The 144,179-nt window shown below is 37.6% G+C and overlaps 3 protein-coding genes and 1 pseudogene across 7 annotated transcripts; 3 read left to right on the forward strand and 1 right to left on the reverse strand.

Annotated features, from left to right (window-relative positions):
* Positions 1 to 22,057: 22,057 nt before the first annotated feature.
* On the forward strand, positions 22,058 to 63,368 carry LOC148875824 (RNA polymerase II C-terminal domain phosphatase-like 1; annotated as a pseudogene). Its single transcript, XR_016105259.1, has 15 exons — positions 22,058 to 22,452; positions 23,653 to 24,128; positions 24,490 to 24,700; positions 24,898 to 25,055; positions 25,160 to 25,230; positions 25,545 to 25,662; positions 26,057 to 26,139; positions 26,547 to 27,119; positions 27,223 to 27,286; positions 39,765 to 39,890; positions 40,211 to 40,264; positions 43,647 to 43,864; positions 62,110 to 62,163; positions 62,253 to 62,326; positions 62,785 to 63,368. The product of XR_016105259.1 is annotated as an RNA polymerase II C-terminal domain phosphatase-like 1 (transcript).
* A 302-nt stretch (positions 63,369 to 63,670) lies between these two features.
* On the forward strand, positions 63,671 to 70,340 carry LOC148875825 (uncharacterized). Its single transcript, XM_088965418.1, has 3 exons — positions 63,671 to 64,587; positions 69,298 to 69,451; positions 69,603 to 70,340. Exons 1-3 carry the CDS (start codon positions 64,094 to 64,096, stop codon positions 70,044 to 70,046), a joined length of 1,092 nt encoding a protein of 363 aa, XP_088821544.1. The 5' UTR covers positions 63,671 to 64,093; the 3' UTR covers positions 70,047 to 70,340.
* A 9,194-nt stretch (positions 70,341 to 79,534) lies between these two features.
* LOC148875826 (putative serine/threonine-protein kinase) lies at positions 79,535 to 89,021 on the reverse strand. Of its 4 annotated transcripts, none has more exons than XM_088966830.1 (7): positions 88,700 to 89,021; positions 87,600 to 87,717; positions 83,808 to 83,920; positions 82,237 to 82,447; positions 81,906 to 82,143; positions 81,328 to 81,478; positions 79,535 to 80,150 (listed from the first exon to the last, which is right to left on the reverse strand). In XM_088966830.1, exons 2-7 carry the CDS (start codon positions 87,673 to 87,675, stop codon positions 79,815 to 79,817), a joined length of 1,125 nt encoding a protein of 374 aa, XP_088822956.1. In that variant the 5' UTR covers positions 87,676 to 87,717; positions 88,700 to 89,021; the 3' UTR covers positions 79,535 to 79,814. The 4 variants fall into 4 exon arrangements, with proteins under 4 accessions (XP_088822956.1, XP_088822959.1, XP_088822957.1 ...); XM_088966833.1 differs by having other exon boundaries at positions 87,600 to 87,705; positions 88,700 to 88,924; XM_088966831.1 differs by lacking the exon at positions 88,700 to 89,021 and adding an exon at positions 87,876 to 88,645.
* A 51,674-nt stretch (positions 89,022 to 140,695) lies between these two features.
* On the forward strand, positions 140,696 to 143,827 carry LOC148875827 (small ribosomal subunit protein eS25-like). Its single transcript, XM_088965457.1, has 4 exons — positions 140,696 to 141,028; positions 141,157 to 141,231; positions 141,505 to 141,639; positions 143,529 to 143,827. The coding sequence occupies exons 1-4, from the start codon at positions 141,026 to 141,028 to the stop codon at positions 143,640 to 143,642; spliced, it is 327 nt and encodes a 108-aa protein (XP_088821583.1). The 5' UTR covers positions 140,696 to 141,025; the 3' UTR covers positions 143,643 to 143,827.
* Positions 143,828 to 144,179: the final 352 nt, after the last annotated feature.

Consider the following 144,179-nt stretch of genomic DNA (forward strand, 5'->3'; position numbering starts at 1 on the left):
TATGTATGTTATGGGTTGTGATTGTTGCTGGAGGTTCAACTTCCACCCACTTCGTAAAATAGTCTATTGCTATGACCAGAAACTTCTTTTGTACTATCGCTGGCGGGAATGGGCCAAGTATGTTAATTCCCCACTGTGTGAAGGGCCATGGGCTAGTGAGGTATTTCAGATCGGCAGCAAGTCGATGGTGGATGTTAGCGTGCCTCTGACACCTATCGTACTTCTTGATGAGCTCGAGTGCGTCTGCCTTCGTCGTGGGCCAGTAGTAGCCCTACTGTAATGACTTTTGTGCAAGAGCCCTGCCCCCCAAGTGTCTACCGCACAAGCCTTCATGGGTGTCGCGGAGTACATACTTGGCCTTTGAGGGTCGCAAGCAACGCAAGTAGGGGAGTGTGAAGGACCTTCTGTACAGTTGTCCGCCTATAATGATGTACTTAGCCAACTGGCTCTCTACCCTTTGGACTGCATTGCATTCTGCAGGGAGGGTCCCATGAAGTAGGTAACTCACGAGTGGGTCGATCCAGCTCGGTTCTGCTTGTTCTACAGGAGCGACCTCTCCTGCCCCCCGAGAATGTTAGGCCGAGGTAAGTCCTCTATATACACATTCTACATGGTGATGCAACTTGTGCTGTCTAATTGGGACAAGGCATCGGCCTCAGCGTTCTCGGACCTCGGAATCTGTCTGATGAAATAAGAAATGAAGCAGCGCAGGATCTCTCTAACTTTGGCCAAATAAGCAGCCATGGTGGGTCGTGGGCTTCATATTCACCGCTAACTTGGTTGACTACGAGTAGAGAGTTGTTATATATAACAAGGTGCTTTGCATTCATTTCTCTTGCTAGGGTGAGCCCAGCGACCAATGCTTCGTACTCTGCTTCGTTGTTCGATACTATGAACCCAAACTGAAGTGCGTATTCCAGCTTCACCTCGCTTAGGCCGTACAGAATTATTCCTGCACCACTTCCTTGTTGGTTAGACGAGCCGTCAACATGGAGAATCCATGGCTCCTCATCCCAGCTTGGACCTGCTCTGACCGGGACCGGTGCCACACTAGTTGATGTTTCCATCATCTGTTCGAGCTCGGTCAGCTTGGGAGTTGCGGTATTGAATGTACATTGTGCCACAAAGTCAGCCAAGGCTTGGGCTTTGATAGCCGTCCGAGGTTCATTTCAAATGTCGTACTCACTTAGTTCGATAGCCCACTTCGTCAGTCTGCTAGACACCTTGGGCTTGAGCAAAATCTATCTCAGAGGCTTGTTGGTTAGGACGACGATTGTGTGGGCTTGGAAGTACAGATGAAGTTTGCGAGTTGCTATGACTAGCGCGTACGCCAGTTTCTCGATCTTCGGGTACCTTATTTCACCATCCTGCAAAACTTTGCTAACATAGTAGATGGGTCGTTGGACCCGATCTACCTCTTTGATCAGTACCGAGCTAACCACCTCGTCACTCGTGGAGAGTTTTAACTTTAATACATCCCCTTCCTCGGGTCGGGTCAGAACCAAGGTGCTAGGTAAGTATCCTTTTATCTCATCGAAGGTGAGCTGAAACTCTGCAGTCCACTTGAAGTCTTTACTCTTTTTTATGGCTTTAAAAAAGGGTAGGCAGCGATCTGCCGATTTGGACATAAAACGGCTCAAGGCGGCTATCCGACCATTCAGCCTCTAAACCTATTTTAGTTTGCGGGGTGGTCTCATATCTAAGATGGCCTTTATTTTTTCCGGGTTGGCTTCGATGCCATGTCAATTGACTATATAACCCAAAAATTTACCCAACGTGACCCCGAAGACACACTTGTTGGGATTTAATTTCATATTATATTTTCGTAAAATTTGGAAAACACTTTGCAAATCATCTAATAAAAATTTTGAATACTGGGTCTTCACGACCATGTCATCAACATAGCATTCGACTTTATTGTTGATTAACGAATCAAAATTTTTGTTTACAAGTCTTTGAAAGGTTGCCCCGACATTTTTTAGTCCGAAGGGCATGACCTTGTAGCAATACAACCCGAGCTCGGTTATAAAGGCAGTATTTTCTTCATCGGCGGGGTCCATCCTAATCTAGTTGTAATCGGAATAGGCATCCAAGAAGCTCAGCAACTCATGCCCTGAGGTCGCGTCTACCAGGCGGTCGATCTTGGGCAGCAAGAAGTAGTCTTTTGGGCAGGCTCTATTCAGGTCGGTGTAATCGACGCACATGTGCTACTTGCCATTAGTCTTTTTTACCAGAACAGGGTTAGCTACCGAGCTCGGGTATTGGACTTCCTTGATGAAGTCTTCTGCTAAGAGCATCCTGACCTCTTCATCGACTATCCTCTAGTGTTCTGAGGCGAGGTTGCACTTTTTCTGTCTAACTGACCTGACTAAGGGATCGGCATTTTAACTTATGAGTTATAATCTTAGAGTTTATTCCAGGCATCTCTACCGCAAACCAAGCAAATATATCTAAATTTCTTAATAAAAAGCTTACCAATTGAGAGCGAAGTGGATCCTCGATCGAAGTGCCAATCTGGATGAGTTTTGGTTGGGTCGTTAGTTGAGACCGGGATGTGGACCATCTCCTCTATTGGTGCAGCTTGCTCGTCGGCACACTCCGTTGGTCGATCGAGCTCGATGTCAGCCGCTAGCTTTGCCTTCCCCTTGAAGGTGACTACATAGCACTTGCGAGATTCGAACTGGTCACCTCACACAACTCCTACTCCATAGTCCGTTAGGAACTTCATTGCCAGGTAGTAGGTGGATACTACCGCACGTAGGGCGTGCATAATGGGTCAACCTACTATGGCATTGTAAGGGGAGGGAGTTGCGACCACCAGAAACGTGTGCTCGAACCTCACGATATTCAGCGACGGGCCGGCCTCAACGGGTACTAAGACTTGCCCGAGAGGTATGACCCCCTCGCCGTTGAAGCCTACCAGGGGAGTATCTGTCGGGTTTAGGCCACTTTCCTGGAGCTGCAGCTTGTTGAAGTTGTCCTTGAACAATATGTCTGCTGAGCTACCCGAGTCCACCAAGATGCACTTGACTTCGAAGTCGTTGTGCCTCAGCTTTATCATCAGAGTGTCGCGTGAGGATACTGGATCCCACGCGCATCGTCCTATGTAAAGTAGATTGGCTCTTCAAGTCGAGGTCGCTTTGGCGGGTTTTGCTCATCGTTTTCTAGTTCACGATCTGAGGTTCGTCCCACTACCGAAGTACACCCCACGATGATGGACTCACCAGTAATCATATTGATTACCTCACAAATCGGTCTCTCCTCGGGCAACTGCAATGGCGGCTGCTCGTTCTGCCTGTTGCTAGACTCGGGGGCATTCCTTGTTTGGTCCCCTTGCCGATCTGCCTAGCTTCTTTCATCTCGCTGTACAAAGTTTTTCAGGTACCCGATGGATGAGCTCCTCTATCTCGTCACGGAGGTTTCTGGAGTTCTCTATACTATGTCTGTGGTCTCTGTGGAAGTGACAGTAGACATTTCGGTTTCTCGTCGTAGGATCTCCCCTCAACCTAGGAGGCCACTTGACAAAGGAGGAGTCCTTGATGGCCATTAGGATTTCTCCTCGCTTAGCATTGAGAGGTGTGTAGTTCGTCCTTTCAACAGGTGGGGTCCTGGAGCGTTGACCTGACTTGCAAGATCGCGAGGGAGATCGACTCCAATACTTGTTTCCTCCCCTGCTCGGGGACTTACTCTTTCTTCTTTTGTGCCTGTCACTACCTGCTTGTCACCGTCTCTTTTTTTTTTTTTCTATCGGGTTGTCAGTCTTCTGGTTCATTTCTTCTTCAATTCCAATGATCTGGTCAACTAGCTTGAGGAATTCTGTGATGTCTTTAGGTTTATTGACCACCACATGCCATTTGAACTCTCTGTGAGTTATTCCCTTCTTGGCTGTCGTGAGTCTTACTGCCGGATCTAAGTCGGGGATCTGTAGACGGGTATTGTTGAAGCGTTTGATGTAGCTTCTAATCGACTCCCCTTCTCTCTGAACCACGCTGAGGAGACTCTCCTGTGACCTCGGGAATTTCTTGCTGGTGATGAAGTGCAAGGTAAATAACTCTACGAACTACGCCCAGCTCTTGATCGATCTTGCATGAGGTTCTGGTACCACGTCCGAACTACCCCCTTGAAAGTGGTGGAGAAAGCCACGCACATGCAAGACTTGTCGGCCCAACTAGGTCCATCTAGGACTAGGAGTCCATATGATCATTAGGATCAAAAGACCCGTCATATTTGTGTAGGGGAGGCATCTTGAAATCTTTGGGCATTGGGGTAGCCAAGAGCTCGGGAGACAGGGGGACGACCCAGAAAGTAGGAGATGAGCGACCTTTGTAGCTACCGAGCTCACCTCCTCCTTACCTTTAACCTATTCTTGTTGTTGGTTTGGTTTCACTGGCTGACTATTCTGAGCTGAAGTACTGTGTGCCTTGTGACGCCTCTTCTATTGCTTCTTTATCAGCATCGCATTGGTGCTGCTGATCTCGGTATGCTCCGACACTGTTCTGCCGTGAGGTAACTCCTGGTTCCTCGTGGGATTCTGGGGCTGGTTGTCATGGACGAAGAAGCCTTGTCTTGAGTTCGCATCGAGAACCCGGGACCAGTTACCTACGAGTGACCCACCTTCTTGCTTCGAGCGCCTAGGAAGATTAGCCCTGTTGGGATGAGTATCCACGGATTTGTTTTCGAGGTTCCCTTGTGAAGCAGGTGGAGTGACTTGACCATCTCCCCTCCCGCGGGGTGAGACCTGACTCCTAGGAGGAACTGGGACTTGGGAGGTCTCTTTGCCTCAATGGGAAGATCGAATGTTCTGGTTCACGCAAGGTGGTTTGTTCTGATTCTGTTGGGCCCCTGGGTGCCGAGGTGGAACCGGTTGCTGGCTTTGCGGCAGTGGGGGGAACTGTTGCTAGTACTGCTGGTAGAACATGTACTGATGGTACTGCTAGAATTGTTGAACCTGTTGCATTTGGACCTGAATGGCCCGCACACACTGCACCTGGTTGTCAAACCGTGACTGTCCAACTCCAGGGGGAACCACATACGGCTCAGAAAAGGTTGCGCCTACCACTAGGGGAAGTGGGGCGTTCACCTGTGTGGTGTTTGGTAGCATGGTCAGTGTTGGAACCGCAGCCGTAGTAAGCGGGATGGTGAACTAGCAATGCACACTGAAGGAAGTTGAGGTTACCCACCGGAGACATCATCTCGTTGCTCTGTCCGGCATGACTGGAAGATGCCATTGATTCAGAAAGTTGATAGCTTATAAGAGGGATGGCTTTTTGATCAATTTCCCATAGGTGGCACCAATTGATGTAGTGCGATCTGACTACTCCTTGCTGGAGGATGATCTGGCTTCCAGGTCGCTCCGATGCTTAAGTCAATAAACTGATGCGAGCTAAAAAGCTTTGAGAACTTAGAGAGCTAGAGAGTAAAAAAATCTCGTGTACCTTGTGCCATTGGGGTTGGTGCCTTTATATAGTCGAGCCCTTGCGAGTTTTGCATATCGGTTCTGAGAACTTTGTCCTGATGGGATCCATTTCTGCTTTAGTTTGGGAGTAACGTTATCAATTAATAAAGATAATCAATTCTACCCAATCCAGGCAAGGAGAAGATAAGCTTGCCGTTACGCAGCGTGATCCCGTGAGGTTCGGAGTTTGTTGGAGAGACTTCTGGGATCATTACATGATGGTCCAAGTCGGTAGCTCCGAGCTGATATTTCAATCTTTTAGTTCCAAAATAGATTGAGTGTCGAAGTGCCTTGATGCCGAGGTGACATTGCACCGAGGTGACTGAATACCCGAACTCAATTGTTATAAACTAATCTTGCTAGGATGAGCTGTCATCTCTTGATCAAATCGTGTCCACATGTCCCCTTTTCGCTAGATCGGGCCAAAATCACCCTTAATCAAGAACATTGTGTGACAATGTTTGATCTTATTTGAGCGTTGAGAAGCTTATCTTATTTTGGAAGCATTCCTCTTCATTTGAACACTATTGTTAGTAAGCAAACAAAGGTGGTGATTAAAGGAACTCATTCAATCCAATATAAGAGGAAGTGTTTTTCGTCGTCTTTTCTTCTTCATTCAACCATCGCAAAATTAATAATAATAATAATAATAATAATAATAATAATAATAATAATAACTAAACCCTAAATCTTCCCCTCTTCAATACAATCACCGCTTCATCAAATAACAAAGGTATATTACCTGCTATTACTGGAACAAGTGCATAATTTATTGCTCTCAAGTGCATAATTTCTTTGTAACACTCAAATACATCTAACCTCTTCTTATTTTCCATTTGATTTTATCTATTTTTCTTCAGTGCTAGCTCCTAATTAAATCGAATAGGATATCCTTTTACTTTCTGAATTAAATTTGAATTTAAGCTTTATATATTTTATTGGATTCAAATTAAATGGCAAAGTTTAAATTTTAAATTATATACAGCAATACTTTAACATTAATAAGAAAGGAAGAAGTATTTACACTTTTTTTTTTCTAACATCTTATGTATCTCCTCACTTATCCTATTCGTACAGCTGTTTACTATAAGTCTATAACAACATTTTGCATTTTTGCTTGCACATCACTTGGTCACAACTTAATGTCTTGGGTTTGTGAAGAAGCAAAGCTTTTATTCCTTGTTTTTCTTGATAAGTTGTTATTGTCGGATGTGGAGAAAGGATAAAAATACAAAGATAAAGTGAAAGTGGACGAACGTAGTAGAAGAAAAAAATATATGAAAGTGGACAAGGTAAGGGTGATGTTGCGACTTATAAGTTCACGGCGTGTGCTAAAATCAGTAAATCCACCATTGATATGGTTAGGTGGGCCCAGCATGCGATCAGATGTGTTTTAGAATGGCCAACTAGTGGACATTTTTGTCTAAATGCGACCTTGCCGAGTTGCAACTAGGGCTGTCAATTCCAGTGAATTTAATATAAATGGACCAGGTCCAATCTAATTCAATGAATATTTTGGATCAATTTAAACCGATCCAATTCAATGTCTGACTGTCTAATCTGTTCAAATTAATTTTGATTTGGATTGGTTTCAACCCAAACACACCAATGCTCACTGTGAGCCCCATCTGAGACCCGGTTGTAATGAAGACTGACGTATTCAACTGTGATAAGTTTCAGCCAGGTGTGTAAGTTTTTGTCTCCAGCTAATCCACCCCCAGAATTAGGATTAATAAGTGACATATGTGCAAAAGCAGGTGCTATGCATATATGCAATATATGACAAGTATTACTCATGATATAATTATATATGATATTTACATTTAACTTTATAACCTACAAGAAAGTATCCACATCTCAATTTTACACATATCATAAGGTATTTAAAAAGAATAAAAAAAATTCTCATGAAGGTAAGCAGTTTGGAATAGGAACTTAGAGAACTGTTAATTATCAGCTCCAAACTAATTTGCAATTGGAAGTAACCAGTATTCTCTCTCTCTCGGTCTGGTGCGCATAAATGCAGAAGTTTACAAGTGGCCCATATACCAAAATCCTCCCAAATCCCACCCTTGATTCATCCCTTGAGAAACACTTAGTCGGGTCTTAGTCGGGTCTAGATTTAGTTGGCAGTATTGATTATTGTAAGCACATTCAATCAATGAGCACTTATAAATATTCTTAATTACAACTGTATCAAAAGCTGTTGACAGGTGCAACAAAAATTTCTGAGCGCCTAATGTGCTCACCATGTGTGTCTTGCAAAATACAAAAGGAAAACGTTAAATGTCCAATATGATTTTGTTATATATTATAATATATTTTTCATGGGGAGATTTGTGAGAAATCAACTGTTGAAGTACAATATTGTCCAAATAACGTCTTAATTCAGTGTGTTCCAGTGTTGTGTTTAGAGAGCAAACCACATTTGAAAAATTGAGATATATTTTTAGAGTTTAAGGTGCATTAATTTTTATGTTTGAACCAAACAGTCACTAATAATTAATTAATGAGAAGGCAACATTTTTAAAACGCTACTACACACCACCTAATCCTTATAAAGCTGTGTTTGGTTTGAAAGAAAAGGTAGAGAAACCTGTGCAAAACTTGTATATGTTATCTACCTTTTCCTACATTTTACTTCAAACCAACACAATGCTAGGGTACAAAAATTGGTAAGGTCTCTATTGATCATAGATTCATAATAGATAGTGGCGGAGGGAGGACCTTTCTTTTTGGGGGGACTAAGTTAAACAGGGAAATGAGATAAGGAGGAGAAGAAGTAGGGTTTGAGGAAAAATGGTATAAGAAGGTTTGGGTTTATTACAGTTTTTTTAAAGAATATATATAATTTTGGGAGTTGGAGGAGCCTTAAGGAGTGATCCTTTATTTTAGTTCAAATTCTAGGGGCTAAGAACAAACTTTATTGTATTGTATTTTTAACCCAGCCTTCACTAAGTAACCATGGTTTTAACAAAAAGTTGTATGTTTGTGTGTGGGTGGGGGAGGACCTCCATTAGGGGTGAGCAAAAAGAACCGAAAAGCTGAATCGATTGAAACCGAACCAAAAAAAAAAGTTAATCGAACTGGTTGGTATGGTTTCAGTTAACCTTTTAAAAAAAATGACAGTTAAATGAACTGACCGGTATATACTAATAATATATATTATTAGTATTATATAGCGTATAATTTATATTATATTTTTTTAAATCAAATAAAGGATTCGGTTTTAACCTAAGCAGCCATTTGGCCTTTCCCCTTTCCCTCTCTCAGTTCTCTTCTCTCATCTCTCTCCTTCCCCAACGAACCTTTGACCTCCGACCTCTCAATCTCTCATCTCTCTAAGCTCTCTGTTCATTGTTCTCAGTCTCTCTCTCTCTCTCTCTCTCTCCACTCACTCACCCAGTCTCATCTTTCTTCTCAGTCACTCATCTATCTCAATTTCTCATCTCTCTCAGTCACTTTTTTTTTTGTGCATAAAAAAACCAAACCGCAATTAACCGGTTGCATCGGTTCGGTTTTGGTTTGGATAGTTAAAAAATTGAACAAGTCAGTTCGGTTCACAAAATAACCCCATCGAACCCTAACCCCCACCAATATACTTGGCTCTGCCCCTAATAGTAGAGATTTGAAATTGTTTCCCACTTTCCTAGGGCTGCAAATAAGTCGGATCAGACCCAATTTGAATCCAACTCTGATTTGGTAAGTGACAAATTCGAATACATCAAAGTCAATTTGTCTAGTTAATACATCAAATTCAAATATACCTCAATTCAATCTGCCATAACCTGAACTGTTCCAATCCATTACTTACGAAATATTATATATCATATATGTATATTCTATATATTACTCATATAATTATATATTACATAGTATTGTATATTATTCCATTGTATAAATAATATAATATATTACTTATGTTATATCACCATGTTTTTTAATACTAGCCCACCACCAGAAAAGAAAAATAGTTTGATTTCTAGGTTGCCATTAACTTTTGTATTACATTTTCATCATTGATATAATTATTTCCTATATATAATGCTTATTTTAGTTCAACATAATGATTGCATAATATTAGAGATGTATCTAATATTTTATTTTTTATAAATATATAACATTAAATATGTGCCCAAAATTTTCTCTATTTTTTTAATTTTAGTGATTCTTTGTATTTTCCGTTTTTTTTTTAATTTTTTTATATGATTATGACATCATTTTATTTCTATGTTGATTTTAAATTTGGCATTCCATTTTCATCATTAATAAAAATATTTCTTACATTTTATACTTATTTTTGTTTAGTATAGTGAATATACAATATTAGAGATATAACCAATTCTTTTTTTTCTATTATATATTTTATTTATTTTATTATTTAATTATGGCATTACTTGTTAACCCATTTGACCCCAAATGATTGAATACTTGAATTGTTACCCACCAATGGGAGGGAAGGAAATGGTTTTGTTTTTAAATTACTTTTTAAAATATTTATTTTTATACTATTAAAATTAATATTATAGATTTAATTAGTTTAATTTAATGATAAGAAAAATATATCTTAAGTATAGGATTTAATGAGGGAATATGCCTTAGATTTAAGATTTAATGAGGGAGAATAGGAAAATAGTTTTATTTCCAATTGGTTTTTAATTTTACATTCCATTTCCATCATTAATAAAAACATTTATTATTTATCATACTTATTATTGTTTAATATGTTGAAAATGTTTTCAATTTTTTTAATTTTAATATTTGTTTTTATTTTATCTATTATTGAATTTTATTATTTAATTGTAACAACATGGATTGGCTCATTTGATTCTTACCACCACTTAGATGAAAAAACTATTTGTTTGAGGTAGATTTTAGAAGTATAAATTTTTGTGTTATTGGAATTATTAGTTTATTATGTATTAATTTAATTAATATAATTTAATGACGAGAAAAAACAAAAATGCCTTAAATATATGATTAAATGAAGGTGAATGCAAGTTAATACCTTAAATGTTGGATTTAATGAGAGGGGATTGAATGCATTAAATATCTTAAAATTACCTCTTTTCAACTCATTTAATATCAACTACAAATTACCCTATTTTCTCTCATTTTTTATCAATAATTTTAATATGAAGGGGCAACTGTTGTTCTCAAAAAATTTCAGAAATATTATTGAAGTTATTCATGCTTTTTTAAAGTAGTATAGATTGGATTTAATGAGAGGGGATTGAATGCATTAGATATCTTAAAATTACCTCTTTTCAACTCATTTAATATCAATTAGAAATTATTCTATTTGCCCTCATTTTTTATCAATTAATTTAAATATAGAGGGGTAAATGTTGCCCTCAGAAAATTCCAGAAATATTATTGAGGCTATTTGTGCTTTTTAAAATAGTATAGATAATCCAAATTAAATCAAATCGAATTTAAATTCAAATCACAATATTGGAAATATATTCTAATTGAATTTGGATTTTTATCGAATTAGATCAAATATACCCTTTACCGAATTTGAAGCCAAAAATGGTATTTTATGGCAAAAGTAGTGAACCAAGGCACCTTCCACCCTTGGAGCACATATATCATAAAAAGTTACCAAAAAAAAAAAAACCACACAGTTATGGCCTCCCAAACATTTCATATACACTGTAATTTATACCCTATGACACAACAAGCAAATCAACATTTCAATTGCTCGAGTCCAAATAAGTTTTGACTAAGTCAGCAATTCTAACCAAATTACGAGTTTGATATTTATCTAAACGAGAATTAGTGCAAAGTGACTCTTCAAACGGTATTGACCGCTGGATAAACATTGGTTATACTTATACAACACCATGTCCTTTCAAATGGAATCTAATGAATGATGGAAGGATGCCAACCGGCTCAATTGGTAAAGGAATAGTGGGGCTATCAATCGATAGACTATCCACCCCCCCACCCCCCACCCCACCCACCCACCTCTTTTTTATTGAAGAAATCAAAGAATTATAATCGTCCAACAGAAGGTCCTCCGATTAACCACCTTGGAAGTGTAATTAACCAACCAACCAAACCAAATATTTCTCAAATAACAAGATTTTAGCAAAATAGAGCAATCTTATGCCCCACTCTATTAACATTGTCTAGAAACTCAAAAGAGATTTGATCAAGCTTATCTCTAAGAGCTTTATCGAGCCTACAAAGGGAAACAAAATCCAGCCTGGACTGTCCAGGGGTTTAGAATAACTATATAATTCCTTTAGAACTAAGGCAGAGCTAAAAAGAATTTGATTCAACAATAAGCTTTGTCCAACCCCAAAATAACGCAAAATCAAATAACTTTATACATGGCTTGTAACTTAGGCCTTTAGACACCTTCCTTTATCAAAGCCTGACCACCTGCAGGCTGCATCAGCCAAAATAGAAGCATAACTGGATCTAGCTATAAGAACATAGAACCCAAGTAAGAGCAATATTAATACCTATATCACAATTAATCCTAATTAACCATACCTTCACAAGGAGTTTTCCTTTGGCTAGAAGCATTCAACTCAAATGGGTCTATGAAAATATTTTTTAATAGCATTAATTTTGGCAAACAATTAACAATGAAACTAGATAACTTTTTATCTAAGTACTTGTAATCTACCAAAATAATTACTTGTACCGGTGAAACACCCATTCATTCATCCATGCACATCATCATCATTATCATTCAAGTCTTATTTCAAATATATGGGATTTGCTATATGAATTATATTTTGCCAGTCCATTTTATTTAATGTCATATCCAGGGTTCGACTAGATATCGAAAAGACATCTTATCGGATAAACTTACACCCAATTAACTGGTATCATAAAAGAGGTGTCCAATCAGGTGGAATTCATCAAACTCACTGAGGTGCTTTGATTGGATACCATGTCTTTCCAGTATCATAGATCTTTCTGTTATATCTATTGTTAAACTATTGATGCTTAAATCATTTAGAAGGGTGAAAAAGCCTTCCTTATTTTAACACCACAAATGAATGTTGTTGTAGCAATTCACTTATGGAAACCACCCTAACAAAATGTTGCCCATTTGACACTACACTCAGGTAAGTGTGCAGCATATTGTTTTTGAAGAATGCCCTACACTTCTAAATACAATGTAAAGAACAACTAATAAAAAAAGAAAGGATCATTTACTAGAACACCCCTTATAGTTTCACAGATTTATTAAAACATATCTTGTAATTTTCATTTTACTAAAAAACCTCTATAGTTTGCAACCTATTTACTTCATCATCCTTTCACCAAGAATTATTTTTGCTATCTAAAAATAATAGCATGATCACCTAAACTGAATGAAAAATGTTTAAGTGCATGAATCCATGATTGTTTATTCCAAAAGGTATAAATATAATTTTCAATAGTTCATTGATGCTTTGAGGTTAGACCCAATAAACCCTTGACTCTCCATAGAATGATTTTATTCCTAGAAGGGATTTGGATACTTCAGACCATTCTAATACCCCCACAACAAGTCAACAAGAAAGATTGTCAATGTCATTCTCTCATACCACTCCAATGGATAAAAGTCTTTCACCCCAAACTTTCCTCAATGACTATTGAAAATGTGAGTATTAATAAAATCCTCCTCCTCCTCTAAAAGAAAAAGAAGAAGGGCAAATTTCTTAAACTACTCCTAAAGTTTAGGAAATTAACTAACTATACCCCTACTTTTTCAGTATTGTCTTAAAGTACCCCTATTGGCTCCCGATGATTTCAGAATTGGACCGAACAAAAAGTTACCCAAAGCGATCAACATCTGCAACCGATTTCCTAAACACACATCACGCGGGAGATTTCCAATGAGCTTATTGGATGATAGATTCCTAGAGGGATACTTCCGGTGAAATTATTCTCCAAGCTCTTGAGGAATACTTTTAGTGAAATTGTTCTCCCAAATCTATAAAACCTCTAGTTCCGACAAATCGCTGATGAAGTCCAATAACCTCCCTCTCTCTTCTCTCTCTCTCTCTCTCTCTCTCTCTCCTCCTCCTCTTCTCTTTCTAATTAATTTTTTACAAGGGTTGCTATTGCTAGAACTCCGGCAGAAGAAAATAGAAATTCAATTCCGAATGATTCAAACACAACTTGACCCTCCACATCCTCTCTCTCTCTCTCCATCCCCTTCGTTTTGTCTTCCTCTCACCCCTGTTTCATCGTCGTCGCTGCTACAAATGGTGGATCCTCCACATCCGACCTCTTTCTCTCTTGGTCCTTAAATACTTCCCTCATAATTGCGCAAATCCAGCTCTGCGACGTGTGTTTCCTTACCCACCGAAGCTTCGATTACATCCTTGTAAGCTAGAGGCGGATTTCGGGAGAGAGGTGGTGCTTGACGAAGACGATCAACGAAGATTGTCATTTTAATCTTGCACTATTTGTTGTTGCAACGATGAAATGAGTTGTCGAGAGAAATGCCGGAGGTGACTACAACGGCGGTGATGAAACAAGGGAGAGAATAAAGGGGGATGAGAGAGAGAAAGAGAAAAGAGAGAAGGGTAAAATTGGGTTTTAAAAAATTATATGTCACATCCATGTGAAATTTGAGGGAATATTAACATATGATAACGGTAAGGATAAAACTAGTCAATTGTCAGAAACAATAAGGGTATAGTTAGTTAATTTCCTAAACATTAGGGGTAGTTTAAGAAATTTAATAATAATAATAATAATAATAATAATAATATATATATAATAAAGTAGAGGGGGTGCAAGATTCCCTCTAAATGCACTAGGAATTGCCACCCAGCATGGCTTATCTCTTTTTTTCCTCTCTTTTTTATTAGGAAACTAACTATCCCCCACTTTCTCCTAAATTAACCCTAAATCTCCTTAATTCCTATTTATCTCCAAAATTATCTCTAATTCATATTTATCCTCTCCCCCACTTTTCATCTATATCTATCTAAAGAAAGTTTCAGTTAAAACATTTAATAATTATTTAAACATTATAATGAAATTATGTTAACAACCTTAAAATATTTATTAAAAACACAAAAAAAAATTATAATAGGTTTAATAGTATTCATATTATTAATAATTTTAAATTTTTATGAAATTAATAATGAAATTATGTACTAACAACATAAATTATAATTTTGTGGATTACTCAATGAACTTAATAACTAAATAGTATTTAAAAAACACAAACAAATTTATTTATATAACAAAATATCAAAAGTAGCTAAATAATTAATGTAACAAAATATTTAAAATTATATAATAACAATAAAGAAATAAAACTAAAAAAAAAGATTAAACATTTTACATATTATTTAAATATTTAAATAATGAAATATTTAACATAATTACATTTTAAATAGTTATAATAATGAAATTATGTAATAAATTAAAAAAAACATAAGAGTAGAACAATAATTATCATAGATTTCATAACTTTTGAATTAATATTAATTTTATATTTTACAAAATAAAAAATGAAATTATGTAATAATAGTATAAATTATAACTTCATGGATTATTAAATTTAATAAACAACTAATATTTTAAAATTTTAAATAACGGTATTATTTAAATAATAATTTTATATTTTACAAAATTAATAAAGAAATTATGTAATAACACTATAAATTAAGATTTTATGGATTATTCAATTTAATAGCTAAATAATATTTTAAAACATAAACAAAATATTTAATTAACAAAATATTAAAATAGCTAAAAATTATATAACAAAAGATTTTCAATTACATAATAACTTCAAATAAATGGAATTTAAATAACAACAAATATTATATATTTTACATATTATTTAAATATTTAAATAATGAAATATTTAACATAATTAAATTTTGAATAGTTAAAATAACGAAATTTTGCAATAAATTTAAAAAATATATAAATAGTAGAATAATAATTATAATAGATTTCATAAAATTTGAATTAAATAATGGTATTATTTAAAAATGTTATCAATAACTTAATTTTAAATGCTTTAAATATCAAAATATTAATAAATAAATCATATTTTATATATTATTTTCAAAAACAAAAAATATATCAAATAATAAACATATGTTATAACTTTAAAAAATTATCAAAAGCATAAAAGTAATTATAACTAGTGGGGCCCATGCAATGTACGGGATGCGGCACTCCTTTGTGTCCTTGTCTATTACCCCTTTAGTGAAGACACTTTGCCCCATCCTCGTCTTGTCCCCAATGGTGAGGAGTACGGTTGGTGGCATGACACCCATTCCCCGTCGAGGATGGGGAATCCCCAAAATTTCCCCACTTAAGGCAACCACATAAAAATTATCTAATTTGTGAATACTTTACAAATAGGACTATGGGAATTTGGGGTATTTTAAGATTTGAATTATGACAGTTTTGGGGTATTTTATAAATGGAATTGTGGGATCCTAGGATTATAAGAATATGAGGAAAAACTTAGAGATGTTTTAAAAGTCAATATTAAATCTATTGATATTTTACTAATTTACTATCGGGTTTGAGGAATTATATGCAAACCCTGTCCTTGATTTGGAGCAAAAATATTTTCCCCATCCCCACCCTACATCTTCCTCATCCCTATTTAAGATTTAAAAAAACTTGCCCCATTCAGGGTAGTGTAGGTTATTATTTATGTTTTATATATTATTTTTAATAATTATTTATGCTTTATATACTATTTTTAAATAATTTTTAAAATTTTTAATATAAAATATTAAATACTAAATAATATTTTAATCATTATTTTAAAACAAAAAATAGATTAAATAACAAAGTTCTATAGTAACTTTATTAAGAATATAAAAAATAAATATTATTTAAATAGTGGAAGTAGATTAATTAACTTAGAAGTATTAAAGCTTTTTATTATTTATTTATTGTACTTTCATTATAATTATATTTTCAACAATCGAGTATTTTCGCTATAAATTTTCAATAGTTATTGGAGATTAAACTGTTGTTATTTGTTAGAGACAAGACTGTTAGTTTAGCTGAAATTAGGAGTATTCACTAGGCAATTCAGTTCGGTTGGAGATAGTTTGCCTGGTCAAGTTTGGGAGTTAAAGCTTACCATTAGCCAATTAATAAATGTTCAAATTTTTAATGTTTAGCGTAATTTACATTAACCATTATAATTTAATAAATTTTCATTAAATTTTTACAACAATTATTTATTCATAAAAGATATTACTAATTGGCATAATTTACTTATTTCTATAAAATCAATAAATTATAGTTAACAATTATCAAACAATATAGGCTAACTCTTTAACTAATAATCCATAAATTTTTAAATAAATAATAATTAGAAAATTAATCTACGAAGAAAAATATTCTCCAAGACTATTTAAATAATAGTCCATTATTACTATTCAACTAAATGATTATTACAAATTTCAGAAAAAATAAATTACAAAATTAATCTATCAAAATTTGCTTCATATTTATTTTAATAACAATCCATTATTATCATTTTAATAGATGATTATGAAATAATTTAGGAAAATTATTAAATCTATCCACACTAGTCTAGACCACTTGGTTGACTTCAACCATACTTGGTTTTACATTATTTAACAACAAATGATTTCCTTTTAATTAAAATTAATGTAATTTACCATAATTACATTAATTTACTATAATTACAACACATTGATTAATAGTAAATAATTTAGGCTTAAAAAATAAATAATTTACATTAATTCATTGTTATTATAAATAACTAAGTTACTATACATTTTTGCTAATCAACAACAATTTCAATAATTTTTGGAAATTATCATAAAATACTATACTTTATTGTTATTTAATTTACTGTTAGTTAATTAATTATAGAAAATTAATAGAATTGTAGGGATGTGAGTTTTTCCCCATAAAACTACGGTCCTACCCTACCCCACCCCAAATGGGGTAAGTTTTCTTGAATTTTAAATAGGGATGGGGAAGAGACAAGGTGGGGACAAGGAAAATAATTTTGCTTCAAATCAGGGACGTGGATGGGACGGGGTTTGCATATAATTCCCCAAATCTTATGATAAATTAGTAAAATATCAATAATATTTAATATTGAATTGTAAAATATCTCTAAGTTTTTCTCATATTCTTATATTCTTGGGATCCCGCAACTCCATTTATAAAATACCCCTAAATTGACATAATCCAATTCCTAAAATACTCTCAAATTCCAATAATCTTATTTGTAAAATATTCACAAATTAGATGATTTTTAGGTTGTTGCCTCGAGGTGGGGAAAATTTTGGGATTCCCCATCACTGGCAAGGAATGGGTGCCTTGCCTCAAACCCGCCCCACCACTGAGGAAGGGGCGGGGATGGGGTGGAATGTCTTTACTACAGGGTTAAGGGACAGGGAGGACTACTCCATCCCGTGCATCGCAGGGGCCTCGTGATCGGGTTAGAATGCAAAAGTTATAGCATCTGAATGTTTGCACATGCATTAAGTATGCAACTTGTAACCTAGTGACCGGGTCGAATGGGTTAACAGTTGAACCCTCCAAGTCAGGTGGTTTTTTTACCAAGTCAGTAGTTTTTGACTGAAGGGCGGGTTTCAATAGAACTAGATCCGAAATCAAGGTCGGGTGATGGTTTAAACGATTCAACCGGTTCGGTCAATGGCGGGTTGAAAACAACGGTATCAGTTTGGACCAGTTTTTAGTTTTGTTAGTCGGTTCAAAAGGTTTAAACTTAAAAAATTAAATTATATTTAAAAATACAATGATATTATTAAAAGAATACATTTAAAAATTTAAGTTTATAATATAAAATATTTTAGACTAAGAAATATGGAAAAATTTTCACTTTCACGAATTAAAAATTATATTTGAAATATAAGATATTGGTATATATATTTATAATCAAATTGGTTTACAAATGACCAAACCGAAACTAACCTAACTTGATTGGGTTGGGAAATTGCTAAATTAAAGTTAACCAAAAATACTAGAAAGTGATCAACTCGAGGCGAGTTGAGTGATCAGTTTAGTCAGTTTCAATAGTTTTATGAACATCCTTAAATGAAATTAATTATTATTGTTTTTATATTATAAAAAGTTATTACGAATGATATATAAAATATAAATAATTATTAATTATTTAAAAATTAAATTATAAAACAATTATATACTCTTATGTATTTCTATAAGGTCTGTACGAATAATAATAGCAAAAGAATGCATTAAAATTAGAATGATATGTTAAAAAGATGACTCACGACCGGTAGTGCCAGCTGGCGCAGCTAGACTGAACGTGATTTCCTTCGTAAAAAAATCCCAAAAAAGAAACTGTGGGCTGGTGGACCCTCCCTTTGCTTTGTAAATGGGATGAGCTAGATTTGTAGGGGATTTCACGCAACGGTTCTATGACTTCTATCACTTTATGGTTTTGCAAAGTGGGTTTCATACAAAAAGTTAGCTATTAAATCGACTTTCCGATGAAGTTTAGGGTCTATTTGTGAGGGCTTCAATGTTAACTGAGCTAGGTTGAGTGAGCCGCTTTCAAGAAATTACTCAAAGTAACTTGATGGAAAAGTCAATTTCCATACGCACATTTTTCATTTTTGGCTTTTCGGATTTTTCAGTTAATTAATATGGTTTCAAGGCTTTCAATGTGAAACTCATCTTGTAATGCATGACACTGCTGCGTGAGAACCCTCCCAAACGGGCCCACAGAGGCTGATAGTCTGATAGAACCCACGCACATCTACGCCGTCGGTTGCACCTCTATTATTATTATTAAACTATCTTTACTATTTATGAGATTATCTGAAAATTCTTATTAGGGCTGTTCATAAGAATGCCAATCTGACTAAACCGACCCAATTCGAGTCGACCGGATTTTCATTAGTATTGGTCGATTTCGGGTTGGACAAATATATAAACCGATATATCAGGCTGGTTTCAGTTTTCTTGTGTGAAAATCGAAACCAATCCAATCCGTCATAGTTCGGTAGTTCCTAGTTTGAGTGGTTTCCTATTTAATTATAACTAGTTTTCTATTAGAACTAGAAGGCCCATTAGGCAATTACAATTAGAATAGGCAATCTGTTATAGTTTCTAACTTTCTATATCTTTTACACCAAATAGGCAATTCATTAGGCAATTACAATTAGAATTCAATTAGGTGTCCTATTGTACAGGAGCAAAATCGAAACCGACCCAACCTGACTCAAACCGATCAGGTCGGTTTGGCCTATCAGTGGGTTAGTTTCGATTTCCACCTCAGGTAACCCGACCAGGTCGGATCGATTAGGAAAATCCCAATAAACCAACCCAACCCGACCCGTGAACACCCCTAATCCTTACTGTTTACATATTTTCTTAAAGTGTATTTACTATTTCTAAAAATCGATTTCGTAGTTAAGTGAGGAAATGAAATGTTAAAATTTTTTTCTACTACTTTTCAATTTTCAAAATAAAACCCAACTATTGAACAGTTCCGGTCATGATACTTGATCCTTTTTCCGTTGAATTGTGTATTTTGCCACCGAAAAATGGTGAAGACAATGGTGTTCTCCTATCCCCAGACTTTTGAGCTTTTGCCAGAGAGAGAAAAGAGCGATTCAGTGGAGGGAGGTTACTACAATTGAGGGAGGTTCTAGGGTTTCATTTTCCCTATTCCTTTTTTTCCCGTCGGAACCCTCGAGTCATCGCAATGCTTATTGCTCCCTACTCTTTTTTTCTTCTATTTTTTTCCCAAGTGATCGATTCTATTCTCTTCAATGGTTGTGGTTTTATCGTTTTGACTTTGTTCAAGATTCTAGAGAAACCCAATACTGGCACCCCATTACTTGGAGTTCTATTCCTACCTTGAATTCTAGTAGGTCTGGCGCTCACGTGACCGATAGTGATAGATCTGTCACTTCCTGGGGGAGTTCTGTTATGAGTGACGAGCGAATGCCCTATTGATCAAAGGTCATGAGCTCTATTATGAACGAGCTTTCTTTCGTTGATCAGGAACCTCACCCACCATAGCAAAAGTGAAACAAGGGACTCTTTGTGAAACAAGGGAGAGCGGAGGAGGTTGCGTGGAGAGAGAGAGAGAGACCGGAAGGGGGAGGTCTGACGATTTCAATGACAAGTACTGTATCGTTTCCTATTCAGAGGAATGTTTAGGACTTATTTGCAGCGGGTGCTACTGGTTGTTTTATTGAGGATCAAGCATGGCCAAAGAAGTGAGGATCAATGTTTAGCAGGTGCTGTTGGAGCAGGTTTTCTAAATGATGCCATGTTGAGATGAAGGGGACAGGGTGATATTGGGTTTTGAAAAAATTTTAGGGAGAATGACGGTTCAGCCCAACATCAAAATTCATAGGCCCAACATACAGTTGGGGGTAGATTCTAGTTCGGAATTGATGCCAATTAATGGGCAGTGGTGCATAGGGTGGGGCAATTGATATTTTGAAATGTTATAGGTCTATAGTGAAAATCAAAAATCTGCAATGGGCCTGTTTGTACTTTTCTTAAAATTTTATAGGTAGTATGTGCAAAGATTGTGACCAAGCATTAACGGATGCTAATGATAAGGGTATAGGTAGTCAATTGTTAGAAATAGTATGAATAGAATTAGACAATAGTCAAATAATAAGGATACAATTAGTCAATTTTGCAAAAATTAGGGATAGTCTATTTTCAAAATTGACTAAGTATACCCTTACATATTGTCTAAATTTACTATATTATTATTATTATTATTATTATTAAAAAAAATTCTTATTAGTACCTTGTACTTTGGTTCGAGTGACAATTTGGCCCTCAAACTTTAAAATACGATAATTTAATAGCCAAACTTTCAAAATGTGACAATTCAATACCCAAACTTTCAAAATGTGATAATCCATTAACCAATTGTTAAGTGACATTTGAAAAATCAAAACTATCATAAAAATGCCATCTAATTCTCTTTATCAACCATTCAAACATTGACAATAAAATGAACCATCCCAAATTTTAAATTCTTATAAACAATTATCAATCTTTTTGAATTTTTGAATAAAAATGAACTATTTAAGTTTTTTTTGTCATCATTTGGATGGTCGATAAAAAGAATTAGATGACATTTGAAAGGTGTTTTTAACTTTTTTTACTAATTAACGACAAATACCGCATTATCACGTTTCAAAAATTGGATATTGAATTGTATCGTATTGGATGTCACATTTTAAAGTTCGGGGACGTTGTCATTCGAGACAAGTACACGTACTGATCGGGAATTTTCCAATGTTGGACTAACTACGGATTCTAATTTTCTCTTCCATCGTCATTGAACAATCACAGACCTCTTCGAACTTCACTCAACCAACCAATACGTCGATTTATCAATCCTAAATCTCTCTTAGTCGTGGATCGTCTTCTTGCACCTAAAATATCAGAAGCACGAGGCAAAGAAAAACGAAAATCAATATTCTCTTTCTGTAGTCGCTTTTAAACTGCCTATTATCGCATCATAGATCCGCGAAAAGGCAAGACAATCGAAATTCCAGATGAAATCAACTCAAATGTTAAGGATCCATGGCGATTTTTCTTTCAATGGACTAGAAATACCATATCTGGACCCCCGAAAAAACCCATGTTTCTCCTCTAATTTTGACCCAAAATATCAGATTTTACTGGACAGAAGGATCATTGAAGGGGAGTTTTTAGTCTGTTTCGTTTGATCCAAGGAGGGTTTTTGAGTTGGGAGAGGGAAATTATTTTCCTAGTTTTCTTTTAAAATGCTTAACTCAGTGATTTATCAGGGGAATTCTCTACTTGGAGGAGTGGAGATTTATCCCCCAAACCAGAAAACCGACATGACGAGCAAGGAAATCAGGATCTCTCACTTCTCACTACCGAGTGAAAGGTGCCCACCACTGGCAGTCCTTCACACTATTGCCCCCTCTGGCGTTTGCCTCAAAGTGGAGTCCAAATCAGAATCGGGGGATTCGCCATTGTTTTCTTTGCACTCCTCTTGTCTCAGAGAGAACAAGGTACTGCCAAACTCAAAATGAAAAGCAACTCAACAGAAGGAAAAATCCGTGCCAAGTATGACACCTTTTTTGTACCCAAGCATTCTGAACAAAATGAACAAGGCCTCTATGAAAATAATAGCGAAACTCCAATGATTCCAGTGCATTAAGTAGTAGCTTATGTTTTGTTGTTATCTGATTTTTTTTAACAATTATTTTAATTTTTCAAGATATGGTTAGAACCTTGTATGAACTGGTTGATGCTATACAGAATATTAGAAGAGAATTACCTGTCAAAAAAAAAAAAAGATCAGAAGAAGAGCTTGCTTCATAAACTTGAGGAATGATTTCAAAGCTATTTACTTCCCAGGCTTAGACTGGGTAACGTGTGTTTGAACTCTGTGGTGATTTGAAAAACACAGTGCCATTCATTACAGTGTTTTGGACATATTTGAGAGAATTTGTTTTTTCTGAGGTTGTTGCCATTTTTCTTATTGATAGCATTGCATAGTTTTTGGACTCTTAGTTGAAATGGTTATTCTGGGGAAACATTTTTATTAAAGAGCTGATAAATTTTGGGATATTGTTAACTACTTATATGCCTATGCTATTTTTATACTCTAAATAAATCTGATTTGAATGGGGGCATGTTTCTGCTGATATTTTGATGGCAACAAGGAATACTGACATGACACTTGAAACTTCATGAAATCCAATCTAACAAATAATTGCTACAGTTACTTATTTTTAAAAGCATGGTTCTGATAGAAATAATGTCAAAATAGTTTTCCATGTTTAACAAAATAAGCACATGGATTCAAAAAGTACAAACTGCTTATATGTGTGTGTGCAGGTATTTTTAAATTTGTATTCTGAACGTGTGTGGATAAAAGTTGTTAATACCCTTCTTTATTTGGCAGTTGATATACTATTTTTTTTGTTGCATAATCTAACTTGGATAGTTTTGTGCGTTTGAGCATGTCTTAAGATGATTCTTCATTTCTTCTGTAATATTTTATCACCTATCTTTTTGAACTATAAACATCCAGAGAGATAAATGTATTTATTGTATAATTCATCCACACCCATATATATAAATACTGGCATGCATGCTTTGATAAATCTGCCTTTTTGGAAATATCCCTGTATGTGCTTATTTTCAACTTCTCAAAGCATTTTTTCACTTACTATGCCTTGCGTTGGTTGATTTTTGGTTTACAGACTGCAGTTATGCCACTAGGAGAGGAGGAACTCCATTTGGTAGCCATGTCATCTAGGAAGAATGATGAACAATATTTATGTTTTTGGGGTTTTAATGTTGCACCAGGCTTTACAATTCTTCTCTTGTCATGCTAAATCTTAGATGCCTTGGCATGGTATTCGATCTTGATAAAACACTTATAGTTGCAAACACAATGCGATCATTTGAGGATCAAATTGATGCTTTACAGCAGAAAATAAATACAGAGGTGGATCCCCAACGCATTGCTGGCATGTTAGCAGAGGTTAAGCGCTATAAGGATGACAAGATTATTTTGAAACAATATGCAGAAAATGATCAGGTTGTTGACAATGGAAAGGTGATCAAAGTTCGATCTGAGATTGTTCCAGCTTTGTTTGACAACCATCGACCAATTGTCCGTCCACTTATAAGGTTACAGGAGAGGAACATTATTTTGACTTGCATAAATCCTGGGGTATGTATTCACCAAATCCAAATCCTTTACTTAGGTTAAATCCATGACCCAATTGGACCATACTCTATACCTCGTTTCTGAAATAATAGCTCATGCAATGATATGATTAAATGCACAAATATGGATTGACACAAGAAAGATGTACTGCATCATATGCATCTTTTAAATGACCATATATGCCTACTTATGGGACTATTATTCAGAGGTCTCCCTTCCCCAGTTGGAGCAGATGTTTTACTTTTGGTTTCCAAGTATTCACATTAGGGATGATGAGAATGAGGTATTCCCATACTATATAAGGGATATATGCACTGTCCAGTTGAAGCATTTCATCCATAATAAAACATTTGCTACCTTGCAGATTCGTGATACAAGTGTTCTCGTGAGGCTTAGACCTGCATGGGAGGATCTCTGGAGCTACCTAACTGCAAAAGGTCACAAGCGATTTGAAGTTTATGTATGCACAATGTCTGAGAGGGATTATGCTCTAGAAATGTGGAGGCTCCTTGATCCAGATTCAAATTTGATCAATACAAAAGAACTATTGGATCACATAGTGTGTGTCAAATCTGGTATGTTCATTTCACAATCACATATTATTTTCTACAGAGGTGAGAGGTGAAAGATGGTTAAAGATATAGATTGTGATTTGGTGTCTTTCCTCAGTATTGAAGTTATTTTTTTTGTCTCACATTTTGTTTAGTCACAAGGCCATTGGCCTGTATACCATGCTTATTCATTTAAAATTTTATATGTGACATCTTAATAGGATCAAGGAAATCTCTGTTCAATTTCTTTCAAAATGGAGTATGCCATCCTAAGATGGCATTGGTCATTGATGACCATTTGAAAGTGTGGGACGAGAAAGATCAACCCGGGGTGCATGTTGTTCCTGCATTTGCTCCATATTATGCTCCCCAGGCTGAAGTATGCATTAGTCATTTTATACTGCGATTCTCCAATAGCTTGTTTTTTTAATATTCACTCTGAGAATGAACAAATTCTCCATATCATCAATCTCTTCGTTGCAGGCAAACAATACTATTCCAATTCTTTGTGTTGCAAGAAATGTTGCTTGCAATGTTAGAGGTAGATTTTTCAAGTAAGGCTACAGACATCCCAAATAAAGTCTACCTGTTAAGAATTTGCTTATTTGGATCACTCAACTCCACTTAACAAGGCCTTTATCCCAATTACATGGGGTTGGCTAAACAAAATCCTTTTTCTCCATTCCCAATGGCATATCTTCTTTTGCAACACATCACTTCTGGATTGTTGATAAGAAAATTGCATCTTTGGAGCATTTTTAGTTCTATGTTAGGTGGTAATAGTACTTTATAAATTCTGGATTTACTTGGATGTGGGCTTGTGGCATTTTTGCCATCACAAAACCTTGGTCAATTTTGTTTTTGACAGGGAGTTTGATGAAGGACTTCTACAACGGATTCCTGACATTTTCTATGAAGATGATATGGCAGATTTTCCTTCTCCTGATGCGAGCAACTATTTAATTTCAGAGATAAACCATGATAAGGTTTGGGCTTTCTACTCATTATTATCTATGGAATAAACAAGATCTGGATGGTTCAAACTTCAATGTGACCACTAACATCTTAGTAAAACTTGCAGCTTTTCATGCTGGTGGTGTGACCTGCCACCTGATGGTCCCACATAGTAGATGTCCTCTATAAGTGTTTATTTGAATTGGTGGTTGAACCATCAATTACATTTCATTATACTGTATGAGGACTGATGGATTAGGAAAGGCCTTTCCTTGTATATTTATGGTGTTGCATTTTGTGTTCAACCTTTAACTGTTGCCCCTACATGTGCACCAAATATAGCTCCTGGTGATCTGCTAGAATTGAATTTTAGGTTTCTCCTTCACCTATTTTGCATTTAACATCCTTAACTGAATTTCTGTTCAGGATGATACTTCTGCTTCAAATGGAACAGAGATCCACTGTGTTTTGAGGGCATGACTGACACTGAGGTTGAAAGGAGATCAAAGGTTGTATTACTGCTGCATTTTCAACCTGCTCTCTCTTTCTCTCGCTCTCTCTCTCTCTCTCCACATACACACACAAGCACACACCTTTCTTTGGAGAAGATTTAGAGGGACAGATATCTCAGTCCTGGATAGCCAAAACAAGGATAAGAGGTCCTTGCTTGGCTTTTCAGGATTTTATGGGTAGTGGGATGATGATGTAGGTATATCCTTGGAAAGTCATATCTTTTACCTTAATTGTACATTTATTTTGAGCGAATCTATTTTTAAATAACCTTTTCCTTCGTACATGCTATGGTGTCTCACTCACCACTTAACCATCCTGCATTTCAATTGAAGAAGGATCTGCAACCACGTGTTAAAATCTAATGGCAGTTTCAAAATATAACTTTGGAATATACTTGTTTCAGGATGCAGTTCCAGCTTCTTCTGTAGTAAATACTCTGGAACCAATGTTACCTCTTCTCCAGCATGCAGTTAAATCTTCATCGAGTTCAGTTTCACTTCCAACTCTCAAGGGCTAGTTATGCCTTTTATAAATAATCCGTTTCCTGATGTTGCATCATTGACTAAGCCATTGGTTCAAGTAGGCTCTCTGGTGCTTAGCTTGCAAAATTCTCCAGCAAGAGAAGAGGGTGAGGTCCTCAAATCATAATTAGATCCTGATTACAAGGAGGCGGCTTCTTATATTGCAACAAGGGCAAGACACAAGAGAGCAAATCTCAAGTGAACCTCCATTTCCAGTAAGGCCTCGTCTACAAGTTTCAGTCCCAGTAGTCCACTCATGTGGAAGTTGGTTTCCATCAGAGGAAGAGATGAGCCCAAGACAACTAAATCGCACAATGCCCAAAAAATTCCCATTGGATTCAGAGGCAATTCCTTTTTATAAGCACCAGCCTCATCATCTGCCCTTCTTTCAGAAAGTAGAGAGTCCTATTCCCTCTGATAGATCTCTTAATGAAAATCAAAGATTGACTGAAGAGGTAAGTAGTGATGGTTTCACCTTGTAATCTTGAGATTGATTTTTGAGAGTAAAGAGAAACTTGTTGATGAAGCATAATAATTACAAAATCTATTGATCTGTAGGCACATCAAGTAGATGACCGAATGAGGATAAACCATTCATTGTCAAATTACCATTCATTTTCAGGTAGCTTTACTAAATATAATTGTATGTGTAAATTGTTGAAATAATTTAGTTGCTGGTGTTGGGGTCTGTTTGGCTAGTTAAAGCGTTTTTTATTTCTATTTTTTTACTTCCGTTATGTCTGTTATTGTACTCATTTATAGCAGGGGCACAATGGTCTTTTCCCTTGTTATTTCTGCCGCCCTATATATATTATAATAAAAGCCGGCGCCGCCACCACTGTTACATTGCCAATTCTTTCTCTTCTCTTTTCTCTTCTCTCTTCTTTTTCTCTTCTCTTCTCTTCCTCTTATTTTTGGCTGGTCACACTGTCAAGATGGTATCAGAGCAGGAATACTGACTGAGAGAACAGATCGAACAAACTTCACTGATCAAACAGATTGAACAAACTTCACTCTTCCAACTTGCTGAATCTGGGCGGAACAGAGATCTGAATCTGGACTGGGGAAAACAGATCTACAACTGGTACAGTCACTCCTTTTTCCTCTTCCTTACCCTCCTTGGTCGTGTACCAAGTGAAAAAACCAAATGAATCTGGGCTGCTGAATGCTATAAGATTGTTAAATCTCTGTTTTTTGGGATGGTGTGATCCTATTCCTGTGTTAAGGCGACTGTAGGTCAAGGATGACCTGTTATCTCAATTATTTGGCTTGATTATAAGTGTTAAGGATCTCTCCTGCTGATTAATGTTCTTAGACATTCTGGAAGGCTGGTGGGTTGGGACTGTTAAACCGTACAGGTCTGAAATCTGCTGAATATTGCCTTTTTTTGTCTTGAAATTGGTACTGTTTGTGCTCAAACTGATTTCAAACCCAAGTGTGTGGGTGTGCACTGAGTGAAGCATTTTTTTGTGGAGTAAGGAGGGGTCCTAAGTACGGTGTTTGGGACTGATTATCTGTTTTGACCATGTCGTCTGAGAATTCTGCTACTTCAGAGATTTCAGGGAGCCACAATGGAGTGAGTGGGGGAATGGATATGAGTTTCCCCATGGCTGCTATTCCCTTTGATGGTCTGAACTACCTTGAGTGGTCTAGGGGAATAAAATTCTATATCACTGCTAGGGGGAAAATAGGGTACATCAATGGGAGAGTGAAGGAATTGAAGTACGAAAGTGCTAAATATGATAGGTGGAACCAAGAGAATAGTATGTTGATGTCTTGGCTCTCGGTTTCCATGCTGCCACAGGGAAGGAAGACTTTTATGTGGGCTGAAACTACTTGTGAGATATGGGGACAAGCAAAGTCCACCTATTCAGAGTAGAGACACTATGCCAAGATATATCAACTGCAAGTTGAATCTTCTACTTGCAAGCAGGGGGAGAGGAGTCCCTCGATGTACTATTCTGATTTGACATCGATATGGAAAGAACTTGATCACTATCAGAATGTGAATTGGAAGTGCGATGAAGATGCAAAGGCGTATAAGTCACTTGTATCTTAGCAACGGGTCTTTGCCTTTTTGCTAGGGCTGAATCCTTCATATGAGTCTATCAGGGTGCAGATCTTGGGTAGTAAAGACTTGCCATCAGTTCAGGAGGTGTATGCCTTAGTGCAATCAGAAGAGAGTAGAAGAAGTGTGATGAATTGTGTAGAAGGGGAGTCAGTTGCCCTAGTTGTCCGGAGAAATTCAGATAAAAATGTCGGAGGTGAGACTAGCTGATGGAAAACCTAAATGGGCTAAGGATTTGGGTAAGAAGTCAACACCTGATTAGGGCAAAAAACCAAGCCAACAAAATAAGAAGAAGTATAACTCAGTTAATATGGTGTCGATAGAGATTAGTCCTTTGGTAACTCAGGAGAGGCATCCTAGTTCTGACCCTAAGGAAGAAATTATTAACTCCTTTCGTGAACATTTGGAATTGTATGGTAGGACTCTCCGCCAGATAGATTCTGGTCCTACTCCCTCTACCTCTTTTGCATCTACATCAGGTAATGCTGCCACTGCCTTCCATGTGTCATCTCATACCACTGATTCTCCTTGGGTTATTGATTCCGGAGCCTTAAACCACATGACCGGTAAATCAAATTTATTTCAGACATATGACCTCTCTGGGAGAGATAAGGTGAGACTAGCTGATGGTTCTTTTTCTACCATAGTTGGTCGAGGTACCATATCTCTCCCACTTGGCCTTACCCTTCCTAATGTACTGCATGTTTCGAAATTACCTATTAATTTGCTGTCCATTAGTAGTATAACTCACTCCTTGAACTGTTCAATCACTTTTTTTCTGTACTCATGTGTGTTTCAGGATTTGGCCTCGGGGAAGATGACTGGTAGAGGAAGCATGGTGGATGGTCTCTACGTGTTGGAGAATAAAGCTAGTCTTGTGGCTATAGAGTCCATGAGTTTGTCAAGTGAGAGTCAAGCCTATTTATGGCATAGTCGTCTAGGTCATCTTTCTTTTGAGTCATTAAAAGTTATGTTTCCAAAGTTGTTTGAGTCCTTGTCAGTGAGTCAGTTACAGTGTCAGACATGTCAATTGAGTAAACATTGTAGAAGTTCTTTATCTTTGCGAAATAAAAGATCTGAATTTCCATTTCATATGTTTGGGGCCCTGTTACTCTACCTACTGAGGTTGGGTATAAGTACTTCATTACCTTGATTGATGATTATTCTAGATACACCTGGGTTTACCCTATGCGATGTGGTGTTCATTCAGTTCCAAACAAAAATCCATATCTTCCAGTCGGACAATGCGAAGGAATACTTCCATAGTGATCTCACAGAGTTTTTTGCTTCGAGTGGGTTACTTTAGCGAAGCTCTTGTGCCAGGACACGCCAACAAAATGGTGTTGCTGAACGAAAGAACCGTCACCTTCTCGAAGTAGTTCGTGGCTTATTAATTCATATGAATGTGCCAAAACGTTTTTGGATGGATGCAGTCGTGTGCTACATACATCATCAACCACATGCCCTCTCGGTTACTAGAGTATAAGGCCCCACATCAGCTTTTGTTTCCTACAGCCCCGTTGTCCACCATTCTGATGCGTGTTTTTGGGTGTCGTTGCTTTGTCCATGACCTGTCCCCTACTCGAGGTAAGTTTGATCCTCGGGCTATTCCCTGTGTTTTTCTTTGTTACCCTTCATCTCAAAAGGGGTATCGCTGCTATGATCCTACCTCTCACAAGTACTATGTCTCCATTGATGTATCCTTCTTTGAGACTCAACCTTTTTTCTCGGTTTCTCCTCAGGGGGAGAGTAGGGTTGAGGAGAAACATGCGACTTAAACTCAACTACCTCCTTTACTCGATCCTCCTCCATTTCGGGTTTTTCATTGTCGCCATAAAAGCCAGCAAATTTCAAGAGCCGTGGAACCTGACACTATGCAACCAACATCATCGGATTCACCAGAGGCAGATCCGTCTCATCAGCCAGGTACACCCTCTATTGATATGTCTGTTCCTTTAAATGTTGATTCACCTGCCATTGATGATCTTGATATTCATATTGCTAAGAGAAAGGTCTTGTACTATTAATCATACTATCTCTAATTTTGTGTCCTATGGTCATGTTTCACATTCATTTCGTGCATTCCTCTCTTCTGTGGATAGTGTCCCCGTTCCTAAGACTGTGGCAGAAGCTTTGTCTAAACTTGAATGGACAGATGCAATGCAGGAAGAAATTGATGCTTTACACAAAAATGACACTTGGGAGTTGGTGGACCTTCCTGAAGGGAAGGAACCAGTGGGTTGCAAGTGGGTGTTCACAGTGAAACACAAGGCTGATGGAACTGTTGAAAGGTACAAGGCTAGACTGGTAGCAAGATGCTGTACACAGGTATATGGAGTGGACTATGCAGAGACTTTTGCTCAAATAGCCAAGATGAACTCTATCAGGATCCTTCTTTCATTGGTAGCAAATCTTGACTGGGATCTTCACCAATTGGATATCGAAAATGCTTTCTTGAATGGTGACTTACAATCACCTCGGGCTTGGTTTAGTAAGTTCCATTTAGCAGTTCAATAGGTGGGGTTCAAACAATGCCAGTCAGATCACACTCTATTTGTGAAAAGAGGTAAAGGGAAAATTGCAGCTCTTATTGTGTATGTGGATGACATAGTGATCACAGGAGATTGGGAGGCTGAAATACGGAGACTTAAAAAATTCTTAGCCACTCAGTTTGAGGTGAAAGATCTAGGCCCCTTACGTCATTTCCTTGGAATTGAAGTTGCCCACTCTCACAAGGGCATCTTTATTTCCCAACGGAAATATGTACTAGATCTACTAGAAGATACAGGCAAGTTGGGGGTAAAACCAATTGACTCACTATTTGAATCTAATCATCATCTGGGAGATAGTCAGGGAGAGTTTTTGAAAGATGTGAAGAAGTTTCAGAAACTCGTAGGGAGACTTTTGTATTTGTCTATGACCAGGCCTGATATTGCTTATGTATTGGTTGTCCTTAGTCAGTTCATGCATAATCCTAGGACAACTCACTTTGAAGCTGCAGAGAGGATCCTGAGATACCTCAAGAAGTTTCTCAGAGCTGGTTTGTTGTTCCAGAAACATGGTCACTTAAAGGTGGAAGTATATACTGATGTAGATTGGGCAGGAGCAGTCAATGACCAAAAGTCTACCAGTGGGTATTGTGCCTTTGTAGGAGGAAACCTGATCACATGGAGAAGTAAAAAATAAAGTGTGGTGGCTAGATCTAGTGCTGAAGCAGAGTATAGAGCGATGTCTCATGGGGTTGCTGAAATCATGTGGATAAGAAATCTGTTAGGTGAACTGGGTTTTGCAGTGAACTGGGTTTTGCAGTGAGCAATCCTATGTCACTCTACTGTGACAATAAAGCTGCCATCAATATTGCTGCTAATCCAGTCCTGCATGATAGGACGAAACGCATTGAAGTAGACAGGCATTTTATTAGAGAGAAACTTGTAAATGGAGAAGTGTGTACTCCATATGTCAGCTCAGAAGAACAACTTGCAGATATTTTCATCAGAGGTCTTCATCATGTTCGGCACGAAGATTTGTGTGACAAGTTGGGCATGATTGACATCTATGCTCCACTTTGAGGGGGAGTGTTGAAATAATTTAGTTGTGGGTGTTGGGGTCTGTTTGGCTAGTTAAAGCGTTTTTTTATTTGTATTTTTTTTACTTCTGTTATGTTTGTTATTGTACTCACTTATAGCAGGGACACAAGGGTCTTTTCCCTTCTCTCTTCTTCTTCTCTTATCTTCTCTTCCTCTTATTTCTGGCCGACACACTGTTAAGATAAATGATGCCTATATTTGGAAAATTTGCAGTCCAAATTTGTAAATTTGTTGTAGAAATCTGAGGTTATCTTGAATCCTAAAAAAATTGTGCATGGCTGTATTTCTTGGGTTAAATCACAAATTCAAGAGTGTGAGAATGGTGCAAAGCAACCTGTTGATAAAAATTTCAGTCTGTCATATTTTCGTTTTGGATGACACTTGAAAATTTAGAGACCTCAAAAGAAGCACCAGTTTTTTTTGATCAATAACAAAACAGATTGCATTCAATTAAGAGAAGAACTCCCTATTACTCAAAAAGATTGGGTAGTAAGCAAGAGGAACAAGGCTATCATTGACTTCATCATTAAGTTAAAGAGAGAAAACTTTACACATACAATCCCGACCCAGGTATTCCCCATTCAATCCCGACCCAGGTATTCCCCATTCAATACTCTCTCTTTACTATTCTATCCATCCATCCTTGCATGCAGACCAGATTTAGGCCTTGGATAAGAGCTTGAAGCTCTGCCTTTATAGAATTGTTTTGCTCAACTGGTCTTGAAAATCTAAGGCAAATATTGTTGTTGCTATCTCTCAGTGCTCCTCCAACTCCTGAATCCCCTGGGTTGCCTAGGCTGCACTCAAATTTCTTAACAATTTTTTTGAAAGATAAATTAAGAATGTATTATAGAGGAAGAGTTTCCTCAAAAATCAAGATGTACACCCTTTTTAGGGATTTAAGATATAGAGTGATATTAAGTTTTGATATTTTTTGGTAAGAGGGATGTTCACTATGTGGATTGGTTTTTCCCTCATGTGGTCTTGAATTATTGATCAAAGGAAAAGATGTAAATCAGTCCTTTAATATCAAGATTAAACTTAGTGATTAGCAGAATAAAACAGGTCTGAATAACTGTACAAGAGAAGAAGATGGCGAAGAGAAGAAGGAGTCGAATGATTCTCCATTCTCCTCTAATCCTATTTTATTAAGATCTAAAAATTTGATGATGACAAGAATGCCCTTAAGTGGGCGGCCAACTTGGCAGTTACATGAAGAAAAATAAAACAAGAATAAATAACATGACCATTAAGTGTGGCCCATCAACATAAAATAAAAGATATTACAAGAGAGGCTATTAGGGTCAATTCGACCCAGTCTCTTTACACTCCTCCTCAAGTTGAGCATAGATGTCAATCATGCCCAACTTGCTTATATAGTGTGTCAATTTTCCCCTTGGAACTCCCTTGGTCAAGATATCAACCAGTTGCTCTTCTGATGTGATGGATGGTAAACAAACTTCTCCTGAAGAGACTCTTTCCCTTATGAAATGCCTATCAACCTCAATGTGCTTAGTTCTGTCATGTTGAACAGGATTATGTGCAATGTTAATAGCAGCTTGGTTGTCACAATAGAGCATCATTGGTTTCTCGTAGTCTACCCCCAATTCCTCTAGAAGGGATCATAGCCATAGTAATTCTGACACACCATGAGCCATTGCCTTGTATTCTGCTTCAGCTGAGGATCTAGCAACTACTGATTGTTTCTTACTCCTCCAAGACACAATATTCCCAACAACTAGAGCACAATAACCAGAGGTGGACCTTCTGTCATCAATACATCCTGTCCAATCTGCATCAGTGAAGGCTTCAAGCTTCATGTGACCATGCTTAGCAAATAGAATACCTTTTCCTGGAGTACCTTTCAAGTAGCACAGAACCCTTTCTGTAGCAGCTAGATGAGTATTTCTGGGAGAATGCATAAACTGACTAATAACACTTACTGCATAGGAAGTATCTGGCCGAGTCATGCAAATGTATAACAACTTCCCAAGCAGTCTCTGAAACACTCCCTTATCAGACAAAGGTTCACCATCTGTGGCAGAAAGCTTATGATTAGGATCAGTGGGAGTGGAGATAGGTTTAGCTCCAAGTTTACCAGTTTTAGCAAGAAGATCAATGACATGTTTGCGTTGAGATATGAAGATACCATCCTTAGACCGAGCAATTTCAATGCCCAAGAAATACCAAAGATCTCCCAAGTCTTTGATTTCAAATTCAGAGTTGAGAAATCCTTTTAGTTTACTGGCCTCTTCAATGTCATTACCCGTGACTACAATGTCATCAACATAAACAATCAAGTAGGTCACCAGATAGTCATTTCTCTTCAAGAACAGTGTATGATCAGATTGTGTTTGAATGTAGCCAAAGGAGACAAGAGCAGCCCGAAATCTCTCAAACCAAGCCCGAGGAGATTGTTTGAGACTATAAACAGATTTGTGTAGTTTACACACCTTGCCTTTCATTTCTTTCCCATACACTCTTGGAGGTAGAGACATATAGACCTCTTCATGCAGGTCTCCATTCAAGAAGGCATTTTTATATCAAACTGGTGTAGGGGTTAGTCAAAAGTAGTTGCTAGAGAAAGTAAAACCCTGACTGAAGTCATCTTAGCTACAAGAGCAAATGTCTCAAGATAGTCAATGCCATACATTTGGGTGTAACCCTTAGCAACCAACCGAGCCTTGAACCTCTCAACAGAGCCATCAGAGTGATACTTAATGGTAAACACCCATTTACAACCCACTAGTTCCTTCCCTTCCGGCAAGTCCACAATATCCCAGGTATGGTTCTTATGCAATGCATAAAGTTCAGTCATCATAGCATCCCTCCATTCAGCTTGAGATAATGCTTCCGGTACAGACCTGGGTATCACATGGGAAGAAATAGATGCAAGAAAGGAGTAGTAGGAAGGGGAGAGAAGCCTGTAAGATAAGTGTTTGGAGATACAGTGGGTTGTACACTTCCGCTTGCCCTTGCGAAGAGCAATAGGAAGGTCAAGGTCTGGGACAGTCAGAGATGGGTCAGTAGAGGGCTGACCTGTTTCCTCAGGAATGATGGGAGTGGCAAGATGCTCTTCTGAAGGAGTGGAAACAACTTGCATATGTCTGAATCTCTGCCTTTGGTACCACCTTTGGAGAGCAGGAGCAGAAGGAGGAGGAGGAGCAGGGATATCAGAGGTAGGTTCAGTGGAAGAGGTGGACACCCCATGATCGGTCTCACAAGGGATGGGAAGTGGAACAGCTGGAGACATGGCAAAGGGCTCACCAGATTTCTCCCCCTTAGAGGAATACTAAAGAAGGGAGTCAACTCGGCAAAGGTGACATCCCGAGATACAAAGCGAGTGCCACGAACTGGATCAAAACAACAATAACCCTTCTGTGTGGAAGCATATCACAGAAACACACACTTATGAGCCTTAGGTTCAAACTTGTGCCTTTGGTGACTATGAATATGCACATAGCAAGTACATCCAAACACACAGAGAGGAAGAGAAAAGAGATCCTCATCCAAGAAGAGAAGATTAAAAGGAGTTTTAAAGCCAAGGACCCGGGAGGGCATACAGTTGATCAGAAAGGTAACAGTAAGAACAACATCTCCCCAAAACTTTACAGGAACATGGGATGCAAACAAGAGGGATCTGGCAACCTCAACCACATGCTTGTTTATTCTTTCCATCACCCCCATTTTGTTGTAGAGTGTAGGAATAAGAACTTTGATGAATAACCCCAAAAGTTTCAAGATAGGTGGAGAGTGTTCTCTCAAAATACTCCTTAGCATTATCAGAGTAGAATATTTTGGTACGAGTATTAAACTGGGTGAGGATGAATTCATGAAATTTTTTCACAATAGCTGGTACTTCATCCCTGGATTTCATGAGATAAATCCAAGTGTAACGCGAATAATCATCAATAAAAAGGATAAAGTACCTGTAACTCCCCATGGTTGGCATGTGATATGGCCCCCGCACATTAGAATGAACAATATGGAAAGGAGAAAGTTATCTTTTATTGCTAATTGAATAGGAATGTCTACATTGCTTTGCCATCTCACATGATTCACAATGAAGACTCGATAAAGACACTCCTTTAAACATATCTGGGAACTGATGACTCAAAGCAGAGAAAGACAAGTGACCAAACCGAAAATGACATAATAAAATTTTGTTAACAGACTCTGACACGACTGACTCTAAGGCAACTCCATGAGGTGGTCCCAAAGCTTGATCCGGTGTGTCCAGCAAGTATATTCCGTTCGCCTCATGGCCACTCCCAATCATCCTCTGAGACTGCAGGTCCTGAAAAACACAATGAGTGAGAAAGAAGGTTATGCTGCAATTCATGGACTTTGTTAAGCTACTAACAGATAAGAGGTTTGTGTTAAGCTTAGGGACATGAAGAACAGAAGATAAGAATAGGGTGTTAGAGGTCTTTATATCACTTTTACCAGAGATGGGGGCAAGGGACCCAATGGCAAGGGATATTTTCTCTTTCCCAGAGAGAAGGTGATATGAGCAAAAAAAGTTAGATAGACTGGTCATATGGTCTGATGCATCGGAATCAATAATCCAAGGGATTTTATGATTACTTGAAACTGAAGCATGATTTGCAGAAGCACAAATACCTGAGTGAGCAAAAGCCGATGAAGATGACGTGTTGTTGGAAGGGTGAGCTGAAGAAATCGTAGCTTCCAAGTGATTTAGGAGCCTCCCATACTTTTCAAAATCCAGCTTCATTGTAGCCAACTGCTCAATGGTCGATTTCTCTTCACTCTCCTTACTTCCCCCTTCAGGTACTGTAGCAACATTAGCAGTCTTAGGTTTTCCTACCTGACTGCCCTTCTTAGAGATATTGTTATTCCTAAACCTATCAGGGAGAAGCTCAGGATGAAGCTTCCAGCAGGTGTCCTTTGTATGCCTCGGTTTCTTGCAATATTCGCACATCAGCTTTCTTTTCTCAGTAGGGCCCTTTGGCTTCATTCTTGCATGTGAAAAATGTTCTGTAGATGGACTCTGCAACTGAACCTGCCACCTGCTCTCCTCACTACTTATCATAGCATATGCCTGTGAAAGAGTAACCTCATCTCTGGCCAAGATATTTTGTCTAATAATGTCAAACTCAGGGTTGAGTCCAGTGAGAAATTCAAACACCCCATTTCTCTCCACCAGCTTTCTATACTTTTCAGCATCCTTCTTACTCTCCCATACCACTGTCTCCATAGCATCAATTTCCTGCCATAGGGATTTCAGTATAGAGTAGTAGATTGCTACACTGTTCTCCCCCTGTCTCAGGTTCTTCACATCACTTTTCAATTTGTATGCTCTGGCTACATTCAGTTTCTGTGAATAGGTATCAGTTACACTCTCCCATATCTCCTTAGCCGAAGACATCCAGAGATAGTGCTGGCTTATATGGGGTTGCATAGAGTTGACTAACCATCCTATAACAATATAGTTCTCTTGCATCCATTTTTCAAATTCAGGGTCTGTCTCTTCGGGTTTCACCTTACTGCCTGTGAGATACCCGGGTTTTCCTCTACTATAGACATAGATTCTTATAGATTGTGCCCAAGCAAGATAATTTGTCCAATCTAGCTTGATTGTGGTTACACCAGTCAAAACGGAATCTACTGAGCAAAGGCCAGAAACCGGCACCTGCTTGAACTCACTTCTGTATGTCTCCATCAATCAAACGAAAATCAAAGAACCAGAAATTTTGTCTATATAAACTTACTTGAAGTCAAACCAGAACTCGGGTGCTTGAAAAACTAGGGTTTTGCTCCATCCAGTAGATGAGAGGAAGAGAGAAGATGTCGCCGCACGTACCAGACTAACCCAAATTCTTCCAAACCTGAACCACCCTCCTTTAGCAATCACAAGACACCTTCCAAGTACAGAGCGCCACACCCGAGCTTCACCTTTCCTGGTAACCTCAAAAATCTCTAGCCGGCTAGGGTTTCGGGCAGCAGCAGAACAACATCACTTCTTGGCAAAATCTAGCAAGAACTAAAATCTCCAAACCCTTCTACCAACTAGGCAAGTGATTCTCTATACTATAGAGAACCTATCTCTCCATACACTCTCTTGATTTTAGAGTGTACAGGAACGAAGAAAAAGAAGGATGAGGAGCTAAACCCGCTCTGATACCAAGATGTAAATCAGTCCTTTAATATCAAGATTAAGTGGGCGGCCAGCTTGGCAGTTACATAAAGAAAAATAAAACAAGAATAAATAACAGTCCCACTAAGTGTGGCCCATCAACATAAAATAAAAGATATTACAAGAGAGGCTGTTAGGGCCCATTCGGCCCAGTCTCTTTACAGGAAACAATGAAAAGTCATTACTAAGTAGCATTTCCATTCTATGGAAGTAAACACAACTGACTTCTTTCCAAAATTTTTTTCCTGTTTTTGGAAACAAAAAAAAAGTAGCTCTTAGAAGCTGAACTATTTTTGTCGCAACATGCTGAAATTGGTATTGATAACTGTGCAAAACTGGGGAGTTACCTGCTGGTTATAAAACATATTTTTTGATTTTTCTGTTCAGAAGAGTCTCTTTTCATTGTTTAAAATAGTGGTTCCTTTTTTTTCAAAAGCACCACACTAAGACCAAACACCAATTGAGTGCCACAAAAGCCGTTGGTTTTGAAGCACAATAGATGATATTTTGAACAGGCTTACAACTGTAATATGCATAAAAGAAAACATAGGGTCACGGAAGTCAAGTTGGTTAAAAGAGGATAAAACATGGGTGTTGAAAATAATGAAAAAAACTAGAAGGATAATAATATCAAGAATTATTTTATGAATTGGCCAAGACCTTCATGAAAGTGCATATTTTATGACAAGATTTATGTTGTTCTGAACTACATAAAGATTTATGTCTTGGTGGCATCAAGATTCTAGATTTCCTACCATGGTATACATATACCATATAGTTGAGGCCATCTACAGCATTAGTAAGAAGTCACCTGTTGCAAGTTGAAGAGCCTCGAAGAACAGGGGGCCGGCCAAAATAGACATGTGTTGAGGTATTGTGAATTGATTTGAGAATCCATATTTAACCACTGAAAAGAGTGGAATGGCGGAACAGAATTTATGTAACTGATTCCATATAGTTGGGACAAAGCTTTCTTGAGTTGAGTTGAGTATGCAATTCTAAGAGCAAGGTTATATAAACATGTTTATGGTACTTTCTGCATGCATGTCTTCTCATGGCAAGTTTTGATTAGAAGGGCTGTTGAGTCATGTAAAGCTAAAGTTGACGTGGTTCTTGGTTTTCCGTTCAGTGATATGTTTTGATGGGCTTGGTAAGATGTCAATTATTATGTTTTGTGTTTTCCTTCCTGTTTGTTTTTAATCATTTGCTGGTAATCCTTGTTTGTCTTGATGGTTGATGACTTCATTTGTCATTATGTGTGATCGTTTCTGAAAGTTTCATTTTAAAGGTGGATCCTCTTGGACACTCATCTTCCACCAACAAGGATCTTCATTATTCAGAACGTGGTAATCTGCAGTGTCCAGAATCTCCTGCTGGAGTTATACGACAAATTGCACTGAGGTGTGGAACCAAGGTATTAATAAATCCTCAAGTATAACAGTAAAGAGTCCAAGTTTTGTATTCAGAACCCCCCTCCCCCAAGCAGTTGCATGGGCCAAAAGACAGATGCATTTGGAAAGATTTCTGTCTTGGAAGGCCTTATCTATATATTCCCATGCAGGCTTTTCTCTCTATGACCTTTTGTCTTTCTTTGGGCTTGTCTAGTACAGATTTTCACTATATTTAAGACTGTTATGCTCTTCTATCTTCTCATTTTTCTATTAACATGTTATTTAAAAAAAAAAAAAAAATTCAAAGTTACTATTTTTTCCTTATTCATCTTGTTACTTGTAGGTGGACTTCAGGCACGGTCTGGTTTCTACCATGGAGTTGCAGTTATTTGTTCAGGTTAATCTACAGAAATATTTATGATTCTAAAACATTACGTGTTAAATTTGTGGGTTTTATTGTTTTATTTGGCCAGTTGTCTACTGATTTTCTTTTTTTTTTTTTGTTTTTGTTTTAGAAGCCAGTGGAATTTTTGTGATTAAATGTTAGGACCACAATCATGTTTGTAGTTTAACCTGGGAGGTGATATCACTTGGGTGGGGTGTTGATTGTTGAATTCTGACAAGAAAACTTTATACTATGTTAAAGTAGGCAGCCTACAGTTTTAGACTACATATTTACTTGATAGAATATAGCTTAAGAGATTTCGGAGGTAATACTCCTGTTTTGATATCCTCTCGTTCAAGTTCAGTTGGCTTAATTGAGAGGGACCCTCCATGGTCAGAAAATGGGCTATTTTCTCCACCCAAAGAGCATGTCTTTCTGTGCGGGCTGTTGGCTGTTTAGAAGCCTGGCAGCCTGTATTTTCATCTTTTCCCGTTTGTTTGGGAGAATATCTAGCTGCTGAAAGACTGTGCCCCAAAAAGACGCGAGAAGATCGATTCAAGCTTATTTTGGGAAGCTAGAAATCGAGCTGTCGCCTTTTTTTGTCTTGTCTTTGTGCGGAAAGATGTGCCTCCAACCAAACGTGTGGGCTGCCAAGATCTTTATGTAACAGCCCACTACGTCTTTTGGCTGTCAGATCTTCCAGAAGACCTTTCAAAAAAGACTTGCCAAAAGGCACCTAAAATATTGGAACTCCTTGAGGTTCTTTGACCAAAAAGCTAGAAGCCTGTCCATGTTACTGATAAGTACCTCTGTGGACACCTTAAAGATCTTGCTATTATTTATTTATTTATTTATTTCTGCCATAAACTCCAGCACATGATCTAAAGGGACCATCTTCCATAATCTGGATCCTCTCTTATTGAGGCTCCTTATCTGCCATGAGGACGGACTTAGATCCTTGGGGGTCATCCAGTGTACGCCAAAAACTTGTAGGCATGTGACCAGATATTGTAAGAAACCTTGCAGTAAATTAATAAGTGATCAACAGATTCTTCTTCATTACAGAGGCTGCATAGGTTGGTCAATTGTACTCCTTTTGGTTGCAAGGGATCGATGGTGAATTCTGTTCAAGATGCCTGTCCACATGAAGAATATCACTTTTAAAGGAGACTTGTATCTCCAAATCCAACTCCAATCCACTTTGGCTCCTCCCTGCTCTATTAATTTATTATCATAAGATCCAACTGAGAACTGGCCCATCTGTCCTACGGACCATCCTATCTGCTTTTTGGGATTTGGACAGGGGAGGAGGATCTTATTTATCAAGTCCACACCATACATTCTTTCAATAAAGCGGATCCTGTTGTCCATTCCTGGCTTGAATTTGATATATTTGGAAAACTCATGGACTTTCATCACCCCTCTCCATATACCCAAGCCATATGCTGTTCGAGGAATCTCAGTTTGCCAGTCAAGAGCATCGCCCCCATAATTTTCTTATATCAGTTTCCTCCATAGCACTTCCTTTTCAGTGCTGTATCTCCACAGCCATTTTCCCAACAGAGCTTTGTTTAAGGGATTCAAAGACCAGATTCCAACACCACCCCTTTAGTTTGGCATACGCGCCTGGTTCCAAGCCACGAGATAGAACTTCTTTATATCATTTGTGCCATTCCATAGGAAATCTAGTTTCAGCTTCTCCATTTGGTTGATTACTGATGCTGGAGCAGTAAATAAGACAAAATGGATTGGGAGATTTAATAGGGCTCTTTGTATGAGAGTTACCTTCCCTCCTTAGTGATTCTATTCTTTTGGGGAGTTTAAAGATGAGAAGAGCTAAGGGTTCAGAAGGTTGGATTGGTAGTGAGTTACAGGGGAAATTAGAACTCAATACGGCTAAAGGAAGGATCCTTTCTTCAGACCTCTTGTTCCCTATTTATAGAACCGGGGAACTGAACTACGTGCATGAGATGCATATTGCAGAATCTTCTTCACTTTAACGAACACATGGAAAGCAAATTCTGTTAGTTTCTCTCCCATGGACGTTTCTTGGGGACCACAGGGCCTTAGGCCACATTCTTGGAAGCCACTCCAAATGTGATGGGTGTCTGCATGGACATCAGGTACAACCAGTCGTGGTTTCCCTGAGGTGGTCACACGTCTCACCCCGAGTGTGATCCCAAAGCTATAGCAAGGTTTGGTTTAGACTCCATGAGATCAGCACTGGTGATAGTATGAGGTTTTCCCTTACACGAGGTATTTTACAAGACAGCTCTCATGCTGGTGAGGTTGCCTTTCCACTGAGATCCTCTGCTGCCAAACCTCACTTGGTCTGGCGATTCCACACCTTTGTTAACATGATGCTGTGAATGACACCGCAAGGTTACTTTTGATTAGCTCTTTCATCATCATTTTCTCATGGCATCCAGCACAGAGCTACATGGGATATGTTACTCTGCGATATCTTCTTTATATTATATTTCTAATCAGTGTCTCTCTCCAAAGTCCTTAAATATACATCCACATTCTCACTTCATTAGCCGCTCCCATATTTTATTGTATTACTTTGCTATTTATATTATGTTATGAAATATGTCTATTTATATTCATTTGGGAATAACCTCCTTACCTTTTTAGTTAAATATTCAATTATTCTTGAGGAGATTTAAAAAATGCTAGGTTTAACATGCAATTCAATTTTTATTATATATAAGCATTAATGTAATTGACATCAGTGGGTGTAATGTAGTTATAAGTTCATATCATTTGCTCTATTAATAATTTGTCCAGTAAGAACAATACAATTTATACTTTTTTAGTCAAACCTTAATCCGACTTAGACTTGCCACAGTACACATATATCTTATATTATTTTAATATTCATCAGGCACCAGTTTCCATTACATCATTCAATCAGTTTTGTGAATTTTTTAGACTCTTGGGAGAAGTTCTCTTGTTTACAAGTCTGATGCTTTATCTTTTCCTTTTGGCTGTGTTTGGTTTGAAGGAAAACGTAGGGGCCTTGTATAGGTTTCCCTACCTTTTCCTTCAAACCAAAAACAGCTTTAATGTATTTAATACTCACTAGTTTTAAAAGTCTGTCACTCCATGGCTGATGTTCAGAAGTGCCTAATTTTGTGTAGATTTCCCAATCTTTTCCTTCAAACCAAACACAGTTCTATTGTATTCAATTGTCACTAGTTTTAAAAGTCTGTCACTCCATGGCTGATGTTCAGAAGTACATAGTTTTTGCTCTATAATTGTGTTTGAAATGAATGATCATATAAAAACATGTTTGCCTTATATTTCTTCTTTTCTTCTCCTGTACTATGGAGGCAGTGTATTCACATGAAGTTTGCTGGGATTATTCTGACCACCTGACATTGTTTTGCAGACAGGTGTCTATCACATGTGAAGTCTGGACCTGGCTCTGTGCATGGAGGTGCAAATGAGAATGGGGTTTTGAAGGACACAAATTCTTTTGGGTGTCTACATTTCCCCAAGGAGGACTCTTTATTGTTCTCAACTACATCAGAGCCCTCCAAGTTTGTGGACACAAGGCTGGAGGGATCCAAGAAATCAGTGGATTCTCTTTCTGAACTTAAGGAACTAGTAAGCTGCCAGCTATTTGCACTTTGTTGTTTTCTCATTCCCCAATTTAATTTCTTGAAGTTTACAGTGGATTCTCTTACACGATTATTTAGCATTGGAGCAAAGTTTGGCAATGCTTTCCCTGAAGTTGTTTATTACCATGTTTGAATATCAGACTGATTGAGTAGTTAATGAGTTATGAGAACAAATTTAGGGATTAGAAGAAGTAAAGAACAGGTCTGAACAGCTATACAGGAGAAGAAGATGGCGAAAAGAGAAGGTAAGAGAAGAAGGAGTCGAACTAATCTCCATTCTCCTCTAACCCTATTTTATTAAGATCTAAAAATTAGATGATGACAAGAATGCCCTTAAGTGGGCGGCCAGTTTGGCAGTTACATAAGAGAATAAAACAAGAATAAATAACAGGTCCATTAAGTGTGGCCCATCAACAATAAAATAAAGATATTACAAGAGAGGATGTTAGGGCCCATTCGGCCCAGCCTCTTTACACTCCCCCTCAAGCTGAGCATAGATGTCAATCATGCCCAGCTTGCTTATATAGTGTGCCATTTTCCCTCTTGGAACTCCCTTGGTCAAGATATCAGCCAGTTGTTCTTCTGATGTGATGAATGGTAAACAAACTTCTCCTGAAGAGACTCTTTCCCTTATGAAATGCCTATCAACCTCAATGTGCTTAGTTCTGTCATGTTGAATAGGATTATGTGCAATGTTAATAGCAGCTTGGTTGTCACAATAGAGCATCATTGGTTTCTCGTAGTCTACCCCCAATTCCTCTAGAAGGGATCGTAGCCATAGTAATTCTGACACACCATGAGCCATTGCCTTGTATTCTGCTTCAGCTGAGGATCTAGCAACTACTGATTGTTTCTTACTCCTCCAAGACACAATATTCCCAACAACTAGAGCACAATAACCAGAGGTGGACCTTCTGTCATCAATACATCCTGTCCAATCTGCATCAGTGAAGGCTTCAAGCTTCATGTGACCATGCTTAGCAAATAGAATACCTTTTCCTGGAGTACCTTTCAAGTAGCACAGAACCCTTTCTGTAGCAGCTAGATGAGTATTTCTGGGAGAATGCATAAACTGACTAATAACACTTACTGCATAGGAAGTATCTGGCCGAGTCATGCAAATGTATAACAACTTCCCAAGCAGTCTCTGAAACACTCCCTTATCAGACAAAGGTTCACCATCTGTGGCAGAAAGCTTATGATTAGGATCAATGGGAGTGGAGATAGGTTTATCTCCAAGTTTACCAGTTTCAGCAAGATCAATGACATATTTACGCTGAGAGATAAAGATACCATCCTTGGATCGAGCAATTTCAATGCCCAAGAAATAGCGAAGATCTCCTAAATCCTTGATTTCAATTCAGAGTTGAGAAATCCTTTTAGTTTATTGGCCTCTTCAGTGTCATTACCCGTGACCACAATATCATCAACATAAACAATCAAGAAGGTCACTAGAGAATCATTTCTCTTCAAGAATAGTGTATGATTAGATTGAGTTTGAGTGTAGCCAAAGGAAACAAGAGCAGCCCGAAATCTCTCAAACCAAGCCCGAGGAGACTGTTTGAGACCATAAATAGATTTGTGTAGTTTACACACCTTACCTTTCATTTCCTTCCCATACGCTCCTGGAGGTAGAGACATATAGACCTCTTCATGCAGGTCTCCATTCAATAAGGCATTTTTAACATCAAACTGGTGTAGGGGCCAGTCAAAAGTAGTTGCTAGAGATAGTAAAACCCTGACTGAGGTCATCTTAGGTATAGGAGCAAATGTCTCAAGATAGTCAATGCCATACATTTGAGTGTAGCCCCTCAGGAGGAATGCTAAAGAAGGGAGTCAACTCAGCAAGGGTGACATCCCGAGATACAAAGCGGGTGCCACGAACTGGATCAAAACAGCAATAACCCTTCTGTGTGGAAGCATATCCCTGAAAAACATATTTATGAGCCTTAGGTTCAAACTTGTGCCTTTGATGACTATGAATGTGCACATAGCAAGCGCACCGGAAAACACAGAGAGGAAGAGAAAAGATATCCTCATCTGGGAAGGGAAGACTAAAAGGGGTTTTAAAGCCAAGGACCCGGGAGGGCATACGGTTGATTAGAAAAGTAGCAGTAAGAACAACATCTCCCCAAAATTTTATAGGAACATGGGATGCAAATAAGAGGGATTTGGCAACCTCAACCACATGTCTGTTCTTTCTTTCCGCCACCCCGTTTTATTGTGGAGTGTAGGAACAAGAACTTTGATGAATAACCCCAAAATCTTCAAGATAGGTGGAGAGGGTTCTCTTAAAATACTCCTTAGCATTGTTAGAACGGAATATTTTGATACGAGTATTAAACTGGGAGAGGATGAGTTCATGAAATTTTTTCACAATAGCTGGTATTTCATCCCTGGATTTCATGAGATAAATCCAAGTGTAACGCAAATAGTCATTCTTGACAGTATAGCCTGCTAGAATTAAGAGGAAGAAAAGAGAAGAGAAGAAGAGAAGAAGAGAAGAGAAGAGAGGAGGGAAGAAAGAAGGGTTTTGCAATGTAACAGTGCTGGCGACGCCAACCTTTATTTTAATATATATAGGGCGGCAGAAATAACAAGGGAAAAAACCCTTGTGCCCCTGAGTACAATAACAGACATAACAGAAAGAAAAAACGAAAAAAAAGACACTTTAATTATCCAAACAGGCCCTAACATCAACCACTAAATTATTTTAACACTCCCCCTCAAGTTGGAGCATAGATGTCAATCATGCCCAACTTGTCACACAAATCTTTGTGCCACACATGATGGAGAACTTTGGTGAAGATATTTGCAAGTTGTTCTTCTGAGCTGACATATGGTGTACACACTTCTCCACTTTCAAGTTTCTCTCTAATAAAATGCTTGTCGACTTTAGTGTGCTTCGTTCTATCATGCAGAACTGGATTAGTAGCAATATTGATGGCAACTTTATTGTCACAGTAGAGTGACATAGGATTGTTTACTGCGAAACCCAGTTCACCTAACAGATTTCTTATCCACATGATTTCTGCAACCCCATCAGCCATCGCTCTATACTTTGCTTCAGCACTGGATCTAGCCACCACACTTTGTTTTTTGCTTCTCCGTGTGACAAGGTTTCTTCCTATAAAGGCACAATACCCACTGGTAAACTTTCGGTCATTGACTGCTCCTGCCCAATCTGCATCAGTATATATACTTCCACTTTTAAGTGACTGTGTTTCTGGAACAACAAACGAGCTCCAGGAAACTTCTTGAGATATCTCAAGATCCTCTCTGCAGTCTCAAAGTGAGTTGTCCTAGGGGTTGTGCATGAATTGACTAAGGACACCCACTTCATAGGCAATATTAGGCCTGGTCATAGACAAATACAAAAGTCTCCCCACGAGTCTCTGGAACATCTTTACGTCTTTCAAAAACTCTCCCTGACTGTCTCCCAGATGGTGATTAGGTTCAATAGGTGAATCAAATGGTTTTACCTCCAACTTGCCTGTATCTTCTAGTAGATCTAGTACATACTTCCGTTGGGAAATAAAGATGCCATTGTGAGAGCAGGCAACTTCAATTCCAAGAAAGTATCGTAAGGGGCCTAGATCCTTCACCTCAAATTTAGTGGTTAAGAATTGTTTCAGTCTCCGGATTTCAGCCTCCCAATCTCCTGTGATCACTATGTCATCCACATACACAATAAGGGTTGCAATTTTACCTTCACCTCTTTTCACAAATAGAGTATGATCTGGCTGGCATTGTTTGAACCCCATCTGTTGAATTGCTAAATGAAACTTACTGAACCGATCCCGAGGTGATTGTTTCAACCCATATAGAGATTTTTTTAACCTGCACACCTTTTGTTCACTGTCTTTGGCACAGAACCCTGGGGGTCGGGTCATGTACACTTCCTCTTCCAAGTCACCCTTCAAGAAAGCATTTTTGATGTCCAATTGGTGAAGATCCAGTCAAGATTTGCTGGTAAGGAAAGAAGAATCCTGATATAGTTCATCTTGGCTTCTAGAGCAAATGTCTCTACATAGTCCACTCCATATACCTGTGTGAAGCCTCTTGCTACTAGTCTAGCCTTGTACCTTTCAACAGTTCCATCAGCCTTATGTTTCACTGTGAACACCCACTTGCACCCCATTGTTTCCTTCCCTTCAGGAAGGCCTACCAACTCCCAAGTGCCATTTTTGTGTAAAGCATCAATTTCTTCCTGCATTGCATCTGCCCATTCAAGTTTTGACAAAGCTTCTGCCACAGTCTTAGGAACGGGAACACTATCCACAGAAGAGAGAAAGGCATGGTACGACGACGAAACATGCTCATAGGACACACAATTAGAGATATGATGATTAGTGGTACAAGACCTAACACCCTTCCTCTTAGCAATAGGAATATTAAGATCATTGGTGACAGGTGAATCAACATTTAAAGGAGCAGATATATTAATGGGAACAAGTGTACTTGGCTGATGAGACGGATCTGCCTCGGGTGAATCCGATGATGTTGGTTGCATAGTGTCAGGCTCCACGGCTCTTGAACTCTGCTGGCTCTTATGGTGACGATGAAAAATTCGGAATGGAGGAGGATCGAGTAAAGGAGGTAGTTGAATTTGAGTCGTCGCCTGTTTCTCCTCAACCCTACTCTCCCCTTGAGGAGAAACCGAGAAAAAATGTTGATTCTCAAAGAATGAAACATCAATGGAAACATAGTACTTGCGAGCAATGGGATCATAGCAACGATACCCCTTTTGAGATAAAGGGTAACCAAGAAAAACACACGGAATAACCCGATGATCAAGCTTACCACGAGTAGGGGACAAGTTATGGACAAAACAACGACACCAAAAAGCACGCATTGGAATGGTGGGCAGCGGGGCTGTAGGGAACAAGAGCTGATGTGGGGTCTTATACTCTAGTAGCTGAGAGGGCGTGCGATTGATGATATATGTCGCACACAAGACTACATCCATCCAGAACTGTTTTGGCACATTCATATGAATCAACAAGCCACGAGCAACTTCGAGAAGGCGACGGTTCTTCTGTTCAGCCACACCATTTTGTTGGGGTGTCTTGGCACAAGAGCTTCACTGAAGTGACCCACACGAAGAAAAAAACTTCGTGAGATCACTATGGAAATATTTCTTCGCATTGTCCGACTGGAAGATATGGATTTCCGTTTGGAACTGAGTGAACACCATGCGTTGAAATCTTTCACAATTTGTGGCACTTCATCTCGAGATCGCATAGGGTAAACCTAAGTGTATTTAGAATAATCATCAATCAAGGTAACGAAGTACTTATAGCCAGCCGCAGTAGGTAGGGTAACTGGGCCCCAAACATCAGAATAAACAATATGAAATGGAAATTCAGATCTTGTATTTCGTAAAGGAAAAGAACTTCTACAATGCTTATTCAACTGACAAGTTTGACACTGTAACTAACTCACTGACAAGGACTCAAAAAACTTTGGAAACATAACTTTTAACGACTCAAAAGAAAGATGACCTAAACAACTATGCCATAAATAGGCTTGACTCTCACTTGACGAACTTGTGAACTCTGTCGCCACTAGACCGACATTATTCTCCAACACGTAGAGGCCATCCACCATGCTTCCTCTACCAATCGTCTTCCCCGAGGTCAAATCCTGAAACACACATGAAGACGGAAAAAAAATAACTGAGCAGTTCAAGGAGTGAGTCAGACTACTAATAGATGGCAAATTAATAGGTAACTTCGGAACGTGCAGTACATTAGGGAGAGTAAGGCTAAGTGGGAGAGGTATGGTGCCTCGGCCAGCTATGGTAGAAAAAGAACCATCAGCCAGTCTTACCTTATCTCTCCCAGAGAGAAGGTTATTGGTCTGAAACAAATTAGACTTACCGGTCATGTGATTTGAGGCTCCAGAGTAAATAATCCAAGGAGAATCAGTAGTATGAGATGACACATGGAAGGTTGTGGAATTACCTGATGTAGACGCAAATGAGGTAGGAGTAGGCCCAAAATCCATCTGGCGGAGAGTCCTACCATACAATTCCAAATGTTCACGGAAGGAGTTGATAATATCTTCTTTAGGGTTAGAACTGGGATGTCTCTCCTGAGTTACCCAAGGACTAGTCTCTGTCGATGCCATATTAGCTGAGTTTTACCTTTTTTTATTCTGCTGGCCTAGTTTCTTGCCCTGATCAGGTGTTGACTTCTTACCCAAATCCTGTGCCCATTTAGTTTTTCCATGGAGATCCCAACATGTATCTTTCGTGTGTCGTGTCTTCTAGTAGCGAGTGTACCAAAACTTGCTCTTATCATCTGATTTTTTCTGAGTGTCACCCTTTTTAAAACCACCTCCGACATTTGTATATGAGTTTCCCCGGACAACTAGGGCAACTGACTCCCCTTCTACACCATTCATCACACTTCTTCTGCTTTCTTCTGATTGTACCAAGGCATACACCTCCTGAACTGAAGGGATAGGAAATCCATCATATGGACGCCCAAGATTGCGGAATAAAGGGGGCGAATTTCGAAAAAAATTTCCTACCTTCTTCCAACTGGGAATCATATTCCCTAAATTTAGAATACTTTATTCAAGGATCCTACTTGAACCAAAAGAAAATCAGATTTGACCCTGCGCAGATGAACAAAAAATGTTCTGCCAAGATCTGCGCAGATTGCTTTCTTTTTTTTCTAGAAATGGTTTCTTGTTAAGGGCGTTTGATCTGAAATTAATTTTGTTAAATCCAAAAATTTATTTAGAATTGTTCTTTATTTATTTTTGATTTAATGGATTGTTCGAACCTGGAGATCGCAGTGCAGATTTGGCGCAGATAGTCTGCGCACCCTTTTTTTCTTCCTTTTATTATTATTCGGTCTATAAATATTTTTATTTTTATTTTTCTAGACTGAATGTATAGGATTTGATCAAGAATGTAATTAATTAATAGAAATAGGATTTTTGTTTTTTTGTTTTATTTATTTTCTTGATTAAAGAAGAAGGAAGAAGATGGCGAAGTGACACTTTTCTTGGGAACGACTGCATGTAGATATTTTCACTAAGATCTCCATTCAGAAACGCGGTTTTGACATCCATCTACCAAATCTCATAATCATGGTATGCTGCTACAGCTAGCAGGGTCCTAATGGATTTAAGCATGGCCACAGGCGAAAAGGTTTCCTCATAATCGATGCCCTCTTTCTGAGTGTACCCTTTCGCCACCAAACGAGCTTTGAAGGTCTCAACCCTACCATCGGGGCCCTTCTTCCTCTTGTAAATCCATTTGCAACCGATTGCTTTTACCCCGGAGGGCGGATCTACTAGAGTCCAAACTCCATTGGTCTCCATTGAGTCCATCTCTGCTCTCATGGCCTCCACCCACTTCTGGGAATCTATGTCCAACATAGCTTCCGCGTAAGTCACGGGATCCTCCTCACTAGTCAAGGTTTCCACCAGGTAACTATCCTAGTCATAACCATAACGGACTAGTGGCCTGGATACCCGAGTGGATCTTCTAGGTTGGTCACTACCTGGAACTTGTGGGACATCTCCCACTGCTCCTGAGCTCTCCTCATCAAGAATGATTTCCTGACGATGGGTGTCCAGGATGTAATCGGTCTCCAAGAACTGGGCATTTCGACTGCAGAACACTTTCTACTCACTTGGGTCATAGAAAAGGTAACCTACAGAGCCTTTCGGGTAGCCTACAAATAGGCAACAACTGGTCTTGGATTCCAACTTGTCTGCACTCGTTCTTTTAACGTGTGCTGGACAACCCCAAATCTTCAAGTGTCTGACACTTGGTTTCTTTCCGGTCCAAAGTTCATATGGAGTGTTCGGAACCGATTTGGTTGGAACCTGATTCAGCACGTAAATCGCAGTCTCTAATGCGTAACCCCAAAAGGATGTGGGTAACTCTGAGTGTATGAGAAGTGACCGGACCATATCCAATAAGGTCTTATTTCCTCCTCTCTGAAACACCGTTAAGTTGTAGTGTAGCAGGAGGAGCTAATTGTGATACTATCCCATTGTCCTTTAAGTAGTCCCTGAACTCGTCAGAGAGATATTCGCCACCTCGATCAGATCGAAGGGCTTGAATTTCTCTCCCCAACTGTTTCTCGACCTCTTGTCTAAACTCTTTGAACTTTTCAAAGGATTCAGATTTGTGTCTCATTAGGTACACGTAACCATATCGTGAGAAATCATCTGTGAAGGTGATGAAATACACCTGTTGATTCCGTGTCCTAACCCTCAGGGGACCACATACATCAGTATGTACTAGGTCAAGTGTGCCTGTACCTCTTTCAGGCTTACCGTCAAATGGCCGTTTCGTCATCTTGCCTTGTAGGCAAGGCTTACAGGTGGGAAGATCTTCTACAATTAGAAAATCCAAAGGACCATCCTTTACCAACCTTGTGATTCGGTCAACACTGATGTGGCCAAGTCGGTAATGCCACAGACACGTGGGATTAACTCTATCATGGGCTCTCTTCTTGGGGATTTCAGCCGACGTAGTTTCAGTTATGTTAGTTTCTAGAGAAGGATGTAGAACATAGAGACCGTTCTCCAGTTCCCCGTATGCGATGAATCTGTTATTTCTTTTAATAGTAATCGTATTACTAAAGAAGACAGAATAACCATCTGCACACAGTTTTGAAACAGAAATCAAATTTCTTCTTAAGTTTTGTACATAAAGACAATCTTTGAGTACAAATTTTCCTTCTCTAAAATTTAACTCCACGGTTCCTATTGCCGCAGTTGCAACAGTTGCAATAGTCCCCAAGTAGAGAGTGACTTCTCCTTCACTCAGCCTTCTGCTTACCTTGAACCCCTGCAGTGAGTTACACGCATGAGTTGAAGCCCCGGAGTCAAAATACCAGGACACAAAAGCTACCAATAAATTGGTTTCTATAACACAAGTTTCGAAATTACCTTTCTTGGATTCCAGGTAGGCAGGGCAATTCCTCTTCCAGTGGCGGTCTTTTTGCAGAAGTGACAGGCATCTGATGCTTTGTCTTTCTTCTGCCTTTTGCTCTTAGTGGCTTTCTTCTGAGGCTTCTTTGCCTTCCTCTTTCTCTTGCCCGTTTTGCTAGCTTCAACAAGCATAGCTACAGGTTCATCCTTTTTAATCAGTTCTTCAGCTCTTTGCAACATATTGCTGAGCTCTTGCAAGCTGACATTCAGCTTGTTCATGTTATAGTTCATGATGAACGGATTAAAGGAAGGAGGCAAAGAATTAAGGATAGCATCTATCTGGGTTGCGAGGTCCAGCCCGGATCCAAGAGCCTCTAGTTCGTTGATGTAACCCATCATCCGAAGACAATGGTCGTGAACTTGTTGGCCCTTGGACATTTGAGTGGTCATGAACTGTTTCAAGACCTTTTGCCGAGAAGAACGATTCTGCTCTTCATACATCGTCCTCAGGCTGTCCAATATGTCCTTGGCAAGTTCGATCTGATCGAACTGCCTCTGTATTGGGTTGTCCAAGGAGGCGATGATGTAACACCGGGCTAGGGAGTTTTTCTCCTCCCATTCCTGATAGTCTCTCCTTCGGGCCTCAGAAGCCCTGTCTCCCGGACGCTCCGGGGCAGGATTCTTTGCCACTTTGTCTAGCTTTTCTGAAGCTAGGACCAGCATAAGGTTCCTTTACCAGTCGGTGTAGTTTGGGCCCTTAAGCTTGTTATCATCAAGAAGCTTTGCAAAAGATCCGTTTGCCATTTTCTGATAAAAGAGCAAACATCAGTCCACAACCCAATTTGATTCATGTTCATTTCATAGATTTGGATTTTAATCTACGATCCATTTCCATTTATTCATCTCTGAGATTTCCCTCCTTTCTCAGTGACGGAGACTACAGGTTGTCTCTGGAAATGTGGGAAATCACATAGGGTGCATGGAGCCAACTGTTTCAGCTGCATAACCCCACCACCTTTCTGTGAAGGATCACATCCACTCATCATATGAGTTTTCCCTTTGGCCTCTGTCAGACAAGGTTCAGAGCCGTTTTCAGGTAAACCTTTCTGTCCAGTGAGTGCTTACCCATCATATTCGTGAACGCTAAGGTACCGTGAGAGAGTTCCCATTTTCTGGAGAAGCCTCTCCCACATTGGTCTATGACGCCCCTATCATCTTATGAAACACTCAGACAAGCCCAACAGCAAATGGATAACCCATTTTCTGGTGCGTTTCCTCATTACTGAAGGACCCATCCTTATGCTAATGATGGAAGGCCTTTAGAGAGTTCATCATATGAATCTCCCTATCACTTGCACTCATATTAGCTGGAGGGAACATATTATTACGCCCTAGTTTGATTTAGTTCAAACCAAAGTGGCTCCCACTGACTTTCATAAAGCCAGATTTCGGTGGGCCTTAAATCGGCTAGGGTTCCGCACGTAACCTCTTAATGAGGTGTGGGGCCCACCACTGAGGGAGGTCATCCAATGACCAAAAGGGACACCATGGCAATGATGTGCATTCAGCCATGGTGTGCGCAAGAGCCACTGTCGAATGAGCATGGGCCAAGTACTTATGGCCCATGTACGCAGCACATCACACATCCATACATCTCATGTATGGATAAATTGGTCCAATCAATTAATTATTTGTAAGGCCCATTGGAAGCCTGTTAAAATCTATAATATTAACCATTAATATTATCTAGGTATATGGGCTGAATTAGGACTACCCAGTTCGGCCCATATAGCTTTATCCTTTAAAGTGGGCTTTTTGCAGTTTTAACTATTTAAAACTGGGCCTTTACAGGTTGGGCCGAATTAACCATTTAAATAATATCAATCCTCAGGCCCATTAGTGGAAAAAATTAGGGCCGACTTTCAGCCTTGATTAAACCCTGAATTGGTCCAAACAGTTTGAACCAATCTTGGTTCGAATGGGTCTAGGGTTTGATTTTTAATTAAATCCTTAATTCAAGAAAATAATTTGAAATTAAATAACTGGAAAAAGAAAAACAAAAATCAGTCAATCAGGGCTGTTCGCACACTCCATCCTGCAAAATAGAGGTTAGATCACAGATTGCAGTTTCTCAAACTGCAAATCGCAGATATCGAATCTCCCATCTGCGAAATCTCCTTATTTGTGCCGCCATCTTCGATCCAAAATTAAAAATAAATAGAAATCCTATTTCTATTAATTATTACATCAGATCGAATGCCTATACATTGAGTTTTAAAATAAAAAAAAATTATTTATAGACCAAATGTAATAAATAAATTCAATAAACTGCAAATCTTGCAGTTCTCCCTGCGCAAACCAAGATTTCGATCTCCTCTTGTACGAACAACCCATAAATCAAGAAAATTATAAAGAACTATTCTAAATAATAATCAGATTTATTTAAAATTAATTTCAGATTATTTGCCCATCTGTTTTGGGAACAAATTTCCAAAACCCGTATCTGCGCAAATTGGGTAGAACGCCTTCTCCCTATATGCCCAGGTTCAGATCTGAAACAGAATGGTTCAAGATTTGAACCATGGCTCTGATACCACTGAAGGGATAGGAAATCCATCATATGGACGCCCAAGATTGCGGAATAAAGGGGGCGAATTTTAAAAAATTTTCTTTCTCTTCAACTGGGAATCGAATTCCCTATTTAGAAAATCATATTTTCAAGGATCACTCTTGAACCATAAACTGAACCAGATCTGAACCAAAAGGAGGAGAGAGAGATAATACCTGATACAGAGAAACAATATCTCTCAATGGAGGTGTTCACGCCCAAGGTAGGATCCAAAATCTGCTCCCACTGAAGATGGCGTAGTGCAGGGTGGAGCAGAATCAACAGTGTTCTTCCCAAGAACTTGATCCTTTCAAAGAATCACCTGGACGGCTTGTGAATACAACTCCTACCAATCTTTTCTCCAAAAGATTGGAATCGAGATCCAATCTTGATTTCTCCCAAGCAATGGAGATCGAACTGCTATAGGCGGCGGCTGCAGGAAGGAGGCGGCTAGAGAGTATTTGCAGGGTGCAGAATTCTCTCTTCTGTGATCTCAGCTCTGAAGACAAGATTGGTGCTGGTGATTGTGTTGGATGTCTAAAGGCTGCCGCCCCCTCTTCCTTTTATAGACTTAAAGGGATCAGCTCCTAATCCCATTAGGAGTTGCTAACCCAAATCATATCTGGATTAGAAGTCCCTTTAAGGCCCATTTAGGGTTATGTATTCATTAATCCTTCCAAACTGTTGCCCAGTTGGGCTTCCTTTTATGGCATGGGACCCAAACATTGATCTACACATCAGCCACATGGGTTTAGCCCAGCCTTTGTTACAAGGCCTGGCCGAATACACTGTTATGGACAGTGCACCCCCTGAAACCCATCAAATGGGCTCTATGGGCCCAACACTTACCCTAAGTGGTCCCTGGGCCAAGCCACCTTGTAACACCCAGGGACTGTGGGCAGATGCAAGATTAGCCCATCAGGTATTATCCTCAATGGCCTTACACTTAACCTCTTAGCCCATAATGATCATACACTGCCCGACAAGAGAGGACCTCTCCCTCGGCTGCAAGGAACAGTGTTGCACTATCTCAAGTATGGATCCCGGGAATTAAAACTTTTTGCAAATCATTTCGAAACCATAATTTATATACTTTTATATCTCATATAAAATATATTTTGCAAAACAAATATCAACGATTGAAATTGGCTGTCGGCAGTCTTGGTTTCCATCAGTGAGAGTGCATCCTCGATCATTACCTTTGTCTGACAAAAGGGCTGATCCTGTCACTATGATCACCCACTCAGATGAATTCTCAGACTGCCCCAACATGTCCAGGTTTTGACCCCCACTAAGGATCTCACTGAATGACACATCAAAGACAACCCGATCCGACACCTAGTGATGTGTCATAATCGAGTCTAGGGGTCAGGTGTAACTTTCCAGTTTTGCCCATCTGTCTCCAAGGTCTAGGGCAATACTAGAAATCTGGTCCGGTTCAAGGGTTCAAGCAATCCCATACTGCATGTGCCTTGGGTCTTACCCTGATGACCGAAACAAGCCATCCCAACACTTGGTGGCACATCAGTATCAGCCTTGGCAGGATAAATCCCCCCAGACTTATCCAATGGTTGTGAACATTTAAAACTAACACAAGTTTCCATAAGTGTCCAGTTTTAGGGTCTTACACAGAATTACACCAAACAACATGAATCAAACATGCACTTTAATTTATTTCCACTAAATAATAAAAGTACATCAAATCCGATTGAAGCTAAGGGCATACAAGACTGTCTAACATGAACTGATGGCAAGTCTTTACTACCCAAGATCTGCACCCTGATGGACTCATATGACGGATTCAGCCCTAGGAGGAAGGCAAACACTCGTTGCTGAGATACAATTGACTTATAGGCCTTTGCATCTTCATCACACTTCCAATTCACATTCTGATAGTGATCAAATTCTTTCCATATTGATGTCAAATCAGAATAGTACATCGAGAGACTCCTCTCCCCCTGCTTGCAAGTAGAGGATTCAGCTTGTAGTTGATATATCTTGGCGTAGTGTCTCTGCTTTGAATAGTTGGACTTCGCTTGTTCCATATCTCACAAGCAGTTTTAGCCCACATAAAAGTCTTCCTTACTTGTGGCAGCATTGAAATCAAGAGCCAAGACATCACCATACTGTTCTCTTGGTTCCACCTATCATGCTCGGTACTTCCATACTTCGGCTCCTTCACTCTCCCATTGATGTATCCTATTTTCCCCCTAGCAGTGATGTAGAGTTTTATTCCCCTAGACCACTCAAGGTAATTCAGACCATCAAAGGGAATAACAACCATGGGAAAGCTCATATCCATTCCCCCACTCACTCCATTGTGGCTCCCCGTAATCTCTGAAGTAGCAGAATTCTCAGATGACATGGTCAAAATAGATAATCAGTCCCAAACACCGGACTTAGGACCCCTCCTTACTCCACAAAACAATGCTCCACTCAGTTCACACCCACACACTTGGGTTTAACAACCAGGTTGAGCACAAACGGTACCAAATTCCGGACAAAACAGAGGTAGTATTCAGCAGATTTTAGACCTGCATAGTTTTAACAGTCCCAATCTACCAGAATTCCAGAATGTCTAACAGCCACTAATCAGCAGGAAGATCCTTCTTACTTATAGTCAAATCAAACCATTGAAAAGACAGGTCATCTTCGACCTACAGTTGTCTTAACACATGAACAGGATCACACGATCCAAAAAAATAGGGGGTACACAGATTCGACAGCATTCAGCCGCCCAAACTCATAGGGTTTTCACTCGACACATGACCAAGGAGGGTAAAGAAGAGAAAAACAAGGAGAACTGTACTAGTTGTAGCTGTTTTTTCAGTCCCGAATCAGATTTCTGTTCTGCCCAGGTTCTGCTAGTCTGTTCAATCTGTTCTCTTAGTAAGGTTGTTCGATTTACTCTCTTTTAATCAGTATTCCCGCTCTGATACCATCTTGACAGTATGGCCGGCCAGAATTAAGAGGAAGAAAAGAGAAGAGAAGAGGAGAAGAAGAGATGAGAAGAGAGGAGGGAAAAAAGAAGGGTCTTGCAATGTAACAGTGCTGGCGGCGCTAGCCTTTATTTTAATATATATAGGGCGACAAAAATAACAAGGGAAAAGACTTTTGTGCCCCTGAGTACAATAATAGACATAACAGAAAGAAAAGACGAAATAAAAAACACTTTAATTAGCCAAATAGGCCCTAACATCAGCAACTAAGTTATTTTAACATTATTTTAACAGTCATCAATAAAAAGGATAAAGTACCTGTAACCCCCCATGGTTGGCATATAATATGGCCCCCACACATCAGAGTGAACAATGTGGAAAGGAGAACACAACTGACTCTAAGGCAACTCCATGAGGTGGTCCCAAAGCTTGATCTGGTGTGTCTAGCAAGTATATTCCGTTCGCCTCATGGCCACTCCCAATCATCCTCTGAGACTGCAGGTCCTGAAAAACACAATGAGTGGGAAAGAAGGTTATGCTGCAATTCATAGATTTTGTTAAGCTACTAGTAGATAAAAGGTTTGTGTTAAGTTTGGGGATATGAAGGACAAAGGATAAGAAAAGGGTGTCAGAGGTCTTTATATCTCACCTTTACCAGAGATGGGGGCAAGGGACCCATCGGCAAGGGATATTTTCTCTTTTACAGAGAGAAGGTGATATGAGCAAAAAAGATTAGACAGGCTGGTCATATGGTCTGATGCACCGGAATCAATAATCCAAGGGATTTTATGATTATCTGAAACTGAAGCATGATTTGCAGAAGCACAAATACCTGAGTGAGCAAAAGCCGATGAAAATGACGTGTTGTTGGAAGGGTGAGCTGAAGAAATCGTAGCTTCCAAGTGATTTAGGAGCCTCCCATACTTTTCAAAATCCAGCTTCATTGTAGCCAACTGTTCAATGGTTGATTTCTCTTCACTCTCCTTACTTCCCCCTTCAGGTACTGTAGCAACATTAGCAGTCTTAGGTTTTCCTACCTGACTGCCCTTCTTAGAGTTATTGTTATTCTTAAACCTATCAGGGAGAAGCTCAGGATGAAGCTTCCAGCAGGTGTCCTTTGTATGCCTCGGTTTCTTGCAATATTCACGCATCAGCTCTCTTTTCTCAGTAGGGCCCTTTGGCTTCATTCCTGCATGTGCAAAATGTTCTATAGATGGACTCTACAATTGAACCTGCCACCTGCTCTCCTCACTACTTATCATAGCATATGCCTGTGAAAGAGTAACCTCATCTCTGGCCAAGATATTTTGTCTAATAATGTCAAACTCAGGGTTGAGTCCAGTGAGAAATTCAAACACCCTATTTCTCTCCACCAACTTTCTATACATTCTAGCATCCTTCTTACTCTCCCATACCACTGTCTCCATAGCATCAATTTCCTGCCATAGGGATTTCAGTATAGAGTAGTAGATTGCTACACTGTTCTCCCCCTGTCTCAGGTTCTTCACATCACTTTTCAACTTGTATGCTCTGGCTACATTCAGTTTCTGTGAATAGGTCTCAGTTACACTCTCCCATATCTCCTTAGCCGAAGATATCCAGAGATAGTGCTGGCTTATATGGGGTTGCATAGAGTTGACTAACCATCCTATAACAATATAGTTCCTTGCATCCATTTTTCAAATTTAGGGTCTATCTCTTCGGGTTTCACCTTACTACCTGTGAGATACCCGGGTTTTCCTCTACTACAGACATAGATTGTTATAGATTGTGCCCAAGCAAGATAATTTGTCCCATCTAGCTTGATTGTGGTTACACCAGTCAAAACGGAATCTACTGAGCAAAGGCCAGAAACTGGCACCTGCTTGAACTCACTTCTGTATGTCTCCATCAATCAAACGAAAATCAAAGAACCAGAAATTTTGTCTATATAAACTTACTTGAAATCAAACCAGAACTCGGGTGCTTGAAAAACTAGGGTTTTGCTCCATCCAGCTGTTGGGAGGAAGAGAGAAGATGTAGCCGCACCTACCAGACCAACCCAAATTCTTCCAAACCTGTACCGCCCTCCTTTAACAATCACGAGACACCTTACAAGCACAGAGCGCCACACCCAAGCTTCACCTTTCCTGGTAACCTTGAAAATCTCTAGTCAGCTAGGGTTTTGGGCAGCAGCAGAACAGCACCGCTTCTTGGCAAAATCCAGCCAGATCTAAACTTTCCAAACCCTCTACCAACTAGGCAAGTGATCCTCTATTACTATAGAGAACCTACCTCTCCATACACTCCCTTGATTTTAGAGTATTTGAGAATGAAGAAAAAGAAAGAAGAACTAAACCCGCTCTGATACCAAGATGTAAATCAGTCATCAAATATCAAGAACAAATTTAGGGATTAGAAGAAGTAAAGAACAGGTTTGAACAGCTATACAGGAGAAGAAGATGGCGAAAAGAGAAGGTAAGAGAAGGAGTCGAATTAATCTCCATTCTCCTCTAGCCCTATTTTATTAAGATCTAAACATTAGATGATGACAAGAATGCCCTTAAGTGGGCGGCCAGCCTGGCACTTACATAAGAGAATAAAACAAGAATAAATAACAGGCCCATTAAGTGTGACCCATCAACATTAAAATAAAAGATATTACAAGAGAGGATGTTAGGGCCCATTCGGCCCGGTCTCTTTACATTATGTATTCATCCACTCATCCCTCATCAATACAGTATAATTTTTTTTATATTTTTGAAAGCCATGCTTTTAAATACCATGAGATCTTGATTTGTTACTTGATAAACTCAAATAAGGTGAAGGAACTTAAACATATGATTGAATTTGCACTTGAAATTTTCAGTGAAGTAAACCTCATGCTACTTACAAATTGGAGTCAGTCCCACATTGAACTAGGGTTGAATTTTAAAGTGTTCAAAATTGTCTTTGCCTTTTTCTTTATAAAGGGACTGATTATGGTGTCTGTGGTAGAACCAAAAGTTTGCACCTTGGTTTTTACTACAAGTCAAGTTCACAATGAGTTCAGTTTGAATTTAGATGTTTGAATCTTGCTAGAGAAACAAATTAATTCATAAAAGGATAGGGAAATGCAGGGATAGCAATTTCCCCATCCCCGCCAGGTACCCAGCCTCTCTAACCTGATGGGGATTGCCTTGACAGGACGGCGACAGGGCTGGGGAGTGAAGTCCCCACCCTGCCCTGGCCCTGATTATATATACATATATGATATTATTTATATATTATTTTATTCATGTTAAATATATACTATTATATATATGATATTATTTATATTATTATATGTATCAAAATATATTTAAAATATTATTATATTTAAAAAAGTATTTATTTTTCAAAAAATACTGTTAATTAAAAAATTTCAGGGATTTGGGTCCCTGCGGGGAACCTGTCTCTGTTGGGGATCAGGGGTGGAGGATAACTTTTATCCCTGCCCTGAACCCACCTCATTGCCATTCCTAGGGAAATGAGCTAAAACTAATCAGACCTTTTATATAAAAAATTGTCACCTAGATGTAATCTAAGCGAGTACCTAGTTGCTTGCATCACCTAGGTGACAAGGTTATTCACTGTTGCCAATCTCAACTTAGCACTTTAATGACTATATGCTATCTGTATTTCATAATTGCTACCACCAAATACTTACCCATGGGTCGTATATATGGTAATCTAGTTATAGTGCTGCTTTTGTCTATTGGATGCCCCTTTTTTCTAATTGGTAATCCTTGTAATCCTTCTCCCTTTGGGACTATTTTATAGGTTGATGTAGCAGGGAAGGGAATTGGGTCCTCATTGGATGAATCCAAGGTGCAGGTATCATACAATCTATTCTGTTATTTCTAAACCTTACTGACACTAATATGAACATGAATCTGAACAAATTTGGCTATCTTTTTGCATAGGTTGCTGAAGAAGCTCTTGGAAATCTAAAGTTTATGCTTTGTCAGAATACTCTGAAACGTCCAGGTTCTCCAAGGTGGGTACTTCCACCTGTTACGGTTTTTAGATTGATTGGTGGTTATTATTACTGTAGTATTCATTTGAAAATTTCTAATTTTAAAGGCATGTTTGGACTTTGGATCTGGTTTTGGTTTTGGGTGTTAAGAGTTAACCCACAAGTTCTAAGTTAACAAGAGAAAGGGTGAACATTGAAAGGATCTGTAGAATCCATGTTGAAGCATGCAGCACAGTTTCTTTAGCATGCAAAACCCCAATCACACCCCAGGTGTGCTATAGTAGTTTGGTCGGGGTAAAATGATAGTCTTAGTCCATAGTTCTGTATATAATGTACCATTGGGAAAAAAAAGGAAAAAAAAAAAAACTGCACACCAAGAAAAAGAAAATACTATAGGGCTTTGCTGCTATGTGATGTGTTTGAATTAGGGTTTTCTATACCCTTTTACTCTTGCACTGATTATATCTAATTTCTTTCAGGTAATTACAAGGGATCTCAAGTAAACGGCTGAAGTTAGAATTCTCACGAGTTTTGCAGTTGATACCTTCCATCAGATATTCCAAGAAGACCCCTCATTGACAAAAGTCCAATAATGGGTGTAGAGTTGTCATCTCTACTGCACATTTGCACATGATGGGCAGCATTATCCATATCACTACCATTCTCCACCAAACCAATACTACTAATGTGGTTTTGACTTTCCTGTGATGCTGAAATCCCATTGGATAGATCTGACACTGAATTGACCAAATTCTTTTGAAAAGTAAGGGAAGAGATAGATGATCTTGATAAACAGCAGAGTTACACTACAGGTATAAATTTATGGGATTCACAGGTCTGGCAGCAGTCAGGATTGATTCCTTGGTTTTTCCTTTTGAGGATCATTGCCTGCAGCTTAAAGGGATGGATCATGGATGTGTCTCAATCAGCTGATTTAGTCGCCATTTGTCCTGTAGAAAGGGAAAAAAATAGCAACTGTAGTTTCATGACCATGTTGAATAGTCTCAGTGCTGATTTTGTTGAATTGACAGATTGATTAACATTTGTACAAATGTTCTCATTTGCTTGTGATGTGTAGTATATAGTTTCCATGCATGTGCCTGAAGATCCTGAACACTTGAATACGAGTTGATGATCTAAAAGAAATTTTAAGCAATGACTGTAGCAAAAGAGATTTTACTGGATGGAGCTTAGAATTTATCAATTTTACCTAAGAACTTTTGGGCCTATTTGGACTTTGGACCATTATTACCAACCACCAAGACATCCTTAAAAGCCACGTGTAAAGACAAAACATTACAAACTTTGGCAGCTTTCCAGAACTTGAGCCAAAGACTGCAAAACTGGGCTAGATCAGTATTTTTTATTTTTTAGTTTTTTTGGTTGCTTCTAGTTCTCCCATAAAAATCTGAATGCAGACCCACCTAAGGGGGAGGGTGAGAGTGAGAGAACCGACGGACTTTCTATTTCAACTGATTCGCTAATAGTTTACCTTAGTGGAGCATTTAGTCATTCAAAATAAAATAAAGGGCATTTTGGTAATTGAAGGAAACCGACCGACTTTTCATTTCATTTTCATATTTGTTACTTCCTGTTCCACCACCTCTTCCTACCTTCTTACGAGAGAGAAATTCCTCCTCAAGTCTGTTTTTCCAGTTTTCCACTGAACAATCTGCAAGGTGAAAGACAGACTCAGAGGGATAGCAAGGGAAAAAGGACTCGTTCTTTTCCGGAACACAGAGAGAGGGACAATAGTCACAGAGTCAGAGGAAGGTAAGAAGCACAGAAATGTCGTCATTTGATACATTCATGAACGATGGAGAAGAGGTGAGGAGTTCAACTCGCCCCTTTGACGATGACGGCTACTTAGGCTACGACCCTCGCCTTCCCTCCCAACGCTTCGACTCCTATACGAATTTCGCCGCCGACGAGGACTCGAAGGTAGACCCCATTGACGTAGCCGACGACATCCCTCCACCTCCAACCTCCGATTACAACCATGATTTCCCCATTGAAGAAGAGATTACTGTCGAACACGTCTCCCACTCCTTTGACAGTGTTCCACCTTCTCCTCCAATCTACGGTTTTAGCTCCTCCGTAGCCGAAGATCCCACTCCCGATTACTCTCCGCCCCTTTTCTCGTCGGTTCCTGTTTCCAACGGTAATGGCAAACCTTACGATCTCGGTGCAGACACGGATGGCATCTTCACCACCGACGGACCCGTGCTTCCCCCTCCCAGTGAAATGCAAGAGGAAGGTTTTGCCCTTCGCGAATGGCGACGGTGAGGTCCCGAATTATTCGATTTGATACCTTCTTCTTTGATTTTATGTCTCAATTGTGTTGATCCGGTAAAAACACTGCCAATTTGTGATGCACATTGCATTTGTTTTCTTGATTTATGATTATTCAATTGATACTAACGGAAGACACGCAGATCCGTTTGTGTTACTCTCATTCTATTTATTCTCATCTTTGTTTTGTGATTGGAAAATTTTCATAAGCTAAATTATTCCATCTTTGTTTTGAAATTTGAGTAGGGGTTCCAAATTTTTTTTTTCATTTACTGTTATATTGAATGAGGATCCTTTTCTTTTGGACCAATTATATAGGAATAAAAATTTACCAAATTTGGTTGACATCATACAAAACTTCTATTTTTCTCTTCGAATTCACATCTACGGTTATCACAGGTGTAAGTGTTTTATTTTTCCAAATTCAATTGAGTTGATCTGATAGATTCTTTCCTCAAACAGCTAACAGCCTAGGATTTTTCCAAATTTTAACGCAGATGAGCAGTCTACCTCAAACCATTGATATTAGCAATATTCTACTAGTACTACCTCTAATATGTTTCGAGATGCAAGTTTCTTATTTAGGCTACACTAATACATCCCACATCTATTCCAATTCCCCTGTTCCGTGCAATTAACATTTAGGTACAAGGGTCAGCGCTTACTCTTAGCTAGAGTATTTTCTCAAATAGGGGATCCGACATTGATCGTCGGTTTTCTAGCATAGCATATCTCATCCTCATGCATAGCTCCATATTATCTTGTTCAAAGTATTATAGATCCCAGTCCCACACTGTAGCTGACAGCCTATCTAAATCAGGGGCTTATAGTGAAAATTTGTTTAGAGACAGTACTTTGCCTTTGTAATTCTGCCTCAGCTTTTTCTGGCTTCTGTACATTCTCATGTACCTATTTGAGTGAATAAATTCACAGTTAATTTTGTTAAAAAAAAGGATTAGGTCCCTGCAAACTTCTGCAGCTTGAGTCCTTTGATCTTGGAGCACTTGCCTAAATATCAACAATCAATCCATGTTCTCTACCATTTCCCTCTTAGAGAAGTTAAAAAATCAGAGGCTGAAGAACAATTTATGATCAACTTTTTCTTGAAGTGGACATGTCAGTAATAATGGAATGACTTCAATTCTCATGGGAAACTTGACTTGTTGGAAATGATATCTACAAGTAGAGTTATTTTCCAAGTGGTTTTGAGGATTAGGACTAAGGAACTTTAGCATCCTTAGCTGATATTGTTCAGGTCCTCACTTTTTGCAGAGGGAAGAATCAAGGAGGTGGCTTATTATATACTTTGCAACACTGTATGAGAGAATAGCTATCATTGATCAGCTATTTTATTGCTTGATGGATTGGTTGTATTAGAAGTAGAGGTAACTGCATCATTTGCTAAAGTAAATGTGTTCGTGACCAACCCCCCAAGAGTGGCATAATTAATGGCTACATTCCTATCAACTGAAAATGGGTTGCTCATATCAATACATTAAAGAGACATAACATCTTTCTAGCTATACCACCCTATTAGTTGGTTGTCTAGGCGTTAGGGCTCCAAAATGCCTAGTCAAGACTTCAGCTATACTTAGATTTTCTATTCATACATGTTTTGCAAAGAGGCCTATATTCTGATTTGTTGGAGAACCTCTACAATTTTATAAATCATCTCTTCTCAGGGTATACTAATTGGAAACCTAGAGATGTCTTAATATGATCTCTTCTGTTACCTTGGTCCCATAATTCATAACAAGGGAGAGATTGAGGAGGATGTTGCCAATAGAAATAGAAGACGGGCAAAATGAGGGGTGCATCCATAGTTTTATGTGACAAGAAAATATCACCTATGCTAAAAGGAAAATTTTATAAAATATCTATAAAGGTCAACAATTATGTGTGGTTGGGCAATCAAAAGAGAAACTGTCCAAAAAAAAAAGTGTCGGAAATGTGAATATTTTTTCTGATGATAGAGATGATAGAATTAGAAACATAATTACTCTGAAGAACGTAGAAGTTAGTAACTTCAATAGGTAATAATAGTATAATACTAATAAAATGAGGGAAAGTGGACGGAGATGGTTTGGGAACATGCAGAGAAGACCATCAATAGCACCAGTAAGAAGTGGCTTATTCAAGTAGGAGCCAGAAGAGCGAGAGCAAGCCAAAAAGAACATGGGTTGAAGTAGTGATAAATGATTTAAGGGCCCACTAAGTTGTCTTTTTCTTTCTTTCTTTCTTTCTTTCTTCTTCTTCTTCTGTTATTTTATTTTATTTTATTTTATTTTATTTTATTTGGATCGGTAGACTAAATTATATAAACTTAATTGGCCTGGTTAAGTAAAGATGGGTGGTGCTCTGATGTAGGATCAATTGCTCTTCATATACCAAATTTATGTAGGAAAGATAACAAATAGGAACTATGATACCAATGATGTAGGACCACGCTTTTGACCAAACTGATGTAGGATGGATTGCAACTAGGTGTTTTTGACATTATTTGATGCCAAACCAACTGGACCAACTGCTTTGATACTAAAATGATGTAGAATAGGTATACCTAAAGGCAAGTCTAGGAGGTGTTGACTGTCAAGGATAGGGGTTATAAATGATTTTAGTACTAAATCTAGGGAGTTGTAGAAGGTCATATCATTGAGGACTGCATATTTTCATTGAATATGGAAATTAAGTATATGGATGGATTTCTTTTTTTTTTCAATTAAATTTTGTATGAAGGTATAGAAGGAAATTAAGTGCAAAAGGTAACCAAGTTTGGTAGAGTTTTGTGCACATTTTACACTAGAAGTGTGAAAAACCTGATTTATGAAAGCATGAAAATTCTAGAAACTGTAGTTCTAGATGTTGTTTTAAGATTAAATTTGGTAGAATGGATGGTAATAAAGATTTGTAAAGGCTGGCCTAATATGAAGACAACCAAAGAAAGTTGGACATGAAAAGATTAAATTTCTATGAGAGAACTGAGAGATATTTGGAAAATTAGAATTGGGGTTAGAGTTTTCAAAAACTATTTCTAGGGCATGTTTATGAGGTTAAAAAGATGGAGGGAAGCTGGATTAGATTAGGTTTTCACCCAACCTAGGCAGGGGTGATTGAGAGAGGTGAGTTTCTTTTTATGAGAATTTAGTGAAAGGATAAGGCTTGGAACATTTGGCTATAGATCTATTCCTACTTTTAGTAATGCTGAGTGAACTCCTTTCTGAAGTGTTTATAGGTCATTGATGGCTGTACTGTAATAGTTGCTTGCAAAATTAGAGGAAAATGTAGAGGGAAAAAAGAGAGAAAAAAAACCAAGACTCATCCAAGCGGGGTCACTCTAGGGTGTGAGAATCACTCATCACTAATGCAGAAGGCTGTAAAAAGTAAAAACTGATAACTCAAAATAACATAACTTGGGTAGTATTAACTACATTTTGACACAGACATATATAGACTCTCTTGAGATGGAAAATCCTACTAGAAATATGAAAAACATAAATTACAGAATTGCTGCTATCATACTTTGGCTCAAAGAAAACTTAACTCGTAAATTGTACATGCAATGACTACAAAATTCAGAATATACATGTGACTCATTAAAGGCTATTCATGCCATTTTGCAATTACACACGGGTTGATAGGCACATGAACCAAATACATACATGAAGCCTTAGCCCCCTCAAAATGAAAAAAAGGGGAAATCCTTTGTGCTGTTACTATTTTGCAATTACACATGGGTTGAAGATTGATAGGCACATGAACCAATACATCAAGTCCCAGACCCTCAAAATGAAAAAAAAAAAAAGGGAAAAAGCTGTTTTGTTTAAGCAACTTTTTTGTTAAAAAGGTTGAACTTTATGCTCCTGTAAAAGAAAATAATAAGTAAAACAGTTGTTAGTGATGCCTGAAGTTTTTTAAGCTATTATAATTTTTAAACAATAATATAAAATAATTACCATTATTAGGTGTAGTGGTAAAATCTTGGGTTGGCAAGCATGAGAAACGTGAGGGCAGCTACTTTTCCAACAAAAAAAAATGTCAAAGGTTACGAATGTACCCAGTCTACCCCTCCCAAGACCCCAGATAGCTAAGACCAGCATTTGACATGTTTTGGCCTTTTGGGGTTTGAAAAGGTGGAACAAGGGGACAAATCAAATACCTATTCTTTCCCCCCCCCAGGGTTTTACTGTTAGGATTTGGAAGTCTGATTTTTTATTTAAAAGAGTGTTTTTAATTGATTAGAAGCAGAAACTTCTGTGGTCATTCAGAATGGAGCAAGCACATGCCTTTATTTGCAGCCCGAAGTATGAGTCAAAGATATTGATTCTTTTGTTGGTATGTCTTATATTTTTCTCTTGCTAAATGCTAATATACGACAATCAGGTCAAAGGAGAACAAAGAATTAACTAAAAAAGCTAAAGAATAAAGATCTAACAATGGATTGTTTGCCACTATCCAATTCAGCTAAAAACTTAGCTAAACTTTCTAATTTGTTCAGCAAAGTTCAAATAGAAAAGCTAGTTAAAGAGCCCAGCAGAGAGTCTACCCAATCCTTAGTGGATAGCCAACGGGCTAATATTGGACAAGTACTTCTGCCAAGAAATTCTTTCCTGAGATCCATCAGGCTGATTAGATATTTACTTTGTTATTGTGGAGGTTTACCTCTCATAAAAATTAAGTGCTTTGTCTATGGATTGGTGCAGCCAAAATGCTATCCATCTTGAAGAGAAGGAGAAGAGGGAGAAGGAGATGCGCAACCAGATTATTGAAGAAGCTGAAGAATACAAACGAACTTTCTATGAGAAAAGAAAAGTCAACTGTGAGACTAACAAGGCACAGAACAGAGAAAGGGAAAAGGTTGAGTTGCCCTAAGTCTTTTGCTTCTACCTTTCCTTTCTAGTTTTGCGCTGTTGGATTTTCTTAATTTATTTTATTTTTTGGTTAACAAAACAAATTAAATTAATTATTTAGTTTTATTCCTAATGCAAGTAATCTTCTATTTGGGCAGCTATACTTGGCTAACCAAGAGAAGTTCCACAAAAATGCGGACAAACAATACTGGAAGGCAATAGCGGAGCTCATTCCACATGAGGTCCCTAATCTTGAGAAGAAGAGAGATAAAAAGGAACAAGAAAAGAAGCCATCCATTGTAGTTATCCAGGGCCCGAAGCCTGGGAAGCCCACTGATCTTTCTAGGATGCGGCATATACTCCTGAAGCTGAAGCACACACCTCCCCCCCACATGATCCCACCACCCCCACCACCTGCCAAGGATGGTAAGGAAACTAAGGATGGGAAGGATGCCAAGGATGCTGCACCAGCTGCAGCCGGAGCAGCAACAGGAGCTGCCAAAGATGCTGTTGTGAACGGTATCCCAGACTCCAAGGTAGACGCTCCTACTGCAGCAGAGGACCAACCAGCTACAGAGCCTGAGCCAGTTATTGCTGCGTGATGATGATGGCATACAACAAGTTATTTCTTTTTTTTTTTTTTATAGTTACATTTGTCTTTGCCGTTCCATGGATTGGATTGACTTTGCATACTTTCTGACCACGTCATTCATTACTGAGAATAAGAACAGATATCTAGTTTACGCTCTCTGCGGCATGGAACTGTAGAGAACCTCATTGTGCTTTTAGGTCTAGGATTTGGTGGGTTTACGGTGCTACAGTTGTGTTTTTTAGAATTTCATTATCTTGGCAGGAATTCATTTAGTATTAAAATATCAGAGACACAGGTTTGTTTATGATGCAGTTTTTTATATGTTTATTTTCTTTATATTTATTTTGTAAGCCTCTCCAGTCCATCCATCCATTGCTGACCTAATGCAGTATTTTCAAGTTTTCAATCCACTGTTAACCCGGCCAGTTGGACTGCTGGTCTGGTCACAAATCCAGGGGTGTTCTACAATGCGAATGATTTTTCTTGTTGCTGGTTCCAAAAAGACAAACAAATCAAAACCATCTGATTTGAAAACAGATTGTTTCTTAAAGCAAAAACACAATGAACATGAATGGTTGTGTTTGTTTTGTTTTCAAAACTAAAATCAAAAACATGTTTCCGTTTGATTATTTAACATCATATTCCATAAATCATATAATTTCTATGTCAAAAGATTTGTTTTTGTTTTAAAAACCATTATTTTGTTGATTCTAAAAACATGTAGCCTTTTTTTTTTGAAACAAAACAAAAATTGAGTTCAAAAACATGTTTTTTGTTTTTTTTTCCTGATATGGCGATTCCAAAAACAAATGAAAACAAAAAATTCATGCAGTAGAATGTCCCCTAGTTTGGGTTAACCTTTAACCCATCATATAGCCAAAAAAAAGTTGACTGGTTGGATCTGTTTTCCTTTTTTCTTTTTCTTTTTTTTTCTTATTGTGACTTGGATGGTTGAATTAAGGATTAAAGTATTGGCATCAAGTATTATATCAAATAACTTGTATGGATATGGATGCATATACACTTTTGAAACCCATGGATAAGGACAACTTGGATATAATAGGGAAATGCATACAAATCACATAAATACATTAGTAACACTAAATCTAAAGTTGAATTATCATGAATAAGGTGTAAGCACATGAGAAATTCTCACTTTAATAGGTTATATGAAGAGAAGTATTACAATAAGCAATATCGGGATTATAGAACATGTACACATTATACAATAATTATCACTATAATTTAATTTTTATTAATTTTGTTGGAAAAATAATATTTATTGTCTTATATGAATAATTGATCTATTTTTTTAACAATAAATATGTTTTCATTTTTAACATATAATTTATATATTAACAAAACATATAAACCATTTAAGGTAAATAAAATTAATTATTTTTATAATTTTTAGTTTTTATTAAAATTTTGGAGAAAATTAAAATTTGAATCATTTATTCCAAATTTATATAATTATAATTTTCAATTTTTATTAAAGTTCAAAATCAATCTAAAAGCTAATATATAGTTTTGTCAACCTAGGCATTGATACATTTCCATATCGGTGCATATTGGACCGCATCTATTTCCATACAATCATTCATGGTTTTCATGGTTGAGATCTTGTGGATTTAGAGTAGAAGCCACATGGGAACACTTTTGTAACGCCGTAAGCCTCTCAAGTGCATGCAAATTAGGTACCGATCAAAAAAAAAAAAGTGAACAAATTAGGGGTGCAAGTTAGCCTTGATTAAGTCAATATGAGGGCAATTCTAACCCAACCCAAGTTTTTTAATCTCACAATCAATGTTCAATGACATATGGTTGGTTTAGGTTGATGTGTTGAGTTCTGGTTGGTTTGTGGCATTGAGTTCGAATTGAAGCATATTTATTACATCTCTACTTTTTAAATATGTTTCTTGCACTTCAAATAAGTCAATTCTTCCTTTATCAGCCATTTTAAACTTTCTAGAAATGCTTGCAAAAAAGGATCATTGTAAGCTTATATGAACTATAAAGACAACGTGATCAAAATCCCCAATAAAATGAGTATTGTTTCCATTATTCCGAAATTTCTTATGAATGATAAAATATTCCTCTTGAGCAATGGATATTCATCAAAGATTGAAGGACTATTTCAATCAATATATTTTTCTTTAAATATGTTGTTGAGGAGAATAGCCATGTAAAATTTTTGTTGCAACCCTTGACAATATTAAACCAAATAATAAAAGTCATGATTTTATCTTTAAACTCTGTATTGGTAATTTCTCCATGAAATTTTAGTCCATGAATTCTTTTGGAATTATACTTTGTAAAACCCTAGGAACTCAATTTTAAGACCTACTTCCCATTGTCTTTGTTCACTACCTGCAAGTATAGCCAATTTGATTGTTTGCCTTGATGATGATAAAGAGCAAATGGAAGAACATTATGAAATTCCAGGATCTCAATCTTGAAACTCGTTTCTTATAATTTTTTTTGTCATCACCCACAATTATAGTCGATTTGGTTATTTGCCTTGATGATGAAAAGAAACGAATGGGGACATTTGTGTTGGAATAGGTAACTTTAGTTTCATAATGACAATGTAGTGATCTTAACTCTTGAGCAAATGCACTAACTTGTATTTTGAGTTTTACCACCTCTTCTTATGTTTTGTTGTTAATCTCCTGCTCCATGATGTGAGCCATTTGTCTTTTCTTAGGAGGAAAAATCCAAAGAAGGGTTTAAACATGTTCTCTAATACCGGTTGACATAAATCAGAAACAAATTATGTTCAAAGAAAATAACTAAAGCCAAAAAAAAAAAAACAATAAATAATTAAGAGAAAATCAACATCACTACAACTTTCTTTCTATCAATGGTCTATTCCTTTTATACACTTCTTTTACACCCTTATACATCCTAGAAGAAAGTTTCCTGCTACTCCTTAATTAAACCTACTAAACCTCTACAAAAAAAGAAATTCTTAATCGAAGACAAATTAAAAAATCCCATACTGCATACTTTAGGTCGGATTTAATTTACAAAAATGTTCTCATTCTTAAATACAGATTTGACTAATTATGGTTAATTGGTTTTTTGGCATTATACAGAGATAAAACCATGGTGCTTTAAATACATGTTTATGTATCTACCAAGCAATCCCTATAGTGCCGAAAAGGTATGGTACCACTATCTGAAAAACCTTAACCAATCGGCAATCCAATGAATTTGGATGGGTACCAGTTGGTTGGTTACCACTAGGATGAATGTTAATTGATTAGTATTTTAACCCTAACGTTGAGGTAATTTTTGGCCCAATACAATACAATCAGACTTTTTTAGGTTGGGTTGTCCTAGACTGGCTCAAGTTGAACGCGTTACACATCATTATTATTGTTTGTTTCAGCTAACAGAAGTTATTCCTATGAGAGGTCAGAGCATCCCGCCCTAAAGCATAGGTTGCTTGGTTCAAAGTATACAGGTAAAAGCTATCAAATACTCTATGTAGGTATGTAAACGGAGTAAATTTGAATCGAATCAGATGATATTCATGTTCGATTTTGATTAAAGAATAATTAGTTCGAATTCAATTTGATATCCATCGGATACTCAAAAATGTAAACTGAATCCGAAATTGTTTAAAATATCGAATATTCGAATTAGACTGATTCTATAAATATTAAAAATCCTAAATCTAGAAATCAGATTACACAAGAAGAAACCTCTTTGTTGTTGCCTGTGAGCAAAAAAGAAAAAAACCTCAAAAGTCTAGAATAAAAAGAAAAGAATAGCAAAAAACACCTAAAAAATCCAAAAAAAAAAAAAGAAATATAAAAAAAAGCAACAGAGAAAGCTAAGGTTTGAATGGAAGAAATTAGAACGCCATGAAACTCATTTGTCTTCGACAAAACCCGATGCTCTCTCCTTTTTTTCCATACTACCTCTGATTGCAATTTTAAAAGCAATGAAAATGAAGAATCTTGTCGAATACTCTAATTTGATTCATTTACATCGGATATAGAATTCAAAATTAGATATTCCAATACCGTTTACACCCCTAACTTTATGGGGTTGGTCGATCAGATGAATCTTGTCGCACCATTTATTATGCCATGTCCATTACTAAAGTCATTGTTCACCTACAACTACTAATTAAAATCGACAGATGTCTTAAATTCCCCATCTTTTCATAGAACTATTGCTCATCTCATCATCGTCATCTTCATTCAAGCCCAACTATATGTGGTTGACAAAAAATGAGGTTTACAACATATATCCTGTTTCACCATTTTGCTCTATTTAATGCCATAGCCATTGTTAAATTATTGTTCACCTATGATAAGCCCAAAAGGTCCACTCGAACCCCCAAGCCCAACCCAAAGTATATGTGATAGAAACCAGTGCATAATTGTGTCCAGTTGGTGTCTAATTTGCTTAAGTTGTATAGTTATGTATTTGCGTGTTTAAGTTATAGTGGTATGTGTTTTATGTGGTAGTGGGAAATTGGGTCTCCTAAAGATTCGGTTGTTTATTTGATGTAGTGTGTTGATATAGTGGGTGATTGGGTCTCCTAAAGACTTGGCCATTAGCTTTGTTTAGTTTTTCAGTTGTTGGTATTGGTTGTTTAAAAAGGGGTGAGCAAACATGAATGAATGAGAGAAGTATTATCCCTATTCTTGTGGTTTGTTCTCACCCGAAGAAGAACTATGTTTATTTTTCTTGCTACTGGCTATGACCTATCATTGGTATCAGAGCAAAGTTTGAATGGCAACTAACAAAGAGAGAATTGAAATTTTGGAGAAAGGATTTGGAGGAGTCCAAGAGGGGATGCAAAAGTTGGAAGTGGGAATAACGGATAAAATTCAACGCTTGGAAAGCACCATCGTTCGGCTATCTGAGGCTTTTCTTTCGAGCCACGGTTCACCAAGTCACAACAACGATAATCAGGAAGCGCAGAGTCGAACACGCAAAGATACCAACGACAACAACAAACCTTTCTCCTCTAAGATCGCAAAGCTTGAATTTCCCAAAATTTCTAGAGATGACCCGACGGAATGGCTCAACCGTGCGAATCAATTTTTCGAGTTCCAGGGGATTTCCGAAGACCAGAAAATTTGCTTAGCCTCCTTTCACCTCGAAGGAGAAGCAAATCAATGGTGGCAATGGCTGCGGAAGGCACTCAATGAGGAACAAAGGGCCATCATGTGGGAGATTTTCGAAGATGAAATTAGAGCTCAATTTGGACCATCTGATGCAAAAGACTTTGATGAGGCGCTATCTCGAGTCAAACAAACAGGAGCATTGAGAGATTATCAGCGAGAGTTTGAACGGCTTGGGAACTGAGTACGGGGATGGACACAAAAGGCGTTGGTAAGAATGTTTATGGGTGGTTTAAAATTAGAAATTGTAGATGACATTAGGATGTTCAAGCCTCAATCAGTTAAAGAAGCTATTAGTTTACCTCGAATGAGAATTGATCAAATCCAGTTGTCAGTCCTGTTACAACACTGACAACATCACAAATTGGGGTTAAACGCTTATCATGGGATGAGATGCAAAGGAGGAAAACTCAAGGACTATGCTTCAATTGCAATGAAAGATTCACTCCTGGACATAAGTGTCAAGTGCCGCTGCTCTTGATATTGGAAAGGCACACTCAGAATGATGGGGATACAAGTCAGGAAACCATGGAAGAGCCAAAAAATAATGAAGAAGTTGAGGAGATAAAGGAGCCAGGAATTACGTGGCATGCATTAACAGGGCAGATCGTCCCCAAAACCATGCGCATTAAAGCCAAAATTGGGTCTCGAGAAGTGGTGGCCTTAATCGATTGCAGCTCAACTCATAACTTCATCAGTGATTGCATAGCTAGCTCGCTTTGCTTGCCAGTACATCCCACTGAACCATTCAAAGTGCGAGTTGCAAATGGAGAACAATTATCATGCAAAGGAAGGTATGAAATGGTTACAGTCGACTTGCAAGGTATCAGATTTCTACTTGACTTCTTTTCATTACCGCTATATGGCATAGACTTGGTCTTGGGAATTCAATGGCTCAAAACACTAGGTTTTGTGGTTTGTGATTGGAAATAGTTAACCATGAGTTTTATTTGGGAGCAACAGTCCAAGTGTTTGTAGGGAATCGAAGCACAACCAATTCAAACAACTTCTTTGTTGGAGATAACTAAGGAATTTCGCCACCAACAAGCTACATTTGCTCTATATTCTCAACCTGAAAAACAGTTCACTCACGAGGAAATTCATCTTGTTATGCAAGCCCTTTTGAAGCAGTTTTCAAGAGTGTTTGAGGAGCCCGTTTGTTTGCCACCAGCTCGCGAAGTTGAGCATACCATTCCCCTCAAAGAAGGAACTGAAGCCATAAATGTGAGACCCTATCAATATGCACATTTTCAGAAGGCAAAAATAGAGCATCAAGTTCAAGACATGTTGAACGTAGGTCTAATACATCCCAATACTAGCCCCTTTTCATCACTAGTGCTCCTCATGAAGAAAAAGAATGGGACATGACGCTTTTGCACAGATTATCGAGCACTCAATGCTGTCACAATTAAAGATCGCTTCCCAATCCTTACCGTAGATGACATGCTAGATGAGCTATATGATGCTGTGTTCTTCACCAAGCTTGATCTAAGGGCAGGGTATCACCAAATCAGAGTCAATGCTCCTGATGTGCCAAAAATAGCTTTTCGCACCCACAACGACCATTATGAATACTTAGTGATGCCATTCGGCCTTTGCAATGCTCCCTCTACATGTTCAACATACACTTAGTATTTTGAAGCAGCATAGGTTCCTTGTCAAGTTAAGTAAATGTGTTTTTGGCAAGCAAGAGCTGGAATATTTGGGGCATATTGTTACACACCAATGTGTAAAGGTGGATGACAAGAAAATTAAAGCTATGGTGACTTGGCCGAGACCTGCAAACATCATAGAATTATGTGGTTTCTTGGGCTTAATAGGTTACTACCGCAAGTTTGTTCAAGGTTATGGCATAATAGCCCGCCCATTAACAAACTTACTCAAGAAGGGAAAATTCCAATGGCATGAGGAGGCCGATACATATTTCCTTGCATTAAAGCAAGCCATGACTACCACAACCACATTAGCTATGCCCAACTTTGCAGAACCTTTTACCATAGAAACGGATGCATCAGTTGATGGGATGGCGCGGTTCTGACTCAAAACAACAAGCCTATAGCTTACATTAGCAGGGCATTGGGAGCGACAAAGCAATTGTGGTCCACCTATGCTAAGGAGATGTTGGCCATAGTGGAAGCTATTTGATTATGGAGGCCATATTTATTTGGGCGGAAATTCTACATCAAGACTGATCAACGGAGCCTAAGATTCTTCTTGGACCAGCGGGTTGCAACTCCAGAACAACAAAAATGGGTGGCTAAATTACTGGGTTATGACTATGGAATCATCTATCGTCCTAGACACGAGAATTCAGCAACAGATGCATTGTCAAGGAGGAGAGATAGCCCATTATTAAATGCCATTCATTTCTCAGCTGTGAATATATGGGATGACATTTAGCAAGCTTCTAAAGTTGACAACTACATACAAACAATGGGAAAAAGGGCAAGTGACAGTTCACACAACTCTTTTATATGGCATGATGGATTACTTTTATACTAGGGAAGAATTGTGGTTCCTGCCGACCCAACATTAAGAGCTCGATTGTTGTATGAAGTCCACGATTCCAAGATTGAGGGGCATTCAGGGGTCTTAAGAACATACAAGAGACTGCACCAATAATTCTTTTGGCCACAAATGTACCAAGCCGTGCATGATTATGTTCAAAAGTGTGAATTCTGCCAACGTATCGAAGCAGACACTGCAACACCAACTGGACTTTTGCAGCCTCTACCCATCCCTAGCCAAGTATGGGATGATATCACTCTTGAATTCATTGAAGGACTACCAAGCTCAAATGGAAAAGACACCATCTTAGTGGTTGTTGACAGACTCAGTAAGTTTGCTCATTTTATTCCCTTAACACATTCATTTACAACTAAAGTGGTGGCAGAAAAGTTTGTTAAGAACATTGTCAAACTTCATGGGATGCCTCGATCCATCATCAGTGATCGAGACCCAATTTTAATCAGTACTTTTTGGCAAGAATTTTTCAAGTTATCGGGTTCCAAATTGATGCTTAGTTCATCTTACCATCCACAAATGGATGGTCAATCCGAGGTCGTTAACCGTTGTGTTGAGCAATATCTCCATTGCTTTGTTCATCAATGGCTGCGCAAGTGGAGCACATATTTAACTTGGGCTGAATACTAGTACAATACTACATACCATGCATCTACAAAAATGACTCCATTTCAGACACTTTATGGCCGTTTACCACCTTCAATTCCAGCATATGACAATAGCTCTTCCCCCATACATGAAGTTGACCAAAGCCTCATCACCCGTGACGAGTTACTCCGCCAACTCAAGACCAACCTGAAAACCTCCATTAATCGGATGAAGCAAAACGTCGAGAGGTTTTTTTTGGAGTAGGTGATATGGTCCTCCTTAAGTTGCACCCTTACCGTCAGCAAACAGTCTTCAAGCGAGCTCACCAGAAGTTATCAAGTCGTTTTTATGGCCCTTTTCCCATTCTACAAAAGATAGGACCAGTGGCGTACAAATTGCAGTTGCCGGCAATAGCAAGAATTCACCCAGTGTTCCATGTGTCTTTGCTCAAGCGATATGTTGGAGACCAAGCCAATCAGCCCCTCGACTTGCTTCCAGTGAATGATGATGGAGTTATCATTTTAAAACCTTAGCAAGTTCTTGATCAACGTTGGGTCAAACACGGTGGTAATTTTGTCGAAGAATGTTTAGTTCATTGGAAGCATTTACCTGCTGAAGATGCCACTTGGGAAGCTACAGAACAATTGCGTCAACAGTTTCCTAACTTGGAGATTGAGGACAAGCTCCCTCTCGAGGGGGCGGGCATTGATAAGCCCAGAAGATCCACTCGAACCCCCAAGCCCAACCCAAAGTATATGTGATAGCAACCAGTGCATAATTGTGTTCAATTTGCTTAAGTTGTGTAGTTATGTATTTATGTGTTTAAGTTATAGTGGTATGTGTTTATGTGGTAGTGGGAAATTGGGTCTCCTAAAGACTCGGTTGTTTATTTGATGGTGTGTCGATGTAGTGGGTGACTGGGTCTCCTAAAGACTTGGCCATTAGCTTTGTTCAAATTTTCAGTTGTTGGTACTGGTTGTTTAAAAATGGGTGAGCAGACGAGAATGAATGAGAAAAGTATTATCCCTATTCTTGTGGTTTGTTCTCACCCAAAGAACTGTGTTTATTTTTCTTGCTACTGACTGGGACCTATCTACCTACTCCTATTAATTAAAATTGACATGTCTTAAATTCCTCACTTTTGATGTATCGGTGACCTCAATTGGAAATGCACACCTTGTGCCAGACAATATTTGCTGTATGCACTTGAGATGCAAGTACCTAACAGAGAGAGAGATCATTAGACCACTAAAAATTGACTTATTATCTGCAACTATTATTACATAACAGTTAATACAAAGGTATTTCTCGATTGTGTGGATCCATAGGCTGCACTTCTCAGTAGCTCTAAAACGTAACAAAAAAGAACTCAAGCCTCTCACAAAGTACCTATGCATTAAGAACGTTCGAGTAATGTTCTCCTGCATGGCGGCCCTTCCTTTCTATCCAACCTCACTCGTTGAATCCATGGGATGCTAAGGAATCTTGAAAACTGGCAAGGGGCTACACAATACTTCAGTTCATCTAGGAATCACCTCAGTGATACTGATTGGAGAGGAGCTGTACATTTGGCTTGTATAGTTGGTCGATGTCAAATTTTTACTTGATGAGGATGGAGCTCCACTGCTTCCCACCGAGTCTTCAAAGAAACCTGGGGGTGTAAGTTCCTTCTCATTAAGCCGTACATGCCTTGAGAGCATGTCCATAACTTGGGTCATTGTAGGCCTTCGGCCTGCTGCTGCTTGGGTGCAGAAAAGTGCTATCTTTATGTACCTAAGAACTTCTTCCTCTGGGAATTCTTCCAGCTCCGGGTCCACCAGCTCTAGCAATTTTCCTTCCTCGTAAAGTTGCCAAGTCTGTTGATGCAACTATCAAAAGTTACAAGGGAATGCAAATTGGAGGGTAAACGATACACTAAAAAGTAGATCATTGAAAAGTTCACAAAGTAAAATAAACTATGAAAAAATAACTGACACACAAAGAATAAAACAAAAAAGAGGGGTGGTATTAATAATGGACAGTAAAGATAAGAGATCTGCTTTACGCAGTTTCTCTATATGAAGCCTCTTCCAGAAGTGGGGTGTCCACTTTGATAAGCAAGATACGTATTTTGGGGGGTAAAGTTGCTGAGATAGCCCTTATCCTAATTTTTCAGTTGTATTGATAACTAATCTGTATTCCTTTTCAACTGTACATGTTAAAACTAATCTGTAACCGTACAAATTGAGTTACAGAACATTCTCTATCAAAACCTTTCTTATCTTTCATGGTATCAGAGCCATAATGCCAACCCACCAAAGCTCTTCCTCTTCTTCTTCCACAACTACTAAATTCAATACAACTACAGGATCAACAGACCTGATTACAGCCTCTCAAACACCTTTTGATCTTAACATTACACCTGTTATTTCTGTAAAACTTGGTGGTCAGAACTATGTCATCTGGAAATCGCAATTTATACCCAGTCTTAATGGTCGTAGACTGCTTGGCTATGTCACTGGATCACACAAGGCTCCGAGTAAGACTATCATTTCTACTTCTGAGAATGGATCTCCAATTGAAAACCCAGAGTATGTTACTTGGGAGGTTCAGGATCAACAGACTGTGCATTACACATGTTGCTGAGATAGCCCTTATCCTAATTTTTCAGTTGTTGTATTGATAACTAATCTGTATTCCTTTTTAACTGTACATGTTAAAACTAACCTGTAACTGTACATAACAGTTTTGAGTTAAATAGATCAATTGTCTGTAACGAATTGAGTTACAGAACATTCTCTATCAAAACCTTTCTTATCTTTCAAGAACTAAGGATACATGATCAAGAGTATATGGATTATTTGCAAGAAAAATACAAGAGGTACTTAGTAAGACATAAAATGTTTGGGTATCAGAAAATTCACCATAAAGTCAAATTAGAAATTGTATATAGAAGAAGAGTAAAAAACAATGAACCAAATCAGACTGCAAAATACTGATAAGATGAATGGACAAGAAAAAGGATGGTTTTCAATAGTACGAGAGGAAACTAACCCATTCAAGAAGAAACCTTTTCATCCCTCCCCAGGTTGCCGTTGCAACACTTCTGCCACTAATTATTTCAAGTGTTAGGATCCCAAAACTGTATACATCAGCCTTCTTGGTTAACTGACCACGCAATGCATACTCTGGTGCCAAATAACCACTGCATGAGACAGAATACTGTGTGGGAATATGTCTCATATAATTGAATAATGCAGAGCATGTAGATTTCGCCTCAATCAAATTGACCAATGAACAATTGGCATTGCTTGTATTATACAGGATAATCAAATTTTAATATTAATTAATGCTAATATAAGAAGCATCTCAAATGTGTGTGTGTGAAAGAGAGAGAGAGAGAGAGTAATTCTATTGGATGAGAGAGAGATCAAATAAGACACCAAAAAAATTGAAGTTCAATTAATCAATAACATTTACAAGGACTACAAAAAATAGCCAAAATTTTCCAACAGAAAAAAAAAACGCCAGCATAAACCATCTAGCTTCCAATGTGGGTAAAAAAAGCAATAACATGCAATATAATAGAATAAATAAAACTGCCATATTTATTTTACTATATGACCACTTACGTGGTTCCTGCAACTCGTGTACTAATATGAGTTATATTTTCTGGGAACAGTTTAGCCAGTCCAAAGTCTCCGATTTTTGCAATGAAGTCCTTGCCAAGAAGTATATTACTAGCTTTGATGTCTCTATGCACGATATGTGGCTCAAGTTCTTCATGAAGGAATTCCAGACCTCTGGCAGTATCCATGCAAATGGTAGATCTTTTATCCCAGTCTAACTTAATGGTTTTCTTCTTGGAACCTACAAAGAACAAGGCAAGCAAAGTATCTTTTAAATGCCTCCTCCAGCATAATAGTAATAAGTCATACATCTGTGGTGGCTGCTGAAAATCACCTAATAATGCACCATCAAGGCTGTTATTTTCAACATATTCATAGACCAAAATTCGGTTGTTTCCTTGAGCACAACAACCAATTAACTCAACTAGGTTTGGATGCTTGACATTTGAGACTGCTTGAATCTCTGTCAAAAATTCATTTGTCCCTTGCTTTGATTCAGTAGAAAGGACCTTAACAGCAATTTGTGTTCCATTGCTAAGGATTCCCTGTAAAATGGCATAAAAATTAACTGATATAGACATTTAGACACTGAAGTGAAGAAAGAATACAGAAATATCATTTAAAAGTCTCAACTTTAATAGCATATGTAACAGTACTGCTTAAGTTTGTGATCATTAGAAAATATACAAATTGTGAAGGCACTAATATTCAACAAGCTCCTGTATAGTGATGACTAAGAAAAATGTATAAGACAAAAAGTTCTCTAGGTCACCTTTGTTCTGCAAATACCTAAAACCGATGCTTTTCCATGGATAATTTTCAAGCTCTGCTGTTTTATAAGTGGACAATGGTGCATAAAAAGAGCATAGAATAAATTGGAGTGGAAAAGGAAATTTATTTGCAAGATGATTCAAGTGTTAAAAGATATTGTTTAGCTTCTTTTTTATCAGCAACAATATTGTTTGGCTTCTTAGCAAATGATGTCAATTGAAAATCCACAAATAAATCGTGTTTCAACTTTTAATGATTGAACCTCATCAATGGGATGAGCAGTTATAGAGCATGTGTTAGTGTATGCTCATCACAGATCAAGAATTGTTGAAACAGGACTCATTATGCGTAGGAAATAGGAAGAAACAATCTTTTTACTTGTGCCTCCTTTTATTATATTATTTCCTTCTTGATCATTTTCACATGTGGCGTCCTTTTCCAATCATTTCGTGACATAAAGACATCACAACATCAACTTTAACATTTAGATAATTTACTGGATTGGTGGCATTGGCCATAATTTTTTTTATTAATAAAAATGATCAAAGAGGTTTTTATTAATGGGTGAAGAACATCCTGCTATCGTGAAGATACAGTAGCAGGAGTAATACAAATGTCAACATATATGGTCATGCAACAGAAAACAGCACAATGTATATACATCCCCCTTTCTACATAGCAATAAAAAATCAGATGCTGTACTGAGGCCCTGGTAACCCCCATTTAAGTTCCATTCTAACCAGTGAACATAAGTAATAAATTTTAAAATAAAGCAAAACAATGTTCACATCAACTCAGGGAATTCGGATTAGCTGAAGGCTTTAGCTGTTCAGCAGGCTGTAGAACCAATAATAATGCTCCACGCCGGTGATAAAATACATGGGGCCCACACTGAGTGGTTGAATGGTTGTGGATCCCATTTATTTTAAGACTGGTGTGGAGTGTTATTATTGGTTCCACAGCCTGTTGAACAGCTAAAGCGTTCATCTAATCCTATCTCCAATTCAGGGTATCAAAGCCAACAGATTTCATGTAGCCAACCCCATATAGTTCAGATGATTTCATATGCAGTTAACATTGTCCTCTTTAATTTTGTCAAACCAAAAGTAACTACCATTTTCGAACTGTGAATACCTTGTAAACAGTTCCAAACCCTCCTCGGCCAACTTTATTGCTTTCATGAAAGTTGTCTGTTGCAAACTTCAATTCATTATAACGGAATATCTTAACATTCCGTGGCACAGACTCTGTAAACAACCATAGAAGTAAAGAATAAAAATAAAGAAATGAAAAGAGGAGAGTTAAAAGAACAGAAAGATGATCAACAAGAGGAAAAGAAGGGCATCTGAAAATTGCAAACAAAAGACAACTTGGTAATGACAAGGTTGAATCTCTAAATCATGGCCATGATTTAATATGTATATATCTATCAATCAATCTATCTATCTATATATTAACTAAGTGACTAATGGAATCAAATGATGGAAGGGATCAAAAGTACTGGCATAGTCCTATGGTTCCTTAATTTTGTAGCACTCGTGAGTGAGCAAATGAGTTTCCTAATGTTAGTATTGCAGTTTGGATTACAATTTCTAGTTTTTCATTTTTTCAGAAAGAGTTGTGAATAGGCAGGAACCCTCAAACATGTTTTAAAATGTGGGAGGCATGTTACAAGGTGTTCCATTACCAAGAAGCGTGAGGCATAGTTTAGAATACAAGAGGCGTAAGCATCCTCATGAGGAGGAGAAGTTCTTTCTTTCTTTTCTTTCTCCTTCTTTCTTTTTTTTTTTTTTCCTTCTTCCTTTCTTTTTTTCTTTCTCCCTTCCCTTCCGCATGAGGCACATGAGGCATAAAAGAGGTGCATGCCTCACGCAAATTCCATTTGAAGCATACGCCTCAGGTATTTTGAATGCACCTCAACTAGAGGCAAGCCTTGAGGCATATGCCTCAAACACCTTTAAAAGCATTGATCCTCAACAGTCCATTACAATTTACAGGACGATGGCATCATACAAGTTTTTTTGTATGTCCAAACAAATAAATTAAGATGATACATGCTCATATGAACATGATGTAGGATGAGAAGAGAGATAGTCATATAAAGCAGATCTGTGATGGGCTAAATGGAGGAGCAGCAATAAAGTTTGTAGGTTATACAGGAAACTGATCTAGTAAATGTTTGAGAATTAATTTTTGATGCTTCTAGTATGCTTAGAGAAGAAATTGGTAGATTTAGGATGGAAAAAAAATGAAGTTTCGAAAGTTTAGGTAGGAGTGAAAAACAAGTTGCCTATCCAATCTTTAAAAGAAGAAGGCACAACCTGAAATAGCTCTATAAACTATAAGGTACAAAAAGGTTATTTTACCCTGATATGGCAAGAACATGGCTGGATACAGTATCAGATACTGTCCTGGTATCATAGTGGAGGGGAGAAGTATGCAGTGCTTGTGCTCAAATCAGAGAGAGGGAGAGGGGGAGAGAGATAGAGAGATAGAGAGAGAGGTCACAACTTCAAAAAATCATATTAATTCCATCTTTTAATAAGTTAAACTTAACGATAGATTTAGAAAACACTATGGTAGGCTAGACATAGGCTTTCCTTAATAAAGTCAGATATTTAGTGATGATGAAAAGATTTTGTGAAACCATAACCTAATATCCAAGAAACTTCTATAATTTTCTAACCTAACCTAAAGAAACAAGTAAAAGAAAAGTAAAGCACTATTTTACTATAAATAGTAATTTATGGAAAATATTATAAATAGTAAGCCCAAAGTTACTATACACTGTAACTTCATTTTTATTGAATATAGTAAATTTGTGAACACTACTTAGCACTGCAACCATCTAGCATCTCCTAATAGACTTCTCGTTAGGAGACACTGGATCTGTGAGCCCCACTTCCATGTTCTTCCCAAAATATGAAAAATTTCTTTCTCCATGATTTCTCTTCAATTGCATCTCCTTCATTAGAACATAAATGAGATTCATGTTCATTGGCCTCAAATCCATGAATATCACATATGAATTCCAGCTTATAATAGTAACATCCTTGATCAAGGGTGTTTGATCAACAAAAAGGAAAGCATCTAAGGATAGAATAAAGAATAAATTGAGCATCACAAAGGTTGGTTTTGTGAATAACATTTAGAGCAGAACTCTGCTTTAGATTATTAATGTAGGCAACTCTGTCAAAGCATAAAAATAAAATTTATTAAGGAAAAAAGATAATACAAGAAAGTGACAAGAAGTCACCCGAGAGAAGAGCATAACAAGAACTTCTAAAAGACCAAACCCGTCTGACCAAAACACAAACCACCAACCTCTCCCAAACCTAGAAAAGGAAACAACAATGAGATCCATAAACTTCAAATCCAATCCCCAATACAACACCAGTCCACAAACCAAAAAAAGGCCACCCAAGCCAAGAAGAAAAAAGAACCCCAAAAAGCACTCCAAAAAACTGAACAACAACCGCAATTTTCAGCCACTCCCACCTCCAAAACGATCTTGATCTTAGCTACTTGACATTTTTAGAATCGACTGCAGCAAGTTTATTCTCTCTCTTGTTAAACCTTTTGAATTTATTCAGCTTTTTTAAAGGCCCCACTCAGCTCATCTTCCTCAATTGATTCAAAGGATATATGGTCAAAGCAACTCAAAGATGTTTTTTTATTTTTTTATTTTGGTAAAAGAGGCAAACAACAAGGGCTACACAAGCCTGGGGGTAAGTAGACCCCAAAGATGGTAATTGGTTTCAATAAAGGTATATTTATGGCTCATGATATCTAACACACTTCATAAAACAAACCTACACTCTGGCTTCCAAGTTAAACATATTTCTTAATTGACACCTAGGACTACAAAAGCAATTGGTGAGGAGCTATCCAGGAATAGCATCATTAGCCCAGAGTTTTGGGGAATTTGTACTACTAGGATTGCTTTGTTTCTAACCAAAAGGTTCTCCTTTGTGTTAGAATGTAGGGGCTTAAAAGAAAACCTTGAGGACACAATTCAATATGGTCAGGCTTGTAATGGAGGAGTCTATGCTAAACCAATATAGCTATATTACAATATGTGTGGCTGGTCTCAGCTTGCTACCTGGACTAACAATTTTAATTATAATACACTGTGAAAAAGATAGGGGACCAACCAATGCTGGTCCCAGCTATCCAGATGGGAGCGGGGGGCTTCAGCATCTTCGTTCATGAAGTGGATGCTGTCAAACTTGAACCCATGTTCTCACTTCTCAGCCTGACATTTTACCACTGCACCAAGCAATGGGCCCTTGTGAAAAAGATGATTAAAAGAAATGCAGAGCATTTCCTGGATACTAAGACCTAACAAAGAAGAAAGAACAATGTTCTCTAGATATCTCAGTATAGCATAATAATATCTTTCCACATTGAAGTGGATCAAAGTGGTAGACACAGGTTATGGATTATTGAAACAAGACATTATTATTGAAGATGGCCAATGTGTAGAAATGCTAAATCATGAGATAAACGTGTTTCATTTGCACAAGCCATGATGCATAAACCCCATCACCATGATTACACCATATAGAACATGCTAATTATTCCATGGATTTTCCATTTTATTTGATCAACTCAGGCTAACTTACAAACAGTTATGGTTGACCTTCAAAATGAAAAAAAAAAAACAAAAAATTAATATTCCAATTGAATTTTCATATTCTTCTCAAAGTCAGATAACATGTCCTTGAGACTCATTGCTAGTGTGTCTGTGTTCATGCATGTTTTTTGTGTTTGTGTTTATCTGTGCGACACAAATGTATCAAAGTTCTAGCTGAATTAGGAGTCAAATGACAACAGGCTATCACATTATGGATAAGTACACTTGCATTACATAACTTCTTTCATAGACTAGGGAAATGTGAAGACTGAGCATATAAAAACTCATACCATTTGCATCTCCATGAGTACAAAAAGGATGCCTTTTCCTTTCCACCACTGAGCCACCAAAGCAACCACAACTCATATCCAGGTAGCAATATCAGGTGTCAATTTTCTGCAATGTGGGCTGCCAAGTTGATTTACATACAAATCATGGATCCATATTGTATCACACAAAATGATGATAAAAGAATAAGTTATCAGGAAGAAAAAAAGAACCTACGAGTAATAGCATGAATTCAAATTGAGTTTTGATTTCCTCCCCTTACAAAAATGAAAAGATACCTTTTTCTTGTTTAACCGTGTCCATTCCTAATTCAAACATAATATCAAATTTGAGTATCATGGTTTTCATTCTTTTAATCATTCCTCACCGTCTGAAAATTTGAAACATCAATTGTCTCGTTAGGCACATATGGACTTGCACAGGAAACAGAAGCTATCTCATGCGCAATATAACCTTTCAAATCAAGACATTGCTTTATCTGGGTAGAAGGGTACTTTTCCTTAAAAGGCGGCAAACTGTTTTACTAGATGAGTGGTCCTTTCTTTTTTCTATTCTTACATGTGAAGAGAAGCCAGCTCTGAGGTCTCAATGGAGATGTTGCTTCAACTAAACAAGAACTAAGTTAGGGCTATGAAAATCCAGTAAAATTGGGGTTGCGAAGTCGAACTAAGAAACTGGCGCAACTTTGCAATTGATTGCTTCAAATTCGAGTTTCTGGATATATTCATTGCTTCAAATTCGAGTTTCTGGATTCCTGAATTCTCTTTGAGCAGCCATCAGCAATTTTCTCCTCTAAAAGTAATATTCTTTCCAATTCACTTCTTTCCGAAAAAAAAGAGAACGTTTACCGAATTCAGAACTAATGGGCTCATATCAAATCTATAAATTGAGGAGCGAAAGAAATCATTTGATTCATTTCGGTACTACAAAGTTTAAACTAAAAGTTTGACTCCGAATACAGAAAACACCATGAAGATCCAATTGCACGAACCAAAAAAAAAAAAAAGAAAGAAAGAAAGTAAAAGGATTAGAAGATGAAATCTCCATCAGATAGGATGGAAGCTAGTATACAACGTTTAAGTTCCCTCGAAGAAAGCTTTACCTCGAAACGAAAACAATCAGGTTCGGGCCTTTTCCTGGATTCGTGTAACCCCAGAAATCTCTGAATCGAATAATAAAATGTTCGAGTTTCTTCTTCTTAACGATTCTTCTTTCTTCTTCTGACACTAATTCAAAATACTGAAATAGACATCGACGCGTTATATGACTCATATCTCGTTCCCTCAAGCTTTCCTACCTTTCAAGCAGACAAAGACCGTTCCTTCCCGCTGTATTTCTTTTCTCCCCGTGAAATAAAATATCTTTTTCCTACTGGGTCTCGATTCACTATTTCCCGTGACAACATATAAAAACACTTCAATCATACGATACACGCGTTTGAGAAATTGAGAGTCATATACAAGCATGATACTCGAGTCATTGACTCTTTACACCATGAGCACGGGGGGAGAATAAAATCTGGTCAAAATGTATGATCATACACCGAACATCAGGAATTTGTGGGGTCAGAACTCAGATGTTTGCTATTACTATATCATCGCATCTTCGTCCCACAATTCCACAAACACCCCACAGCATGTATTGGAAACATCTCCCACAAATTCGGGAGATGTTCGCAATGCACGCTGAGATGTGCATGTGGGACATCTCCATTTTGAATATCTGAACTGTGCCCCTTGATAAAAACAAGTGTAGTGAGGACTTACCGTCTCAGTGCCCCTTTGGGTCAGAACTCAGAAATGTGAATTGGTCTGTGGTTGTTGGCCTGAAATTGCGGTAGTAAAGATTCCAAAGACCCATTAACATCAACCCAACTATTTTAGTTGGGAAAATGGGCTACAAAAAGAATTAGCCCCTCTTCCAAACCTGAAAACTCTCCAAAGTCGGCTATCCAATTTCGTTTTTTTTTTTTTTTTAGAGTTCTTTCGTCTCAATGCTCACATGGACCTCATTATATAGAGAGGGAAGAGGTAGGTCAAGACTCCTTTATTCTCAGTGCTTTTCAATAAAGGCTATCTTTACTCTCTCCAATAAGATCTCTCTCTACAACAGTCAATATTTGTAAGTTATAATTATCTCACCTCCCCCACTAAAGCTACAACATGTATGTTAAATTTATGGGGAGATGTTCTTAAGGCTGTTGCACTGTTGCCGATCATGATGCACAATCAAACAGTTACAAATTTGAACTGTTTGATTGCAGTACAAATGAAAATAAAGTAAAACCCAATACAAAATTAAATCAGAATGTGTATTCTTTTTATTTGCACTAATGCAAATAAAATTACACTGCAACCAAACCTAAAGTTCATAGGGTTTTTTTTTCTTTCTTGCAATCCCACCAAAACCCTCATTTCCTCTTAAATATTTCAATCCCTTTTGCTCTCTCTAATAAATTAGGGGTATAAATTAGATGGATTAACTCTTTACCCACAATAAACTACAACTACACGTTTCGAGTTTAAGGCTAAGTTTGGAAGGAGTACAAATATAAATATGTAGAGTACAAAACATTGTATTTTGTATGTATTTGCATTAAACATATTTGTATTTATATTCTTTCCAAATTGAGCCTAAATGCTAATATTTTGTTTAGTTGAGACTATTTTGAGTTAAAACAATTGTGAAACATTTCTACAGAGATCATTGGTGCTGTTCCTCTATCAGCTCTACCCATTTGAAGAAACCATCCAATGACTTGACTCTTAGTAGCTGTTTGGTTCTGTTTTCATTTATTTAATAAATATTTTGTACTCTATTCATCTTGAAAAATGTTTTTTTGATGTATCACACAGTGCCATTAGATGCTATTAGGCACCACATAAGCTTAATAGTGAAAATATTAAAAAGAAGCTTTCTCTAACACAGGGCTCTCACACAAATAGAAGCAAACATTAATTTAATAAACGAGTTAACCAAACAATATTTTAAGGGAAACACATATGTCACTATGTGGCACTAAACTGGCATCATTTTTCAAATAAATGGCAATGAAACCAAACACCATTTTAGTTAATATCCTATGTAACAGTTTAGAAGTATACCAAGGTGCATCACATAAATATATGCCACTGAATCATAAACCCTACCTCCATAGTAAATGTTCTTTTCTCCTTGTCATACTTGCAGAACCATTAGAAGTGCATCTAGATGTGTAATAATGAATTAATTACCAGTAAACATTTGTTTTTTTTTTTTTTTTAATTTGACCATTGGATGAGAATCAATATACCGAATATTTATTCAACACCTAATCAACACAAGTACCAACAAAACAAGGTTTGACATGAAATGACATGATCTCTCTAGATGTTTGAGCCTATAATGGTAAATGGTACCAAACACAACATTATGAAGCGAAGATGAACTCTAGCAGACCTTACCTCTTTGCAAATTACCAATCCAATTGCAAAATGAAAGTTTGTTTTTTCTCGTTTTTTGGTAAAGCAGAAGATTTATGCTCTTGGATCTTTGCCAAAGTTATCATTCATGGACTCCCCGGCCCATACGCGTAGAAACGAAAAAATATAGAGAAAAAGAGAAACCCATCAGTCCAGTTGTGCATAGTTTGACTTGAAGAATTTATCACCGTGTTTGGAATGAACAGTGATTTGAATTCTGGCTCAAAAATAAGCTGAGTACTTACCAAATTTTACACACTCCAATGTGGTTCTTATTGCATAGGGTTCGACTATGCAAAATTTACATCCAATCAAGTAAGAGGTGATCAATCAGGTGGTATTCGTCGTAGTTCATGGGTGCTTGAATTGATCAAAGCTCTTCCAATATCACGTCTTTCTCACATCACAGATTTTCCCTATACATCTTATTGACACTTTTTTGGCTTAATTCACAATATGGTGTTTTCAATTGACTATGCATTTCCAATCATCTTCAAACGCACTAAATCAACCAATTTGGCTTGAAAATTTGTCATTTGTTTGACAACTGAGCAAACCATCCAAAGTCTTCTACCATAGAATGCAAAACGCACCGCAAATTTTATCAAAGCATGCGCTATTAAGACTTTTGGTTTTTGGATGATCGAATCAAACCTGGTGTGTGTTAGCCTTTTCCACAGAGCAGGTGTATTTGACAAGATTTTTTTGAACGTAGCAAGGGATTCTACATTTTCCTTCTAAAGGCCCTCAGTGGTTATAAATTTGATGGGAACTTTTTCTCCTTTACAACCATAGTTGTATAGATCACCTGGTCCACATGAAATCACATCCTCTTTACCAAGATGAATGCAATTTATTTTTTTAGTATTGGATGGTTGATTTGGACAAGTAATGAGAATGACATCGCAGTCTTTTTCAAGTTAGAGCAAGTCTTCATATGAATTCAGGATGTCTCTTTTGGGCAGGATGATGCACGTAGGGGTACACCTTGGTCGGACCCATTCTAAAATTGGACGGATTCAACCCACACTTTTATATGGGCTGGGCGTAGGTTGTTGGCCTTCAAGTTGGGCCTTTTTGGGCCCAGGCCTAATCCTTAGGTGACTTCAAATCAGCCCCCCAGAACATCTCACATCTCCGTCATATATTAGAAATATCACCCGATGATAATATTAAGAATGATGATGTCATCATTAAGAGATATTCTAAATACATGATGGGAATATGCTGTGGGACGTTGTAGGGACTGATTTGGTCTCCCGTTAGGCTTAATCCAGGCCTGAGCCTTAGGGCAAAGTAACGTTATCCAACAAGATGACTTCTCTTTCAAAAACATAACTGACCTCCTACTTTATTTTACCCCAAATAAGAAGTTATCCATATATTTAAAAGAAAAGCCCCATCCATTCAATATTTGACAAAATCCTAACCTGAGCTCGCCCAAATTACACTCCTTAATGGGAGATTTATTGAGGATCTGTTTAGGATGATTCAACTGAAAATAAGCTTTAGTTCCAGCTAAGCTGATTCAACCATGGTTCAGAGTATGGATATACTTGACACACAAGAATTGTTTATTGGACTCAAAGGGTTGATATTCATGGATTGAAATTGTTTCAGCTTTCCAGGTTTGACCATGACATTATTGAAAAGGGAATTAACCATTCAATATGGCCATTTGTCATAAATCCTTATATTTAACATATTGGAGACCTTGAAAACTGTTATTTATGTCTAGCCAGTTTTTTTTTATTATATATATATATATATATATATACTTCATGGGGCTACACACAATGGGGTAGTCCATCCCCCTCCCTTAGCCCCCAACTTCGGTGGCAATAGGATTTGATCCCAAGGTTGCGTTTGGAAATAATGCAAATAAGTGCCAATGTAAATATGTAGAGTGTAAATCGGTTCATATAAATCGCAAAGTTGGATAAATTTTGTACTGACAAATTAATCTTCTTACCAAATAGGCTTTTAGTTGTAATGAGTGCAAACACAAATTCCAATAAAGCATATGCCTATTTTTTTTTTCATCAAAAGCCCACTTGAATATAAATTTACTTTTTTTTATTGATATACTTTTACATCTTATTATCAATATAAATATGCATTGGCCTGCCATTTGTCAATGCATAAATGTAATATTAGCAAACACAGGCAAAAGTGAACCAGAGTACAAATTTATCCCGAACCAGGATTTACACTCTATTTACATCATTTCCAAACGCAGCCTAAGTCTCTATTCCGACAAATCAGTTAACTTATCAATTAAGCCACCATCAGTTCGTATGTCTACTAGACAGCTTAGCTGCATACGAAGTGAGAGAAGTCAGATTATCTTAGCAAGGCGCTCTATAGATAAGGCATTCAAAAGAGGCTAAAGCTGACAATCCTTCGACTGGTATAGCTGATTTGGCTTTATGGATTTTTGACCAAACATGACTTATAGGCTGTATCTATATGGACCCTACATGAAAACAACCACAAGCTACTCTCCTCTTAAATGAATTCAAACGGGCTCCACACATAGTGCATCCCACAGGACCCACACACGTGCCACATGCACATCCCCATGCATTTGGAACATCTCCCCTAACAAATACGACATATGTTCCAAATGCATGGGTGGATGTGCTTGTGGGGTGCATGTGTGGCACTCTTTGTGAGAGTGCCCATCTGAATTCTTCTTAGGCTTTATTTGGCATTCTTTATTTTAAGGACTTATCTCCATTAATAGTTAAAAATTGAAGTTCACATCAGTGCCCCCACATGCACATCTCAATGTGTATTGGGAACACCTCTCATACTTATCATTGGGAGATGTTCCCAATACATGGTTGGGATGTATTGTGGGGTGCGTTCTATGGGGCACCGATATAAATTCTAAAATTTTAATATTCATATGAGCATTTTAACAGCAAAAAGAAAATAAATCCTTAAAATAAGGAATGCTAAATATAGCCTTGAACACCTTAAACGATAAGTGAGTTGAACCCAATCATACCAACTTAACCAAGCTAGCACGGCCACTAAGGTGTTGTGACTCAAAACACTACTTATAATCTATTATAGTCCTATGTGCAACATTTGGCAGACTTTACTATTTATTTTATTTCATTTTATTTTGCCAAAAAAAAGGCAGACTTCATTTTACTATTGAAGTCATTCAATCGTGACTTCAATAGATATAATTTAATGGAATAAATGCATCAACCACCCGACCAAGGTTCAACTGTGAATAGTTGAGTGGGTGTGAGCATCGGGAAAAGATTCACTTTGGGTTGGATTTAGATTCGCCACCTATCAATTATATGAAATAGAGGTAATGGGGCCTCTTGAAATAGTTTTCAAAAATGTTTTTAATTTAATAATAATTCCAAAGCCCGAGCCATTTGCTAATCAATCCAGGTAAGACTCAGACGGGAGGGGGAAGGGGTTAGGCATCCATCCCCTCCCGAATCCAATAGGTGGGGTCCACATAAAATTCCAATAATAGGCATGAGCAACCAATCGATACTTGAGACAACCCTTAACTATATTATTCGATAACAAAAATAAAACAAAAAGAACATGCTGTGAATTTAACTGCTAAGATTTCTGCTTAAAGGAAGGATAAACATGTTGTTTATGATAAAAGAAAGTAAACTAAAATAAAACATGCTAACTGATTTGAACAAAAAAAAAAGGTTGACAGCGGTGGTCTTATCTTCTTGCGACTCCAAATGTAAACTAGAAATCGAATTCAACATGTTTACTCCAAAGGTAAACTAAAATAAAAAGAAAGTAAATTAGCATGAAAGACAAGTGAAACCAAATTCAGGTGTCATCATAATCGAATTCAACTAGAAATCCAAATGTATCTACCATTCCATAGATTCAAAATATCCAGCTGAATACAATAAAAAGAGCTTGGAGCAATTGAGGATTTTCCATAAAAAAAAAAAAGAAATAAGAAATAAGAATCGAACTTACACAAATGAACACTTAAGTGAAATAATAGAACTTTAACACTACAAGAGATTTTAATCCCATGACTCAACAATCATACCAATCAATCGATATCACAGAGAAGATATTAACATCAGGAAAAAAAGCAAATAAAAAAAATAAAAATAAAAATAATAAAAAAAAAGAAACGGTGGGGCCAGGAAAGGAAGGAGAGCCTACGGGAGCTGGTTTCAACAGATCTGTCGGCCTTCTTCCCTTTCCTAAACCTCCTGCTAAGACCAATGCAAAAGAGAAAGAAAAAAAAAATGACAAAGGGAAATAACAGCAGAGGTGAAGGGGGTTACATGATTTGTCCGACTCCGAGTGGAATGCCTCGGCAAAGTCCAAACTAGTTGTAAATAAACCCTAAACCCACATCCACTTTCTTAGGGTGGAGGAAAGGGGCATCTTTGATATTCATTCAGGCTATGTATGAGGAGGGTGAGAGGAAAAAAGTTTTAAAACATGATCATTCCTAATCCTATCCCCATTTTAGGTGACAAGAATAGGCTTATAATGCATTAATGATAGAGATAGAGAGCTGAAAACACATTGCCATGGTTAACTTGGGGCCCATATGTATTTATTTTGGGAACTGACCATCGAATTTATACGTTAGGACTTTGTTGACTGAATGCATCATTGACATTTTGCAGTGGTTAGATATAGATATGTTCATTAGGTTGTTATAAGAGTATTTGTGTAATTTTGCTAGCCTTTTTTTATGATTATTTGATTCTTTTTATTTTATTTTATTTAAGTTGATTTTTTTTTTTTGAAAAAGTTAATGTGTTGCTTGTATTAGCTTTAGAGGAAATGTTTGGGATATACAAAAAATTTCATACTTACTAACATTTAGTCTCCTTACCAACACCATTAACCAAAACATATTTTATGGGAGAAAATAACCCGATTGAGGGACATCCCTGAACCCCTTTCACTGATAGCCAAAAGTGAATTGCAGCCATCACTCCCCTAATTACCCCCTCAATCTCAATTTCTTTATTGTCCAAAATTCTGCTGTTCCTTGCCTTCCACACAGCCCAACATGGATGATGAAATTATACCTTATTCTGGATAAGACTTCCTCCAACCTCCTAACCATCAGATCATAACAATTCATCAGCAGAATATCCCTATCCTTGGCAACCATAAATAGGGCGGGAAATGATTCTTTAAGAGGTTAATTGTCAAAATATGGTCCTCTCCAACTGATCATAAATAAATATATAAATAAAGGTCCTTTTTGACTCTCAACCCATCTCCCATCTTGTACTTGATACCTTTAGGCCTTCTCTAAGTTTCTAAGGCACACCCATATAATGTATGAACCTCTCCCTCTATATATAGTGCTCTGAAGGCTCACTGGTTCTTTGTTAAATCACCGTATCATTTAGTCTTTTACCCAGTGTTATTGTTCACTAGTGTTTTAACCCAAAATCACCTTTTATTTGTATTTGCTGAGCACATTTTCTCCAATCCGTCTGAAGTTACATTAGTTTGCTGATCTCACTTACAGAAAATGCCAATTTTGACATGATGGATGTGTAAACATCAATATGTATGGTAGCAAATCACTTACGTAGGGTACTGATAAGAGGAATAGGGGATAAAGGATAACACTTAACTGAGAGCCGCGATAATTAATTGTGGGCTTTTGAGTTAAGAACCACTAGTGTTCATGAACCACCACAAGAGACTAACCAAGTTATTGGTTCAATCCTTGTATGTGTGTCATGAATGCTATTGGTGGATGCTCTTTTTTGTAGGTAGTTTAATTTACCTCATTGAAGGAATTATGCTTTCATATGGTTGATTCTGACCTTTTTATAGTTAATCCAGTTTGGTGACACTATTTAATATTTAGGTACAATTTAATTTTTTTTATCTAAAAATGTGACATTTTTTCGTTTTACCCACTTCCAGATATTTGGAACTTCAAATTAATGGATCACAGGAAATCTAAACCTTTCTATGACCATGTTTTTGTTTTCTCAATTGATGATAATCACATATGGTTCTACAATTAGCAGGTATGGTTTACATTTGTTGTTGGAAGTTTTGTTTTGGTCCTTGTTTTTAACCATTTCTTTGTGTAACTCAGCTGATCCAATTTAAGTTGTTGCATACATTTTAGCACAAATACACCATGGATTTGAGCAATGTGAAGTTTGGTCTTGCTTTTACCACATATTATACATGTCTTTGCCTTTGAACCATTCCAAAGTGTTCAACATGTGACATCTCATGGGTGTGCTATGATTAGAAAATCATATTGATGGTTTTGCACAAGTTAGAACTTGAAAGTTAACCTGTTAGAAGTTAGGAACCTACTTACATTTTGTTTATCTTTAGGATACCAGCTAGAGAAGCTAAGAAGTTGGAGAAGTTGATGAAAGACTTCTTGTGGGAGTCGGGACAAGAAAAAAGGGATCATTTGGTTAATTGAGAAATTATTTGCAGAAGTAAAGAAGAAAGGGGTTTGGGACTTGGGAGGGTGATTGAAAAAAATAAAACTCTACTAGGGAAATGGTTGTAGCGATGGCCATTGGAAAGTGAGAATTTGTAGCATGAGGTGGTGGGAAACATTCATGGGAGATTAGAGAATGGATGGGATGTTGGTGTATTAAGGCAAACTAACTTGGCAGCACCTTGGAAGGCCATTCACAACACCCTTCCTCAATTTCTCAATTTTATTAGGTATGAAGTTTGTTTTGGCAATGTTGTTTGCTTTTGGGAGGACATTTGGGTAGAAGACACCCCTCTAAAGGACCTTTTCCCTTTGCTATTTCATGCTTTTTTTTGTATAAAAAAAAGATGGTCTCAAAATTTGTCTCACCATTGAGAACACCTTGGCTCCTAATTGGGATTTTGGGTTTTGTAGGGGACTAATGGATGATGAAATTGAATCTCTTTTTGATTTGCTATGTTGCCTTAATTAGGCTTGCTTGGATCCCTTCAAACCAAATAAAAGGGTGTGGACTCCTAGACCCCAAGGAACCTTTATTTGTGCTTCTTACTTCAAGTCCATCTCTCAACATTCTACTCAACAACCATTTCCGTTAAAGGAAATTTGGTATAGGCCAGTTCCCCCAAAGATTATGGCGTTTTATTGGGAAGTATTCTATGGAAAAATAAACATTCTAGATAACTCACAAAAGAGAAGACCTTTCCTCTGTATTTCTCCCAATTGGTATACTTTTTATAGATCTCATGGGGAGGATTGTTACCATCTACTAATATCTTGTCATTCTTTTGTAGACCTTTGGATTTGTCTACTTTCATTGTTTAGGAGTAGTTGGAGTCTACCGACAAAAGTTTGCAAGATCTTTAACCATTCTACTTTCTCTTGGCCTACAAAAAGAGGAAAAATTATGTGGAGATGTTCTCGTGCTACCATGATTTGGACTCTTTGGGAAGAAAGGAATGCTAGAATCTTTCAAGAAAAGGAAAAGAGCAGTTAGGAATTGAAAGACTATGTATTGCATAGGGCAATATTTTGATTGAAGACTTTGGAAATCTTTCATCAATTATCTTTTAATGAACTTTGGAGAAACTAGTTAGCAATTTTGAGTTGTTCATCCTTAAAGGACAAGTCAATTACAAGTTGCTCTCTTCCATCTAAAGGCTCATTGTAGCTGAAATGTGATGGAAGTAGCATGTGTAATCCTGGATTATCTGGAATTGGGGGTGTCTTGAGAAATGAGAAGGAAGAGATTCTGTTGCTCTACTCGAGTCATTTAGGAGTTGGGGACTCTATTAGGGTAGAGATATTAATTGTTGTACAAGGGGTGCAATTTGCAAACCAATTGAGGGTACAACATCTAATAATTGAAGGAGATTCCAAAGTGGTGGTGGGCTGGTTGACAAAGAATATGTTGGTATCTTTACAGTGGGTGGGGAGATAAGCAAATACTTTATCCGATGTGTTAACCAAGAAAGGGGTAAATAGGAAAGAATTGTTTTGGGCTTAGCTATGATTCTTTTATTTCTTTCCTAGTTTACTTGTAAGATTCAAGGAGGGGCAACAGCTCGCACTTCTTCCAGGGTTGTATGAATTTACAACTCTAAATCAGTTTTTGAATTAATAAAATTTACTATTAATCATAAAAAAAGTTAACCTGATAGAATTGCCTTATCTGCTTAAAAACATGCACAGTTGCCCTTTAACTTGAAAAATTAATTTGTGGAACCCTGCCAATAATTATGCATGTTGTGTTCATCCAACTGAGCCAATTAGAAACCTATAAGAGGTATGAGATTTTGGGATTCTGACAAATAATGAATGGATGGTGTATGTTTTGACATTTGTATTGGGCTATCAATGAGTGGCTAGCAGCTAGTTGGCCACTTAGTCCAAGAAAAAGCGTTTAGATATCCCATATTTTTTTGGATGTTTATGAGGGGATGAGCAGATGACCACAAAGAAGCTATAATGTAATGAGTTCATTTGGTTGAATTTTGTGTATATCTCCATACTAGGTGATTGATTGGATGGTCTATACTATTCTATTCTCACATAATAGTATACTTAAATATTATATTAGAGTATTGTCATCATACCAAGGTTCAAAATATTAATACGGCCGATACACCCGGCATATCGAGCAAATCAATACAGTTTTTTAGGCCTTTTTTTTCGCAACCGGTTCAGGGAGGCCAGTTTAAGTCTCCTCTACTCCCTGAACCGGTCAGACCCCCAATACACCCATTGTAGGGGCATATTGGAGGGGTCCTGAAACGATATATATTAGTCGATATGAGCCGATACGTGTTGATACTTTGAACCTTGCATCATACTACATAATTAAGTATTCCCTAACAACATTTCCCTTCAATTCTTTACCTTGTTTTGCACATCATTTGCTGTTATTTTGTTTTGTTTTTTTTTTTTTCTTTTTAATTTTCTCCTGTTCAAAAAGCTAGTCATGATGATATTCTCTCTTTGACAGATTTCTGTTCCTACTGAAATGGATAAAGTGGATCGGGACGATCTGGATAAAATGACACTTGTTGAGGTTTTTCATTATAAGTTTCAATTTTAAGATATCCAGCATCCGTGGTGCAAAAAAAGTAGATATTTGACTTGGGAATTGGTTGTGGATAGGTTGGCCCAAGGTTCTGTTTAAATTCAATCAAGATATTTGGTGGCAGCTTTGGAGGTCCAACACTATACTTGAACCCATTTTACGTATCTCCAAGCCAGGTTAAACTATCTCTATGGATGAAAATCCCTCCCCCCACCTTCTCTTTTGACCCGAAGGGTCCTCTTGAATCCTTGAGGGTCCCTGTTTGGGAGCCCTAATTGATTCACAAATTCTTATGTTTCCAATATATGATACTCAGATTTGTGCATTAGAGAAGAGAAAAAGGCTGGCAAGTATGCAAAGAAGATTAAAGCTAAGACATGGAGGAAGATGCATGAGCTGTCAAATCCACTGGAGCCCGATGAGTTTGCAGATATGTGGAAGGAATGATCAACCTGTCAGTATGCCATGTTTGTTCCACTGGGTACGGGAACTCCTCGAGCTTAAGATACCTCCTAATATGTCATCAAGAAGCATATGGTTGTATTTTTTCAAGCTGAAAGGTGGTGGGCATTTAGAAGATGAGATTTATTTATTTGTTTCTTCTTATATACCATTTTATATAACCGGGATATGTTGTATTAATAAGCTTTGATTGTTAGAAAAAGATGGGCCTTAGAAGGTTTGTCGCTTATTTGACCAGAAGGTGGGCTAAAGTATTAGTAACTCGTTAAGGGTCATTCTCTTCATGATTTGAATTGGCTCATGGATAATATAATGGTCTCTTGAGTTGGCCTTTCATCTGCAACTTCAATGTTTGTTGATTGCACTTGTTTGGTAGGTGCTAACGAGTTTGGGTTTCGCCACTTTGGGCTGGGGGTCAAAGAGAGCTTCAAAAAGAAAGATGAATGGAATACACGTTTGTTAGAGTTAAAATCTCCATACAAAAATGGAGTGAAACTTGACCAACTGATTATGAACAATATTGGCAGATTAATCACTCCATGGTTTGCATTAATGGTATATAACTGCGATTTAATGGTTGGTTATACTAACGATGTATTCAATTATCTGTTCATTCTGGTTTGCCTGGGTGGACTCTATCAACTCTGTGGAGATGGTAAAATATCATGTCTTGTTGGTTATCTTTGCTTGGTTCAATTAGAAATGCAATCAGCCCACCGATCACCATTACCAAATTGCCACTTAGGAAGTAGGGATGCAAACGGATTGGATCATATTTGAATTAATTTGACACTGTTCATGTTGGATTCAATTCGATTAAGGTTTAAAGTATCAGAAACGCTATGCGTATCGAAAAGACAAATTTAAGAGATGTATCATGATACGTCTTGGATACGCATGGATACGAATGAAAAATTAAGATATGCATGAAAATACTATAAATATTCCAATAAATCATAAATAAACATCAATATCACTAAATATAAGACATAAATGGGCTATTTATGCATAAAAACATGTTTTAGTGGGTTTTATGGAAAAAACATATTATAATCAATATATGAGGATAAAAACATACTATCTAATAAAGTACTTAATTCAGTTCCAATGTGTTTGCTTGTTTTATTCTAAAAATTAAATTAAAATTAATAAAAGTAAATATGTGATAGCAAAATTGAATGGATTTATGGACAAAATAGATCAAATAGTTAATTCGCATGTTTCATTCTAATTTTCTAAAGACTGAATAATTATTTATTTTTATTCAAATAATTATTTTGAATGCTTTATTCTAAAACTAAATTAAAAATAAGAAAAGTAAATATGTAATAGAAAAATTGAATGGATTTATGGACATAATAGATTAAGTAATTATTTTGCATGTTTCATTCTAATTTTCTAAAAATTTAATAATTATTTATTTTTATTCAAATAATTATTTTGGATGTTTTATTATAAAAATAAATTAAAATTAAGAAAATAAATATGTAACAGAAAAATTGAATGGATTTATGGACATAATTGATCAAGTAATTATTTTGCATGTTTCGTTATAATTGTTTAAAAACTGAATAATTATTTATTTTTATTCAAATAATTATTTTGCTTTGTTTTATTCTAAAAATTAGATTAAAATTAGAAAAAGTAAATATGTAACAGAAAAATTGAATGGATTTATGGACATAATAGATCAAGTAATTATTTTGCATGTTTCATTCTAATTTTCTAAAAACTAAATAATTATTTTTCATGTTTTATTCTAAAAATTAGGAAAAGTAAATACGTAACAGAAAATTTGAATGGATTTATGGACATAATAGATCAAGTAGTTATTTTGCATGTTTCATTCTAATTTTCTAAAAACTAAATAATTATTTATTTTTATTCAAATAATTAGTTTTCATGTTTTATTCTAAAATTAAAATTAAAATTAAGAAAAGTAAATATGTAACAGAAAAATTGAATGGATTTGATCTATGGACATGGTAGATCATCCATAACTCTACAACATACTCAGCCTATAGGGTTAAATTACATAAAATTAAAGAAATTATAAATAGTTTTTTTTTATTCCAAAAATTAAAAAACATATATATAAAAAACCAATTATTTAGAAAAAAATTCAATTGATCTATGGACATGGTAGATCATCAATAGATCTACAACATACTCATCCTATAGGGTTAGATCACGTAAAATTAAAGAAATTATATACATATACATGCATACATACATATATATATATATGTTATTCCAAAAAAATTTAAAAAATAAAAAACCAATTATTTAGAAAAAATTCAATTGATCTATGTACATGGTAGATCATCCATAGATCTACAACATACTCAACCTATAGGGTTAGATCACATAAAATTAAAGAAATTAAATATATATTTTTATCCAAAATTTAAGAAAAATAAATTATTTAAAAAAAATTCAATTGACCTATGGGCAAAGTAGATCATCCATAGGTCTACAACATAATCAATTTCTAGAGGTAGATCACAAGAAAAACCTAAAAATTTCATTTTTTTTCAGATTCTTTATTATTCTGAAATTTCTTCAAATATTCACAAAGATTTACATATAACAGCAAAATAAGTATGGTTTTTTGCACAAGAATAGCAGATCAACATATATAAATATGTTTTTAAGTATCCAAACTAAAAAAATAGAAAGATATTGGTTGAAAATGTAAAGGATTTTGAAAAAACATACATATTTTCGCTACTTTTTAAACAACCTTGAAAAACTTGCTGAATCTTTCAATTTTGTAGGTGTTTTGATGGATTTTTTCTAGATTTGAGTCTCTAGGAATGTGAAGAAAGTTTCTGGAGGGTTTGGGGAAGAAAGAGGGCTTCTGAAATGGGTTTAGAAGCCCTCTTTCGAAGGCTATTTTATTCATATTTCCACAACAGTGAATTCATCGCGTATCAAACGGGCCAATACCAACACATACAAACTCAATACTGTTTCGGCGTGGTGAAAAAAGATGATACCTTCGATTTAGGACCATCTCTCGTGCCGGTAAATTGAAAAACCAATATATATCGGCTGATACATGATGAAATTTTAAACCTTGAATTCGATTCGATTGGATCATATAGAACTTTATTTGAATTTGAATCCTATCGGCAAATCAAATCTTTGGATTTTATCCGATTCAACTTGATTTCTTTAAAATTTAATAATTTATTATAAGAAAAATAATAATATACTATTTTAAATAAGTAAAAACAAAAAAAATATAAGTATTTTTTAATTATTTTCATCACATATGTACATGTTTTTTATAAAAAATAAATAATATAACAAATTTATAAAAATATAATATAAAAAAAATATTTTTAGATAAATAAATAAATAACATATATGTATCATATATATATATAATATATCGGTCGAATCTTTTTGGATCGGATAAAAGAATGGTCCAAATCTAATCTGATTTTTAATCGGATCCTATTATACAATCCGATCTAAAGATCTGAACAGGGGTGATCCGAATTCAATCAAATTGGATCGGATCGGTTGCACCCCTACTTGGAAGGTTCCTGGTCTCTGAAAGCTCACTAAACCACTACTAGACCGGCTCCCTTAAATGACTGCAAGGCAGGTTTTGAGATATCTAGATCGAGTCCTGGCCAGACTAGGAAAAGGTAAAGTAACAAATACTTGCTAGTTGAAAATTTGACCCATCAACTTTCAAGGAATCACAAGTGGAATACTTATACTCTAGTCCGTTATATCAGGCGATGACTGTCAAAAGGAAATATGTTGGTCTTAGTGTCTTGGGGTGAGACTGAGGGTGATGAGCCAAATCTATGCAATCAGTTAGCTTTTGGGAGTTGGCTTGTCTCTACATTTTGCTGAACTAATTGTTTTAGCAATTTCCTCCTCTTTATATGTGATGGACCTGTTCACGGGCCAGGTTTCGATTTTTTGGTCCATTAATATTTTGTAATTTATACTGTTTTAGGCTTAGTCTTTTTGTCAGGTTCATTCAAATTTTGACAAAAATTAAACCCAAGCCCGATCATGAATAGGTCTACCAAGGAATGAAAGTGAACCCATTTGTCGTCGCATTAGATCAGATATAAGGACCCGACTGGCGATCAAAAGATTAATGCTATGAATTAAACTATTTATCTATTAAGGCTTCGTTTGGAAGGGGTGCAAATAAAACTATGTACGTTACATTTCAATTGTGTAGCGGTTTAAGTGAATGCAAATGGGAACCAGATTACAAGACCACTTATTCAAATCGTTTGGTTAACAACCCTGTATTTTGGCATACGTTTGGTTGCTTGCAATAAAATTTAAATGTAAAGCACAAGTGTCTAGGAGTTTGTCTACACATATATTAATATTAATTAATATTTTATATAAATCGATCCTAGCCCATGTCCTCCCATGAACAAAAAACACCATGACCCAGCCAATGCTACTGTCATGAACTCAAAACACCATGCATATATTAAACCCAGCCCATGTTCTCCAATAAAAACATACTCATACCTGTTTCATACCAGTTTCAAACCCAAAACACCATATCTATGCATCCCAATCCCAAAAATCAGACATGTCCATGAACCTATATCTATCCAAAACATATAGCACCTAAATTGCACCTGTCATGAACCCAGACCTATTCACCTTAGCAACCTGATAAAGAAAATTAGGCAACCCGATTAGCTGGAAAAAAAAATAAAAAGAATAAAATAAAATAAAAATCAACCTGATTAGCAATCTATCCATTCAACAGCATTGCAGTCTGAATCTCTACCTTATAGTCTTGAATCAGATGCAAATGAAGGTGTCAGAGACGCCTTCACTTAATAACAGAAAAAAAAAAAGGAAACAAATGAATGGGAATCTGCGAAATTGCAAAATTAATAGATGTTAGTGTTGGTAGCCTAAGAGTATGTATCATAAGCATTATCCCAGATCTCTTTTGAAGTCTTCATCCCTAGAAAATTCTGGCTGATTTCAGGTTGCACAAAATTAATTAGCCATGAAATTACTATCATATCTCCCTAGACCCACTTAGCATGTTTAGGGCCTCAGAAATTTGGCTTTTTTTCAAATGCGAATCTTTATATCTTGTAATTGTTAGAAAGGAAATGATCCATCATCATAAGGATGGTCGAGCCATGCTAAATGGCTGCATGAAATTTTAAAATTTTCCTAATTATTCTAAGAATCAAATTTTCTATATTTTGAAAAAAAAATGCATTTTTCTGAATCGGTCTTACAGGACTAGATTTGAAACCAAACAAAGAGGAGATTTGTGCTTAACACGGATACCACAAACGCAGATCCCAAGGTGAAAGTTCACGCCCAAATCAATCATAAAACCAACCTCTATTGAAGATGACACAGTGTATAGGTGAAGTTGATTCAACAACACAATTTTTAGCAAAATTGAGATCTAATTGCTTGAATCAAACTGAGGATGATGAGCCTAATATCCCCTGAATTTTTCTTGTAAAAATTAGAGGAAAAACTAATCTATATCGGTCCCAGATAGCTGAAGTCGAATTGGGAAAACTAGGAGATAAAAGGGTGTAGAGAGAACCAGAAACTACGAAAATATGTTGTCTTGGACTAGTTCGCCCCTTCATCTTTTATAATCTCTTATGGAGCTATCTCATAATCTAATTAGGAGATAATACAGATCTAAATCAGATTTAGACTCTAATTAGAAATATACCTTATCTTCTTATAAGATTAGGTGCTCCATACTTAGATCCAAACCTAGATTTGCCCCAAGTTGTCATGTGACAACTTAATTAATCATATTAATTATGGGCTTTAGGTCCATCAGCTATAAGGCTCATGACCCAATGGTGTTTCATAATCAACTTAGGCTTGATTGGTATGGCATGAGACCCCACAATAACCTCAAATAAGTCTACATGTGTTTGACCCAACCTCTATGAAAATGCTTCACTGATTTCACTACTAAACGTAGTGAAACCCTTGAGCACATCACCATGGGCTCAATATGGGCCCAACATTTACACTTAAATTATCATTCAATCCAACCATCCTATGAAGATCCAAGGATAATGGACTTAAGAAAGATAAATCTCATCAAATAATCAGCCCTATAATGGTCTTTTACAATTAACCTCTTGGCCCATAATGATCAAGCATTGCTCGATAGGGAAGGACTTATCCCCTGGCTACAAAGTACAGTGTCACACTCTCTGCTTGGATGGATCCTATGAATTAAAGCCTTTTGCAAATATTTTTCATAAAATATTATATATATCATATAAGTATATTTTGCAAAACCAAATCTCTAAGACAATTGAAATACACTACCAACAGTTTAGATTTCCATCAGAGAGAGTGTAAACTCTATCATTCACTTTGTTGGACAAAGTGACCGATCCTATCACTATGATCATCTACTCAAGTGAATTCTCAGACTATTCCAACATACCCAAGTTTTAACACTTGATGGATCTCATTGATTGGCATATCAAAGATAGTCCAATCCAACACGTAGTGTAGTACCATATTCAAGTCTAGGGGTTATGTGTAACTTTCTAGTTTTGCCCATCAATTTCCAAAGTCTAGGGCATAATTAGAAAATGATCCGAGTTCAATGTTTCAACCAAACACACACTGCATGTACTTTGAGCCTAATCCTAGCAGTTGAAATAAGTTGCCCCAACTTTTTTGGTAGCACATCAGTGTCAACCTTATCAGGATAAACTCCCCAAGTCTATCCAATAACTAAGAAAATTTTAAACTAGCATGAGTTTCATAAGTGTTCGGTTTAAGGAGTAATTTCATAAAATATACCAATATCAACATGAAACAATAATGTACTTTTATTCATTTACAATAAATGTATATATACATCAATTTGATTGGAGCTAAGGGCATACACTGTCTAACAATGACTACTATAGGTAATTGTTTAATTACAACCTAGTAATGGTTACCTGAGAGGCAAATAGGTCACCAACTATTGAGCTCACATAGTTGTCACCACCTATCTTAGAATCTGCTCCAAACATCTCCGTTAACTTACCAACATAGAGAATTTCAGTAAATAATCAATGTACAATGCTAAGGACAATTACAGATGTAGCCAATTGGTGTATAGTCTTCCTGAAAACCTTCCCATGATGAGAAAACAAGCAAATAGAGAACAAACTGTTGATCTCTTACTCCTTCCTCCAATGTAAAACTTAATGCAATGGACCCCTTATAGGATCAACAACAAAGCATAAATCTCCAATATTTCAATCCAAATGTTGGAAATTTATACAATGCTAAGAACAATTACAGATGCAGCCAATCGGTGTATAGTCTTCCCGAAAACCTTCCCACGATAAAAAGAACAAGCAAATAGAGAACAAACTAATGTTCTATCACTCCTTCCTCCAAAGTAAAGCTTAATGCAATCAACCCCTTCTAGGATCAACAACAGAACATAAATCTCCATCATTTCAATCCAAAGCAAGCATTTAATCCAAAACTGAAATCTCCTCATTGAAAGAATGGTAGGATCCATCTAATGGACGCCAAGAAGGGTGCGGAATGGGGGGGGCCAATTTCAAAAAAATTTTCTACCTTCTTCCAACTGGGAATCATATTCCCTAAATTTAGAATACTTTATTCAAGGATCCTACTTGAACCATAAACAAACCAGATCTGAACCAAAAGGAAACAGGAAGGATTATACTTGATCCGGAGAAATAATATCTCCAAAAGTTGGTGTTCACGCCCAAAGAAGAAACCAGGATCCGCTCCTGCTGAAGATGACACAGCTGTAGATGGAACGGAACCAGCAAGGTGCGTCCTACACACTGGATTCTTCACAAGAACCCTCTGGAAACCTTGAACACCGAATCCTATTGTCTTTCTTGCAAGACTATTGTCAAGAACTGCTTTCTTGACTTTCTATTGCTGCAAAGATCCAATCTTCCAACAGGGAGTGGCGGCGGCTGAAGGAGGAGAAGTGCAAGGATGAAGAGGGCAGAACTGTCTCTTCTCTCTAGAGTCTGTCAGAGATCAAATCTCAGATTGCAGGATGTGTTTCTTGCTTACTCAAACCCCTAGTTCGAAATTTGATATTTCTGCTAGGTTTTCTCCTCTTTCTTCTTGATTAAGAAACCTTCCAATATTTTGGAAGTTATTCCAATCCAAATCAGTATTTGGATAGGGGTTAATCTTAATCCTATCTGCAGATTAAGTTAGTTAACTCCTGATCTTATCAGGAGGTTACCAGATTCAAATCTAATTTGAATTTGGTCTCTTAGAGTGGATAAGGTTAAAGACCCAATCCTTTTACTAACATTAATCTTAGATTCGCCCCATGAACTGGTGATCATATCAGCCCAGTTCGAAATGGGTTTTTGGCCCATTAAGTGTTCAGTGTTTAGCCAGTTTCCAATCTACTGCCCAGTTGGGCTTCTTTGTATGGCGTGGGACCCAAGCATTGATCTACACACCAGCCACATGGGTTCGGCCCAGCCTTTGTTACAAGGCCCAGCCGAATTCACTGAAGGACTCAATGACCCCCTTGAGCCCATCACATGGACCCTATGGGCCCAACACTTACATTAAGTGGTCCCTGGGCCAAGCCATCTTATAAAATCCCAGGGACTATGGGCAGGTGCAAGATTAGCCCATCAGGTATTATCCTAAATGGTTTTACACTTAACCTCTCAACCCTTAATGATCAAGCACTGCCCGACAAGAGAAGACATCTCCCTCGGCTGCAAGGAACAGTGTCGCACTCTCTATTCACATGGATCCCAGGAATTAAAACCTTAATATATATATATATATATATATATATATATATATATATATTAATTTTGCAAAACAAAATTCCAACGATTGAAATCAACTGTCGGCAGTTTGGTTTCCATCAGAGAGAGTGCAGTACCGATCATTACCATTGTCCGACAAAGGGGCTGATCCTATCACTATGACCACTCACTCAGATGAATTCTCAGACTGTCCCAACATGTCCAGGTTTTGACCCCCACTAAGGATCTCACTGATTGATACATCAAAGACAGCCCGATCCGACACCTAGTGATGTGTCATAATCGAGTCTAGGGGTCAGGTGTAACTTTCCAGTTTTGCCCATCTGTCTCCAAGGTCTAGGGCAATACTGAAAATCTGGTCCGGTTCAAGGGTTCAAGCAATCTCATACTGCATGTGCCTTGGGTCTTACCCTGATGGCCGAAACAAGCCATCCCAACACTTGGTGGCACATCAATATGAGCCTTGGCAAGATAAATCTCCCCAGACTTATCCAATGGCTGTGAACATTTAAAACTAACACAAGTTTTTATAAGTGTCCAATTTTAGGGTCTTACACAGAATTATACCAAACAACATGAATCAAACATGCACTTTAATTTATTTCCACTAAATAAAAAAAGTACATCAAATTCGATTGAAGCTAAGGGTATACAAGACTGTCTAACAGCTCCCACTTGCACTTAGGTCCAATCTGGTACAAGCCGGAGTCCCATACTTTCCACGTGTTTCTCAAACACCTTCTGTGTCAGTGGCTTAGTCAATGGGTCTGCCACATTATCTGCTGATGCTACCTTCTGAATTAGGATGTCCCCTCTACCAACGATATCCTGCAGTACATGGTACTTCCTCTCGATGTGCTTTGACTTTGAGTGGGCTCGAGGCTCTTTAGCCTGGGCGATCGCTCCATTATTGTCACACAACAACAGGATGGGTGATGTGTTGGATGGAATCACTCCCAATTCGTGTATGAATTTCTTCATCCACATGGCTTCCTTGGTAGTTTCACTTGCAGCAATGTACTCGGCCTCGGTTGTGGAGTCTGTAGTGGACCCCTGTTTGCAACTTTTCCAGCAAACAGCACACGATCCTATCGTGAAAACATACCTAGACGTAGACTTTCTATCATCTGGATCTGACTGGAAATCAGCATTGGTATACCCCAGAACTTGTAGTGAACTACCATCGAATACCAGATAAAACTCTTTTGTCCTTCGAAGGTATTCAAGTATGTTCTTCATAGCAGTCCAATGCTCCTGCCTTGGGTTAGCCTAGAATCTTCTTACCACACTTACCGCCTGAGCTATGTCCGGGCGAGTGCACAGCATGGCATACATGATGCTCCCTACGACTGAGGCATAGGGAACGTCTCTCATGCCCTCAATCTCCTCAGAAGTCTTGGGAGACATCTTCTTGGAGAGAGTTACTCCATGTCTGAAAGGAACATTTCCTTTCTTGGAGTTTTCCATGTTGTACCTTTTGACAATTTTGTCAATGTAAGCAGTCTGGGATAATTCAATTATCCGCTTCGATCTATCTCTATAGAGTCGAAGACCCAGTATGTATGAAGCTTCTCCAAGATCTTTCATGGAGAACTACTGTGACAGCCATACCTTGACCGAAGTCAACATTCCTACATCATTCCCAATGAGTAGGATATCGTCCACGTACAGTACCAAAAAGGTAATCTTATCCCCACTGGACTTCCTGTAAACACAGGGCTCATTCGGATTTTGCTCAAAGTCAAACGTTTTGACGGTAGAATCAAAATGGATGTTCCAACTCCTAGAAGCCTGCTTAAGTCCATATATAGATCTGTTGAGTTTACATACCATGTGTTCCTTACCAGCAGCAATAAAGCCTTGCGGCTGCTGCATGTAGATATCTTCACTAAGATCTCCATTCAGGAATGCGGTTTTGACATCCATTTGCCAAATCTCGTAGTTATGGTATGCTGCTATAGCTAGCAGGATCCTAATGGATTTAAGCATGGCCACGGACGAAAAGGTTTCCTCATAGTCGATGCCTTCTTTCTGAGTACACCCTTTCGCCACCAAACGAGCTTTGTAGGTCTCAATCCTACCATCGGGGCCCTTCTTCCTCTTGTAGATCCATTTGCAATCAATTGCTTTTACCCCGGAGGGCGGATCTACTAGAGTCCAGACTCCACTGGTCTCCATCGAGTCTATCTCAGCTCTCATGGCCTCCACCCACTTCTGGGAATCTATGTCTAACATAGCTTCCGCGTAAGTCATGGGATCCTCTTCACTAGTCAAGGCTTCCACCATGTAGGTATCCTGGTCATAACCATATCGGACTGGTGGTCTGGATACCCGGGTGGACTTTCTAGGTTGGTCACTACTTGGAACTTGTGGGACATCTCCCACTACTCGTGAGCTCTCCTCATCAAGAACTATTTCCTGACGGTGAGTGTCCATGATGTAATCAGATTCTAAGAATTGGGCGTTTCGACTGCAGAACACTTTCTGCTCACTTGGGTCATAGAATAGATAACCCACTGAATCTTTTGGGTAGCCTATAAATAGGCAACGACTGATTTTGGATTCCAACTTGTCCACACTTGTTCTTCTAACGTGTGCAGGGCAGGACTTGGTTTCCTTCCGGTCCATAGTTCATATGGAGTCTTCGGAACTGATTTGGTTGGAACCCGATTCAGCACATAGATAGCAGTCTCTAATGCATATCCCCAAAAGGATGTGGGTAATTCTGAGCGTACGAGAAGTGACCGGACCATGTCCAACAAGGTCCTATTCCTCCTCTCTAAAACACCGTTGAGTTGTGATGTAGCAGGAAGAGCTAGTTGTGACACTATCCCATTGTCCTTTAAGTAGTCCCTGAATTCGTCAAAGAGATACTCGCCACCTCGATCTGATCGAAGGGCCTTAATTTCTCTCCCTAACTGTTTTTCAACTTCCTGTCTGAACTCTTTGAACTTTTCAAATGATTCAGACTTGTGTCTCATTAGGTACACGCAACCATATTGTGAAAAATCATCTGTAAAGGTGATGAAATACACGTGTTGATTCCGTGTCCTAACACTCAGGGGACCACATACATCAGTATGTATTAGGTCAAGTGTGCCTCTAAATCTTTCAGGCTTACCGTCAAATGGCCGCTTAGTCATCTTACCTTGAAGGCAAGGCTCACAAGTGGGAAGATTTTCTACGGTTAGAAAATCCAAAGGACCATCCTTTACCAGTCTTGTGATTTGGTCAATACCGATATGGCCAAGTCGGTAATGCTAGAGGCACGTGGGATTAAATGTATCATGATTCCTTTTCTTGGGAATTTCAACCGACGTAGTTTCGGTTAGGTTAGTTTCTAGAGAAGGATGTAGAACATAGAGACCATTCTCCAGTTCACCGCATGCGATGAATTTGTTATTCTGTTTAACAGTAATCATATTACTAAAATAAACAGTATATCCATTAGCACACAGTTTAGAAAAAGAAATTAAAATTCTTCTCAAGTTCTGTACATAAAGACAATCTTTAAGTACAAGGACTCCTTCTCTAAAAACTAATTCTACGGTTCCTATCGCCGTAGCTGCAACACTTGCAGTCGTTCCCAAGAAAAGTGTCACTTCGCCATCACTCAATCTTCTGCTAACTTTGAACCCCTGTAGTGAGTTACACACATGAGTTGAAGCCCCAGAGTCAACACGCCAGGACACAGAAGTAACTAACATATTAGTTTCTATGACACAAGTTTCGATGTTACCTTTCTTAGATTCCAGGTAGGTAGGACAGTTCATCTTCCAGTAGCCGGTCTGTTTGCAGAAGTGACGGACATCAGATGCCTTGTTCTTTTCTGCTTCTTGGGTTTGCCAGCTTTCTTCTGAGGCTTCTTTGCCTTTCTCTTTTTCTTGCCTGATTTGTTAGCTTTAGCAAACATAACCACATGCTCATCCTTCTTTAGAAGATCCTCGGCCCTCTGCAACATATTGCTGAGTTCCTGGACGCTGACATTCAGCTTATTCATATTGTACTTCATAGTGAACGCATTGAAGGAAGAGGGCAAAGAATTTAGGATGGCATCCACTTGCGTGCCAAGATCTAGCCCGGATCCAAGAGCTTCAAGTTCGTTAATATATCCCATCATCCGAAGACAATGGTCATGAATTTTCTGCACCTTGGACATCTGCGCAGTCATGAACAATTTCAGGACCTTCTGCTGAGTAGAATGGTTCTGCTCTTCATACATTGTTCTTAGACTGTCCAATATGTCTTTGGCTAGTTCGATCTGATCGAACTGCCTCTATATTGAGTTGTCTAATGAGGCAATGACAAAGCAGCGGGCTAGGGAGTTCTTATCCTCCCAATCATGGTAGTCCCTCCTACGGGCCTCAGAAGCCCTATCACCCAGACGTTCCGGGGCAGGATTTTTCACCACATTATCTAACTTTTCAGAAGTTAGGGCTAGCATAAGATTTCTGTACCAGTCGGCATAGTTTGGGCCCTTAAGCTTGTTATCATCTAGAAGCTTTGCAAATTGACCGTTTGCCATTTTCTGATAAAACAGCTAAAACGTTAGTCCACAACCTTAGTTTGATTCATGTTACTAACATAGATATGGCTTTTAATCTATGTTCCATTCCCATTTATTCATCTCTGAGATTTTCCCTCCCTTCTTAGTGATGGAGATGACGGAATGTCTCTGGAAATGTGAGAAATCACATAGGGTGCGTGAAGCCAACTGTTTCGGCTGCATAACCCCACCACCTTTCTGTGACGGATCATATCCACTCATCAGATGAGTTTCCCTTTGGCCTCTATCAGACAAGGTTCAGAGCCATTTTCAGGTAAACCTTTTTGTCCAGTGAGTGCACACCCATCATATTCAGGTTACGCCAAGGTACCGTGAGAGAGTTCCCATTTTCTAGTGAAGCCCCTCCCACATCGGTCTATGACGCCCCTATCATCTAATGAAACACTCTAACAAATCCAACAGCAAATGGATAGCCCAATTTTATGGTGCGTTTCTTCATTACTGATGGACCCACCATTGTGCTAATGACGGAAGGCCTTTAGAGAGTCCATCAAATAGATCTCCCTATCACACGCACTCATATTTGCTTGGAGGGAACAAAATTATGCCCTAGTTCTAATTTAGGTCAAACCAAAGTGGCTCCCATTGATTTTCATAAAGCCAGATTTCTAGTGAGCCTCAATTGGCTAGGGGTTCCATACGCATCCCTTTTCAGGGTTGTGGGGCCCACCAAGTAGAGAGGGGTCATCCAATGACCTTAAGGGACACCATGGCAATGATGTGCACTCATCCATGGTATGTACAAGAGCCACTAACGAGTTAACATGGGCCAAGTGCTTATGGCCCATGGTCGCAGCACATCATGCATCCAAACATCATATGTAAAGGAGGAATTGATCCAATCAATTAACTACTGTAAAGCCCATCGAATGGCCCATTTAAAAAACCTAAAGCATTAACAATTAATGTCTACTAGGTGTATGGGCTGAATAGCAGTTAGCAGTTCGGCCCATACAGCTTTTCTCACAATAATGGGCTTTTGCAGTTTTAACCCTTTAAAACTGGGCTTTATAGGTGGGCCGGATTAGTCCCTGTAATGGAACATCAGATTTGGAATAACCAGTGTGAGAAATATGGACTAGAAAACAGCCCCTTTCGAATCTTAGATTCGGTCCAAACAGTTTTGGTCCAATCTAGTCCGAAATGGTCCAAAAACTGATTTTCAATTCAAGAATTAATTCATGAGAGATCTGAAATTAATAATTTTTTATTTTAGACAATCACAAATCAAAATATGGATTGTTCGTACCACCTGCAAAATAGAGGTTAAACACAAAAGTTACAGTTTCATAAATTGTAAATCGCAGTAGGCAATTTCTCCATCTGCGAATCTCTAGCGCCGCCATCTTCTTCATTCTTCTTTAATCAAGAAAATAAATAAAAAACAGAAATCCTATTTCTATTAATTAATTACATTCTTGATCAAATCCTATACATTCAATCTAGAAAAAAAAATATTTACAAACCGAATAATAATAAAAGGAAGAAAAAAGGGTGCGCAGACTATCTGCGCCAAATCTGCACCGCGATCTCCAGGTTCAAACAGTCCATTAAATAAAAAATAAATAAAAAACAATTCTAAATAAATTTTTGGATTTAACAGAATTAATTTCAGATCAAACGCCCTTAACAAGAAACCATTTCTTGAAAAAAAAAAAGAAAGCAATCTGCGCAGATCTTGGCAGAACATTTTCTGTTCATCTGCGCAGGGTTAGATCTGATTTTCTTTTGGTTCAAGATTTGAACCTGGCTCTGATACCACGGAAAGAATGGTAGGATCCATCTAATGGATGCCAAGAAGGGTGCGGAATGGGGGGCGAATTTAAAAAAAATTTCCTACCTTCTAACAACTGAGAATCATATTTCCTAAATTTAGAATACTTTATTCAAGGATCCTACTTGAACCATAAACAAACCAGATCTGAACCAAAAGGAAACAGGAAGGATTATACCTGATCCGGAGAAATAATATCTCCCAAAGTTGGTGTTCACGCCCAAAGAAGAAACCAAGATCCGCTCCAGCTGTGGATGGAACGGAACCAGCAGGGTGCGTCCTACACACTAGATTCTTCACAAGAACCCTCTGGAAACCTTGAACACCGAATCCTATTGTCTTTCTTGCAAGACTATTGTCAAGAACTGCTTTCTTGACTTCCTGTTGCTGCAAAGATCCAATCTTCCAACAGGGAGTGGCGGCGGCTGAAGGAGGAGAAGTGCAAGGACGAAGAGGGCAGAACTGTCTCTTCTCTCTAGAGTCTGTCAGAGATCAAATCTCAGATTGCAGGATGTGTTTCTTGCTTACTCAAACCCCTAGTTCGAAATTTGATATTTCTGCTAGGTTTTTCTCCTCTTTCTTCTTGATTAAGAAACCTCCCAATATTTTGGGAGTTATCCCAATCCAAATCAGTATTTGGATAGGGGTTAATCTTAATCCTATCTGCAGATTAAGTTAGTTAACTCCTGATCTTATCAGGAGGTTACCAGATTCAAATCTAATTTGAATTTGGTCTCTTAGAGTGGATAAGGTTAAAGACCCAATCCTTTTACTAACATTAATCTCAGATTCGCCCCATGAACTGGTGTTTATATCAGCCCAGTTCGAAATGGGCTTTTGGCTCATTAAGTGTTCAGTGTTTAGCCAGTTTCCAATCTATTGCCCAGTTGGGCTTCTTTGTATGGCGTGGGACCCAAGCATTGATCTACACACCAGCCACATGGGTTCGGCCCAGCCTTTGTTACAAGGCCCAGCCGAATTCACTAAAGGACTCAGTGACCCCCTTGAGCCCATCACATGGACCCTATGGGCCCAACACTTACATTAAGTGGTCCCTGGGCCAAGCCATCTTATAAAAACCCAGGGACTGTGGGCAGGTGCAAGATTAGCCCATTAGGTATTATCCTAAATGGTTTTACACTTAACCTCTCAGCCCTTAATGATCAAGCACTGCCCGATAAGAGAATACCTCTCCCTCGACTGCAAGGAACAGTGCCGCACTCTCTATTCACATGGATCCTGGGAATTAAAACCTTTTGCAAATCTTTTGAAACTGTACATATACATGTATATATATTAATTTTGCAAAACAAAATTCCAACGATTGAAATCAACTACCGGTAGTTTGGTTTCCATCAGAGAGAGTGCAGTCCCGATCATTACCATTGTCCGACAAAGGGGCTGATCCTGTCACTATGACCACTCACTCAGATGAATTCTCAGACTGCCCCAACATGTCCAGGTTTTGACCCCCACTAAGGATCTCACTGATTGACACATCAAAGGCAGTCCGATCCGACACCTAGTGATGTGTCATAATCGAGTCTAGGGGCCAGGTGTAACTTTCCAGTTTTGCCCATCTATCTCCAAGGTCTAGGGCAATACTGGAAATCTGGTCTGGTTCAAGGGTTCAAGCAATCCCATACTAAATGTGCCTTGGGTCTTACCCTGTTGGCCGAAATAAGTCATCCCAACACTTGGTGGCACATCAGTATCAGCCTTGGCAGGATAAATCTCCCCAGACTTATCCAATGGCTGTGAACATTTAAAACTAACACAAGTTTTTATAAGTGTCCAGTTTTAGGGTCTTACACAGAATTATACCAAACAACATGAATCAAACATGCACTTTAATTTATTTTCACTAAATAACAAAAGTACATCAAATCCGATTGAAGCTAAGGGCATACAAGACTGTCTAACACTCATTTCTCTGGTTCCTTCGCTTTGGGATCTTCCCCAAGTCAATGGTCAACCACTTGGGCAACATTAACAAAACTCTCCAAAAACCACTTAACCAAGTTGCAAGAAGTAATTGATACATCCCTCCAATGGACTAAGACCACTTGAGAAAAAGAATTCTGTACAAAACTTGGCTCTGATTCCAAGTTGTTAGCCAAGAAACAATTATGGTAAAAAGGATTTTGTGTAGATTGTGCAAGAAAAAGAGGTTTCAACAATGAGAAAGAAAGAGATAGAGAAGAGAAAAGAGATGAAGGGAAAATGGAAGAACAGTTCATCGGGCTCAATAAGAGTGGATAAATGTAAACAATAAACAATGTATAAATAAATAAAAATGACAACAATCCAGCCCATGTTCACTCTTTTCTACAAGATACATGAATTTGTCAAGGCATAGGGATTCTACGTGGTAGTAAAGCCTAGTCTCCTAGGTTATGGAAAATGACAAAGAACAAAAAAAAGCAAACATTTATTTTGTAGTACAAGTAGTTTTTTTTGTTTAAGTTTCTACAAAACAAAATAGAAAAGATTGTCAATTAAATTATCGTATATTGTTCTTTGTGCTCTTAGAAAAAATGGTTCTTAGTTCTTACCGTTCCTAAAAATAAAATAAGCAATAAAAATATTAAAAGCATAACAAATATGAAAATTCTTGAAATTTGGATAACAATATATAAGCTTTTCTCTTTTCCTCTTCAATTTTCTAGTAGCTTTAGTAATGTAAAAAATATAACATTAAGTTAGTGATGCAGGCGCATGTGGCAGGGCCTAGAATGGCGCCACATGGCATCGCCCCGGATGCAATCTGGGCTGTCCGCTGCTAACTAACTCCAGCCATGGTCAAGTATAAATGGGGGTCTTCCCCTTTAGGCAAATCATCTTGGCATCTCGCCAATTGCTGCTCTCTAGATTTTCTGCTCCCGAGTTACCTTGTCTGAGCTCTCACCTCAAACCTCGTCCGACCTCTGTTATGCACTCGACTAACTTGATCGTCGGAGACTCTGCCCCTAGGATAACATCTGGGGCCTCTGATGTGCTTTCTTACTCTCAGGTTGGACACATCAGCCCTCGGATATGTCAACCCTCGGCAAAGGAAGCAAAGTTACCTTGCTTTCCTCGGCCCATCCTTGGCAACAACAGTTAGTAACTGATTAAATTACATGATAATGACAGGAGAACAAACAAGCTTTAAAAAAGAAACTAAAATTGTCAATAAATTCCAAGTTTTTTTTAGAGAAACAAAGGTTAAGGTAATTTTGAAACTCGAATATAAAGATTATAACTTGTTTTGAAACTATATATTATCAATAAAATGTCCAAGATATTATCTTATCAAGCTATTTATCTTCATTATACCTTATTTATCTTTGTTACCTATCATCATCTGACATAATGAGACGTCACAAAGGGTGTGTACTACCACATCTACAAGGAAACTCTAGATTGACTAAGGAAGAACAAAAGATGGATGTAGAGAAATTGAAAAAGAAAGTCTATAATCTACCCAATAAAATTAAAGCAAAGATTTACTACAGACCCAATATCAACAATATTATAACTTGGAAGGAAGATAATCAAGGCGAAGGGCGTGTGATCTACTTAGAAAACTTTAGTTAACTAGTTTGTTTGATAGTTGTAATGGTTTGCAATCTACAGATTTGTTTTATAGAAATGGAATGGAGTTAGAAAGATGCAAGCAATTTATTACCCCTCAATTCAACTACCCTTTCAAGCTGTCCATAACCATGAGCGAAAACTTAAACATGGGAAAAATAGATATCTTTACACATTTAAAGCAATTGTGTATACGGAACAAAATACTTATCATATTAGAACAAAAGTTTCATTTAGGTTGTCAAGTTGTGTTTTTAGTGTGTACTCCACGTTAAATCTGGATGGTCCCATTCAATTTTTATCACATGTTAACACAATTCAAGAAGGTTTTGTGATTGCTAGTGGTATAGCACCGTGTCCATTGATTAATTAATTAATAACAAATACATAAAAAACTTTGCAGTGGTAATTATGCATATGTCAGCACTCGATTTTTGCTCAGTCCGCTACCTAAACTTTCAATTCACCCCAAACACTCAATCAGACCCTTTCGACGTCTCCAAAACACCCAAAAACCCAAAAAACCCAAATTTCAGCCCAAGGGCCCTTAGATCCACCGTTAAACTTACCCAATACCTATCCGATGGCCCCGATCGACCCTCATTTACATCTCAACCATTAAACAGACATAACCATCAGACCCGGAACATCCCGAAGTACCTATCCATGAAATTTGAACTCAAGATTCCTTCGTTCACCCGTCCATCAAGCAAAGATTCCATTTTAACAATTCTCACACCCACAACCGATATCCGCTTGATCCAAATACATTTAAACTAATCAAACTTCCCAATCACTCCAGAATACCCAAAAAACCCTCCATAAGAAATTCCAGCCCAAAACACCTTCATTAACCCTCGATTACACAAATATTCCATTTTAAGGCTCCAGATTGACTGGATTCCAAATTTGCTCAATCCGGGCCCAATTGGCTCAATCTGATTTTACCAGTCATCTCAAACTACCCAAAAACCCCACCCGGAGAAATTTCACCCAAAACTGCCTTTATTTTTTCCTTTATCACAGATTCCATTTCGAGCCCCCAGATTAACCGAATCGAATCCTTTCTACATCTACCCCAATCCAAGCTCATCTAGACCAATCTGACCCCTCCAGCCGAACTAGAATTTCTAAAAACCCCACCCTATGAAATTTCATTCAAAAGTACCCCTATTTGCCTCTTTATCTAAAAAGATTCTATTTCGATTAATCCTATTAGCTCACACACACAAACCCACTCTCTATGATCGGACCCATCTCAACTTTCCATCTTTTGACCCGAAACCACCCATCATTGAACCAAGGACCCGGTTTGACCTCCCATGCTCTGCCTATTCCTACTGGTTTTTCTTAGTTTTAGTTCAGTTTCTTTGGTTGGATTTTTTACTGAAGATGAACGCTTGGGGGTAGATTGTTCTTCCTTCACACAGTTTGTAGTTCATGCAAAGTGATGACTGCTGGATAGCAAGTTTAGTCAGTTCCGTTCATTTTCTTTCTTAGATTTTCTCTGATACATATTACCGAACTGTAACAATAGGTCATTGTCTTTTCCTTTGCCATTATTTCTCTAATACATCTCATTAAACTATATTAGTTCGGTCTCTTATATGTTTTGTTAATCAGTTTTCAATCCGGTATTGTTTTAGAATTTGTCATTTCTTCAGAAAGCTTTTAATTTCATTTATTGTCTGATGCATCTCACTAAACTGTGTTGGTTCAATTTCTAATATATTTTGTTAATTAGTTTTCAATTTGGCATTATTTCATAATTTCTCGTTTCTTCAGATAGCTTTAACTCTTGTATCTCACTAAACTATTAGTTCGGTTTTTGATATGTTTTGTTAATCAATTTTCAAATTGGTATTTGATGGAGCACAATCTGGCCGGTCTTAGCTATCAACGATTTCGCCTCTAACTGGAGCAACGGGGAGCCTGAAATGGAGAAGATGAGGGAACTCCGGGGGGAACCCGGTGAGATAACTCCAAAACTCAAGTTAGTATTTCTCTTAAAGGCAAAGTAAAGACCAGATGGCGCAAAGTTCACATACCTTGTTGTTGGGGGTAGGGGGCCTTTTATAACCACTTCGTGCACTCACTCTGAGGCCTCTGTCAGGTCGGGTATGATTACCTTTGTTTCTGCCAGTTCAGGTGTCATCCTTTCTACCGGGACAGAACAGTCACTGCTCCTTGTCGGAGCCGTCTCTGTAACTGGAGATGGCGGTGTCAGGTGGCGGTGGCAGGTGGCCATTTGAAGTGCGATAGTCAAGCGTCAGATCCCAAGTCAGTCAGGTTCGCCGTCCCCGGGTACGAACTTCCTCGGTGTCAGGCATGGTACGGTTTGTTCAGTTTGGCGTCCTGGAGGTGAAGTGCTGGAGTGGTGAGCGAGGTGAGGTCTTGAGTTCAGAGGTATGTCCTGTATTGTCATAGTGCAAGCCAGTTCGGTGAGGTGAGTCCCGAACTGCTATAAGGCAGGCTAGTTCGACGAGGTGTGTCCTGAACTGCTATAAGGCATGCCGGTTTGGTGAGGTGTGTCCCGAATTGCTATAAGGGAGGCCAGTTCGGGTTACTGTCTTTCGAGTGGCTTGGGGCCCAAGGGAGAGTCCGGGCTCCTAGTAGGGAGTTCGGACTGCTGGTAGGGGATTTCGGTCCGCCGGTTCCTCCCCTTGGTGCTCGCGCCTTAGGCGTGCTTTTGTGCCGAGCTATTGCCTTTGCCACGTGTTGCGTAACTATGAGGTCAGGCCAAATCTTCCTTCATCAGTATTATTTCAGAATTTTGGCATTTCTTCAGATAACTTTGAGTTTCATGTTTCTTATTTATTTATTGTTACATGCTCTTTCCAGATTTGGTTGTATCAAGTCGTGCTCTATCTATTGTGATGACCAGTTGATGCTTCTTTTGGGTTTATTTAAGTTTAGTAATATGTTTTAGATCTTTAATGAATTCGGGTTGTTAGTCTTTTAGTATGTAGATATCTGTTGTTAGCATCTCATGTGGGCCCCACCTATTGGATTTGGAAGAGGGGTGCCTAACCCCTTCCCTCTACCATCCTAGGCTTCCCCAAACTAGTTTAGCCAGTGCCTTGGGCGGTGGGAGTCACTATTTAACTGAGCGTGCTTTCCGATGCCAATCTCAAAGGTCCCATCAACTCCAATTTCATGTTTGATGGGTGGCGACTCCATTCCCAACCCAAGTGGCAAGTGAGCCCGATTTTTCTGATGCTCATAGACTGGCAACTCCATTGGGGACTTCTTGGACCATAGGTGGGGCCCACATGGGCCCAATTCGCTTAATAGCTTTTTCTTGTATATACACATGCTTCTATATTGCTTTTCTTTTATTAGAATAATAATTGCTTGTTTCTTGACGATTAGTAGATATTTGTTTATTGTTTTATTTCTGCGATTTCTTGTTTGTTTGTCCACTCTTCACACACCATTTGCATTAGATTTTAGCATCCTATTTCCTATTAGGAGGGAGGCCAGTAGGTGCTAGGCCATTTGGATCGCACTGACAACTCACAAACCAGCCACCAAACAAAGAAGGTCATTTGTACAATGGGAGGAGGTTTGAAGGATGACAACCTTGTTGGAGCCTTAAGTCTAGGTGTCAAACTCTCCCCTCATGCATCACTGTCCACATGTCAACCTAGTTATTCAAGATATTTGCCACTTCCGCTTTGTTTGCTTGCTTAACCCTTGTGGGCCCACATAAAATATAAAACATAATAAAAAAAATGAAACAAAAAATAGATAAAGATGTCAAGAGTCCAATAAAACTAAAATAGAAATAGAACAATAGGATAGAATATATGTAGATAAAAAAAAAACTAAATAAAATAATAAAATTAAAAATTAAAAAAAAAAGAGAAAAATCATAAGAATAAAAAATATAAATAATAAAAAAAGAAGGATAGGAAGTTTAGGCACCAAATACACCTAGAAGAGTATCAAAGAAAATATAAAAAAAAAATGTAAATTAAAAATAATCAAAATCCCAAAAAAAATATTAAAAATCAAATAAAAAGTCAAAAAAATAAATAATTGGAAATAACAAAAAAGCAAAAGAGAAAAAATAATAAAAATAAACATAAGGGGCAAATATAAAACTGAGATTTCGTAGTCATAGTGGTACTTTTTCACTAGAAGTTCTTGATGTCTTGAAGGAGGATGCATGACTAGAAGTTCTTGAAGTTCCTTTTCTTTCTTGAAATTTCTTCCTTTTTATTTTTCTTTTGTTTGCTTTGTAAATGAGATCAAATACAAAATTCAATAAAATCTAAAGTCCTGTTGAAGTTTAAGCCTGGTTTTTTGAATTCAAAGAGTGAGGTACAGATCCTTTAAGATTCAGGTTCAGGTACACTGCTGCACTTAGAATTTTGAAAATAAAGCCCAAGTGTCCTTTTCCTTTCAAATGGTTATTGCTTAACTATAGGTTATACCTTTCTTGTATGCAAGCCTAGAAAGCTAGGATTGGGTTTTGGATGGGCCTGGTATGAATGGTGCGTTACGGCACTCTGTCAATCACCTATTCACAACAATGGTTGTTCTTTTTGGATGGGCCTGGGTTCAATTCTGCCTCAATGATTGGTAGGGGAGATTGTAATTTACGACCGATTCAGCTTGGTAGGCCATTTTGACTTTGACACTAATTGCAGTCTTGGTTGGGTGTGCTGATCGATGCGCCTGTGAAGGAGAGATCTTTGGGTGGCTATCGTTAGACAAAGGGGGCCCACTAGCAGCACTAAGCTTCTGGTTTAAAGTTCAAGGAGGGTCTGTTGTGGTAGCCGAATGTTAATGTTAGTACAATGGGGTTATAGGGCCTCTAAAACTCAACACATGGGTTAATGGGACTGTTCATCGTTTGTTTTAAGTATTGCTTTGAATGGCTAATTGAATATTTGTTTCTTTTTACAAGTAGAAGGAGAAATAGAAAATAATGGGCATGTAATCAGACCCGGGTCTTGGATTTTGCCGGATTATGGTATTTGCTTTCAAGACTTTAAGTTATGCCTTGTGGTGATTAGAATGAAGCATGCATTGCATCCAATTATTAGAATTCTAGAATTTGCAGGGTGCAGAATTCTCTCTTCTGTGTTCTCAGTTCTGAAGACAAGACTGTTGCCAGTGATTGTTGGATGTCTAAAGGCTGCCGCCCCCTTTTCATTTTATAGACTTAAAGGGATCAGCTCCTAATCCCATTAAGAGTTGCTAACCCAAATAATATCTGGATTAGAAGTCTCTTTAAGATAAGGATAATCCTTATCTTATCTGTGGATTAGATCAGCCAGCTCCTAATCTAATTAGGAAGTTTCCAAATCTGAATTTCATTTAGATCTTGGATTCTCTGAGTGGATAGGGTGTGGGCCCAATCCTATCAGCTGATCTTATCTCAGAATTCGCCCCTTAAAGACTAATCAAATTAGCCCAGTTCGAAATGGGCTTAAGGCCCATTTAGGATTATGTATTCATTAAGTCTTCCAAACTGCTGTTCAGTTGGGCTTCCTTGTATGGCGTGGGACCCAAACATTGATCTACACATCAGCCACATGGGTTCAGCCCAGCCTTTGTTACAAGGCCTGGCCGAATACACTGTTATGGACAGTGCACCCCCTAAAACCCATCATATGGGCTCTATGGGCCCAACATTTACTCTAAGTGGTCCCTGCGCCAAGCCACCTTGTAACACCCAGGGATTGTGGGCAGATGCAAGATTAGCCCATCAGGTATTATCCTCAATGGACTTACACTTAACCTCTCAGCCCATAATGATCATACACTGCCCGACAAGAGATGACCTCTCCCTCGGCTGCAAGGAACAGTGTTGCACTCTCTCAAATATGGATCCCGGGAATTAAAACCTTTTGCAAACATTTCGAAACCATAATATATATATATATATATATATATATATATATCATATAAAATATATTTTGCAAAACAAATTTCAACGATTGAAATCGGCTGCCGACAGTCTTGGTTTCCATCAGTGAGAATGCATCCCTGATCATTACCTTTGTCCGACAAAGAGGTTGATCCTGTCACTATGATCACTCACTCAGACGAATTCTCAGACTGTCCCAACATACCCAGGTTTTGACCCCCGCTAAGGATCTCACTGATTGGTACATCATAGACAGCCCAATCCGACACCTAGTGCAGTATCATAATTGAGTCTAGGGGTCGGGTGTAACTTTCCAGTTTTGCCCATCAATCTCCAAGGTCCAGGGCAATACTAGAAATCTGGTCCAATTCAAAGATTCAATTAATCACACACTGTGTGTGCCTAGGGTCTCACCCTGGTAGTTGAGACAAGCCACCCCAACCAACTTGGTGGCACCACAGTGTCAGCCTTGTCAGGATAGGTCTCCCCAGACCGACCCACTGGCTGTGAACATTCTAAACTAACATGAGTCTCATTAAGTGTCCAATTTAAGGGTATTACACATAAACATACCAAGGGAACATGAATCAAATATGTACTTTTATTCATTTACAATAAACTCATAAAGTACATCATTTTGATTGAAACTAAGGGCATACAAAACTGTCTAACATCATGGACTTTAAAGAGTTATGTCTTTACCCCAACACTAAGCTGCCTGAGAAGTTTAAGATCCCGGATTTTGAAAAATATGATGGTAAGAGTTGCCCTCAGACTCATTTGAAAATCTTCTGTTGTGATACGTTTCAATATGGGTCCGATAAAAAGTTATTGATTCAGATGTTCCAAAAAAGTTTGACCAACAGTGCAAAGACATGGTTCGCTAACTTGGAGGAGGCCAAAAAGAAATCGTGGAAAAAAGTTTCGGAGGCATTCCTTGATCATTTTTCTTACAACATGGAGTTGGTACCGGACCGAGCCGATTTGGAATTAATGAGTCAAAAGTTAGGGGAATCATTCCTAGACTATGCTTACCACTGGTGTGAGGTGGCGGCCAAGCTCCGCCATCCCCTGCCTAAAGAGGAAATGGTTAGGACCTTCATTAGGACCCTGAAGGATCCCTACCATACACTATTAGTGGCCCAACCATCGAAGGACTTCAGCGATGTTGTTAAGGGTGCTGTGAGGATAGAACAGTCTATGCGCCACGAGCATATGAATCCCGTCATATCTGGGGTAGGAAACCTGACTAACTCTACTCTTGGACCAAAGAGACCCTCACCTAGGCCGAAGGCTAAAACTGAGATCCATGTAGTCTCCGCCTATCCCCTTCCACAAACTGGCTTTGTAGCCACCGTTCAGGCTTAACCTGCACTTGCCAAACCACCTTTGGTAATGAACCCTCCACCTAGACCGCAACCTCCAAAACCGATGATGCCCTATCAACCTGCACTTACTGTAAACCCCCAACATCCCCCTCCCAAGTACAACAACGTGCCTCATATTTATCCCCCAACGACTCCTCCTCGTCCCTGCAGGGAATGGAGAGAACTCACCCAGATCCTATATCCCCATTCTCAGTTATTGACTACCTTGGTCTAGGAAGGTACTTGAAACTATTGAAGTGGAAGCCGCCTCAAGAGCCCAAACCCAAGCATTATGACGAGAATGCATATTGTGCATTTCACCATGGGCCCGACCAGACCATAGATCATTGCATAACATTGAAGTTTGCTATCCAGGATTTGATTGACAAGAACCCGATTACCTTCAATCCAATATCAGACCCCCCACCACAACCAGGTATAGGCATAACACAAAACCCTCTCCCTATTCACAGAGTTGGTCCCAGTTTGTCCATCAACTTCATAAAATGTGGAATGGAGATCTTTGTTAATTCGAAAGACGGAGAAGAATCTCATCCCCGGCTTGGCACAGAGCTTTATAATGGTAGTGTTTGCGAGATGGACCAAGATGATCATGTCGATCCAGCGCATTTAATCCGCCCAGGAGAGGTTACCGGTTGGAGTGCCTGTCCCATAGTGTTGGGACCCGACACTGAGATTAAATCATTTTCTCAGGTTTGAATTGTAATACAAGAGTGGGGAACCAATGCTCTCTACCCCACTTCTTTTCATATTGAAAGTTTCTAATGTAAATAGTCAGAATACAATAATGTTTTATGTCATTTCATGACACTAGTGGAACTACGTCCGACATGATCCCTTTCACAAAGGTACGTAGCGAAGCCCATATCACGGGTCCGGCCCCTATCGTAAGTATTTCATATTTCCCCTCATTACTTTCTTGTTCCAGGAATTCACACTTGAGTTGTACGATTTTGATATTAAGTTAAACTTCACCTTCATGGGCATTGAACAAGAAGATCCTGGTGAGAAAATTCCGAAGGAGCTTCTTTATCAAATAGAGTGATTTGGAGAGAATAATCCAAAAGTCGAATCTGATGCCATAAATTTGGGTATCGAGGGTGAGCCAGAGGAAGTATCTATTGGAGCACCGAGCAGACTTGTCCCATGAGCAAAGAGTGGGCTTTGTAGAAATAGTGATTTTTTGCATGGGCTTATAGAGATATGCCTAGTTTGGATACTAATCTAGTGATTCCTAGTTATTTGATGCAAAACCAGTCAATGCAAAAAAATAGGAGAAAAAAGAGATAAAATAAAAAAAAAGGAAAATTCAAAAAAAAAAAAAGAGAGAAAAGAAGAGAAAAGAGAGAAGAAAAAAAATAAAATCCAAATTTCGAAAGGAAAGGTGTAAGAATGCTTTGACCTAGACCCGAACCTGGCGAATATTTTCAAATTAGTTATCGAGTCGTGGTACAAAATTCTTTTCATCACTTCTCAGATAGAAAATCTGACTGTTTCCTCCTTAATGTGGCCTAGTTCCATTTTGAACTACATTTGGCCTGATCCCTTTCAAAGGGGTACATAAAGCAACCCATCTCATGGGTTTGGCCACTTCTGTAAATAAAATATTATTTTCCCCCATTCCTCTTTCCCTTGCCTGAGATGCTTACTCATATGAGAGTGATTAGTCCATTAAGGGTTGTTTATCCCAAAAGCATGCTTGAAGAAAAGTCAGTTGTTGATCAAGAGCTTTTTAGTTGAACTTCCTTTGGATCTCCCAATCCATAATAAAGCCATCCTCTTTGTTCAAACTGGGGTAGAACTGCAACTACTCAAGCATAGCACATTCCCTTTGAATATTGCCTGAGCTCACACAAAATAAAGGCACCATCGTAACCTAATGCTCTATCAATTAATTAAAGAAAGGACTTGAAGGCATCCTTAGTCATTCCTCTTTCCTCATTGATCCATTGAATTTGCAAAAGTCACTAGTTAACTAGTTGAGCTTATACGTTAGACCTTTTTTTTGGCAAACTAGCCAATCCCTAGAATGCACTTTAGGGATCATCAAAGGGCTAAAAAAAAAAGAAAGAAGAAAGAAGAGAAAAACAAAAAAAAGAGAAAGAAAAAAAAACAAACAAAGACAAAAGAAAGAGAGAAAGAGGAAGGAGAATGCCCCAAGGGCTTTGCTCGACATATAATATGCTCAACATATGCTTCTTCAATATGCAACGTGCAGTCAATAACGAAATGAAGGCAGGCCATCCTTGGCCACTTGCTTGTCCTTATGCATTCCATCCTGATAATATATTAAAATTCCCTAGTTGGCCCTTTGAGCCTTCCTATCAGCCTTTTCTTCGCAATAAACACCTTTCGGTGAGTGGGTGTCAAAATAAGTAGAATGCGATTAGAGCAATCGCGCAAGAGCAAAAAAAAAGAGAAAAAAAAAACTTTTGGCAATTTTGTTAAGAATTAAATGCTCAAGTAAAGTGGGGTAGTTATCAATGAAGATTGATGCAAAAGTGAATTGGCAAATGGAGAATCAAGAAACAATCAAAAGAAACTAGGGCAGCTAAGGTGATTTCATCATTATGGGAATTTTTATGATGACACTCACGTGCTAGTTTTGATTTTCCCTACCCATTACATTTCGTCCCAAAATAAAGTCCTTCCTGATTAATAAGAAGGCACGATTCATGTTGATGAAGAATATGAAGAGTAGTCTCCATATGGCTAAGAAGAAAAAGCCTTGATAAAAAAAAAGAAAAAAAAAAAAAAAAAAAAAAGAGGAAAAAAGGAATGATGACAAAAATATGATGATGAGAGCAGACTCTCAATCAAATTTCCCAAGAGATGATCCATGCATTTGATGCCTATATTAATTGTTATTTGAGCTTCTTAACCCATCATTTGTAACCTCTACCCCATACCATGTTTCATCCTAATAAACAAGACCTCCTCGATGTTTGAAAAATCAACAAGTTAGCATTAGACAAACCTATTTGGCCGGCGATGAAGGATAATAATCGTCATTTTCTCCATTAAAATATCAACTTCATAACCTACCTCTTTTGTTTAGCAAAAGAGAGAGAGAGAGAGAGAGAGAGAGAGAGAGAGAGAGAGAGAAAATTGGGGCAGACCCCCTATGATATGGCTTTTCTTACAACGAATCTCTTGTTCAACAATTTACAATTCCATCACGCATGCTTTTGTGCTCAATGAGTAGTGACCAAATATATGCTCTCATTTGATGCGAACCAGACATAGACTTTTTTGGACATAATTACTCTCATATGAGTCAATGTTGAAGGCACTCTTACCCTTGAGTTTTGAAGTTTTCTCTTCTTACCATTCCCATATTTCATGCCTTTGTGCTCTGGTCGATAATTAAATACTTATGCCGCAGTTTGAGATGTTTGACCTTTTCAGTGCGTACTCAACTTCTATCTTGGATTTACCATCACATCATATACTTTTGCTTATCCAGAAAATCCATCGATCATGTCAGCCTCTATGCCTTGACCCGTGTTAGAAATTCCGTTTGTAAATCTCCTTCCCTTGACCAGTATTAGTTTTAATGGAGTAAATATAGATGATATAAATAATGAAAAAAAACAAACAAAAAAAAAAACAAAAGGAAAAGGAAAAGAAAAAGAAAAAGAAAAAAGAGAAGATTAATGTTTGAAACTCTGTCAAATCTTCCAAAATGTTCTAAAAAAAAACTAAAGAATATTTGTTGGTTTTTGTGGTTGTACTTAGTAAGAATTTTGAACCTTTGTCTTAATGATTGATTTGTTTGTCTCTCACATGTCTTTCTTAGTGATAGATTTACTTTAATTTAGCTTTTCACAGTTTTTCCCAGATCTAGAATCCATATTTGCTTTATTCCAGTTTTCCAGATCCAGATGTACTTTAATCCAGATTTTTCCAGATCCAGATGTACTTTAATCCAGATTTTTCCAGATCCAGATGTACTTTAATACAAATTTTCCAAGATATATCACAAATTTACTTTAATCCAAATTTTCACAGTTTTATCCTAAATCCAAATTTCCCATATTTACTCTATTCTAGGTTTTATATATCCATATAAAGAAGACATTTAAAACACAATATGAATAAGCACCATCACACCAAGACATACAGATACCAAGCCAAATATGCAATCAAAAAATGAAGGTAGATCAGATTACCTCTCTAAAAACGAAGACAAATAATGGATTTGGAGAAAATCTTTCTTCTAGAGAGGTAGATGATCTGAAAACAGGAAAAAAAAAACAAGAAAATGAGAGACCAAATATCAAACGGGAACAGATTTACCTAGCTTAAATTTTAGAGATCATGGAGATCACCAGAACTACCTTTCTCGCTCGCATTCAGTGTTTGTCGTTCTCCTCTCTCTCTCTCATTTAGTGTTTGTCGTTCTCCTCTATCTCTCACAGTTCGCCATTCTCCTCTTTCTCTCTCTCTCAATGTTCATTGTTCTCCTCTATCCCGCTTTCTCTTCGAGGGTTTTGGAGAAAAACACTAAAAACTGATGCAACGACAATACCTATTTACTTCAACTGACGACCGGAGAAAACCAATTCTTTTTTAAGTATATGCAAATCTAAACTGGATTACAAATTTGTAATGATTCAACATTTGCACTCCAACCAAACACAACCTAAGGATGTGCAATTGTCTACTAGTTCACTACACTCCCACTTAAATAAACTACAAATGGATAATTATACTCGTGCTAGCCATTCGACTTGTACCCATTTTCAACCTTACTTGACCACTAAGCCCCATGATGGTGGGGTTAGATGATCTAAACATGGGACAGATGAGAAGTTGTGGAGTCTCTCATCCCACTGCAGATTTTATATCCCCATACTCTAGCTTTAGCCGATACCAGAAAATGAATAAGCAAAGTATATTTAGGACAATAATTCAAAGAATTGGAAAGGCATTCCTAAGAAGATATATTGAGATATGCTTTGGTTAGTTGTAAATATGGTGAGAAAATTAAAATATGCTTGGAAAATTAAAATAAATCTTAAAAATACATCAACATGAGTCCCAAATTATATACTATAAAAAAGAATGTAATGAAACATTAACAATTCGAATTCTTTCAAACATTTCGTCTCTCTTGAATTCTAAAATAGAGTTACCATCTTGATACTTCCTGGATGCCCCCATCCATTGACCGAAGAATTGAAATTAACTAGTGGGATAAATTCGATCTCATAGAGACCCTTAATCCTGCTTTAGATGAAGATGACATTTTTTAGTCTATCTTTGAGTCATATATGGACAAGCTCCGAAGTAAGTTTCCGGATCTGGACCCGTTAGAACTCGAAGATATGTCCCTTCGAATGGCCAAAAGAATGAAAGAAAAAAGTAAAGGAATCTCGAAGGACATCGAGACAAAGAGTGTTCGATCTCTCAACCCACACTAAGGTCACTCTTCAAGTCACTGATTGAAGATTCCATCTCATCATGAACAGTAAAAGCTACAACAGCTGGTCCTAATAGGACAATATGAAGATAAGTTAGAAACTTAATAATTCAGATGCGCGAAGGAAAAAGTTAAAAGGCATCTCAGTAATAGAAGCTTTGAAGATAAGAATGAATAAAGTGGCTCCTCGTTGTTGTCTCTCTCTCGAAGCTTCGGTAGCCACTATATAAGGAGCTCTTCTCTTTGTTTAGAGTGTGCAAAGAATTTCCGAAGTGTAGAATTCTCCAAGTTCTCAGTGTTTTGTAATAGTTTGTGAGCTTTGTAATTTTGTAAGAGATTGTGTGTTGTTGTATCATCGCTAAGAATCTATATGTTTGATCTATATCTCTGTAAGTATCAATACTAAGAAATATTTCAATTTCTGTTTTCATTATAATAAGAAATGTTTTTGACCACTATTCTCAATGTTTTCTGCATAACATACTCATCTCCATATTCTTATCTCCATCGGCTCCATCCTTCACTATTCATATTGTTAACCCTCTTATCATAATGTTCACTGGTCATCATATTGTTCACTATTCACTGTCATCTCCCTATCATTATTCATTGTCATCTCCCTATCTTTATTCATTGTTATACTATTTTGGTTTCAAAGCCAATGATCCCAAACCCTCCATCTTCTTCAACAATTTGTTAAAACTTGAACCTATTTCTACCCCACTCAGACCTTTGTCTATTATTAAGAGTCCTAGAACCTTTGGTTAGAACCCAAAGACTGTAACTTCTGCGAAGGTATCACTGGGCTAGAACCCCAGTTGGATAGACTAGACACCTGCCATTTTTAACAAGGCTAGAACTCTTGAACCAAGGTCGTAGTCACGTTGCAGGCCGAAGAGTTGAAGGCCATTTAAGTTGACTGACCGTATTTGGTGAAGTAAACAGATAAGATTAAGAAGTTATTTAGGACTACCTCTAGCTCTGGCAACAACTCTAAAGAAAGTGGTAGTAGCTCGTCCTTAACCAAATCTCTGTCAATAAAAAATATAGAAGAAGTAAACTATGATAATATAGAGAAATCCCTGCACAACTAGACCATCCCAAAAATTGCACCTTCTAAAATCTATAAATGAGGGATGTTTAGTTTAAAGACAGACCTAAACATTAGGACCGTGGAAAGAACAATAGACCTAGGTAATGAAGCAGAAAACTTATCTCTTATAGATAAGAAAATAATAGAAACTTACAAGAGAAATCTGACTGTAATTTTATACATTTTGGCCTAATACAAGTAGCCATAAAACCATTAACAAGATTGGGATTACAAGCAGTTGCTTTAGCCTATTTGACATATTCTAGACATAATATATTTAGTGACTCCTTATTAGGAGTTATAGAAGGAAGTCTCCATCAAGGGCCTATCTACTTCAATGCTTTCTTAAACTTTTCTATATCAATAACGGATCCCGGGATTCATGAAGCCTTAACTCTCAGGCTTCAGGCCCAAGGTTTCAATATGAGACCAGGATCAAAGAATATAGCATTAGTGTACAGGGTCTATTTTAAGACCGTGAATACTATTTGTCTTAATAACAAGATAACAAGAACTAGGGGAATGACTACCCCATTCCAAACCAACGCTAGGAATAATGTTATAATTCCAATGCAAATCACTTGAAAGGAAGTAAAATTGTCGGATAATTGGTCAATCACCAATGCAAAGACTCCCAGACCCATTGAATCTACTGAGTTAGCATCTATATTTAGTAAGCAAGATGGATCTATAGAACTAAGGTTTAGAAGAGCCTCGACATCTTCGTGGCCTTTGTACTTTGAACCAGTGGACTTAAGATCCTCTTATTCTAGGAGACCTATGGATTTGACAGAATCTGCACGTCCTCCTCCCGGCATTATCTATGCCACTTATGAAACACTAATAGCAGATACCCCATCTTTGGACTATCATACAACCTGGAGAGAAAGCCAGTCAGTAAAATCTTATGAACCTATAGAGGCAGATTTTGAAATCAATATGTTGGAAACAGAAGAAGATTTCCAAATAGACAACAACCTCATTAGGTTAGACTTTAATTCATAACCAATAAAGAGAAAATGGTTTTTTGAAAAGTTTTCTAAAAAAGAAAGAGATCGTATCAAAAAATTATGGTATGATGATATGACAGAGATAGAAGAAAATATCCCATTTTGGGATTGGTTTTCAAAACAAAAACAATTTAAGAAAATAAGGCCTCCATCGGAAGAATTGGTACTATGTGTCATAAAGAAACTGTCTAAAGCTTGGAAGACAGGCACAACAAGGAAAATAGTGGAATCAATCCATCCACCTTTAGAAGTTGTAAAAATAGGAAAATATGAGCTAATAGAAAGTTCAATAAAAAAAATCAATGACAATGAAAGAATCTGAAAAGATTTCTCCAGAGCATTGTTCTCAAGTCATAGAACAAAATAATTATACAAATATATGCCTTAATGTTCTAGGTAAACAAACCAATAGAATAGAATCTTTATTAAATTTGTTAGAAATTTCTAAATCCATAACAATAATTAAAAAAGAAAAACCTATGGCAATAATATCGAGTTTCCCAGAAAATATGAGGCTCAAAACAACCCCACTAGATTTATCAAAAGTAAGTTATAAGGAATTATCTGCTAAGTTGATATCATCATCAAATTGGGAAAGAGGAGAAACTTCAAAACCCTCCAAAATGGAGAAGGAAGAAAAAGCATTAGATTCCTACTCAGTGAATTTTTTGAGTAAAGAATCAAATGATGAATCAATATCAGAGATTGGATCTATAAAAGATCTAGATATAAATAAACTTTCCTATCAAAGTAAAAGGTCTTATTACAATAGGCACAACCCAGTAGACCTCTTATTTGAAGAACCAATAAAACCACAAGTTGGATACCAGATTCATGGTATGATACATCACATGACGATGTATGCAAGTGCCAGCAAATTGACTGGTAATGACAAAAAGGTGATAGTTACAGTCATTACAGAATCCTTTACGGGACAGTCTGGTGTACCAATTATCTCACAGAGGCAGAAAAGGATTATATCCTTAACGTTGTTAAGAGGGATAAAGATGGTGAGAGGATCCTAAGTCAAGGCCAACCTATATTAGATGTAGTAATGACCTTAATCCTCAATATCTTAAGTCAATTTATAGGAAATTCGTACAACATGGCTAATAGGATAAGTGAACAATTGATAAATCTTAAATGTAAGACACTATCTGATTTTAGATGGCACAAATATGTATTTTGGTCCAAAGTTCATAGACTAACCAACTCAAGGCAGGACTACTAGAAAGAACAGTTTATTTCTGGGCTCCCACCAGTGTTTGCTAAATAGGTTAGGAACCACCTTAGGCAATTAAGAGGTAGTAGAATCCTTTACTCTAATTATTCCTACGGATATTTAGTCTAAGTAGTAAATCAAGTAGGATTAGAGTTATGCAATGATTTATGTCTAAAAAGACAAATTAAGAAAGAAAAATTCAACTCTAAAAAAGAGTTTGGAGATTTCTGTTACCAGTTTGGAATGGCTCATGAGCCCTCAACCTCCAGATTGGCCTATAGAAAAAAGAAAAGTCTTATAATAAAAAGGAAGACAAGAAATATAAGAAATCAAAAAGATTTTCGAAAACAAGAAACACTTCTGCCCCAACCTGTTTCAAATGTGGGCAGAAAGGGCACTATGCTAATAAATGTTTTAAAAATAAAAATTCCTCAAAGAAAATTAATGAATTAGGAGAAGCAGAAGAAGAAGAAGAAGAAGAAGAAGAAGTGTCATAAAGGGAATCCTCTACTTCCTCTAAAGAATGTTGTGCCAATGACATATGTACTTGTAAAGATGAAATAAGTTCAAAAGAGGAAGAGTTAGGGGAAATTAATGTATTAATCTTGAATGAAGAACATCTTCTAAAAATCCTAGATGAGATTTCTGATGAGGAATCCAGAAAAAAATATCTGCTTATGGCCCTTCAAAGCCGAGATAAGGAAAGGGATAACAAGGAAAGGGCTAAAAGGCCATTCGATGAGAAAAATATAATTTCATATAGTGAGATTATTAAAAGAACCCTGGCAGAAAACTCTAGACCGCCTACCTTGCATGACCTATGACAAGAGGTCAATCAAGTAAAAAAGGAAATAAAAACCCTAAAAATTAGGGTTGATCATTTAGAAGCTGAAAGATTTTGGGTAGAACAATTACAAAATCATTAGAACAAAAACCCACTGAATTCATTGGAGATGATGAAGAGTTTATATACACCATTGAGGAAGTAAAGTACCAAAAATGCTGTTGATGGGAGAAAACTAGGGATAAAATATAAGATCCCTGTTGCTCATATCTATAACCAAGGAACTTGTCTAAAGTCCACCTTCCTAATGGTAAAAGACTTGAGGCAAGAGATTATTTTGGGCACTCCATTTTTACTATCCATCATTTCTTGCCAGATTGATCCATCGGGAATCATGACAACTATAGGATAAATTCCCATCACCTATAAATTCTACCAAAAACCAAAGGCTTCTACTAATAACACTCTAAAAGAGAGTTTAAAATGCAAAGTCAAATTTATCTTTGAATTACAAACAGAGACAGAAGAAAAGCAACTCATTAAGTTGCTAAGTGAACCAAAGACCCAGTTGGAAATTGAAAATTTCCAAACAAAAATAGAAAAGGAGATACGCGTTGAAACCCCTAGCGCATTTTGGCATAGGAAAAACCACATGGTTAATCTTCCATATGAAGAAAGATTTAGCGAAGCTAAAATCCCAACAAAAGCCAGACCAATCCAAATGAATAACATATTATTAGAAATTTATAAAAAAGAAATCTAAGAATTATTAGATAAAGGTTTAATTAGACCAAGTAAGTCTCCATGGAATTGTCTAGCATTCTATGTTGAGAATGCCACAAAAATAGAAAGAGGAGTTCCAAGGCTTGTAATAAACTATAAGCCATTAAATAAAGCCTTGAGATGGATTAGGTACCCAATCCCTAATAAACAATACTTAATAAATCATTTATACGATGCTGAAATATTTTCCAAATTTGACCTAAAATTAGGTTACCGACAAATCATAATAGAAGAAAAGGACAAATATAAAACTGCTTTTACAGTTCCTTTTGGGCATTATGAATGGAATGTTATGCCCTTCGGCTTAAAAAATGCCCATTTAAAATTCCAAAGAATTATGAATGAGATTTTTACCCCGTACATCTGAACATATTTCTAAGAATAATGAAGGAGAATGGATTAGTAGCATCAGCTAGAAAAATGAAACTCTTTCAAACTGAGATCAAATTTTTAGGATATCAAATATCCAAGGGGAAAATTGCACCAATACAAAGGGTAATAGATTTTGCAGATAAGTTTCCTGATGAAATTAAGGAAAAAACCTAGCTCCAAAGATTTTTAGGTAGTCTAAATTATGTAGCAGACTACTATAAAGAGTTAGCTCAAGATCGACAACTGCTCCAAAATAGACTTAAGAAGAACCCCCCAGAATGGAATGAACAGTTTACTCAAACAGTGAAAAGAATCAAGCAAAGAGTAAAAACCCTTCCATGTCTCAACATTCCTCACCCAAAAATCCCTAAAATAGTAGAAACCGATGCTAGTGAATTAGGATATGGAGGGATCCTAAAACAGAAAAGAGACAGGAAAGATGAAATTGTTCGATTTACTTCTGGAACCTGGATTGACACCCAGAAAAAATATTCTATTGTCAAAAAAGAAATGTTCAACATAGTTCTTTGAATCACTAAATTTCAAAGTGATTTGATAAATCGACATTTTACTCTACAAATTGATTGCGGATCTGCCAAGGAAATTTTGGAAAAGGACATCAAAAACCTGGTTTCAAAACAGATTTTTGCTAGATGGCAGGCTATTTTATCGGTATTTGATTTTGAAATTAAATATATTAAATGATCTAAAAATACTCTACCAGACTTTCTGACCAGGGAATTCTTGCAAAGTTATCTAATTCAAGACGACCGACAAAAGGCCACGTCTTCCAATAAGTCCTAATTCAATGCATTCAAGAGGAACTAATGAGTTCATTCTGAGATCTAATCAAATTGGATCAAGCTCAATGACTAATCAGTCCCCCTTGTTATCTCCCTCAATTAGGGATCCATTCCTAATCATGAATGAGGCTAATTCAAGCCAATATATTTCTAATTCATTAGAGTTTGTTGTAACAATCTCTCATGAAGAAGCCGCCTCTGTCTCTTCTCATGTCAACCTGGAAGGAGCCCTACAACATTTAGCCCTCTCAATCCTTGATGGGCATCATTTAACAGTCTGTGGGCAAAATAAAGATCAAAAATTTTATGAAGAAATTCTCTTACATAGTGGATCCGCAAGAATTCAACATTATTTCAAGGATCCATATAAGACAGAACTGGCTTATTCTAAGCTAGTAATAGTAAAATTCATATCCTTGATAGCATGAGGTGACGCTAGCAAACCCAAATTCATCACCAAACCTATCGACAGGAGACCCAAAATATTCAACTATTAGGATTATCAAGACGCCTGGTATAAAGTCTTCCTGTTACAAAATTCCAATTTCAAATACTCATGGTTTTTCAAGGTCCATATCCTGATTGGGCATATGTTTGGTGGACCTCTTGGGGAGCCACAAAAGATATTTTCCCTCGTCAAGAGCTTATTGACAAATACAGAGCGCGTTTGTTAAGGGGAGATCATATCTAGATTTCGATCATGTTAAACAATTTGAATTCTTTAAAACATTTCGTCTCCCTTAGATTCTAAAATGGAGTTACCATCTTGATACTTCCTGGATGCCCCCATCCATTGACTGAATAATTGAAATTAAGTGGTGGGATAAATTCGATCTCACAAAGGCCCTTAAACCCGCTTCAGAGGAAGATGACATTTTGCTGTTTATCTTTGAGTCATACATGGACAAGATCCGGAGTAAGTTTCCGGATCTGGACCCATTAGAACTCGAAGACATGTCCCTTTGAATGGCCAAAAGAATGAAAGAAAAAAGTAAAGGAATCTCAAAGGACATCAAGACAGTGAGTGTCCAATCTCTCAGCCCACACTAAGGTCACTCTTCAAGTCACTGATTGAAGATTCCATCTCATCCTGAATAGTAAAAGCTACAATAGCTAGTCCTAATAGGACAATATGAGGATAAGTTAGTAACTTAATAATTCAAATGCGCGAAGAAAATTTTAAAAGGCATCTCAATAATAGAAGCCTTAAAGATAAGAACGAATAAAGTGACTCCTCACTGTCTTTCTCTCGAAGCTTCGACAACCTCTATATAAGGAGCTATTCTCTTTGTTTAGAGTGTGCAAAAAATTTCTGAAGTGCAGAAGTCTCCAAGTTCTCAATGCTTTGTAATAGTTTGAGTGTTTTTTCTTTCCGAGTGATCTTAGAAGTGTGTTGTTTTTGAGCTTTGTAATTTTGTAAGAAATTGTGTGTTGTTGTATCATCGGTAAGAATCTATTTGTTTGATCTATATCTCTGTATCAATATTAAGAAATATTTCAATTTCTGTTTTCATTATATTAAGAAATATTTTCGATCATTGTTCTCAATATGTTTTCTGCATAACATACTCATCTCCATATTCTTATCTCCATCGGCTCCATCCTTCACTATTCATATTGTTAACCCTCTTATCATACTATTCATCGGTCACTATTCACTATTCATTGGCATCTCCCTATAATTATTCACTGTCATCTCCTTATGCAAGGGCCATTTACTAAAATGCTCCTTACAATTTCATGGATTTACTAAAACTTACCTATAGTTTGAGTTTTAATAAAACACCCCTATAGTTTGCAATCCATTTATTTAATTTACCTTCCATTAGATGATTGTAAAAAATGACAATTTTGGCCCTACAAAGACACAGACAACTACTCTATCTTGCTCTATTTGGTTAATTTTGTTTGTCGTACAAAGAAGTGGTAAAGGGTACTTTTGAAATAAATAATCATGAGGCCACGGTAGGGGTGATCATGGGTTAATCCGAGCTTTGCCTTCATAACAATGGGCTTAGGCTAGGCCTGGGCCCGACCTGCATTATGGGCCTAAAAATATAAGTTTGGGCTCGAGTTGAGCCAGGCCAAGATTTCGAGCCTAATTGGTGTATTTCAGTTCCAAAATTTAACAATTATACCTTTTTTTTTTTCAGTTATTGTCATAGAGACTATAGTACCTGTATGAAACTTTAAATTTAATATCAAGATAAAAAATACTAACATAAAAGAAATTAAATAATTATACCTTGTAATTTATAAGTTTCAATTGATGGATTTGTGAAATTGGGCGGTGGTTTTGTGAAATTGGTGAGAGAGAGAGTCAAGAATAAAAAGATTAGGGTTTAATAATTTTTATATTTCATTAAATACTAAATTAGAATATGGTAAGATCTAGGACCCTAAGATTAAAATCTTTAATTTCCTACAAATCTCTATTCAATATATAAAACATCAATTATCAAATATTTTTAAATAATATATATAGGGCCGAGCCTAAAAAATTAAGCCCAAGCCCAGCCCTAAATTTTATGAGCCTAATGCAGGTTTGGGCCAAGGCCGAATCTTAACACAAAAAAAACCGAGGCCCAAGCCGGATTTTCCGGGCCGGGCTGAAAAGATCACCCCTAGGCCATGCCCTTAAACATTTTCACTAAGTTTAGTTGACCATATGGCAAAACAAACAATTCTTGTGAAGGATACATTAATTAAATAGGTCGTAAAATATAGAAAGTGTTTTAAACTTGAGGTAAGTCGGCTCAAGTACAATACGAACACTGAGATTAAGTCATCTATAATATCTTCCGTACAAGTAGACAGATGCTCCCGGTGTGCGGCTGTATTGCTTTTTCAGAAATCCCATGCCATATTGAATTGATTGATTCAGATCAGACCTCTCGTATAAAATCACCGAAAACCAGATCTAGGGTTTTTCCAAGGCACCTGCATCTTCACATCGTCAGGGCCCTCGTTCCTCCTCTATAACTATTCACTGCTTCAAATTGGATGGTAAGCATTGCTTTTTCTTTTTTCCCCCTCATTATTACCAACTTTACATGCTAATTCCATTAGTTTTGCTGTTCCTGTAAATTCAGACGAGGAACTGACCCTTAACGAACTTGCAATTTTGTTTTCAGGCGCCAAAGAAAGAAAAGGCTCCTCTTCCATCTTCTAAGCCTGCCAAATCTGGGGGCGGTAAACAGAAGAAGAAGGTTTAAATAATGCCCATCTCCACCTCTGTTTTTTACACGATCTCATCTGTCTATTGATTAATTCATTTTTATTTTATTTATTCTTATTATTTTTTGCAGTCTGGGGACTATTTTCATTGTTGAGGCTCGATTTGATTTTGGTTTTAGTCAGTCTGATTTCTGTTATTTAGGAAAAACGGATGTTTTTATTATTTATATGTATTTATTATTTACTATTATATGTATTTTTATTATTTACTAATATATATTTATTATTTACTTTCAATGACACAGAAGTGGAGCAAGGGAAAGCAAAAGGAGAAGGTGAACAACATGGTTTTGTTTGACCAGGCGACCTACGACAAGCTCCTATCGGAAGCACCCAAATATAAGCTCATCACCCCTTCCATTTTGTCTGACAGATTAAGGGTAAGCCTGTCATTTGTTAAGTTATCTTCCTTGCTATTTTACTTGTCATATGTTAAACTATTAAGCTTTTCTCCTTTTATACTTTGACAACTTCTTGAGTTAATGGTTTAGTTTTAGTAAACAATGAATTTTCTTTTTTGAACACGATATTGTCGCTTCATCAGACATTAAAATTACCGGTTGAAGTCTGACATCTTTGAAGTGATGACTATTAGTTTTAGTGAGGAACATTTATAAATGGTTTTCGTTTTGTTGTTGGTTAGAGATTAACAACTGTAGTTAGTATTTCAACCCCATTTCATGTACCTATATTGCTATTGTAATGAAATATTGCAAGGTATTGAATAGGCGTTTCATAATAAAGGAGAGATTGAGGAGTATGTCACTCAAAGAATTAGAGCTGGACGGACAAAATGGAGGGATGCATCTTTACTTTTATGTGATAGGTAGATACTACTTAGACTAGAAGGAAAATTCTAAAAAACAGTTGCAAGGCCAGCTATGTTGTATGGAGCAGAGTTTTGGGCAGTCAAAAAAACATGTCTAGAAAATGAATTTGGTAGAAATGCAAATGCTAAGATGGATGAGTAAAACAAGAGAAAGTAGACTAAGATAGTTTGATCATGAGTATAGAAGACCATCAATAGCACTGATTACAAGATGTAATTTGTTACAAGTTGAAAGGGCTAGTAGGGCTAGGGGTAGACCAAAAAGGACATCAATAGAAGTAGTAATGATTTAAACACTAATAATTTAACAATGAATGGCTTTAAATGGAACGAATTGAAGAAACAGGACTCATGTAGTTGAACCCATTTAGTTGGGATAAGGATGATGATGATGATATGGTACATTTGTTTCTGATAAGTTACTTTTTGTGCAACTGAAAAAAAGATACTAATAGTACTTTGTAGGATAGCCTTAACATAGGAATTGACTTGAAAAATCTCTTAGATATTGAGGAAGAGGAGTAAGTGATAAAAATATCAATTGGGATATGTTATCATATGAAGAACTCCTCTGAGACATGCCTACTATATTGTACGAGCCTTTTAACATGGACAGGTCTTGCATGAGTTGTGTATATTTTGTGTTTTCAAAGCAAGAAGTGCAATGAATGTGCAGTGGAGTTCCTAGAGTCTGAGCCTGAGACTGATGCATGAGGCACTCGCCTGAATGAAGTTGGGGGTCACCTATAAAAAAAGAATTTATTATACAACGATATGGAATCAAAATTCTGAAAAGAAAGTCTTCTTGGGTGAATTCGTTAGAGCTTCATTATGGTAGTACAATGATTGTAGGTTGAAGGTTTAAATCCAACATAGGCTATACTATTCAAACTCTAAAAGTAATAATTTCAGTCTATAATATGATAAATTACCTCATCAAACCTCAAGTTTAAGGTTAGTTCATCAACAGATAGGAATAATCCAGGTGAGAATACGCCCCCCTAAAATCAGACTCACCCGTATGCCTTTTATAATACTGTTTCTTTGTATAATGGCGTGCAAAGTGAAAACAAAAGCAGAAAGTTGAAACAGTGGCAGAGCACCAAGTTCAAAGCTATCTTGGGTGGTAGAGCATCTCAAAGCCTCTATAGATACTTGTATTATATCATTAATAACATATATTTATGTGTATGCTTATTTTCTTATATATTTATTTGCCAATTAGTAGAATGTGTGATTTTGAATTTTTGAGTGCATTTTTTGTAACTTTTATTGAGTATTGATTCAACTTTCAAAATTCGGACAACTGGGTAAATTATTATTATCCCAAAAATAATTTGAAGCATGTTTTTGTTCTCCAACTACCACTCTGTACATGTTGTCTTTATTCAAGTATTATATACACAACTACACACATTCATTTCATTGTTTTACTCCCAGATCAATGGATCGCTGGCACGGCGGGCTATCAGGGAATTAATGGCAAGAGGTCTTATTAGGATGGTGTCTGCACATGCAAGCCAGCAGATTTACACAAGGGCAACTAATACCTAGGCGTTTTTTTTTTTTCTTTTGTTATTTTTTGTTTTATATTATGGATGTTGATTAACTTATTGCTAGAATTTCAAGTATAGGTTCAGTCCTTTGTTGAGATAAATACCATCTCCACGACTCCATCTTTGTTAGATTATCTTGTCTTGTGGAAATTTTGAAAGCAATTTTGTTCAAGCATTGAGAAACTTTTGCGCTGCCTTATGTTTTCATGGTTTGTTGGCATAGAGCTTCCGTCATGTAGAGGCTTTTCATTAGGTTATGTTTGGCATAGCCTACTTTTTCCTTCAAACCAAACACAACTTAAAAGAATTATGGGAAGAGTTGGATTCATTAGTTTTCCTCTTCCATTAATACTGTATTTCCATCCAAGGTTCAAAGTATCAAAGACGTAAGGTGTATGGGAAAGACAATTTTAAGATATGTATCTGGATATGTTTTGGATATGAAAAATCAAGATACGCACAATTATGTTAGGAAATTCAAATAAATCATAAAAATATATTATTAACAATACTTACAAGTTTTATATGATTGTAA

Source organism: Nelumbo lutea, chromosome 1 (genome assembly GCF_056320005.1).
Source record: "Nelumbo lutea isolate HS-2025 chromosome 1, American lotus-T2T, whole genome shotgun sequence".
NCBI classification, from domain to species: domain Eukaryota; kingdom Viridiplantae; phylum Streptophyta; class Magnoliopsida; order Proteales; family Nelumbonaceae; genus Nelumbo; species Nelumbo lutea.

Coding starts and splice junctions, on each gene's coding strand:
- LOC148875825 (XM_088965418.1), top strand. CDS start 64,094: ATGTCGTCATTTGATACATTCATGAACGATGGAGAAGAGGTGAGGAGT. Junction 64,588..69,297: donor GCCCTTCGCGAATGGCGACG/GTGAGGTCCCGA, acceptor GGATTGGTGCAG/CCAAAATGCTATCCATCTTG. Junction 69,452..69,602: donor AGAACAGAGAAAGGGAAAAG/GTTGAGTTGCCC, acceptor CTATTTGGGCAG/CTATACTTGGCTAACCAAGA.
- LOC148875827 (XM_088965457.1), top strand. Junction 141,232..141,504: donor GCGGTAAACAGAAGAAGAAG/GTTTAAATAATG, acceptor TCAATGACACAG/AAGTGGAGCAAGGGAAAGCA. Junction 141,640..143,528: donor TTTTGTCTGACAGATTAAGG/GTAAGCCTGTCA, acceptor TTTTACTCCCAG/ATCAATGGATCGCTGGCACG.
- LOC148875826 (XM_088966830.1), bottom strand. CDS start 87,675: ATGAGTTGTGGTTGCTTTGGTGGCTCAGTGGTGGAAAGGAAAAGGCAT. Junction 82,144..82,236: donor CCTTGATGGTGCATTATTAG/GTGATTTTCAGC, acceptor TGTTCTTTGTAG/GTTCCAAGAAGAAAACCATT. Junction 80,151..81,327: donor AAAGGTTTCTTCTTGAATGG/GTTAGTTTCCTC, acceptor TTGCATCAACAG/ACTTGGCAACTTTACGAGGA.